The sequence below is a fragment of the Oncorhynchus kisutch genome, linkage group LG10, assembly GCF_002021735.2.
Source record: "Oncorhynchus kisutch isolate 150728-3 linkage group LG10, Okis_V2, whole genome shotgun sequence".
NCBI classification, from domain to species: domain Eukaryota; kingdom Metazoa; phylum Chordata; class Actinopteri; order Salmoniformes; family Salmonidae; genus Oncorhynchus; species Oncorhynchus kisutch.
Window position 1 is genome coordinate 52,448,806 of NC_034183.2, and position 122,972 is coordinate 52,571,777.

The 122,972-nt window shown below is 45.1% G+C and overlaps 4 protein-coding genes and 1 non-coding gene across 11 annotated transcripts; 1 reads left to right on the forward strand and 4 right to left on the reverse strand.

The window, feature by feature from the left end:
- Positions 1-8,126: 8,126 nt before the first annotated feature.
- On the reverse strand, positions 8,127-45,715 carry LOC109898384 (LIM and SH3 domain protein 1). The gene is made up of 7 exons (XM_020493345.2): positions 45,203-45,715; positions 34,979-35,073; positions 25,872-25,956; positions 18,235-18,342; positions 13,374-13,452; positions 12,186-12,304; positions 8,127-11,825 (listed from the first exon to the last, which is right to left on the reverse strand). The coding sequence occupies exons 1-7, from the start codon at positions 45,269-45,271 to the stop codon at positions 11,652-11,654; spliced, it is 729 nt and encodes a 242-aa protein (XP_020348934.1). The 5' UTR covers positions 45,272-45,715; the 3' UTR covers positions 8,127-11,651.
- A 274-nt stretch (positions 45,716-45,989) lies between these two features.
- Positions 45,990-62,344, reverse strand: LOC109898385 (plexin domain-containing protein 1). Its single transcript, XM_020493346.2, has 13 exons — positions 62,165-62,344; positions 50,221-50,372; positions 49,538-49,681; positions 49,376-49,445; positions 49,066-49,188; positions 48,856-48,974; positions 48,619-48,718; positions 48,418-48,510; positions 48,178-48,259; positions 48,036-48,096; positions 47,791-47,917; positions 47,229-47,386; positions 45,990-47,111 (listed from the first exon to the last, which is right to left on the reverse strand). The coding sequence occupies exons 1-13, from the start codon at positions 62,238-62,240 to the stop codon at positions 46,992-46,994; spliced, it is 1,425 nt and encodes a 474-aa protein (XP_020348935.1). The 5' UTR covers positions 62,241-62,344; the 3' UTR covers positions 45,990-46,991.
- A 2,244-nt stretch (positions 62,345-64,588) lies between these two features.
- On the forward strand, positions 64,589-64,660 carry trnac-gca (transfer RNA cysteine (anticodon GCA)). Its single transcript has one exon. It is a non-coding gene; the product is annotated as a tRNA-Cys (tRNA).
- Positions 64,661-74,794: 10,134 nt separating this feature from the next.
- On the reverse strand, positions 74,795-79,840 carry LOC109898386 (ADP-ribosylation factor-like protein 5B). The gene is made up of 6 exons (XM_020493347.2): positions 79,368-79,840; positions 78,523-78,583; positions 78,266-78,413; positions 77,698-77,781; positions 75,826-75,977; positions 74,795-75,683 (listed from the first exon to the last, which is right to left on the reverse strand). Exons 1-6 carry the CDS (start codon positions 79,411-79,413, stop codon positions 75,635-75,637), a joined length of 540 nt encoding a protein of 179 aa, XP_020348936.1. The 5' UTR covers positions 79,414-79,840; the 3' UTR covers positions 74,795-75,634.
- A 3,805-nt stretch (positions 79,841-83,645) lies between these two features.
- On the reverse strand, positions 83,646-121,354 carry LOC109898387 (voltage-dependent L-type calcium channel subunit beta-1). 7 transcript variants are annotated; one of them, XM_031833966.1, is made up of 15 exons: positions 120,915-121,354; positions 117,604-117,690; positions 100,445-100,564; positions 99,956-100,078; positions 99,504-99,640; positions 98,945-99,012; positions 96,835-96,863; positions 93,003-93,083; positions 92,843-92,901; positions 92,585-92,694; positions 91,819-91,827; positions 88,587-88,738; positions 88,348-88,443; positions 87,954-88,139; positions 83,646-85,752 (listed from the first exon to the last, which is right to left on the reverse strand). In XM_031833966.1, the coding sequence occupies exons 1-15, from the start codon at positions 121,002-121,004 to the stop codon at positions 85,201-85,203; spliced, it is 1,899 nt and encodes a 632-aa protein (XP_031689826.1). In that variant the 5' UTR covers positions 121,005-121,354; the 3' UTR covers positions 83,646-85,200. The 7 variants fall into 7 exon arrangements, with proteins under 7 accessions (XP_031689826.1, XP_031689823.1, XP_031689829.1 ...); XM_031833963.1 differs by lacking the exon at positions 96,835-96,863 and adding an exon at positions 97,463-97,623; XM_031833969.1 differs by lacking the exon at positions 91,819-91,827.
- Between the last annotated feature and the right edge of the window lie 1,618 nt (positions 121,355-122,972).

Sequence of the window (122,972 nt, forward strand, 5' to 3'; positions counted from 1 at the left end):
AATGAACCCAAGCATACTTCCAAAGTTGTGGCAAAATGGCTTAAGGACAACAAAGTCAAGGTATTGGAGTGGCCATCACAAAGCCCTGACCTCAATCCTATAGAAAATGTATTGGCAGAACTGAAAAAGCGTGTGTGAGCAAGGAGGCCTACAAACCTGACTCAGTTACACCAGCTCTGTCAGGGGGAATGGGCCAAAATTCCCCAACTTATTGTGGGAAGCTTATGGAAAGCTACCTGAAACGTTTGACCCAAGTTAAACAATTTAAAGGCAATGCTACCAAATACTAATTGAGTGTATGAACTTCTGACCCACTGGGAATGTGCAGAAAGAAATGAAAGCTGAAATAAATCACTCTCTATTATTTTGACATTTCACATTCTTAAAATAAAGTGGAGATCTTAACTGACCTAAGACAGGGAATGATTACTAGGTTTAAATGTCAGGAATTGTGAAAAACTGAGTTTAAATGTATTTGGCTAAATTGTATGTGAACTTCCAACTTCAACTGTACCTAGGTATTTCTCGGATGTCACTTTTTCAATTGATAAGCCACCAGATCTGCCCATGCTAACCTTCTCTGGCTGAGTGCGAGCTCTGGTAAAGGTAATACATTTTGTTTTATGTACATTCAAGACCAGTTTAAGACCGTAAAGGGAGGCCCGCAGTGGCTGAAAAGCAGTCTGGAACTCTTCAACAGCCTGAAACAGAGAAGGTCACATGATTATGACTTTGCTGGTTGCATCCCATTTCCCAAATCGTGAATATAAATTGAGAACAACATAGGAGCTAAAATGGAACCCTGGGGCACACCTATATTAATCTCAAGAAAGCTAGTTGAGATTGTCAGTATATACACATTGTGTTCTGTCAGAAAGATAGTTCCTAAACCAGTTTACTGCCCCTTCAACAATTTATGATCAACTGAATCAAATGCCTTTGATAAATCAACAAACAGAGCAGCACAATGTTGTTTATTCATTTCCATTTTACCTCCAGAACTGGATATAGAGTAAGGCTCACTATTCGTCCTACCATCTCCCTTTTTTACGACATCTTCAACAGATTCACCCTCTGCCCCCCTCGCTCTCTTCAACCTCCACCTCTCTCTCTTTCCCAACATTCTTCCTATGTATTCCAAGTAATAATATTGTATTTCTCCTAACATACATTGTGTTCTTGCCCTCTGAAGGGACACAATTTCCCCCTCCCTCCCTCCCTCCTTCCCTCCTTCCCTCCCTCGATCAATCGGAACTCAGTCGCTAATGATAGCTAGCCAGGCCAGCTAGCTTTATTTTCAGTGTTGGATACAGTGGTGGACTGGGACAAAAATTAAACCCTGGCATTTTGGCCCCACCAGCCCACACCACTGTGCACGCAGACGGCAACATTCAAACCTGTCCAGTATTGCCATAATTTCATTTGTTTTATGAACTGGTCTATCTGGAATGCTCAAAGAGTAGATTAAAGAAGTGAAGTAGACAAACTGCCAGTGTTTTGAAGTTCTCTGAAATGAGTCGGTGTAGTTGCTAACCCTTGTGTTGTGGCAGGTCCTTTTCTTTAACCGCCGCCCACTTTTAGAGTAGTTTTATTCCCCCGTTGTATTGCACAGTACGTGTATAAGTCATATGTACACAGTGTATACAAAATTAGGAACACCTTCCTAATATGGAGTTGCACACCTTTTTGCCCTCAGAAGAGCATCAATTCCTCGGGGCATGGACTTTACAAGGTGTTGAAAAAGTTCAACGGGGCTGCTGGCCCATGTTGACTTCAATACTTCTCAGTGTCAAGTTGGCTGGATGTCCTTCGGGTGGTGGACCATTCTTGATACACACAGGAAACTGTTGAGCGTGAAAAACCCAGCAACGTTGGGTTTGACACACTCAAACCTACTACCATACCCCGTTCAAAGGCATTTCAATATTTTGTCTTGCCCATTCACCCTCTGAATGACACACAATACAAAATTTGTCTCAAGGCTTAAAAAGAATGATTTAACCGGTCTCCTCCACTAAATCTACACTGATCGAGGTGGATTTAACAGGTGACATCAATAAGAGATCATAGCTTTCATCTGGATTCACCTATGTCATGGAAAGGGCAGGTGTTCCTAATGTTTTGTACACTGTGTATATCACACCAACTGACTCTGTTCTTTGGATGCTGTTCACACAGGAGGCCGTGTTGAGACACACTTTTGTAATCCTATTGTTTGTTTCTCACTGTGAGAGAACTGTGCAGAAGAAAGGGAGCATTATAGATTGTTAGCCTCTTTACTGATCAGTGTGTTCTGTTAGCTTATATTGCAAAGATGTTTACATTTCCTTGGATTGGCCCTTAGGGTTGAAAACCCTCTGAGGCTTCACACATTAGAAATAAGTAGACCAGAGCTAGCTGTTATTGGGCAGTTTCCCATTGAAGAAAATTGTCATGGTTCCTGTCTGCGTAAGTGGGCATTCTCTCCCACGTGACCATCTTGAGCATGCTTTCCCACGTCAGAGCACATCTCACTCAAAAGAGGAAAACATACTTACACAGACAGGAACCATGACCATTTCTTTCATTGGGGGGAAAAAAAACATTTATGCGACATCTTCATTTATTCACCATCTTTGATATACAGTGCATTCGGAAAGTATTCAAACCCCTTGACTTTTTACACATTTTGTTACATTGCAGCCTAGTTCTAAAATGGATAAAATAGTTTCCCCCCCCCATCAACCGACACACAATACCCCATAATGTTGAAGCAAAGACAGGTTTAGACATGTGGAAATGTATTAAAAAATAAAACATTGATAACACATTTACGCAATTATTCAGACCTTTTACTCAGTACTTTGTTGAAGCATCTTTGGCAGCGATTACAGCGTCGAGTCTTCTTGGGTATGACGCTACAAGCTTGGCACGCATGTATTTGGGGAGTTTCTCCCATTCTTCTCTGCAGATCCTCTCAAGCTCTGTCAGGTTGAATAGGGAGCTTCGCTGCACAGCTATTTTCAAATCAAATCAAATTTTATTGGTCACATACATGTGATTAGCAGATGTTATTGCAGGTGTAGCGAAATGCTTGTGCTTCTAGCTCCGACAGTGCAGAAATATCGAACAAATGACACAAAACACCCAACACACACAAATCTATGTAGGAATGAATTAAGACTATATACATATGGACGAGCGATGTCAGAGCGGAACTGACTAAGACACAGTAGAATAGTATAGAGAACAGTAGATACATATGAGAGGAGTAATGCAAGATCACTTAGTGAGCTGATAAAATACGGTACTAGTGAATTAGATCAAATTAGAAAGAAAACACTTCAAACAACATGGGTTGATTAGGATTCCAACCTTCTCTCAGACATCTAGTTAGTTCCAAGCCACAGCAGGTACAAGCTGCAGCTAGCACTGACTTGTACGTCATTCTGCCCTTGAGCTCGTCTGTGGGTGCGTCCCAAGTGGCACCCTATTAAAAAGTAGTGCACGACAATGAAGGGAATACGGTGCCATTTGAGGTACACCCCTGTACCTCTGTTTTAGCTGCCATGTCGTCACAGAGAGACCATCAACACCAGACACCAGGGATATCTAGATGGGTATGAGACCAGGGTTCAATTACATGTGCATGTAAGGATTTGTTATTTAAATACATGTGCTGTGTATTTGAGAATGTTCTGTTAATTTATTTAACCTTTATTTAACCAGGTAGGCAAGTTGAGAACAAGTTCTCATTTACAATTGCGACCTGGCCAAGATAAAGCAAAGCAGTTCGACAGATACAACGACAGAGTTACACATGGAATAAAACAAACATACAGTCAATAATACAGTAGAAATAAGTCTATATATACAATGTGAGCAAGTGAGGTGAGATAAGGGAGGTAAAGGCAAAAAAAAAAAAGGCCATGGTGGCAAAGTAAATACAATATAGCAAGTAAAACACTGGAATGGTAGATTTGCAGTGGAAGAATGTGCAAAGTAGAAATAAAAATGGGGTGCAAATGAGCAAAAATAAATAAATAAAATAAATACAGTAGGGAAAGAGGTAGTTGTTTGGGCTAAATTATAGGTGGGCTATGTACAGATGCAGTAATCTGTGAGCTGCTCTGACAGCTGGTGCTTAAAGCTAGTGAGGGAGATGTGTTTCCAGTGTCAGAGATTCTTGTAGTTCGTTCCAGTCATTGGCAGCAGAGAACTGGAAGGAGAGGCGGCCAAAGAAAGAATTGGTTTTGGGGGTGACCAGAGAGATATACCTGCTGGAGCACATGCTACAGGTAGGTGATGCTATGGTGACCAGCGAGCTGAGATAAGGGGGGACTTTACCTAGCAGGGTCTTGTAGATGACATGGAGCCAGTGGGTTTGGCGACGAGTATGAAGCGAGTGCCAGCCAACGAGAGCGTACAGGTCGCAATGGTGGGTAGTATATGGGGATTTGGTGACAAAATGGATGGCACTGTGATAGACTGCATCCAATTTGTTGAGTAGGGTATTAGAGGCTATTTTGTAAATGACATCGCCGAAGTCGAGGATTGGTAGGATGGTCAGTTTTACAAGGGTGTGTTTGGCAGCATGAGTGAAGGATGCTTTGTTGTGAAATAGGAAGCCAATTCTAGATTTAACTTTGGATTGGAGATGTTTGATGTGGGTCTGGAAGGAGAGTTTACAGTCTAACCAGACACCCAGGTATTTGTAGTTTTCCACGTATTCTAAGTCAGAGCCGTTCAGACTCGTGATGTTGGACAGGCGGGCAGGTGCAGGCAGCGATCGGTTGAAGAGCATGCATTTAGTTTTACTTGTATTTAAGAGCAATTGGAGGCCACGGAAGGAGAGTTGTATGGCATTGAAGCTTGCCTGGAGGGTTGTTAACACAGTGTCCAAAGAGCCAGAAGTATACTGAATGGTGTCGTCTGCGTAGAGGTGGATCAGAGACTCACCAGCAGCAAGAGTTACATCATTGATGTATACAGAGAAGAGAGTCGGTCCAAGATTTGAATCCTGTGGCACCCCCATAAAGATTGCCAGAGGTCCGTACAGCAGACCCTCCCATTTGACACACTGAACTCTATCAGAGAAGTAGTTGGTGAACCAGGCAAGGCAATCATTTGAGAAACCAAGGCTGTCGAGTCTGCTGATGGGGATGTGGTGATTGACAGAGTCGAAAGCCTTGGCCAGATCAATGAATACGGCTGCACAGTAATGTTTCCTATCGATGGCAGTTAAGATATCGTTTAGGACCTTGAGCGTGGCTGAGGTGCACCCATGACCAGCTCTGAAACCAGATTGCATAGCAGAGAAGGTATGGTGAGATTCGAAATGGTCAGTAATCTGTTTGTTGACTTGGCTTTTGAAGACCTTAGAAAGGCAGGGTAGGATAGATATAGGTCTGTAGCAGTTTGGGTCAAGAGTGTCCCCCCCTTTGAAGAGGGGGATGACCGCAGCTGCTTTCCAATCTTTGGGAATATCAGACGACACGAAAGAGGTTGAACAGGCTAGTAATAGGGGTAGCAACAATTTTGGAAGATGATTCGGCAGCCTTGCATTAAACTAACTACTTCTATAGAAGTGTTTGAAAATATTTTTTAACATTTCCTTCAAATAACCCTAGAACTGAACAGACCTGGGTCAAATGCACGGGATTGAAGTGTCTTTGAATGGGGTACAGTAGGTGACAGGCGCACCGGTTTGTGTGTCAAGAACTGCAACGCTGCTGGGTTTTTCACTCTCAACAGCTTCCCATGTGTGTCAAGAATGTTCCACAACCCAAAGGACATCCAGCCAACTCGACACAACTGCAGGAAGATGGAGTCAACATGGGCCAGCATCCCTGTGGAACACATTCGACACCTTGTTGAGTCCTTGCCTTGACGAATCGAAGCTGTTTTGAAGGCAAAATTGGGTTTTGTGCACTGTATGCGTGCATACATCCCCTCTTATGTCAACATGAAGCAATTGACACGAGGTCCAGCTGGCTTGCGATCTTGTTTCTTCAGTACTCAAACCTTCAAAATGTAGGCAAAAAAAAACTAGCTACAAATGACTCACTCCCTCTCGAACACCTATGCACATTCACACATTTTGAAGTGAAATAAAGCTAGCCAGGTTTTTGTGTACAAATCTTTAATGGCTTAACACAAAACCATCGCCATTTGCCTTGGCTCTGATAAATATAACACTTATGTTTGTGAGAGAAAAACAAACTGCAGTGATGAACCTGAGGGATAAAAACATGCTGTGTGTGTGGACGACTCAACTGTTATCAATACTGTTCAGATAAATCAGTCATTCAATGATTACAGTGACAGTGATGATATGCGAGTTACTTCAGGATCCTATCAATTTAATGCAATAATTAGATGGAATACCTCTCTTCCAGGACAACAGAGCTCCTGACAAACAGTTTAGCTCAGACCCAAGACAATCTCTCTCCCCTAACACGATTCTTATTAATACTTTTAATGTATACATGTCTTGTTAGTACGGACATGTCAATATAAATCCGTCTGTGTGACTGTTGCGAACAGCTATTGTATTAACACAAGCCCCTGGCCGTTAGGTTCACTGATTGTAAAAACAAAAAGGGCAGAGAGGATATATTCCTGTTTCAAGATATCAAGTAGAGGTCAATCAAGAGCATCTCAGCCTGTTCATAGAAAACCACTATGACTAAGATGATAACAGCCATCCAAGTTCATTGGGACTTATTTATACAGCCCAACACAAAACCATGCACTTAAAATGGAGAAATTGTACATGGCACAGTTTGGGGTTAGTGTTAACCCTCACAGTGTAGTCAAATAGGTACAAACAATACTACTACAATACAACCTTCCTCCTTATAGCGTTACATCCTTACTAATTTGACACCTTTCCTAACTCATATGCATTTTACACACAGATAATACTTTTAGAAGAGTTAGAAGGGATGGAGCGTAGGGTACAGGGGTTGCCAGTTGGAGCCTACTAGGGTACAGGAGACCCGATCTCAAGCAGGTCATCATAGTAGGTTGGCTGAATCTACAGAGACCAACAGAGAGGGGGAAGTGTCCACCAGCTGCCAGTCTCTGTCCTACAAGGTCTTCCCCTCTGATGGGCGTCTTCATTTCCCCCAGAGTAGCAGTAAAGCCCCCCCCCCCCCCCCTTCTCCTCCCTGGAACAGAAATGCAGCAGGATGCACAGATGTCACATTTATTATGCTCCCCGTCTGTGTTAAGCATTCCTTTTATTTATATCCTAAGGGACACGTGGTAAAGGGAGTTCACATCACCTTAATACCCATTAATATTGCTCTATAAGTGAAAGACAAGTACCGGTGGAAAGAATTATAACAGTAGGAACTAATATTTACGTATAACGCTGACTAGAAACACTGGTTTTATTCTCAAATATTATTATTTGCCCATCAATGTTATATATATATATATTACACACACAAACGAAAGATTCAATTATCTTCTCAATGTTAAATCTATAATTCATTAACTACAGAGCATTAGAGGCTGACTTCTTGCAATACAGAATTCTTAGTATAAAAAGGTTTTAATCTGTGTGCGCTGTTTACCATTGTCAGCGATGGGTACCGCGGATGCAGGAGAGGCTCGCCATATCCCCGGCCCGTCCACCGGCTGGGACCAAAATCCGGACACGCATCATAACATGTAAATGATGTAGGATAGGAAAACGAGTCCCATGATGGCGAAAAACATCAACACTAAAATGTCCAACATGATGAGAATGCCAGAAAAACGGAGGATGCTGATGTATCGCTAGAATACACGACGAAGAAATAGGCAGCCTCAACACCGGCGCAGATCGGCGGATTCCGAAAATAGCCGGACCAGAATAATCGCTTCCCTACATGAAACCCCTCCCGTCAGATACGTTGTATAATATTTCACGCGTGGAAGCATACTCGTAGACATTAAAACCAGGGTGGGAAGTAGCGTAAAACAAGGGACATATTTATTTTTGCCAAGGGCCCAGTCCCATATACGTTTAATACATGTAATCTGCCTTCAGCAAACTCGTAGTCATATAGCCAAGTAATTACACCGAATGAGGAAGCATTTTACACCGAATGAGGAAGCATTTTACACCGAAGGAAGCAAATAATACTGGACGCTACTGAGTAAAAATGACATTTTATTGAATCTGTAGAATGTTTAAGTACAATTCGAAGTGCTGTAACAGGGCAACATTATGCTTTTCTCAGGTCTTTAAATTAAAACTGGAGTCTTTTTTTTATTTAAAGAATGTCAATATATGCATGTTAAAAAATAGGAATAACAAAAATGCTATCAAAACAAAAATCTTTTTTTTTTGATGGAATGCACAACATCGGTCTGAATGCTAGGTCAGTGTTTGGTTGATGCGATTTATATACCAGTATCATACAAAAGCAGGGAAGGATTGATTTATCAGAAGCATAGGACATAGGAGTCTATAATTGGGGAAGAAGGTTTGAGGACTCTTGGCCATAGGACTGATAGGACCATATACATCGGGGGAGGAGAACAAGGTGATGATATGAGATGTGATACAGCAGAGTTTAGGAGTGATACCAAAGCAGAGGAGCATATTGGTCTCCTGGCAGATTCAAAGTCTTACCTTGCACCCCCCCTCTCTCAGGTTGGGGGGGTGTTGTAGTAGTATGTGTTAACAGCATCTCTCCTAGCCCCATCCAACCCAATACAGACTATAACATGGTCCAGTACATGTCTATGCCTTGCCACTGTGGTCTATCATCACTCCAGTCACACAAAAACACCATTATCTTGTCTTTGGCCACTTTGGATTTGTTTCCCGCCAATCAACGACATTCACCTCCCTCCTAAATCTACCCAAAAGCAACTAAAACAAATCCACATCACTCCGAAGGAAAGCTGCGACAGCCAACGTGGGCTTGGTTTATCCCCCATCTGTAAAACACACCAAAGCCTCCAAGTAGCCAAGGCAATTTTCTTTTGAGAGGCATTGACTGCAGATACTGTACAAGGCAATCCAAATTCATACAAACTCCAAGAACACTCCATTCACTTCAAGCCAAACCACGTCCTCGCTCTTTATTCAGTTAGTGAAGCAAAGCAACGAGACTTCCAATATCTCGGCCCCAAAACTGCCCTTCATACAGTGTGTGAGTTTAACATTTTCCAGTTGTCAAGTAGAGTGGTCTTGGATGCTATAAATGCAGGCCTAGACTTACCTTTTCATTTGCATGGCAATCTGATTATCTAGTCAGGTTGAGGTGTGTGTTGTGTTCATTCTAGTTACATTTAAAACATAACATTACAAAAGTTGAAGCCAGAATTATTGTCCAACACGTTCCACAACACTGGTACTAAAGTGGGTACCGTTTACCCTTCATACAGCCCCTCACCTCATTAAATCAAATCATTCCACACTACATCTTTAGTCTGCAGGCAAAGCCCCTTCCCCCAGCCCCATGACCTATAACCCAAAACAACTGTACAATAGCATCAAACTACGTGGTGAGCGTATTGTTTTGTTTTCATAAAGCTGAACATTATTTTTAATCCCATGTTGCCGCCCCCCCCCTCATCTGTGACCTGTCACAGTGAAGAGAAATAAACAGTAGGGTGGCAAAGAGAGAAGTAACAGAGGTCCAGGAGGAGAAAGAGTTCACCCTCGACTGAAACCACGTCCCTCCCCAAGCCTCACGCGGTCCCGTAGGACATGGAATGTACAACGATCGTCGTCACTGGAATTATCTGCCCACGATGGGTTCAGCCAGACGGATCTCGTAGCTACCACTACGAAAGTTAAGTCATTGTTGCATAACATTTCTCAGATTTTTCCGTGCCAACAAAGAAACACAGGTTTGCCACTATATTTGGTAGGGAATGTCCGACCCATAGACTGTCAGAAATATCTATAACGCAGGCGAGAGGGCGGGGCCTAATGTTACTATGCGCCATGACAACTGCTCATTAATGAGCATGTGAATATTCATGAGCCAGTGGCACTCCAGAACATTGCTGTCCACTTCTCAAGAGTTTCAAGGACAAGAGAACTGGGTGAGATAGTCCAGTCACGAGTTGGCACAATAAAACAGGAAAATTGGCTTGACGATTATCAAGCAATTACATAACCCAGGTGGTTGATGCTTGATTTACCCCCATGGATCTAAATCTGTGGGATTGCTAACTCAGCATATGCACACGTCTAGACAAACTAGCGTGCCTTATTGGTTCATAAATCGAGTTGCCGTTTTATTTCTGAAATGTATTTGATACATTGACATTTTTAGAATAAGCCTCTTACAATACCAAACACAAGGAAAATAAAACAGCATGATATGAAGTAGAAACAATAACATTTACCACAGCCTGGATTTCTGACCTCAGTTCAACACTTCTCATAAGGATTGGAACGTTAAACAACCACAACAAATGAGAGAATATTTTTTGACAATACAGAATTGTGTTTGACCTTCGCGCTTACGATCGATCAACTCGGATGTAGGTCATCTTGGAATAGGGGGCAGGGCCTGATCCCCGCCCCCTCTCTCCTCCCCAAACCCCCCCACTCCAACCATAACCACCATCACCTCACTCATCTTTCTGTAAGACTGTCGGAAGGCATTTGAGGCTGCGGGCGGGAGACAGCAAGAATGAGGAATATCTTCACACCCACTGACTGAGGTGATGACATGATTGTAAGATGATTGTAACCACGTCCCCTAACTAACTCGTCCCTGATCCCTCCTGTACTTCAAATGCCTGAACTTGAGGTACAAGGCATGGGCAGGAGGTGCTCTTCAGTTAAGATAGGATTCCAGTTTAGTTTCAGAACAATACCCACAATGCAGTGCAGGACAGGGTAAGACAGGTGAGGGAACAGATAAGTAATATTGATAAATGCGCACGTGTGGTAATAGAAATATATAAGACCTCTCTGGTAAGACTGATACTGCTCACTGACTGGCTGATGCGACAACAATGGGGTATTGATAGGTTAATGGAATGTACACAAGTCAAATATTCAAGCTTAGTTCTAACTGCCCAGATACAGTAATATTCTTCACTGAGCTTCCAGTCAGGCCAATTTCAGACAGTTTCAAAAATGGAAAAAAAAAGAAAAGAACAAAACCTTCTGAAGATGCCACACCCACATTCTCGTGACCACATTGGCCTCAGTTCTCTGCTGTCATGGCAACTTGATTGACGAGGTGGGGGGAAGGGTTCATATCGTTTTTGCATCATAGTTTGCTGGAATATGAAGTGCTGTAGCTAGGATAGTGGTCATACACTGTATGACCCCTGACGTGTGTGTGTATAGCCTGTAAGATGGAGGTATGATACTTCTGTAAGACTTAAATTCCACTTGGGACAGCGCTTTTAGTGGACCGAAGAATTGGGACAGAGACCGGCAGACAGACGACAGCACAGACAGAGACAGACAAGGCAGACAGACAGACATTCAGACAGAGGGAGGGAATCTGTCGTTGGAGGAAAGCAGACCAGGGGTATACCGGGGGAGGTTGAAAGGGGAGATGGGGGAGGAAGAGGGGGTATTACAGGACAGATCAGAGAATGAGTGAAAGAAATAGAAAGCGGCATTAAGATGAGATGGCACTGGGCTTTTCACTTGCTTCTCTCACCCCCCACCCCCCACCTCCCTCTTTCTCAGATCAGATGGCCTCTACATAGTTAGCAGGCAGCATGCCCTGCTGGCCAGTGCGCTCCACACGGCCGTACATCCAGCCCTCGTCGATCACCTGCGCGTCTACGATCACGTCTCCCTCCAGGAAGCCCACCTCGTCCTCGTCGGCTGCAGCATAGTCATACACCGCCTGGTACCGCTTCTACACACAGAAAGAGGGAGGTGGGGGAGGGGGGGTAAAGGGAATAGGAGGGAAGGGAGAAGGTACGGAGAAAGGGAGAGAAAGAGAACACCACATTCAGAGACAGTAAGAGTCTCTGCTAACGAGACAACGCTACAAGGGCGGGTCATGTGGATACTGCCAGGCACAGTGGAGAGAACAGACCATGCAGAGAGAACAGTGCATCCCAAATGGAGAGTCCCAAATGGCACCCTATATAGTGCACTAGGATTTGACCGGACCCCAATGGGCCCTGGTCAAAAGCAGTGCTTTAAAGTAGGGAATCGGGTGCCGTTTGGGACAGACCCTAACACAGTAATGAGGAGGGTCTCTCTGCCTCACCCCGGAGCTGGGAGGGGGGGCGGCGGCCGCCTGGCGGACTGGTCCAGGAGCCGCAGCCGGCTCATAGTTGTAGTTCTTAGACGCAGCAGGGGGCTGGTGGGGCAGCTGCTGCTGGAACACTGGTGAGAGAGGGGAGGGGGGGGGGGAGAGAGAGAGAAGGAGAGAGTAATGTGAGAGAGGGAAGGAGGGGGGAGGAGAGAGAGAGAGAGAGAGAAGAGAGTAATGAGAGAGAGGGAAGGAGGGGGGAGGAGAGCGAGAAGGAGAGAGTAATGTGAGAGAGGGAAGGAGGGATGAGGAGAGAGAGCGAGAGAGAGAGAAGGAGAGAGTAATGTGAGAGAGGGAAGGAGGAGAGAGAGAGAGGGAGAGAGTAATGTGAGAGAGGGAAGGAGAGAGTAATGTGAGAGAGGGAGAGATTGAGTGATTGAATCAGAGTGAAAGATCGACATTTCTGGCTATTCAGTCTGACAAACGGATCCCCCAGTCCCTGGCACTCTGAAAACAACCCCACCTGTCTCTCATCTCCTCCTGCTGTATTCCCCTCTATCTAACTGGCATCCTATTGGTCAGCCCCAGGGCTCTGAATTCCACAGCAGAGCAAGTCAAAACTTGCAGCCATCATTTAGTGCCTTTCAGTTAACTATTGGCGCCTTTCAGTTAACTATAACAATGACTATGTTTGTGATATTGAAAGGTGATAACATGTACACAGTGAATGCACAGGTTAACCATTAGCTCACAATCATAGTGTGCTGAAAACAGGAGCTGTCCACAGAGCAGAAAGATCAAACACATTTTATGACCAGGGATAATGTAACCATTTGTCTACTCTCACTGGTGTTAAAACTGCAAAATGTAACAGAATTCATAACAACATGTGAGTTATAGATTTGTCATTCTCATTAAAAGCAAGTCAAATGGAAGATCTGTTCTATGTGCGCTATTTCTATGTTTTCGATTATTCTGTCGAGTTTTTGCATCTTTTTCTCTAGGTTTTGTACACAAACAGCTGAAAACACAATATTCTTTGTTGTGAAAAATATATTTTAGATGGTACAATGATTCAACACTACTTGCTTGTGGAATGAGGCAAACTATTTGAATTTTAGCGACCAAGAAAATGGCATAGTGAATTTTTTTATAAACGCATAGTCATAGTGTGTGTGTGTGTGTGTCTCTCAGCATGTGTACCTGGATTGGGGCTGTTGGGCTGGGGAGATGGGATTTCTCCTCCCATCCTGTTCTTCTCAAACTCCTCATGGTACTTAATCTGTACAGACAAAACACACATGCGAAAATCAGACACATTATACTCCCATTGTGACACTTAGCTCATAGAGTGACTAGATATATCACCCAGATATCATGTATGGCGCTGCTTAGTTTGATAAGAAAACCCCGATTGCATCCTGTCGACTCTCAGTCCAGCAGATAGCCAGTGAGAGAAGCAAAATAAAATACAGTTCCTGTTGTGTCCAGCAGGTGTCTCCAGATCCATCCCCAGGCAGGCAGGCTGTGTGTAATAGGTGGGGGCGCTACAGTGCTAGGCTACAAGCTGCTGTGTTTCTTCAATAGGCCTGCTGACACAGAGGAAATGACATCGCAGCCAGGAAGTTGGGTGACCTCAGCGCTGCCTAACAACCCTCGCTGAAACAGGAGGAACAAACATGAGAGAGACAGAGACCCAAAGCAAGTGGGTGAGAATGGCTCCTTGTTTATTCAGGTAAATCAAAGCGGCATCAACACCAGCACCAACATAATAACCCAGCCAACATCACAGAGAGAGACAAGGACAGCATTCATCTCCAAATGATCACCAGCCCATAAAACCTGAAACAGATCCGTTACTGCAGCATAAGAGCCCTACTCACGTTCCCAGCCTGACTGACTGATAAAACTGACTGACACAGCCTAGATTCTGCCCTCTTTCTCCCTCCCTCCGCCCGGCTGGGTGAAAGAGGCCTGTGTGTTCAGGGTGTCGGAGAGGAGTGTATTCACAGACTGACTGGAGGAGATGCCAGTGTTACGTGTGAGCGAGGACATTGCGTTCGGCGACGGCGAGACAGAGCGAGCAATGTGTTTCAATAGGTTATGTGAGAGAGGCGCGTATGACATGACTTCTGTTTGTCTGGAAGGCGAAGGTCACTCACAGATTGGCGTGTGAGTGCGTGAGGCTGAACAGGAAGAGCCCAGCCCTTGCCAGACCCAGTCCAGGACACAAGAGGCCCCCACCCCCACCCCTCTTAACCTTCACTACATGAATCAGGAGAAAGTAAAAGGAGGTAGGAAGGAAGGGAGAGAGAGGCATGGATGGAGGAAAACAAATAAAAGTTCAAAATAAATTGTCAATTAGAGTCATATGACAGAGAGATAAGAAGAAAGAAAGAAAGAAAGAGAGAGAAAAAGACAGAGTCCAGACAGAGGGGGCTGGAGTTGGACATCTCACATTTCAAAGGTAGCTGGACAGGCTGACATGTCTGTCTCTCGCCGGACTACTGAGCGTGTGTGCAGCCGAAGTGGGACAGAAAGTAGGGGAAAGGAGGAGGGAGAGAAAGTTGGGGAAAAGGAGGAGGGAGAGGGAGATAATCAACCGTGCCCCTTGGCTTGGTCTGTCCACACATACTCTGAACAGCTGGGACGGTTGCTACGGACTTCTCAAAACACGTCATGGTGTTTCTCTTCTCGCTGCATTTGCCTGGGGTTGTAGAAGTGTTGATGTGTGTGACACACAGAATCTGTTCCATGTAGGAAAGCAGTAATTAACCATCACCCTCCACACACTCATTAAGTCATTAGAGAAGACCGAGCAGGGCAACTGCGTGCTGCGATGTCAGGGTGTGTGTCCTTGGTCTGCCAGCGCAAGCAAGGCCCTGGGCAGCGGCCTTCTGCAACAGAGGGAGGTAGTAACGTAACCCCGTGCCCGGGCTTCACTCAGCCTAGATAGATACACTGTACTTCTGGACTAAAGAGACAATCTGCACATCAATAGAGTGGTAAGGAGTTGCATGGATATAGATATATACACACAGACACTATTTCAGCCACACCCATTGCTGACACCATGCGCAATAGTGCCATTACTCTAGAGCAGTGGAAACGCGTTCTCTGGAGTGATGAATCTCGCCTACCTGCCCGAACGTAGTGTCAATTGTCAAGTTTGGTGGAGAAGGACTAATGGTCTGGGGCTGGTTTTCATGGTTCGGGCCCCTTAGTTCCAGTGAAGGGAAATCGTAACGCTACTGCATACAATAACATTCTAGACGATTCTGTGCTTCCAACTTTGTGGCAACAGTTTGGGGAAGGTCCTTTCCTGTTTCAGCATGACAATGCCCCCGTAAAGGCCTCCCGGGTGGCGCAGTGGTCTAGGGCACTGCATCGCAGCGTTCGAGCCCTCAGGGTTCGAGCCCAGGCTCTGCCGTAACCGGCCGCGACCAGGAGGTCCATGGGGCGACGCACAATTGGCCTAGCGGCGTCCGGGTTAGGGAGGGTTTGGCCAGTAGGGATATCCTTGTCTCATCGCGCATTAGCGACTCCTGTGGCTGGCTGGGCACAGGGCACGCTAACCAGGTCGCCAGGTGCAGTGTTTCCTCTTCCTGGTGTGGCTGGCTTCCGGGTTGGATGGGCGCTGTGTTAAGAAGCAGTGTGGCTTGGTTGGGTTGTGTTTCGGAGGACGCATGGCTTTCGACCTTTGTCTCTCCTAAGCCTGTACGGGAGTTGTAGCGATGAGACAAGATAGTAGCTACTAACAATTGGATACGACGAAATTGGGGAGAAAAGGGGGTCAAATTTAAAAACAAAAAAACAAAGACAATGCCCCCGTGCGCAACGTGAGGTCCATAACCGAAATGGTTTGTTGAGATCGGTGTGGAAGAACTTGACTGGCCTGCACAAGGCCCTGACCTAAACCCCACCGAACACCTTTGGCATGAATTGGAATGCCGACTGCGAGCCAGACCTAATCGCTCAACATCAGTGCCCGACCTCACTAATGCTCTTGGGGCTGAATGGAAGCAAGTCCCCACAGCAATGTTCCAATATCTAGTGGAAAGACTTCCCAGAAGAGCGGTGGCTGTTATAGCAGCAAAAGGGGGACCAACTCCATATTAATGCCCATGATTTTATATTTAAATAAATAAATAAAATAAATATATATATATTTATCTCAAAAAAATTAAGGCAACACTAAAATAACACATCCTAGATCTGAATCTGAATTCTTATTAAATACTTTTTTCTTTACATAGTTGAATGTGCTGACAACAAAATCACACAAAAATTATCAATGGAAATCAAATGTAGGTGGAGGTCTGGATTTGGAGTCACACTCAAAATTAAAGTGGAAAACCACACTACAGGCTGATCCAAGTTTAATGTAATGTCCTTAAAACAAGTCAAAATGAGGCCCAGTAGTGTGTGTGGCCTCCACGTGCCTGTATGACCTCCCTACAACGCCTGGACATGCTGATGAGGTGGCGGATGGTCTCCTGAGGGATCTGCTCCCAGACCTGGACTAAAGCATCTGCCAACTCCTGGACAGTCTGTGGTGCAACGTGGCATTGGTGGATGGAGCGAGACATGATGTCACAGATGTGCTCAATTGGATTCAGGTCTGGGGAACGGACGGGCCAGTCCATAGCATCAATGCCTTCCTCTTGCAGGAACTGCTGACACACTCCAGCCACATGAGGTCTAGCATCGTCTTGCATTAGGAGGAACCCAGGGCCAACCGCACCAGCATATGGTCTCACAAGGGGTCTGAGGATCTCATCTCGGTACCTAATGGCAGTCAGGCTACCTCTGGCGAGCACATGGAGGGCTGTGCACCCCCCCAAAGAAATGCCTCCCCACACCATGACTGACCCACCACCAAACCGGTCATGCTGGAGGATGTTGCATGCAGCAGAACGTTCTCCACGGCATCTCCAGACTGTCACATGTGCTCAGTGTGAACCTGCTTTCATCTGTGAAGAGCACAGGGCGCCATTGGCGAATTTGCCAATCTTGGTGTTCTCTGGCAAATGAAAAACATCCTGCACGTTGTTGGGCTGTAAGCACAACCCCCTTCTGTGGACGTCAGGCCCTCATACCACCCTCATGGAGTCTGTTTCTAACCGTTTGAGCAGATACACACATTTGTGGCCTGCTGGAGGTCCTTTTGCAGGGCTCTGGCAGTCTTCGTCCTGCTCCTCCTTGCACAAAGGCGGAGGTAGCGGTCCTGCTGCTGGGTTGTTGACCTCCTACGGCCTCCTCCATGTCTCCTGGTAGCGCCTCCATGCTCTGGACACTACGCTGACAGACACAGCAAACTTTCTTGACACAGCTCGAATTGATGTTCCATCCTGGATGAGCTGCACTACCTGAGCCACTTGTGTGGGTTGTAGACTCCGTCTCATGCTACCACTAGAGTGAAAGCACCGCCAGCATTCAAAAGTGACCAAAACATCAGCCAGGAAGCATAGGAACTGAGAAGTGGTCTGGTCCCCACCTGCAGAACCACTCCTTTATTGGAGGTGTCTTGCTAATTTCCTATAATTTCCACCTGTTGTCTATTCCATTTGCACAACAACATGTGAAATGTATTGTCAATCAGTGTTGCTTCCTAAGTGGACAGTGGGATTTCACAGAAGTGTGATTGCCTCGGAGTTACATTGTGTTGTTTAAGTGTTCCCTTTATTCTTTTGAGCAGTATATATATATATATATCTATTCCATTTGCACAACACACACACACATATATATATATATGGAATAGACATATATATGTGTGTGTGTGAGTGAGTGAGTGATCTGCAGTGCTGGCTCCTTTCAGGCATACCCCAGTACACAAAGGCTGGGCACTTGTGATGATTGGCACCCACTCAGAATATGAAGTGGGTGGGCAGTGTCGGGCTGAGTCCCAAATGGCACACTGTTCCCGATAGTGGACTACTTTGACCAGGGTACCATTTGAGACAACCTGAGGGGGAGGGGGAGAGAGATGGACTGGTTGTTGATCCCGTTCTGTGATAGGTACTGTGTGTGTGTGTGTGTGTGTGTTGACAGATAGACGTACGTTGCTGATATGGTCCTGTGTTTTCTTGATTCTCTGCATCTCTGGCGTGTCGGCCACAGCACTGAAACCTTTCCCTTTGTTCTTCTCAAACTCCTCCTTGTACTGCACCTGGAACACACACAATCACACCCGGTAAGACCACACTGTATAGTCATAGTAAAGCGTAACACACACCAAGAGTCAAAAAATAACAGCGAAATGCTTCCTTACGGTAACAACACAATGAGTAATGACAGCATGGCTATACGGGGTAATTGAGAGAGCCAAGTACATATAACTAGACACGAATGAAATGTAAAAATATATATAGAGATAGAGAGCAAGAGACTTCCTGTTGCCAGGGCAGTGAGACCATACACACAGGATGTGCTGACATAGCCTTATAAGGTCATACCAAGAGGTGTGTGCACAACAGAGAGGGTGTGTATTAATGCACATGGATGTATGGTATATGCATAGCAGGGATTCCATTAGGAAAAGGTGGCGCTGGACATTTGACCAGCAGCCTTTTAATTCTACTGGACATTTGATTCTACTGGACAATGGACTGGACCCATATGCATTGGTAGCGTAACCTGATCAGAATGCCAGAAATCCCATTTTAGATGGTAATTCATACAAACAGAACATGCAAGTTGAGGATGCAACGACGTGCACAGTCCCCTTCTTGACGAATTGTGATCTGCAGTCGTGGCCAAAAGTTGAGAATGTCACAAATATTAATTTCCACAAAGTTTGCAGCTTCAGTGTAATTTAGATATTTTTGTCAGATGTTACTATGGAATAGTGAAGTATAATTACAAGCATTTCATAAGTGTCAAAGGTTTTTATTGACAATTAGATGAAGTTGATGCAAAGCCAGCTCACTCTTTGCAGTGTTGACCCTTCTTTTTCAAGACCTCTGCAATCCGCCCTGGCATGCTGTCAATTAACTTCTGGGCCACATCCTGACTGATGGCAGCGCATTCTAACATAATCAATGCTTGGAGTTTGTCAGAATTTGTGTTTTTTGTTGTTGTTGTTTGTCCACCAGCCTCGAGGATTGACCACACATTCTCAATGGTATTAAGGTCAGGTTTGCTACCCTTCTTGACACCCTGCCATCCTCCAAAAGTCTTTGTCTAACTGTGCATGCAGATGCACTCACACCTGCCTGCTGCCATTCCTGAGGAAGCTCTGTACTGGTGGTGCCCCGATCCCGCAGCTGAATCAACTTTAGGAGATGGCCCTGGCGCTTGCTGGACTTTCTTGGGCGCCCTGAAGCCTTCTTCACAACAATTGAACCGCTCTCCTTGAAGTTCTTGATGATCCGATAAATGGTTGATTTAGGTGCAATCTTACTGGCAGCAATATCCTTGCCTGTGATGCCCTTTTTGTGCAAAGCAATGATGATGGCACGTGTTTGCTTGCAGGTAACCATGGTTGACAGAGGAAGAACAATGATTCCAAGCACCACCCTCCATTTGAAGCTTCCAGTCTGTTATTTGAACTCAATCAGCATGACAGAGTGATCTACAGCCTTGTCCTCGTCAACACTCACACCTGTGTTAACGAGAGAATCACTGACATGTCGTCAGCTGGTCCTTTTGTGGCAGGGCTGAAATGCAGTGGAAATGTTTTTTGGGGATTCAGTTCATTTGCATAGCAAAGAGGGTCTTTGCAATGAATTGCAATACCTCTGATCACTCTTCATAATATTCTGGAGTATATGCAAATTGCCATCATACAAACTGAGGCAGCAGACTTTGTGAAAATTAATGTGTCATTCTCAAAACTTTGCCACGACTGTACTATCCCCCATAGTAAAAACAAAGTTGACCTATTCTATTGGTCAGTTTGTTGAGAAAGAAATAGCCTATTCCAAACAGATTCTGGGACAGTTGCGGGATGATTGATCCCAAATTCATACAACCAGTAGGTCAATTTGTTAAAAAGCAAATGAGTCTGATGAAACAGATCAGAACATTTAGCTTAACATGTTGATACGATTCCTTCTTCACATTATAAAATGGCAGCAATGCACACAAGGCAGAAGGATACGCACAAATGTTCGTTCCATAATGCAATTTGCGGGAAACCACGCACCGCACATGTGATCGGTTTCATGTGAAAGATGAAAACAGCCGTTAAGACAACTAGCATGGGTTGTTAATATGACTAAAATTGTGCCTTTGGACACTGGATAATTTAAGTTAATTTAAAATAATTGCATGATTTTGACGAGGCTACTTTGAAAACAAGGTAAGACATGCCTCATAATATGTCGTAAAACGTTCAGCTTTCAAACAATGAAGTATATTTTTTTCCAGCTCATTGCAAAGTGGTGTGTGACACGCTGATGAAACCTGCCTTCCACTGCTTATTGCCACGTTCAGAACAACCGGGAAATATCAGACTTGTCTGTGTGTGCTTACCCATCCCTTCCCAGTCTGACCCTCAGTATGACAGGAAGTGACCAGCCCATGTAATCAGATGGGTATCACTCTAATGACAACACGGCAGTCACACACAGCTGGCCTACTGTACCGATGACGCAACACGTGTGGATTCATACACACAAAGTACCAACCCATACACACACAGAAGTACATACATACTTAGGTTCCCTATGAAACACAATACAGGCCCAGTGACATGTCAAAAATGACAATCACTTCCCTCTCTCTCTGGTGCTTGACTGCACCAATAAACGAATATCCGTCTGCCTGCCCACCCTGGAAGAGCCTGCTGCCATAATCCATTACCAAGCAGCACCCCATCCAGTCTCACACTCAGAAATACAACATCTAGATTAGGATAGATATTGTATTTCTATGACTACACTCCTCTCCTCTGCCAGCCAGCCTGACTGTTGTTTTAAGGATTGGGCAGTCCCACACCCTACGTGTTTGATTGGTTTATTGGTAGACAGGAAAGTGGAGAGAAGACCGGAAAGTAGGGAGAGGTGCACTCTGGGCCAGATTGGAACCCATGCTGACTCATGTTGGTCGGGGTCTGTGGCTCTAAACGCTCCTTGACCACAGGTCACCTGACTGCTGTTTGACTGACACAGCTCTACAGAGTGCTGACCTGTCCTCTACCCCACACACCTTGTGAGGATAGGCAGGAGATGACTGGGTCATAATTCACAATGTGTGTGTGACATGTGTGTCCCATTTGTGTGTGTGTGTGTGTGTGTCTTAAATTTAGCACTAACTCTTTTCAACATTTGATCTTTCTGGTTCCTCCCATGTTTAAGTGAAAGACAGAAAAAGTACACCAGTATTTCTGGCCAGGTATTTCTGGAAGGTATTCAAACAATCACTTTTTCAAAATTTTGTTAAATTACAGCCTTATTCTAAAATGGATGAAATCATTTCAGTCAATCTACACACAATACCCGATAATGACAAAGCTAAGGCAGGTTGGGGAAATCGTTGCACATTTATTAAGAATAAAAAAACTGAAAGAAATGACTTACCGAAGTATTCAGACTAGAGGTCGACCGATTATGATTTTTCAACGCCGATACCGATTATTGGAGGACTAAAAAAAGCCAATACCGATAAAAAAAATGTTTTTGTAATAATGACAATTACAACAATACTGAAGACGTTTGGAACCACCAAGACTGACAGAACTCCAGAGTTCCTCTGTTGAGATGAGAGAACCTTCCAGAAGGACAACCATCTCTGCAGCACTCCACCAATCAGGCCTTTATGGTAGAGTGGCCAGACAGAAGCTAATCCTCAGTAAAAGGCATGACAAGCCCGCTTGTAGTTTGCCAAAGGTCACCTAAAGGAAAGGACTCAGACCATGAGAAAACAAGATTATCTAGTCTCATGAAATCAAGATTGAACTCTTTGGCCTGAATGCCAACAGGAGGAAACCTGGCACCATCCCTACGGTGAAGCAGGGTGATGGCAGCATCCTGCTGTGGGGATGTTTTCCAGAGGCAGGGACTGGGAGACTAGTCAGGATCAAGGCAAAGATGAACAGAGCAAAGCAGAGATCATTGATGAAAACCTGCTCCAGAGAGCTCAGGACCTCAGACTGGTGCGAAGGTTCACCTTCCAACAGGACAACGACCCTAAGCACACAGCCAAGACAATGCAGGAGCGGCTTTGGGACAAGTCTCTGAATGTCCTTGAGTGGCCCAGCCAGAGCCCGAACCCGATCGAACATCTCTGGAGAGACGTGAAAATAGCTGTGCAGCGACGCTCCCCATCCAACCTGACGGAGCTTGAGAGGATCTGCAGAGAGGAATGGGAGAATCTCCCCAAATACAGGTGTGCCAAGCTTGTAGCATCATACCCAAGAAGACGCGACGCTGTAATTGCTGCCAAAGGTGCTTCAACAAAGTACTGAGTAAAGAGTCTGAATACTTATGTAAATGTGATATTTAAATAAATACACTACCGTTCAAATGTTTGAGGGTCACTTAGAAATGTCCTTGTTTTTGAAAGAAAAGCAAAAATTTTGTCCATTAATATAACATCAAATTGATCAGAAATACAGTGTAGACATTGTTAATGTTATAAATGTATTGTAGCTGGAAATGGCTGATACTTTATGGAATATCTACATAGGTGTACAGAGGCCCATTATCAGCAACCATCACTCCTGTGTTCCAATGGCACGTTGTGTTAGCTAATCCAAGTTTAGCATTTTAAAAGGCTAATTGATCAGTAGAAGACCCATTGCAATTATGTTAGCACAGCTGAAAACAGTTGTCCTGATTAAAGCAGCAATAAAACTGGCCTTCTTTAGACTAGTTGAGTATCTGGAGCGTCAGCATTTGTAGGTTCGATTACAGGCTCAAAATGGCCAGAAACAAAACTTTCTTCTAAAACTCGTCAGTCTATTCTTGTTCTGAGAAAGGAAGTCTATTCTATGCGAGAAATTGCCAAGAAACTGAAGATCTCGTACAATGCTGTGTACTACTCCCTTCACAGAGCAGCACAAACTGGCTCTAATTAGAATAGAAGGAGTGGGAGGCCCAGGTGCAGGTTTCTCTAGTTTGAGAAACAGACGCCTCACAAGTCCACAACTGGCAGCTTCCTTAAATAGTACCCGCAAAACACCAGACTCAACGTCAATAGTGAAGAGGCGACTACGGGATGATGTCCTTTTAGGTAGCTGGGAATAAAAATCTGCCGTTTCCAGCTACAATAGTCATTTACCACATTAACAATGTCTATACTGTATGTCTTATCAATTTGATGCGATTTTAAAAATGGACAAAAACAAGGACATTTCTAAGTGACCCCAAACTTTTGAACGGTAGTGGACATACATTTGCAAACAGTTGTCAAAACCTGTTTCTGCTTTGTCATATTGGGATATTGTGTGTAGATTGACGAGAGGGAAAAAAACTATTAAATTCATTTTAGAATAAGGCTCTAATGTAACCAAATGTGGAATAAGTCAAGGGGTCTGAATACTTCCCGAATGCACTTTATGTGATCATTAGTCGGGAAACCAAATAGTTTTATTGACGGCTGCCTTTCAGATCTTCTACTGCGTACACCCCCACTCTCCTGTTCAAGCAGTATGACAAACCAATGTATTTTCCAGACACTTTTATTAGGGCCAACTGTCTCTCATAACCTTTCACCCCCAGTCTTCTCAACACTCCCAGCCCCCCCCCCCCCACACACACACCCCAAATCCATGTCCAGATCTCCCAGCAGCCCTCAGACCCTGGCCAATAGAAATCAGCCTTCTATCACAGGATGTACCAGAATAACAGTCTATTTGGAGAGGGGAGAAAGAAAAACAGACCAAAACTGGGTCACCTGTTATTGCTATAATAAAGATGAGATTGGAGATATGCTCTCTGCACACTAAAGAGTTGGTGGTGTGCGTGTGTGTCCGTTTTAGAACTACTGCACGTTGTCATATGATGTAGGCTGTGTGTGTTGTTTACACGTAGCAGAGATGTGGAGCTGGTTGATCTTCTCTGTAGGTTGCTGCTGGAGATACTAGGCTCCAGCATCTGTCAGTGGTCTCATTAGCCTCCTCTGAGAATGTGTGTGTGCGTGTGGCTGGACTTATCTCCGTGTGGCCATGTTGCCTCGGTCTTTTTGTTTACTGGTCTTCTAGGATCCTCCCAGCCCTGGGAGCTGGTGGACAGACTACATACACTGAGACTGTCAGTCAGTATGGCTGCTAATCCACAGCTAACCCCAACACACACACACACACACCCCTCGTAATCCGGTTTGGCGGTGGTGCTATTAACGAGCATGGGTCCGGACTGTGACGGCCCTTTCTCCAACTCTAGTCTTCTAGTCATCCTCTCACTTTATACAGAGAAAGAGATGGAACGAGAGAGACCAGTGAGGGGGCATCGGGGCTCAGTCGGACTATAGTTTCCAGTCCACATGACTCTTGTGGCAACAAAAAAAGAAAGAAGAGCTGTTGGGAGAGATCAGAGAGAAAGAGACGGGCACAAATGGTGTTTTTTCTGCATGGGGTGTGTTAAGTCTGCTCAACCCACAGCAACTAATAACTAGTCCTCCTAAATACGTATCATAGTCACACATATGAGAACATGCTTATTAATATATACTAAAGGATTTCCGTATTTTTTTAAATGTAGCCGTGTGCGAGTTGTGTAAGTGTGTGTGTGGGGAATACTCCATGTAATTGTGGCTGACTAAGGGCCCTTTGTGAGCATCCCATAGATGTTTCCTGAATATACTGTGTGTGTGGCCGGAGCACAGAGGCCCTGTCATAGATTATTAGAGGAGAAGACAGGAAATAGGCTCGGACTCAAACTCTCCGTGTGTCTCGGAAACCATCAACATCCAAGTGTGTGTGTGTGTGTGTGTCTCTAACTAGCTACTGTACATCCGTGTGTGTGTGCCCGTGTCCATGCTAGCTCATCATTTGAGTGTGTGCGAGCGGCGAATGGAAGTTGAGGGTGCGTGTGGGGAACTGGGGCCGCTTCTCCTCTGTCCCCCTCACCACTGCCTACAGTGTTGCCACGGGAACCCTATTGCTATGGTAGCAGGGTAGGGAGGTCCGTCACACCTCATTACAATAGTTTACGAGAGGGAGAGAAAGGAAGGCACTGACACAGGAAGAGGGAGGAGGGTGGTCGAAGGAGGAAGAGATAAGTGAAATCTGAAGAGGAAGGAAATGAGAAGAACGCCAAAAAACGAGAGAAGCGGAGACAGAGGATCTTCGTCATAAAGAGGGGGGCGCTCTATTGGCCTGAGGGGTACTTTGTCTGGAGGAGGTCAAATATGAATAAACAAAAAGAGAGAACAGTGGGAGGGGAAAACACCAAGGAGGAGGAAAAGGAGAACCATGAGTGGAGGAGAATCAGCGATGACACAGGCAGAGAACAGAGCAGGAAGATGGAGAAAAATGGAGGATGACTATACGCAAACATGTGGGAGAGAGAGAGAATGCACATAAATCCTAGCAGTTTAAAAGGAGTGTCTCCACAAATAGGCCTGAGAGCGTCATAGGTCATTAGAGCGTCATAGGTCATTAGAGCGTCATAGGTCGAGCCAGAGCATCATAGATACATTTCAATATGAGGATCAGTGATGAGGCCTCGTAAGCATCTTTAATTACTTCCACACTGACGGCGTTATGAGACCTGTGGACCGGGATTATCTGTGGTCTGGTGAGTAGGTAGGTACCTGGCTCTGCATCTTGCTCTGCTGTTTGAGGCGGAGGTTCTCAGGAGTGTCGGCCACGCAGGTAAAGTTTGTCTTGGGGTAGTGTCTATAAAAAAAACACACAGGAGAGGAAAACATTAGCACAGGGCATTCACACAGGCACACCATCTAGAACTCTGGTTCACACACACACACACACACACACACACACCTTTTAACCCGCTGTAATTACAGCCATAAAATGGTGATGCATTTTCAGTGTAGACTTTTTGTTTGGTAGATTGTACTTTAGGCACAGAAACAGAGTTCTAAGCCTGCGTTTTGAACTGAAAGTCATTCACGTTAGCAGCCAATATGAACGAGAGGTATCAGGTGACTTCCCTGGAGTCCAGGCCAAGCAAGATCATACAGCCTACACGAACACAGGGGGGGGGGGGATTACAGGATCAGATGGAAATCATGGTCAGTCTGTCGCCTCGCTCTTCCTCACAAATATCGTCATTCATTTGCCAGAATGTTACACCTTCATCGCATAAGGATGGAAGGTTGTGTGATGTTACAGCTAGATTTACACATACAGCCAATACCACCTAGTAAGGTACAGTGGGGCAAAAAAGTATTTAGTCAGTCACCAATTGTGCAAGTTCTCCCACTTAAAAAGATGAGGCCTGTCATTTTCATCATAGGTACACTTCAACTATGACAGACAAAATGAGAAAAAGAAATCCAGAAAATCACAATTTAGGATTTTTAATGAATTTATTTGCAAATTATGGTGGAAAATAAGTATTTGGTCACCTACAAACAAGCAAGATTTCTAGCTCTCACAGACCTTTAACTTCTTCTTTAAGAGGCTCCGCTGTCCTCCACTCGTTACCTGTATTAATGGCACCTGTTTGAACTTGTTATCAGTATAAAAGACACCTGTCCACAACCTCAAACAGTCACACTCCAAACTCCACTATGGCCAAGACCAACGAGCTGTCAAAGGACACCAGAAACAAAATTTTAGACCTGCACCAGGCTGGGAAGAATCTGCAATAGGTAAGCAGCTTGGTTTGAAGAAATCAACTGTGGGAGGAATTAGGAAATGGAAGACATACTTGCTTAAGCCAGTACATGTCCAGGCCCGTCTGAAGTTTGCTAGAGAGCATTTGGATGACCCAGAAGAAGATTGGGAGAATGTCATATGGTCAGATGAAACCAAAATATAACTTTTTGGTAAAAACTCAACTCGTCGTGTTTGGAGGACAAAGAATGCTGAGTTGCATCCAAAGAACACCATACCTACTGTGAAGCATGGGGGTGTAAACATCATGCTTTGGGGCTGTTTTTCTGCAAAGGGATCAGGACGACTGATCCGTGTAAAGGAAAGAATGAATGGGGCCATGTATCGTGAGATTTTGAGTGAAAACCTCCTTCCATCAGCAAGGGCATTGAAGATGAAACGTGGCTGGGTCTTTCAGCATGACAATGATCCCAAACACACCGCCCGGGCAACAAAGGAGTGTCTTCGTAAGAAGCATTTCAAGGTCCTGGAGTGGCCTAGCCAGTCTCCAGATCTCAACCCCATAGAAAATCTTTGGAGGGAGTTGAAAGTCTGTTTTGCCCAGCAACAGCCCCAAAACATCACTGCTCTAGAGGAGATCTGCATGGAGGAATGGGCCAAAATACCAACTTGCACAATTGGTGGCTGACTAAATACTTTTTTTGCCCCACTGTATATAATGACAACCCACCCAAACTAGGCCTATCTGAAATAGGAAAATGATCAATGAAATCGCCAAGGAGCCTTATTGCCTTAGCAGATTGCTAAACTGTATTTTAAAATGTGGATAATACACACTACCGATCAAAGGATTTAGAACACCTACTCAATCCAGAGTTTCTTTATTTTTTACTATTTTCTACATTGTAGAATAATTGTGAAGACATCACAGCTATGAAATAACACATATGGAATCATGTAGTTACCAATAAAAAGTGTTAAACAAATCTAAATATATTTGCCTTGATGACAGCTTTGCACACTTGGCATTCTTCAACCAGCTTCATGAGGTAGTCACCTGGAATGCATTTCAATTAACAGGTGCGTCTTGTTAAATACATTTGTGGAATTTTTCCTTCTTAATGCATTTGAGCCAATCAGTTGTGTCGTGACAAGGTAGGGATGGTATATAGAAGATAGCCCTATTTGGTAAAACACCAAGTCCATATTATGGCAAGAACAGCCCAAATAAGCAAAGAAACAACAGTCCATCATTACTTTAAGACATGAAGGTCAGTCAATACAGAACATTTCAAGAACTTTGAAAGTTTCTTCAAGTGCAGTCGCAAAAACCATCAAGTTCGATGATTAAACTGGCTCATGAGGAACGCTATAGGAAAGGAAGACCCAGAGTTACCTCTGCTGCAGAGGATAAGTTCATTAGAGTTACCAGTCTCAGAAACTGCAGCCCAAATAAATGTTTCAGAGTTCAAGTAACAGACACATCTAAACATCAACTGTTCAGAGACAGCATGAAATCAGGCCTTCACGGCCCGAATTGCCGCAAAGAAACCACTACTAATAGACACAAATAAGAAGAGACTTGATTGGGCCAAGTAACACAAGCAATGGACATTAGACCGGTGGAAATGTGTCCTTTGGTCTGGAGTCCAAATTAGAGATTTTTGGTTCCAACCACAGTGTCCTTGTGAGACACAGTGTGGGTGAACGGATGATCTCCGCATGTGTATTTCCCACCATGAAGCATGGAGGTGGTGGTGTTATGGTGTGGGCGCTGCTTTGCTGGTGACACTGTCAGTGATTTATTTAGAATTCAAGGCAAACTTAACCAGCATGGCTACCACAGCATTCTGCAGCAATACAACATCCCATCTGGTTTGGGCTTTGTGGGACTATCATTTGTTTTTCAACAGGACAATGACCCAACACACCTCCAGGCTGTGTAAGGGCTATTTTACCAAGAAGGAAAGTGATGGCGTATCCCCCGACCTCAATCAAATTGAAATGGTTTGGGATGGGTCAGCTCCGCAGAGTGAAAGAAAAGCAGCCAACAAGTGCTCAGTATATGTGGGAACTCCTTCCAAGACTGTTGGAAAAGCATTCCAGGTGAAGCTGGTTGAGGGAAGGCCAAGAGTGTGCAAAGCTGTCATCAAGGCAAATGGTGGCTATATGAATAATCTCAAGTATAACATTTATTTTGATTTGTTTAGCACTTTTTTGTTTACTACAGGATTCCATCTGTGTTATTTCATAGTTTTGATGCCTTCACGATTATTCTACATGTAGAACATAGTCAAAATAAGAACAGTCCCTGGTGAGAGGGGAATTCTTTTTAAAAAGCAATGGAGCTGGCTTCGAGGTCCAGATTTGACTTTAAGGGGGCTAGGATTTTAAGGAAAGCAAGGCAGTTCAAATAACCCTCAGTCATTGTTAAGAGTTTGTCTCCAGTGTGAATTAGGAACCCCTGCAGACAGATGACATCTCTAACAGAACACATAAAGTCTGTTTCTATGGGGGCCCCTGTCACCGGCGGGGGGGGGGGGGGGGGGGGTATGGATTGTGGGGAGCTGTTTCTTTCAAAGGTTACTAAATGCCTGGTTGAGAGTCAAAGCAGGTGTGGAAACACCCCCCCCCATGGAGGACAACAGGAAGAGTAACAGAATGCAACACAGGGAGAGAGAGAGGGGGCCAGGGAGAAACACAGTCACAGGGAAAATTGTCATGGTTTTCTCCTCCACCAGAGCATGAACACAAAGCTCTTCTTGAATGGGTTTTTGGGGGATTTCTGGTCTGGTCAACCACACACACGGAACCGAGCCAGCCAGTCCCACCTCCCACTGCCCTTGAAAAACGCTCTGCCTCAAAAGCATGCTTCACAGACCCAAACACATTCTACATACACACCGGGCACAATTCCAAAAGCCCCGTACTGCAGACTTGCTTGCTTGATTCCTGATCTGTGTAAGCGATGCGTACAAGTATGTTTTTATACACCAGAGCTTTTCCTGCTAAACTCAGCTGCACTCCTCCTTATGCTGCCTGCCAGTTCACCCAGTTGTCCTGAAGGCAACGAGAAGCACAACGAGGTTCAGGTCAACACAGAAAGGGAAAAAAAAAACTCAACTGAATCTAGCTGCTCATATGGACTCCACTACCCAGCATGCCACAGGGGGTGGGACGACCACAATCTCCCCCCCTCTCCATGCCTCGGGGTATCCCAGTTAGGTAATATGTTTTGTGTTTCCTTGACGACCTGGTAAACACATTGAATTTCCATTTAAACTTATGTAGAGAGATGGACGAGCTTTAATCCTCAAACGACGAGGCCTTCTGAAGAAAGCGGTGCAATTATCTACTACCAGGAATGAGAAACTAATTAACAAGCACTTTTAAACCCAACACACAGCTCAAACAGCAGAGGGGGAGTGTGAGCCCATAGTACTGTGAAAGTGCTGAACAGAGCACTTTGCAGGCACTGTGTGATATTAAGATTACTTTCCTGGTCAATTACACACGAGGACCAACCAAAACGTGACTTCTGCTTTTAACCCAACCCCTCCGAAAGACACACAGACAGGTTTTTGGAGAGGTGTGGGGGGGCTGCCACACTGAGCAACCAGGGAGCTGTTGTTGTGTGGGGGTCGAGGGCCTTGCTCAAGGGCACAACGGCAGGCAAAAGCATCTAGGATTTGACACCAGCAACCTTCTGGTTGCCAGCTCACGTCCTGGGCGATTTTTCCTGTCGGACCCGGGATTTCGAACTGGAAACCCTCTAACGGCTAGGCCACGTGCAACCCTCCTTGCACTCGAGCACGCAAGCGCACACACAGCACAGAATGCTCAAACACACACGTTCCTGAAGAGGCAGAGAGGGTGCTGCTCTCAGTTCCCATTCAAATGTGACGGTTGGCCGTGCTAGTGGCAGCTTCGATCAGGCTGAGAGAGCTGAAGCCTCAGTTTGCCATTGTCATGGGTTACGTTTGGTAGCAGCATCCTGTGGTAGCCTGCGGCGCTGTTCCTTAGCGCACGAGGAGTGTGACTGGGCGGCTCGGGTAAACCGATTGTTTGTAGGTTTTGTTTGGGGACACGGGTGTGTCTGGTTGGTTTGTGGCGGTGGCCAGCGTGTGCTCTACAGAGCACCTTTGTGCTTTAGGCTGCTGCAGCGTGGAACAGAGAGACGAGTGTGCAGCTGGCACACAGACACCCAATACCCATTGTGTGTTTGAGCTTGTATTGGTGTGCAGTTTGTGTGTGGACAAGTTTAACTATACTCGTTTGTCCCAGAAGTCCCCACAAGAAAAGTAAACAAAACAAAAATTATTGGGAACATTTTGTTTGTCCCCACAAGGTGAAATGCTATTTCTAGGGGGTTTAGGGTGAAAGGTTAGAACTAGTGTTAGAATTAGGGTTAAGAGCTAGGTTTGGGGTTAAGGAAGACAGGATTTTGAACGGGACTGAATTCTGTCCCCCCACAAAGTTAGACATACAAGAACGTGTGTGCCGCGCGCACGAAGGCTATGTAATGCCTGTACATGCATGAGTCTGGAGTCAGTAACCAACAACACTCCTCTGTCAGGCTGCAGTGTAACGAGGTTAGGAGTCACACACGGCCTCCCCCTGCTCATCAATGACAGCCACAAACACACACTACTGCTCTGTAACAGTCAACATGATGGAACAGGAACTAACCCACTGCCCAGGAGAGAGTGAGGGCTATTAGCATAGTGGAACTAGGAGCGGGTGGAAAAATAACTTTCTGGAAGGCCACACCCACTCCTGTCCATAGGGGGCACTCAAGGACAAAGTAGCTGATCTAGGATCAGTTTACCCCCAATGCTAAATTAATTAGCCTAACCCTTAAAATGGGATGAGAAAACCTGATGTGACCCTGGATCACGGTTAGGCAAAACGTCAAATGGCAGCTACTCTGAGGTAGGTTGGGGCAGAGTACTATAGAGTAGATATATGGTAGTAAACCTCTGGTTTTATCGGTGGGACTGAGCTGGTGTAGACAGCTCTGTGTTCTGCTAAGGCCCGAGCCGTTGTGAATTCTCGTCTGACTGACGTCCACACAGGGAGACCGACAGAAGCCGTTAGACCGAGTCTAAAATGCTAAAACATGTCTGGCTGAGATGTTTCACTGACTGGGTTCTTATCCAACTCAGTTTCTATCAAGACCTGCCACTGAGCACTTGGGCAAACTGTGGAAAGTAGCCTGTGCTGTGACAACACTGGGATTATGTTATTCTCTCTGAACGAATGGCTGGTGTTGACTTCTGTTAAATCATTAACTATACAGTTGCACACAATTTGAAAGGAAAACTTGCCTACTGTGTGACTTAGAGAACAGGGCTCTTCAAATCTGAGCCTGGAGGTCCGGGGTACTGCTGGGTTTCTGTTCTGCCCGTCCTGATAATTCATTGCACCCAAAAGGGGTGGCAGTCAAAGATAAGAGGGGGAGATTGATAAATCAGCAGTAGAACTTTGACTCAAAGTAGCGATTTGTAAATATAAAAATCACAAAAAAGGTGGGGTTAGCTGGTGCTACTCAGCTGTACCTGCACCAAAACGCCGGTCCCTCTCATCCAATTCCTTGTTCTCCATCTTTTTAAACAGTGAGCCAAGATGTTTTCAGCACTTATTTCCATGACGGATCAAATCTCTCTCACTCACACTCTCCAGCAGACACAGAGCAATATTTTTGGAACATCAAAAATCGGTATTGAATCGCAATGCATATAGAATGGTGCGTCGCAATGCATATCGTACGGGCACTTAAGTACAGTGATAACATCGTATGGTGAGATCCCTGGCAGTTCCCGGGCCTAAAACAACAGTGGAACGGACTTGGGAGGTCCAGATTTGAGTTTGCCTGCTATAGAACATGGTGAGACTGGTCAAGGTGAAACTGCCTCTAAACACTATTGATTCCATTAAAAGTTTGGTTTGCAGCGCCCATGAATCCAGGGGTCATGAGAACAACAGCGGTATGACAGTAGCTTGCCCAAGGCGCGCTCTCGCTCTCGCTCTCAAACCCCATGGAAACAAATCGTCAAGAAAAACGTCCAATCTGTCCGTCCTCCTAAATCTCCCGCAATCCCCTTTTGAGCTGGCCGACTAATCAGGGCACAGGGATTCTCAGCCCAGCTGTGGGTGGGCAGCGTTCAGTGAAAACAAACAGGCGTCTATCAGCTGCTGACAGACATAAAACTGTGATGATAGCATAGTTTACCACAGTAAAACCACAACTTGGCGCGAGTGGAGTTAGAGCCAGCATTCCTTCCCTGGAGAGGGAGTCTCCTCCACAGGTAGGGGTTTACACTCTGGCGGATAGGGGTTTACACTCTGACGGATAGGGGTTTACACTCTGACGGATAGGGGTTTACACTCTGACGGATAGGGGTTTACACTCTGACGGATAGGGGTTTACACTCTGACGGATAGGGGTTTACACTCTGACGGATAGGGGTTTACACTCTGACGGATAGGGGTTTACACTCTGACGGATAGGGGTTTACACTCTGACGGATAGGGGTTTACACTCTGACGGATAGGGGTTTACACTCTGACGGATAGGGGTTTACACTCTGACGGATAGGGGTTTACACTCTGACGGATAGGGGTTTACAGAAATGGAAAGAAGAGCAATACACAGTCTGGAGGGGCCTGCTTCCTGAAGGAGGGATAGCGAGAACGGAGGTCTGAGGAGAGAATAGAGATGATCCTGCCAAAGGCAAAGCCGCATGATCTCTCTGAAAGATCGGGATCTAAGAGCGACTGGAGAAATTCATGGGAAAATCCCTACTCTCCAGTATTCAAAATGAACATGTGTGTGTGTGTGTGTGTGTGTGTGTGTGTGTGTGTGTGTGTGTGTGTTCCTGGTTGGATTCTGGGCAGAGGGACAAGCGTATTGAGAAGCGGAGGAGGAGGTTGCAAGGGTGTAACATTAGTAAAATATAGTTTGTGTTTTCCTGGCATGTATATATTAAGTGCATGCATGTAACTAACTGTGTGTACATGAGGGAAGGGGGGGACGGGGACCAACTGTGTGTACGCGAGGGGACCAACTGTGTGTACGCGAGGGGACCAACTGTGTGTACGCGAGGGGACCAACTGTGTGTACGCGAGGGGACCAACTGTGTGTACGCGAGGGGACCAACTGTGTGTACGCGAGGGGACCAACTGTGTGTACGCGAGGGGACCAACTGTGTGTACGCGAGGGGACCAACTGTGTGCACGCGAGGGGACCAACTGTGTGCACGCGAGGGGACCAACTGTGTGCACGCGAGGGGACCAACTGTGTGCACGCGAGGGGACCAACTGTGTGCACGCGAGGGGACCAACTGTGTGCACGCGAGGGGACCAACTGTGTGCACGCGAGGGGACCAACTGTGTGCACGCGAGGGGACCAACTGTGTGCACGCGAGGGGACCAACTGTGTGCACGTGAGGGAAGGGGGGGGACCAACTGTGTGCACGTGAGGGAAGAGGGGGGACTAACTGTGTGCACGTGAGGGAAGGGGGGGACCAACTGTGTGTACGTGAGGGAAGGGGGGACCAACTGTGTGTACGTGAGGGAAGGGGGGACCAACTGTGTGTACGTGAGGGCAGGGGGGACCAACTGTGTGTATATGAACAGAACATGAAGCCACGTCTTCTTTCCCCAAACACACACAGTGAGAAGAGGCAAAAATGAGAGGGGGATTCCAAGGATTCCTAACCAGCCGTGGGAGCGTGGGCTTGAGTGGGAGTGTGTGTGTGAAGCGTGAGTTGGCTGGTGTGCGTCACTGCTGAGGAATTTCTGGAATTTCTCTTGTTGACCCCCAGAGAAGGAGGGGGGGTGTAAAGCGTGCTCTTTTCCACACCACACACAGCCCTTCTCTTTGGTGAGCCAAAGACACAAATGGAGGCAAGGAGATAAGGGAGCATCCACACTGCTCTAAAGTACACACAGTGGGGTCTGTAACATCACACACACACACAACCTTGGGTCAGTCTCTGGACCAGTCTTCTGCAATAGGCTAAACCGGCCACTTCTGTTTGGTATGAGGGATGAACACCTGAGCCTTCTGTCAACGTCTATTACCTTTCTCAAACATACACACTTGGGGACAACTTACGCATTGCAGTATGGTCTCTTTTCAAAGCCTTTGTAATTCTTCATGTTTAGAGTCATTTTGCAGATCTCGCAGCTGAAGCATCCTTTGTGCCAGTACTGTCAGAGAGAGGGAGAGGGAGAGAAAAATTAGACATTCGTTTCACTGTTCTCAATGCTAGCATGGAGGACCTAAACCACACAGCATATTCACACCAGGAAGTGACATATTTGGATGAATAAGGCCATAACCATCTATTTTAGCTGGAGAAAAGAGGGAGAACGGAGAGAGAGAGAGAGAGAGAGATCTGTTTGTCGAGGCACAAAGAGGTTAAGGGTCACCAGACCACTTCCTCTGGACCTCTCCACACAGTGGTTATTTATAAGCCATGTCAGGGGGACGTGTGGCAGTGTGCGGAAAGAGAGCGAGAGAGACTGAGGCGAGCATGTTAGCAAAACCCATGCGTGAAGCCCAGCGGCTGACTTAGACACCGTTTAGAGCACAGAGCCACGTCCACTTTTAGAGACAACTGCCAACTCCCACCGTGGCACCCCACCCGCCGGCTCAGCACCCATCTTCTGTAAAAGTTAAACTCCCTCATAGAACAAAGCAGCATTGAGGATCCCTGAACAGTTGAGATGGTGTTTTAGTGATGAAACCTGCTCGTTTGAGCAGCCTGTAAGAAAGCCCGGCCGGGGTGGATGGCGAGGTCGCTGTGTGCAGTTGGAAAGTCATTCCAACTGACCCAGGCATCCAAGCACACCTCCGTATTCCATTAAACGCCACTCGGGGAAAACGGTCAGCCAGGTTTCACAATGATGCGAGCGGCTGAGGATAAACACGGTGTTAAATTAAGAGCCAAATGTCCCGGAAAAAGGTTGTTTAACCTAGTTGGCAGCATAATCAGGGCTTCAAAGTCACAACCCCTTGATATTCCTGGCCTTGTGTGGAGATCTAACGTTACTCAGAAATACACATGGGTCACACACACATCTAGTGACTGAACCAGTTTCCCTGCCCTGCCCCCTATAGCCATACGCAACACTGCCAACAGAGCACATTGAGCTCCCCTGATTGGATGACTACTGGAGAAGACCCGTGTTCAGTTTGATTTGACCCTCTCTTTCTCTTCCTGTCTGTCCATCTGTTCATCTCTGCAAGCCTGGGTCTGCTTCTCTCCCTCTAACCATATTCACAACAGCCCTATCCTTCTTAGTCTCACCCCAAAACCCCCCCTCTCTCTCTCTCTCTCTCTCGACAGCAGGCTGATCTGTGGCCTGAGGGTTCAGAGGGGGACCGAGGGAGGGAGGCTGGAGGGAAAGAGGAAGGAGCATGAAAGGAGGGAGAGGGCGAAGGGAAGGAGAGAGGGGTGGATGAGTGAGGGAATGATCTGGCCGTTCCTGCCGTCAAGGGAAGGAAAAATACAGAGGGAGGAAGAAAGAGGAAGAAACCGGCCTTATTAACACGGCTCAGGGGTATTCTCTACTCAGCCACCCCCCGTTTCTCACTATTCCTGTCTTTCTTTCACTGAACATTCTCCACACACAAATAAGTCAGCGCACTGAAGCAGACACACAGCAAACATAACCATTCAAACACACACACAGTAAATCGTGCAGTGTCCCTGTGGTGGGAAAAGGGCATTACGGCTGGGGGTCTTCATTAGGTCCCCGTGTTCTACAGTGATACAGGCTGGGGGTCTACATTAGGTCCCTGTGTGTTCTACAGTGATACAGGCGGGGGGTATCCATTAGGTCCCTGTGTGTTCTACAGTGATACAGGCTGGGGGTATCCATCAGGTCCCTGTGTGTTCTACAGTGATACAGGCTGGGGGTATCCACCAGGTCCCTGTGTGTTCTACAGTGATACAGGCTGGGGGTCTCCATCAGGTCCCTGTGTGTTCTACAGTGATACAGGCTGGGGGTAACCATCAGGTCCCTGTGTGTTCTACAGTGATACAGACTGGGGGTCTACATTAGGTCCCTGTGTGTTCTACAGTGATACAGGCTGGGGGTATCCATTAGGTCCCTGTGTGTTCTACAGTGATACAGGCTGGGGGTATCCATCAGGTCCCTGTGTGTTCTACAGTGATACAGGCTGGGGGTATCCATCAGGTCCCTGTGTGTTCTACAGTGATACAGGCTGGGGGTATCCATCAGGTCCCTGTGTGTTCTACAGTGATACAGGCTGGGGGTATCCATCAGGTCCCTGTGTGTTCTACAGTGATACAGGCTGGGGGTATCCACCAGGTCCCTGTGTGTTCTACAGTGATACAGACTGGGGGTCTACATTAGGTCCCTGTGTGTTCTACAGTGATACAGGCTGGGGGTCTCCATCAGGTCCCTGTGTGTTCTACAGTGATACAGGCGGGGGGTATCCATTAGGTCCCTGTGTGTTCTACAGTGATACAGGCTGGGGGTATCCATCAGGTCCCTGTGTGTTCTACAGTGATAAAGGCTGGGGGTATCCATCAGGTCCCTGTGTGTTCTACAGTGATACAGGCTGGGGGTATCCATCAGGTCCCCGTGTGTTCTACAGTGATAAAGGCTGGGGGTATCCATCAGGTCCCTGTGTGTTCTACAGTGATACAGGCTGGGGGTATCCATCAGGTCCCTGTGTGTTCTACAGTGATACAGGCTGGGGGTATCCACCAGGTCCCTGTGTGTTCTACAGTGATACAGGCTGGGGGTCTCCATCAGGTCCCTGTGTGCTCTACAGTGATACAGGCTGGGGGTCTTCATTAGATCCCTGTGTGTTCTACAGTGATACAGGCTGGGGGTCTCCATCAGGTCACTGTGTGCTCTACAGTGACACAGGCTGGGGGTCTCCATCAGGTCCCTGTGTGTTCTACAGTGATACAGGCTGGGGGTATCCATCAGGTCCCTGTGTGCTCTACAGTGACACAGGCTGGGGGTATCCATCAGGTCCCTGTGTGCTCTACAGTGACACAGGCTGGGGGTATCCATCAGGTCCCTGTGTGCTCTACAGTGACACAGGCTGGGGGTATCCATCAGGTCCCTGTGTGCTCTACAGTGACACAGGCTGGGGGTCTCCATTAGGTCCCTGTGTGCTCTACAGTGATACAGGCTGGGGGTATCCATCAGGTCCCTGTGTGCTCTACAGTGACACAGGCTGGGGGTATCCATCAGGTCCCTGTGTGCTCTACAGTGACACAGGCTGGGGGTATCCATCAGGTCCCTGTGTGCTCTACAGTGACACAGGCTGGGGGTCTCCATTAGGTCCCTGTGTGCTCTACAGTGATACAGGCTGGGGGTATCCATCAGGTCCCTGTGTGCTCTACAGTGACACAGGCTGGGGGTATCCATCAGGTCCCTGTGTGCTCTACAGTGATACAGGCTGGGGGTATCCATCAGGTCCCTGTGTGCTCTACAGTGATACAGGCTGGGGGTATCCATCAGGTCCCTGTGTGCTCTACAGTGATACAGGCTGGGGGTATCCATCAGGTCCCTGTGTGCTCTACAGTGATACAGGCTGGGGGTAAGTAAAATCATGCAGCACACTACTAATTATTATTAGTAATATTATAATATTGATATAGCAGACTATAAATCGTCTTCTCTCCTCACTGTCCTGAGAGGGTCAGGATATCCACCACGACAGCCGGGGATACACATTATAAACACTATGGAACAGAGAAGACGACCACAGTTACGAGGGGAGGATTGTAAAACCAGGAGTGTTTCCAGAACATATAGCAGGGTTTCCTGGAAGCAGTTAATCCACTACAGGACAAAGGCATTTGGCTTAAATCCATGACCCCTATTCACTCTGATACCTTTTCAGAATTCTAGTCTGGTCTGGTGTGTTCTTACACTGGCCTTTACGGACAGACCACCCAGGGCTGTGTGTGTGTGTGTGTGTGTGTGTGTGTGTGTGTGTGTGTGTGTGTGAAGCTGCTGACCAGCAGAGCCGGGCTGAGGCAGACAAAGGAGTGGGGGCTCATTCTGGACACCGGCACTGAGCCCTGGTCAATGGAGCTCTGATCCAGAGCCAGCCAGCAACACTGGGCCAAACCTACACCCCAACCACACTGGGCCTACACAGGCCCAGTCAGAGAGTTGGGACCCACTGGCAGATGCATCGCCTTCGCCCCTCCCTCTCTGTGGCTGTGCCATGTCAAATCCCTGACAGTGCAAACATAACTACCCGCACAGGGGATTCCATTTCTACTAAATCTAGGCCTCAGCTGTTTCCGGATGTGGCGGCCATTTTTAGTCTGTCTAAATATTCATCCCGATCTGATGTCTAAACTCCCATCTCTCTCTGTTACCATACTCTCGACATTCCCTCTGTGCATCACCCCTAATCTGTAATCCCAACGTGTGTTATGGAGAAGCGCTGGATAAACAAATGGAACAGAGGGAGGGCCGACAGAGGGGTGTGTGACTGCGGGTGCTAATGCCTTCAAGCGGAGGGGTAAAGGTGAGCTGAATGGCAGCAGTGGACTTTGATCCTGTGTTTACCTGGGTAAACGCAATATTGACCTTGGGCGAATTCCAGCGCCATAGAGAACAGGCTTGGATTGCAGCCGTGTCAAAAAAATATATACCCGGCCTTCACCCAACCTGCTAACCCACATTCCACCAGGTCAGGGCCACGCCCCCCCCCCCCCCAGAGCCCATGACCGTCTCTGGGGCTAACACACTACTGAGCGAGGCGGGGAGAAATTCGTTTAGAACGAGAAGACGAGAGTGTCAGTGTTCAGACTCCAGGAAAAACCATCCGGGGCTTGTGTGGGTGCTGAGGCTGAGAGGCAGGATCTGGCAGTCGGTAAGAGAATCAGGACACTGCAGACACGGAGGCAGAGAAAAATGTAACGCTGTTAAAAGCAGGACTTTCTCCCTGAATCAGCGCAGCTCTGGGGTCCAGGGCTACATGTCGTGAATGCGCTCAGGCAGCCGAACGATCCCTCTGTCTGTGACCGAGACCCCGGCCAGTACGGACAGACCCCAGGCTATAGGAGGCACTCCAGACACGTTGTCAGGCTGTGTGCACACCCGATAGGGACACTACTCGACTCACAAGGTTTTCAGTCACACACACACACACACAGTGTGTGTTGCCTCAGAGAGCCCCCCCATCTGGATGTCACTAACTTAGGGTTTCCCAAACTGGGTCCCCGGGACCCCAAGGGTTGCATGTTTTGTTTTTTGCCCTAGCCCTACACAGCTGATTCAAATAAAATCAACCAATCATCAAGCGTTGATAATTTGAAATCAGCTGTGTTGTGCTAGGGCAAAAAAACTAAACGCGCACCGAGTTTGGGAAACGCTACAATAACTCATTGAAGCCCACAGTTAATTATTGACCAACTCGATGCAGTCGCTTTCACCACACTCAACCTCTTATGTTGGCCAGCGGGAGAACCACAGCACTCGCTAAAGTATGCACTTAACACTCATCCACAGACCACTTGGTATGGCGTGTGTGTGTGGATCTGCTGTAGTGTGCTTAGACAGAGACACCGCCTGCCCGGCACCAAACCATTCTGAAATCCCTGACTGTGAAGAGCTGAGACGGTCCCTTTCCCCACTTCGCCTGAACGGTCCCTTTCCCCACTTCGCCTGAACGGTCCCTTTCCCACAGTCTCATCCTAAATCCTCCATCTCACACACAGAGAACAGGAGAAACAAATCGCTCTGTACTCCTATTAATAGAGCCATAGTATTGAGAGCAACGAGTGTCCCAGTTCTATAGACACATACAGAGCACAGAACCTCAGGTGACTGACTTCACCATGGACCCTGCCTCTGATCCGAGTCACAATTAGAGGTGACTGGCTGGAGGGGAAGGGGGGGGGGGGGGGGGGAACGCTCACCCTTCGGACAACATGAATCAGCTTTTAAATATAATCAACCCACATTTTGCCAGACCGTTTCAAAAGGCCTAATTTCATTTCAGTAGGAAACCATTTCTAGACACTACCAGTGAATTACACAACTCGTTTGTCTGATCAGACAGTATCAGAAAGGCATATTTGAATAAGATCAACTGACAGATCATCAGTGTTAGCCGTTGACGCAGTGTATTTGAATGAGCCTGTTATAAACAGTGTCTGTAGAAAGGTCCGGTCAGGGCTGACAGGCAGTAGGCAGACTAGCGTGCAGAGAGTTGGCACTGTTGATCCTGATGAGATCGCCAGGAGGGGGCTATTTGGGGGGGGGAGGGTTGCATATGAGGCTTGTGCCTGTGGGGGTGTGACTGCATCAGGGCTAGGGCAAAAAACAAAACGTGCAACCCTTGGGGTCCCGGGGACCCAGTTTGGGAAACCCCGAGTTAGTGGCATCCAGATGGGTGGCTCTCTGAGGCAACACACACTGTGTGTGTGTGTGTGTGTGTGACTGAAAACCTTGTGAGTCGAGTAGTGTCCCTATCGGGTGTGCACACAGCCTGACAACGTGTCTGGAGTGCATTCTGACCTTTGAACTAACTAAGACTGTTGTGCACTGTGTACCATGCAGAGATGTTTCTGGATCAAAAGGGGTTTAAGGTGGTAGGTGTGTCACGGGGTGCAGAAGATTGTTGAGGCCTCCCCCATTACATTTTAGAGGTCCCCCATCTTGGCGGCGTATAAAGTATTTTAGCATTCTAAGCGAATCTCCTGAAATTCTACACATCCATAATCTTTTCTACATACTTTCTACATTTGCTTTTACTCGTTTCAGTTGACACCGAAAGCGTTTTCCCCATTTTTTTTTTTTTTTTTTACAGTTTGGACTTAGGCAACCCGAAGAAAACAAAATGACCCAACACAACAATTTCAATGAGCGAAAAAAAAAAATATGTCATGAATGAATACAATACACTGGGCATTACGGCTGAGACACTCCTCTCTGTTCCTGAAAGGTCATATCATAGGTGTTTACTAGATAGAACACAGAGCATCAGACAGCTGTGCTGGAGCCACACAAAACTTACTCGTATCCTCCAGGGCTCTATTTTATAATAATATCTGTGGATTAGACCCAACCATAACCAAATATATATATATTTTTCAAATGTATGAAAAGGCACAGAATTTGATCATCTAAAAACACACCTTGAAGGAACCTCACTGATGAGGTGAGCCTTCCTTCGCCTGTTTATGCATGCTTTACATGGCTGCATTTTGTCCAGTCTTGTTCATTTCAATCCTCTGCCCTGAATTTACACAGGAGCAAAATAAGCTACGGCTTGTATCTAGAAAAATCAGTCAAACTGAAAGTCCTAAACCAAAAATCCAATGCTGTGACTTTTTATGATCTTAAAAAAATAAAAATAAACATTAATCGAGTTAGCTTATCGACGCGTCCCGACATGTTACCTTGCATGCTAAGAGACGATATTTGAGCCGGGACAGGAGACAGACTCTGTTTTGTTCTTCTTTAGGACCTTATGTGCTCGCTTCCCCTCCCTGAACCTGCCCTTCTTCCAGAGTTGAGGAAGCTCACAGGTTTCTTTAAAGTATAGGTACGAGTAACAGACACACACAAAGGCACAGTGTAGAATATTGAGTACGTGATTACCTGTATACAGAATCTCCCACACAGGAAAATCATTCCATCAATATAACAGAGACTCTCAGAACACAGAACCAGTCATCATCTGTCTAGTACTTGCACACAGTCAAACAAATTCAGTCTTTCAAATAGGAATACACGCACACAGCCATGTTTCCAGGCTTGGTTAAACCAGTTTTGCATAGGGTGTACAGTCGGCACTCTGGTTATGAATAACCTACTATCTGGCAAATAGTGGCACCTCCTGCAGTTAACCCTTACAGCGAGGCTCCAGGTCCTCAACAGCACTCATCTGCTTCGATGGCTAGGAGGACTTGTCAAAAACCTCTGAAGCACAGTACTGCATTACTAACAGGCAACGTCCACATATTGAAGGCAAGACAGATGAGTATGCCTACTCTCTTTCGTCTCACATAACATTCACTTCCTGACTTCACCCCTCATCCTCAGGTGCCCCCTTCCTCCTGCAGATCCCCGTCCCACTATAATGAAATGCAGAGCGGCAGACAAACTAGCGTCTGTGGCCCAGCTTCTCCACAGCACAGCCCCCATATACATTACACCAGAAGACAGTTTGTCAGGTAAGCAAGTATTCAGCGGTCGCCGAGGAAACCGCACGCTGCAGCCTTGACTACCTTCGCCTGAATCAGACTGGGGAAAACTGCCGCCCTTCGCCGGTCGGCCTCATCTGGTTTAAACAAACGAGAAGGGCAGCCGGTGCCCAGGAGGGGAATAGGGAGGTTGTTTTCATGTGTCTGAGGAGGAGAGCGCTGACGCGGAATAGCAGCTAAGACAGACAGACGATCCCTGGGCTCAGAGCCTGTGTGTAGCTCAGAGGGGGAGACAGGCAGCACAGCAGGCCTCTGACAGAGCACATTTTTATGGGAGTGTCTGTCTGCAGGAATGTGCGCTGCTTTCGGCATGATTTTCCAGAGAACACGGTTGCGGTGTCGGCTTGGGTTCAGTTCACCTGATTTCTAGCCACAACACCCAGAAATAGTTTACATGAATGTGTAAGGTATTGTTTTATTTTGGGCTCTACATTTTAATCCAAGGCAAGGGTTGTCAATTTCATCTCCATCCTGTTGGACAACAATAATAAGGGCCTTCTACTTGCACAACAGGGAGTATGAGGAGTTCCAACCCATGGGCGTGCAGTGTACACAAGTATTGGCATCTCTGATAATGTGCTCTATCGTCGCTCACCAGACGCTCCCATCTAGATAACACCCACTTACAGCGATCGGCTCCACAAGGCCTTCCCAATACCCATTAGACAAATTATAAGCTCAGCCCCGGCATCACTAGACTAGAGTGTGTAGGAAATGCCAATGCATCCTTCTCTCACCACAAGAGGTGACCCCGCCCACATCCTCCACTAGAGTCATGCAATGTGCTCAGTGAGCTCTGGCAGCAAAAGTAACGGACGTTCAAATTACAAAGAGAGGGACCACATGAGAATATATGATTATTATTATAGCCTTGGTCTACCCAGTGGGCAAAAAGAAGTGGCGACAGGGATTGTTTGGTTCAGCCTGATTGACGTGCCATAAAGGAAGTGTTGTTTCAGTTGGCAGCAGAACAACATGCTGCAGAACGTGTTACTGCAGTACTGAGTGGCAAGAGACTAAACAGACAAGACCACGATAGCATAGTGACTGTTTTCTAATACACTCGCTAGCCTACGCATTCACACAAAGCCCACACAGATGGATGTTGTGATAGACATTGTGTGGACTTTAATTTTGTTTTTGTTTTAAGAAGTTAATTTCACTGAACGTGTGAAGCATGGCTCTGTTCCCTTGGAGTTTTTCTTCTTCCACACCCTGGTAGATTACACTTCCTTGTCCGTGGTAGCTTGTGTGAGCTGCTAGCAAACACTGGATTTTGATAAGGCACTACTGCAATTGAACAACCCCAAATTATTGTTTCAACTTTTAAACAGCATCCTGAAAAACCAAGATGCTTAGCTTGAGTCAAATTGACACGGATTTAAATTGGCGATGGGAACTCATCACACATGTTAATTTCTGGATTTGGGGAGAACTGAAACTAACATTAGCTAAATAACTTTGAAAGCAGGAACATTCTAATTAATCTCTCCATCTTGCTTGGTAACGTTACGTTAACTGAAATCATCAATTTGGACTAACCTCGTAAGGTAGATTTTACAATGCAATGTAGTAGACGTTCATCTTTAGTGACCAGCAAACTAGTTAATCATAATTGCTCGTTGTATGCCATCAATCACAATCTGATACTGACTACTCTGATGTTCGGCTGATGGAAATGCTAACCACATTCCGGTCTTTGATAACGTTAGCTAGCTAGCCCATAGGTTAACGCAGCGAGCTAAAACTGGCTTGTTTGTGGTGAAAACAGGAAACGCTTCGTTCAAGAATTCAAATCTGTAAAAATCCAACGTGGCAAATGTAAAATTAAAAATCAGATCATTTAAAAAGACTAGTTATCTAGCAAACCTAATTAGCTAGCTAGCTAAACGTTCAACAGATCAAAAGAGAAAACTAGCTAACGTTAGTCTTTCACAATCACATCCACACAGACAGGTAACGTGCTATCTAGTGAATGTTAGCCTACCTGCCCGGGCATCACAAATCATTAACAAACACACTAAAGAAAACTGTATTGATAACGGGATGTATAATACACAAACAGAAGCAGGTGACTGCCAATTCAAATGCCTGGTTGCAAATGTTTTTTTCCTTACCTTGTCCAGACAATTCACTTTTTCCGTCGGGTACACGATTGTGCCACATCTGCCACACGACGGATTCATGTTTGAGGAATGCTGGATAAATTAGACGATAAAAAAAATAACTGTCAAGTAAACGTGTTCTTCCCAAACAATACGGGGTCGAGTTTGACGGCTGGATTGATCAAAACCCGGAGATTGTTGTCGTTCTAATCGCACAGCTGGCTGTCAGTACACGAACCAGAGACGTAAAGCGCGGGCACGGCGCCTCTCTTTCCAATGCCGCGCTCCCGAGGAGAAAGGAAAGGGGGCGGTCTCACAAAGAGACGCTTGATTTCAAAGGCGGCGTTTATAATTGGATAAATCCTGTGATCAGATATCAATCTATGGAGATCGATCAGCGTATACTATATTTGATAGTGAAATCCATCACAAATAGCAATACTCAATGCTTTTAAGTTGGTTGATTCCATGGAATGCGGAACTAGATTTATCACACCACCATCACTGGTCGTCACTGGTTACCACAGCCACAAAGTATTAAACCCCGCCCATTTCGGCATTTTATCTTCTTAAAATGTGATTTTAAACCTAACCCCAACCTTAACCCTCAACTTAACCACACTGCAAAACGTATGTCTAACCCTAATATTAAATGAAGACTAAAAAGAAAATGTATGTTTTTATTAGTTTTTTTCGATAGAGACTATCTATTTTGTGGCTGTGCTATCTAGTGGAAACCACAATTACCGTGGAAGAAGCGCATATCAAAATCGTGTATATGACATATAGAAAATGTATCTAGAATACACGCCAACCCTTTTTATTCCACATGATGATCATGCCATCTGCTACAACCTGTATGTAGGCTACTGTGAAGGCCTACATGGAATAAAGTTGCAAATACATTTGGTTTGGGTGACATCTGCTGTCGCAAATCAGAATTGGTTTCACTGGTCAGGGTGCAGAAATCATGTGCCCACTATAATTAAATTACATTTTATGGTTGACATTGCAACTAAACATTATTCATTCAAATGCCTTTATTCTTTGAAAGTACTGTATTTCAAAACATGATCCTCAATCTGGGTTTAATTTGTAAGGTCAAAGTCTTGTATGAAGAGCACTCTGCTGTTTTGAAGTCATTGAATTGCCTCTGATCAATTTATGAAATACATTCTTGGCATGTATAGTACCTATACATTGAGTTGGTGTGTCCAAACCTTTGACTGGTACTGTACATAAAAAAAAAGCAATACAGGAACAAAACATTCAAACATTAACTATACAATAAAAAATAAGTTGCAGAGATGATCATTGAAGAACATCCACAACTGGTCTTTGTTCTTGTCATGGAAGTGCAGGGATACAGAATCCTTTATAGTGTTTTTTCCATGGATGTTGATAGTCATAATGTATCTCAGTTTATTCCAGTTACACATCCCATGGAGGTGTGTGGTAAATGGTGAGAAACTTGGAACTCATCCACACCCACACTGAACAAAGAAATTCTAGCAAAGCCTAAAAGTGGCCTCTTCCCATTTGTCCCGTTCCCTAAAACCTGAGTAGCGGACGTTTAAAAGAAGAGTAGAAGACTTTGTCCGCCAAAAATGATATAAAATGCCACCCACTTTTTAGCCAATAAAGACAGGGACTATATTGAGGTGATTATTGAAAAATGAATGAACAGAAAAACATTATTTGTGTAATGGAGTAAGGGATGTGTGTGTAGCTCTAAGCTCACTCCATCCTCTCCTACAAACTCATTTTTATCTCCTCATCATCCAGTTGCTCCTCAGTCCGGTCAGCACTGGCCAGCTTCCATGATTCCCTCCTTCTCATGACCTTCGACCTCCACCTCTGCGTAGCTGGAGTGGAATCCCTGCTTCCTGAACTTCATGGATGGCCAGTAGCTGTTGCGTCGCTATTGAAATGAGATCACACAAATCATTGTTTTTAAAAGGTTAAAGAGAATGGGAGGAGAAGTCTACATTTAACAGGACAGGGCTGGTTGAATGTGAGCCCTGATAGTGTTACTAACCTGTAAGAAGTAGAGGGGTGAAGCAGCAGAAGGAGGAGAGTTGACGTAAAGAGCCAGCAGTGTCAGAGCCAGCAGTAGCACCAATGCAGCTACTACACCTGCTATAACTCCTGTGTGAGCTGACCCGTCGTGTTGTCTCGGGGGGCCTGTCTTCACGTCTAACCAGGAAAGAGAGACCATGTACAATCAAAATCCTGTAAACATGGCTCCATACACACAATTCAAAGTGAATCAAGATACCACCCACCGTTACCATTGTATAGAATCACACGTTTGGTGTCATCTGGAGGAAGCTCAAATGTAGGATCAGTTTGAATATTGAGCAGTTAGGACTCAAACTGCTTCCATTGTTATTTTCCTGAACTTCATTTCTGTGCAATTTCTTTGCATGTTCTAAGAACACTCAGATTACTGTAGGCACCGGCTAAAGACAGACACTGAGCACTAGGGCATTACTATGCAGGGCCTTCTAGCTCTGTTTAACGCTGCTGCATGCACAGTTGAACTCTGATACACCCGATATAAACCCTCCCAGGCACATTCATTTACACACTTGACTTACTCTCCGTGGCAGGGCCTTCTAGTAGGGGCCCAAGGGGAGTGGTGACCTCAGAGTCTGAGGGAACTGAAGGGTCAATGGAGCTGTCTGGTCTCCCCATGGAATAATCCTCACATGTAACATCTTTGGCCTGTCCATATAATGGATGGGAATTGTGGTTTTAACAGAGGAAGCTGAGACTGTGATTTACATTTGATGTACCGTACATGTAAAGTATGTGAACGTTCATTGACATTGCCCAATTCTACCTCTTCTGAACAGGCGTAGTCCAGCCACTCCTGCCTGTGTCTGTCCATTCCATCTGAGCACCTGAAACAGACACAGATGTCAAACACAAAGGAACAAGGACTCCTTTATTCAGATAGCGACCTACACTCCTCTCCTGCTCACCTCTGGAGGATGTTGCACCAGGTACAGCCAGAGGTTAGGTTGGACGAGAGGCAGAGTTCACAGCTGTCATGCTGCAGACAGGCTGGACAGAGGGAGGGAGAGACAGAGAGACCTGGGTTTTGATTCTGCAGCGACATGATTGGCATTGGCATTAACATCATACTAAGCTGTGCCTGTGACTGGTTATTGAGGATAAAATGTCTGAGAGGACTGTATGAGGGATAGAGATTAGCTGCTTACTAGGCAAAGCAGTGAACTCAAAGGCAGAGTTGTTGGTGATCTTAGTTGTATCGATGTCCACCCGATGGTACTCGTAGAGCCGACGTTGGGCATCTATGTGAGAGATATCATTTCAGATCATTTTAGCAAAAGTTTTTGACATCAAAGATTTGCCAAACTGGATAACTGTGGGTTAGGGTTAGGGAACCCTTTGGTGCTAACCTGAGGATTGAGGGGATTGCAGGTTTACCATGAATGCATCTGACAACCCTGCCTTCACTTGGTGCTCAGCAGAACTTATCACCTCCACTGGCAAAGGTATCTGAAAGAGCAAGATTGACAGGTAGAGAAAAATGGACAGAGAAACCGAAAAGTGTGACTGTGTTAAGATGGAGTACATTAAAATCAAAGACGTGTTGAACAAGGTTCATAAGTGTGCGTGTTGTAAGTCCCACTCACATCTCTGTAGCTGAAGGTGATGGTCCCTGTGAGGTGCAGGGCAGCCTGGAAGGTGTATGCCCCCTCTGCTTCCCTCCCGTGGAGTCTCACACGCTCCCACTGCACCACAAACACCTCACCTGTGGTCAGTACAGGACAGGTCACACAGAGGTCAACCAAGGGTCAAAAGTCAAATAACAAGCGCTGTCTGAATGTTACTCTATGGCTCACCATTGTCCAGGTACTGCACAATAGACTCCTTGGAGAAGCTGGGGTCAAAGTTGGCCATGAGGGGGGCGATGTACTGTGTTGCTGTCAGCATGCGGTGTGTGACCTCTCCCATGAAAATAAACCCTGGGGAAGGTCAGAGGTCAGGGTTCTATGGAGATGCATGGCAAGTGGCAACTGGTAGTTACAATAGTTCATTCCTTCTAGGCTTAACGTAAGTAAACAAGCAGGGAGTAGAAAGGAAGCTTTATGATAAGTGGCTCCATCTGAGTTTGAACAACTTGCCATGTGTGGGAAGAATAATGAAATATACCTCCTGTTGCTATGGTAATCTGCCTCAAATAATGTCCGTAGAAGGGGAAGTCAAATGAGAGGGCGACCTTCTGGAATACGAGGAAGAGAGAGAGGGAGGGAAATGAGATGCGCGTGCACGTGCGCGCGCGTGGGTGTGTGTGTAACTGTGTGTATGACTCACCGCAGCCTGTCTGTGTGTGTTGGACAAAATGCCATGCATTCTGACTTGGCCATGCTCTAGGTCGTTTAAATCTACCCAGAGTTCATCTGTGCGCTGGTCATCAGGGCCAAAACTACGCCACGAGTAATACTTACCAGCGTCCTCCTGTTATAGAAACAGTAGAGGTGAGGGCAATAGGAGAAGTTGAGGGATGAGATGGGAGAGATGGAATAATGGTGTGAGAAGGGGCGGAGGGGAGATGTTATAATGAACAACAGCAACAAGCAGCATTTGAATGCTGGCCCACATAAACAAACAAACAAACAAACACACACTCTACATTGAGTTCCAGTCTCCAGTTTATTACATAGTAGTATTACAAGAGAGGGATACTAAATATAAAGAATGCAGGTTGCATACTACATAAACTAAAGGGATACGCTTTTAGAAACCTTAGGATATCCTTGAATATCTTGGACTGTACATTTCAGCAGCGAGGTTAAAATGATTCACTGCAATTTGATTGGATCTGCGTTGTTCAACTCTTTTCAATATACTCTCTGCAGTCTAATGCAGAGGGTATGTTTTGTCTAAGGCCAGCAGGGAGCAGTATTCTACCACCACAACTGGAACAACTAGACAAGCAAATCTCGCATCTTGCCCACATTAGTGTGTTGTTGGACCACTGACCCAGCGCCACTCACCACTAAGTGTGTCATGTTGTCTGGTAGGGTGTCAATGGTCAGTCCTCCTCCCAGTACTTCCCTGGCCACCCTGGCGTAACCCAGCCACGGCTCTCTGGGGGTCCTGTGTGATGGCTTCTCATGCTGCTGTCCATTCACATGATACCGCATCTCTGTCCAAAACACAGTGAGTCAGTGACACAGATCAAGACAGTGTCAGTCAGAATATTCATGTTTGAACCCACTCGGTCAAATTACAAACAAATCAGGCATTTGCTTTAGGCAGAGTTGGGGAAGTTTCTGTGAAAATATTTAACCAAGAAACCAATTACTTCTCACTGGTAGAAGTTAAGATACACTCAAGCTAGCCTTAAGAAAAATATAGTTTACTTAACTAAAGTTACTTTGAAAAAGTAGTTCACTACATCAAAACTACTTTGTGAAAAATCGCTCTGGAGTCAGATGTCAACAGAATGTGTAATTTAGCACATTAACACAAATCAGTTTAAAGTGAGAATTAGGCAGGTCTAATACTGAAAAAAGAAAGGACATTCTTGCCTACATCACCCAGATGTTCTTTTTGCAAAAAAAGTAGTGTGTAGTTAGTTACACCCATGGCAGAAAAAAAGTCATTAACTACTGAAAACACTACCAAGATTAGAATTGAGTTCAACTACCACAAAGCTACTGCAAAATGTAGTTAAATTACTAGTTGAACTACATGTAGTTCACTACTCCCCAACACTGGCTTTAGGTTACTGCATAGCCCTGAACCGAGTGTGTATTTCTCAATGCAATGGTTTGGATATTGTGGGCTGAAAGTGAACATTGCATTAACATATCTCTGGCCATGAGGGAATGCTGACATGCATTTCAACCTCTGAACAGGTGCAGGAGTTCCTACACCTGCACCTGCATGCACCTGCACACACACACGCACACACACACATTAAAATGTGTGATGGCTGGACCACAGTCTAATCACAATACAACAAACTAGAAAGGCCTTGGGGATTTCTTGTTTGTCTGCCACTTTACTTCTCTCCTCCTCCTCCTCCTCTCCTTGTCTTGCATATCCCATGGACTGCAATGTTCTGTCTCTTGGAGCCAAAGTTGTGAGCAGTTCCCAAAGCAACTTACAATGCAGCATATGTTCCACAACATTCTGCTAAAACATTATCCAAACAAATAACTCAATGTGGATTTGAGACCATCTGGGATTAGGAGGGACCAATCTCTGAGGACCTCCGTTGTTATCAGATAACACACGTCCCCACAGCACTCTGCTTGAGGCCACAATGCATCTGGTTATACTGCTTCTCAGGGCGCAGCCACATAGAAATGTTCTGTCCGGAAATTACCGAAATCATCGACTCAACAAGAATGCATATAGGACCCCCCTATATGTTTTCTTCTAAAGTACTTTGAGCAGGGGGCGGGAAGCAGGGAGTGTTTTTGTTCAGTTTGGGACACTTCTCAGTGCAGTTGCTGTCATTTTTGTTTTTGTTTGTTTATTCTGGCCCTGCATAGCAATTGCTTGTGAGTTATTGAGATGGTTAGTTGCCAGTTCATCTAGCTAAGTCAGGAGGTGTTTGACATGAGTGGTGCTGGAGAGGTTGTCAATGTGTGGCGCTGGGGATGTTGTTGTCTATGCTAGCTACATTCCATTGCTAATTCTGCTGGCCTTTCGCCATCCAGTGTCATAAAGATGTTGGCTAGCAATGTTTGCAACATCCAAGCCTTCTCGTTTATGTCAGCAGTGTTGTGTTTTATGTGCACAGAGCATTGTACGTGCATTCTATCTTTTATAGTGCACTTCTGTATAGAATACAGTTGCGAGATAACGTTGTATATCAAGCTTTATCTTGAAAACTTGACTGCTGACGTTTTTGGGGAATTGTATTCATTGCACTAATGACCAAAATACTAAAATATATAAGTTTTGAGTGAACTATACCTTTACAGCTAGAATCCTTAGTTGCTACATAAATTCATGGACAAATGAATGATATTTTGCCATTATATCCTGAAGAATATAACTTATAAATACCTCATGAGTATAGTTCAACTGTTGTACCCCATCAGAACCTAACATACAAGCGTGTTTTACTCCAATCGTTGCACATAATGGAAATGGAAACCACCAACACTGTATAGCCTCAAAACATAGTTACAACTATACTTTTGATATCATGGATGGACAGTCGTTGCATCCATAGCTCTGACTATGAATTTGAGAGTGGTTACATTTCTCTAGGCCCATTCCTCAGCCTTCAGAAAAAAAACATGTGGCAAGGCCAACTTTAAAGAGGCGGTAAAATAAGAAACGCCCTCTCACTGTCAACTGCGTTTATTTTCAGCAAACTTAACATGTGTAAATATTTGTATGAACATAACAAGATTCAACAACTGACACATAAACTGAACAAGTTCCACAGACACGTGACTAACACAAATGGAATAATGTGTCCATGAACAAAGGAGGGGGGATCAAAATCAAAATGGACAGTCAGTATCTGCTGTGGCCACCAGCTATATTAAGTAATGCAGTGCATCTTCTCCTCATGGACTGCACCAGATTTGCCAGTTCTTGCTGTGAGGTGTTACCCCACTCTTCCACCAAAGCACCTACAAGATCCCGAATATTTATGAAGGGAATGGCCCTAGCCCTCACCCTCCGATCCAACAGGTCCCAGACGTGCTCAATGGGATTGAGATCCAGGCTCTTCGCTGGCCATTGCAGAACACTGACATTCCTGTCTTGCAGGAAATCACGCACAGAATGAGCAGTGTTGTCACGTTCTGACCTTAGTTCCTTTGTTTTTGTCTTTGTTTTAGTATGGTCAGGGCGTGAGTTGGGGTGGGCAGTCTATGTTTGTTTTTCCACGTTGGTTTTTGAGTTCGGCCTAGTATGGTTCTCAATCAGAGGCAGCTGTCAACTGTTGTCACTGATTGAGAATCATACTTAGGTAGCCTGGGTTTCACTTTTGGTTTGTGGGTGTTTGGGCCACACGGTACTGTTTCGTTTTGTTCACATCGTTTATTGGTTTGTTCCAGTGTTCAGTTTGTTTATTAAAAAGACATGAACACCTACCACGCTGCACCTTGGTCCTCCTCTCTATCTCCAGACGACATCCGTTACAAGTATGGCTGGTGGCATTGTCATGCTGGAGGGTCATGTCAGGATGAGCCTGCAGGAAGGGTACCACATGAGGGAGGAGGATGTCTTCCCTGTAACGCACAGCATTGAGATTGCCTGCAATGACAACAAGCTCAATCCGATCAAATCGATCCCGCTCCAGAGTATAGGCCTCGGTGTAACGCTCATTCCTTCGACGATAAACGCAAATCTGACCATCATCCCTGGTGAGATCAAGCCCCGACTCGTTAGTGAAGAGCTCTTTTTGCCAGTCCTGTTTTGTCCAGCGTCGGTGAGTTTGTGCCCATAGGCGACGTTGTTGCCTGGTGAGGACCAGCCTTACAACAGGCCTACAAGCCCTCAGTCCAGCCTATTGTGGACAGTCTGAGCACTGATGGAGGGATTGTGCGTTCCTGGTGTAACTCGGGCAGTTGTTGTTGCCAACCAGTACCTGTCCCGCAGGTGTGATGCTCGTGTAACAGTATAGCTTCCATCCCTCTCCTCGCCCCAACCTGGGCTCGAACCTCTGCACACAGACAACAGTCACCCTCGAAGCATCGTTACCCATCGCTCCACAAAAGCCGAGGCTCTTGCAGAGCAAGGGGAACCACTACTTCAAGGTCTCAAAGTGTGTGACTTCACTGATTGAAACGCTATTAGCGCGCACCACCGCTAACTAGCTAGCCATTTCACATGGTTACACTCGGATGTACCAATCCTGTGCAGGTGTTGTTACGCGTGGTCTGCCTGTCTGTCCTTTCTCCCTGTAGCGCTATCTTAGGCGTCTCACAGTACGGACATTGCAATTTATTGCCCTGGCCTCATCTGCAGTCCCCATGCCTCCTTGCAGCATGCCTAAGGCACATTCACACAGATTAGCAGGGACCCTGAGCATCTTTCTTTTGGTGTTTTTCAGAGTCAGTAGAAATGCCTCTTTAGTGTCCTAAGTTTTCATAACTGTGACCTTAATTGCCTACCATCTGGATTTGGATTTTTACTAATTATCTTTGAAAGACAGGGTCCTGAAAAATTGACGTTTCTTTTTTTGCTGAGTTTACTAACATTTTTTTTTTGTTATCTGCATTGGACTATTTTGCTTTATCATACAGTACATCTCAGTTATTATCAGCGTCATCATTACATTATTAGTTTTTTTCTGGTGAACCTGCCTGCCTCATCCAGACAGCTTCAATGTTGCGCAACTTTTAGGAATATTTCGTCCTACTCAAAGATGGGGTGTGTTCATGACGTCACACGTACTATATAAATCTCACCCGCACGTATTTTTTTTTCAAACGGAGACTTTCTTCTAACCCTACATTTATGCGCTTTCCTGTACTACATGTTTACTGTTTTGTCTCTTGCTTTCAGTAGACGACAGGAAGTCGAATATCGGTAGGCATATGGCAAACAAAAAAGCAAAGAAATTCACTCTGTGACGCTCATTCTTCCAAGTGGCATCACCATGAACATGCCGTGGTCAGTATGGCTGCCGCGAAGAGTTCGTCTCTGCTGCTCTGGTGATCTTCTCTGGAAAAAACTTGTTGAGCAGATCAAACTGAGTTGGGTAACAGGCGGATCTAAATGATGATTCTGGTCGAAAGCCCGTGCTCAAACATTTTCAATATTTTACCAGTTATAAAATGTGCAGTCTGTTCACGTTTGAATGTGTTTGCTAGATCAGAGGGATCGAGATGTTCGTTATTTTCGGATACCGGATGTGATAGAACTCCGACTCAGAACACGGCATTTTTTTGTTACCAGATTTTGTTGCACTAACTGGGTGGAATCAACCCTGACTGGCACAGGCATGAATTGTATATTACCAGTGCCCTTACTGAATCAAATCACTTCATTCATGTTAACTCTTCAGAATGTTTTGGTATATTTAATCCTAAATTGAAGATGGCTGTGTCACATCCGGCCGTGATTGGGAGTCCCATACGGCTGCGCACAATTGGCCCAGGGTAGGTGGTCATTGTAAATAAGAATTTGTTCCTTGCTCATTTGACCTGATTAAGTAAAATAATCTGGTGCTTGACTAACACTAGCCAACAGTTTGTACATGTGGCTTGTTTCTGACATCTGAAAAGAAGCCTATGTTTAGCATATTAACAGAAACCTAAACAAAACACTGAAATAACCTTCAAGTGGAATGTGTAGAGGGAGCTAAGGGGTGTAGGGAGCAGGGCTGTAGTTGGCCAGCTCTGATCAAGTTAAGTGGTCTAGAATAAAACCCTCAAGGCCATCGGTACTTAAATCACTGGCTAATCACCAAGACAAGAGGAGCCTGCCTGTCTACAGGACTGAGAGGAGGGCAGGAGGTGGAGGAAGACATGTCACTTCCTAATAGTAAAGGACTGTTGTGGTAAAGAGTCACGCTTCCATCCAGACTGTGTTTTGCATGTCCTACGCTAGTAGGATGATTGTTGGGAGAAGGGAGTGAAGAGGGTTTACGTGCAGCTAAGGTTCACCCCCCCCCCCCCCCCCCCCCCCCCCCCCCCCCCCCCCCCCCCCCCATCTCAAATAGACTCAGGAAACCAGGGGTTTATCATTCCATCATTTTTGTAAATCATAAATGTCTTATTTTATCACCATTATCACTTGACATTCCTACATGGTACACTCTGGTCTATTTCAAACTAAATGTGCAGTAGTACATGTTTGTTTCTGCACTGTCCAACTGGATGTATATAACTGATATAGATCCTATAAATCACTGTTAAATTCCTATGCATTCTATAGCCTGGTCCCAGATCTGGTTGTGCTTTTGCCCTGCTCCGTTGTCAAGACAGTTTAAACTATATGTTTGGTAGTCAGCTCGGGTATTTGAACCAGCAACCTATCCCAACACTCTTAACTGGTAGGCTACTTACTGCCTGCTTGGCCATTTCATTCAGCTGGTCAGCTCGGGTATTTGAACCAGCAACCTTTTCAGTTACTGTCCCAACTCTCTTAACTGGTAGGCTACCTACTGCGAGCAGAAACAAACCGACGAGCACCACGGCTAGTAATTATATGGAATAACCCTACAGACTAGTATACCCAGAGCAGGGGGGAGACTAATTAAATACACCAAGAGGCTTCAAGTCGAGATACGAAGTATGTAGAGGGGCTGTGAAGGGGGAGATATGAAATGGAGGGGGACTAAAGGACAACTACAATGCTAAAAGAGTGTGAGAGGCCAATGATAGTGGGTAGTGTCACGAGGGAGATTTGGTCCTAGATTTGTTTCGTATCCTTGCTCTTTTTGAGGTAAAGTACAGGGATGGTCTGCAAAATAAAATGAAAGAAGTCTAATTGGCTCTTTGGTGTCACGCTTTCCTCATAGACGTATGCGTTTGCCAGCGTGTTTCTGGGGAAATTAGGTGTGGTATGGTCGGTGATGTGAAACATATAGGACCGTTCTATTTCTATGGCTACAACTTCCAATTCTCTTGTGAACTCAGTTTCAGCACAGTACTACAATCCAGGGTCATCTCCCCAGATGGGAGAGAGAACACAGAACGAGTTTGAAGAATCAGACATGTGTGACTATGGTGTTCGAGAAGGTCTGTTTTTAAAATCAACAGGGGGGGGGGGGGTGATATATCATTATACAGTATTGCAGTTGCTCCCAAACTTTTTCACTCTGCCCCCCCCCCCCCCCCGTCCATCATTGGTGAACGTCCTGTTGTTTGTTCATGTGGTCTCTGAGTGGCTCAAACATTACAACGAAATCAATGGGCAAAAAAATCTATCTAAACAACGTTAGCTAACATGGGCTAGTTGATCTGGACATTTCTGACAAATTATAATAAATATCTCTCTTAAGGTCTGCGATGCCTGACACTGCAGGAGGAAAACTGCAAATACACTACCCAATTTGGTGTGTTCTGCTATTACCACTTTTAAAGGTAAGTTGAAAGCCCAACTGACCCCTTGGCCCCACAGTCTGGGAACCACTGATGTATTGGAATGCCTGATGACAGAGGACAAATAGGATATGACAAGTGAGAATACCATTATAACATAAACACCTCTTCTGTTAGAATAGAAGGCTCACACAGACTATCTGGCCTGCTTTATCACATGCAACTGTCACTTAGTCACATACCTCAAGCTTTCATTTGATATTAATTGTCTAAAACAATTGGAGTCCAGGTATGCTAAAATACTATTTTAAATGACCAAAAGGATAGAACTAGAGGCCAAACTAATTTAACGGGAGGGTCATCTGCCCCCACCCTCTCTCAGGCATAAACAAGGTCAAGTTTAAGCTACCGCTCATAGGCACATAGACAATCAGTCTTCTGGCCTGAGCACTAAAGTCACCCTGGTGCTATGAAACCACTCAGCCCATATTTCCAGGCCTGTTTTTGTGAGTGGTCAGTCAGACCGGGAGGCAAGAGGGCACACCCTTTCCTGCATGGGAGAGGCTGCTAGGGCTGGCTCAGGATCAGCCGGATGGCACATTACTTCCACAGCTCAACTCAATGTGGCTGATCATATGAACATGAGTACCTTCTTTTTTCTTTTGCACTGTCTCCATGCACACTCACAGAACTCTACACACTCACAGAATTCTGCACACTCACTCACACTGACATTCCAGCACACGCACTTCATTTGCTCACACACACACATAACACGCACACATTCATATTGACTACACACTCACATACGATAATCATATGCACTGCTGTTACTCTGTTTATCATATATCTTGATGCCTGGTCATCTTACCTCTATACATATCTACCTCTATCACTCCAGTATCCCTGCACATTGTAAATATGATATAGACACTGACCCTGTATATAGCATACTTACTTTCTCGTGCTCTTGTTTCTATTTCTTGTGTGTTTTTGTTCTACTTTATTTTATAGCACTGCAATGATATTGATTACTGCATTAGGAAAGGCATTTCACTACTTGTGCACGTGACAATAAGAACTTGAAACTACAGACCCACAGCAAATTATCATCGATACCTGAATTATAATGTGAACTTTTGATCTAATATGGGAAAAACATAGTTTTGTTTTTGAAATATTGCTAAATATATTTTTTGCAGACATTATTATGAAGAATTATTGTAATGTATGGTCATTATTAGGCTTTGTGTCCAGGTCATGGCATTGCCTTTCAAGATTTTCTATTCTGAAAAAACACCAAGATCTCTTCTATGAAAACAAGAGAGCAGTGATGACCTCACACTTCCTCTGTTATGGTGAAACCCAATCTCTCAGTAGATGAGGTAAAGGAATTAATTCTGGTTTTCATTGTATTAGACAAAGCCCATAACGAACTCAGTCAGGCATCTCGATGAAGATCAGGGCTGAACCATGTCTTATTCCCCAATGCCAACATCACGCCTCGTCATCCAATAAATCACTTTCTTTAATTCGAACAAAGAATCGAAGGGCAATTCCACCACTCTTCACCCTCATTTTCATTATTTCCAGAACAATAGCGTTGTCTACATATGTCAAAACGGCGCATTTATACACTTTGTAGAAGAAAAATGTCATGAAAAGTTGAAAGATTTAAAAAACGGTGATTTTCAAACACTATGAGGTTTCACTGTGACACTGCGATCAAGAAACCCCCCCCCCCCCATGGCTAGAAACAAGGTTTTAAAAATCCCTGTTTTATTTTGTTTCTTTTAATCCTAGATCAAAGAGAAGCACATTTTAGGACCTTTCTTCTTATCTCTTTAACCCCAGATCATAGTGACGATAACACGTATGTGCCCACTGGTACGTTGCTGGAGATAATGAATATGCGGTTGAAAAGTGTCAGAATTGCACTTTAGGATTGTAGGTTCTTTTGTCTCCCTCCCTGCCTCTCTATCCCTACTTCACGGATCCTTCTGTTCTCTTGGAACTTGCCAGAAGTGTCTGTATAGATGTCACAATGACCCTTGCTGTTGCCGATCCAAATCTCCACGACAGCGAAATCACATCTATGGATGTCATCCACACAGATATTTAGTATATCCAGATTTATCCTTTCCATTTTTATTCTGTTCAGGCTTGGCCCCAGTATGGCTGGACCAGACATAAGTCGTTTGTTAAATGAAATTCTCAACAGGACAAAGAACAGAGCCAAGCTCTGAGGTCAGCAGCCTCACAATTCATTTTCATCCCTCAAGCTGTGTTTTCATAATCTGCGTTAGCTGCTGCAGATAGCTCTCGAGGGGTAGCTCCACTTGATCCTATTTCAAACAGCTTTTTTACACTGCATGTAAAAAATTAAATCATCTAATTTTATTCCGTGTAAGATCAACACGAAAAGCAATTAATTTAGCTCAGTGAAGAGCTGTTGCTGTTTTGAAGGTGGTAGATAGTATCAGGGAAGAGCTGTTGCTGTTTTGAAGGTGGTAGATAGTATCAGGGAAGAGCTGTTGCTGTTTTGAAGGTGGTAGATAGTATCAGGGAAGAGCTGTTGCTGTTTTGAAGGTGGTAGATAGTATCAGGGAAGAGCTGTTGCTGTTTTGAAGGTGGTAGATAGTATCAGGGAAGAGCTGTTGCTGTTTTGAAGGTGGTAGATAGTATCAGGGAAGAGATGTTGCTGTTTTGAATGTGGTACATAGTATCAGGGAAGAGCTGTTGCTGTTTTGAAGGTGGTAGATGGTATCAGGGAAGAGCTGTTGCTGTTTTGAAGGTGGTAGATAGTATCAGGGAAGAGCTGTTGCTGTTTTGAAGGTGGTAGATAGTATCAGGGAAGAGCTGTTGCTGTTTTGAAGGTGGTAGATAGTATCATGTAAGAGCTGTTGCTGTTTTGAAGGTGGTAGATAGTATCAGGGAAGAGCTGTTGCTGTTTGAAGGTGGTAGATAGTATCATGGAAGAGCTGTTGCTGTTTTGAAGGTGGTAGATAGTATCAGGGAAGAGCTGTTGCTGTTTTGAAGGTGGTAGATAGTATCAGGGAAGAGCTGTTGCTGTTTTGAAGGTGGTAGATAGTATCAGGGAAGAGATGTTGCTGTTTTGAATGTGGTACATAGTATCAGGGAAGAGCTGTTGCTGTTTTGAAGGTGGTAGATGGTATCAGGGAAGAGCTGTTGCTGTTTTGAAGGTGGTAGATAGTATCAGGGAAGAGCTGTTGCTGTTTTGAAGGTGGTAGATAGTATCAGGGAAGAGCTGTTGCTGTTTTGAAGGTGGTAGATAGTATCAGGGAAGAGCTGTTGCTGTTTTGAAGGTGGTAGATAGTATCAGGGAAGAGATGTTGCTGTTTTGAAGGTGGTAGATAGTATCAGGGAAGAGATGTTGCTGTTTTGAAGGTGGTAGATAGTATCAGGGAAGAGCTGTTGCTGTTTTGAAGGTGGTAGATAGTATCAGGGAAGGAGAATGGGATGCATCTTCCTTTCTCATCTGAATATTGGAGCAAACCAAAGGTCACGAGGGGAATACACTCAGCAAAGAGTACTAGGTGAAGGGAAATCAAATATGAATTTGGGAGCAGAGATTTGGCTAATAAGGCTTACAGGATTTATTGAGAAGTGAGGAGGTCATAGAAAGAGGAGTGCAGAGGTGGGACAGGGCTAGTGACAAATCTATGTACTCAATCTCTAATAAAAGGCTTTATATGGCTAGGAGAAACACATCACGATGATCCCCCTCCATCGGTCTACCAGCATTCCTGTCACACTCCAAGCACTCAGAAATGCATACACTTTCAACACACGTACAGACAAACACACATGTAATATGTCATTGTTGTACGGTATGTGTGTCTACAGTTTTGGTCAATGTTGTGTTTGTGTATGTAAGTTGTTTTGTCTGAAGCTTTGTTCCTCCTGATGCTGTTGGACCAGGTATCTCTTGAATTTTTTTTTATTTTTTATCTCGATTAAAAAAAAACATGATTTAAAAAAAAAAAAACATGATTCATCAAGCTACCACCTTTTTGCCTACATTCCTCGACCGTTTTGTTCTCTCTGTCTTGTCCCCTCTTCTTTCCCACTCTGGACTGCCCTACTTTTAGGCCTAGCAGAGTGGCAGGGAGAAACGTGTCCAAATCTAATTTTAGGCAGAAGTAATGCTGTTTTGTGGGTTGTTGTTCTGAGTCATTCTGGAACATGGTGTTTCTTTATGGTTACACTTTCATTGCAAACTAGGTCACTAACCTTTCTGCACAAACAAAAAGTATAAGGGTTTGCCCATTTCCAAACACAGTCATGAACCTGCACCGTTTTCCATATATAAGTAAATTAGTTTAAAAAAACAGTCTTCAAAGACATCTCTATGTAGTTCATTGAAGCCATGAGATATTAAAAAAAAGAGAATGCCATGACACACACACATCTTTTTTATGTTAAATACAAAAGTTATTATTCCATGTGATCATAAATTGCTGTGACTGACGTGTTAGGATGGAAGCGCGAGAGAGAGAGAGAGAGAGGTGGACAGATGTAAATGGAATATATTATGTAAATAAAGGATGATTCTGTGAAGAAAAAAAATTAAAGTAGAGAAGAGTCTGGATGAGGTTACTATTGTACGGCAGAAAGTACAACACCTGATTGACCTGAAGAGAAGCTGTGTGAAGCATTGGAAGCTGCTGAAGGGAAGACGGCTCATAATAAAGGCGCGAATGGAATGGCATCAAACACATTGAAACCATGTGTTTGATACCAGTCCACTAGCTCCACTCCAGCCATTACGACAAGCCTGTCCTCCCCAATTTAGGTGAGACCAACCTCCAGTGTAATGGAGAGAGTGATCCATGGGGGGGGGGACATGAGGAGGGAGGAGACAACAGGTGAAAAAAGGTGATGAAGTACAGTGAGAAAAGAGAATCAGGATGGAAAACACAGGAGAGGTAGGGGAGAAAGAAAAGCTTACCTGTTTGTTCTTGAGCCCAAACTCTCCCCAACTCTGCCTGGGAGAGACAGATGAGTAGCAAGGCACTGAGACACATGTTGTTTAGCAACAACAAAAACACACAGCTCTCTCTTCCTTCTTCTCCCTCTCTTCTCTTTCAACTACACAGTTTCTCCTGGTCCCAGTCACCCTGTAGCTCCCTCTCCCCCCCTCCCTCCCTCACATGCTCTCTCCCCTTACACACTCTCTCTCCCTCTACAACACCCTCTTAAAGCTGTCCTTCCGTTTCCATGGTGATTACAAAGCCAGGGGGATGATAAGGAGTAGCAGCTGAGGAGATGAAAGTGTTCTCTCTCTCTCTCCCTGCATGTCCTGCCTCTCGTGTTTTCTATCCATCCTCTTTGCTTTGATGTGCCCCACGTTCTGTCTCTCTCCCTCCATATTTTGACTGGGATGCTAGTGAAATCATCTGGAATCACAGTGGAGCCCTCTCTCTTATCTCTTAGGGCGCTCAAGAGTAGAGGAGTACACGCATGCCATGGCATCTCCTAGCCCTGGACAATGATATAGTCTCTCTGTGTTCAGACATGGCTGCTGTAGAGAACTAAATGAATGCAGTAAAAACACTACAATCTCTTCACGGAATCTGTCTATTGACCTTCTGGTTATAAACTGATGAACGAACAGTTAACAGCACTTCTAACCATACAGCCACCATACCAGATAATTGCCACAATGACATTTACAGGTACTGTCCATAAGAGCTTTAGTTTTGGCATTCCATGCCCGCTGCTATGAATGTTTGGTCAATGGTGAGAATGGTCAATAAAAACAACCATATTGTCTGAGTATTGAGCATAAGTTTTGTGGGTCATATGAAAAAGGGGCATGTCCTGTTTTGTTTGGCTACAGTTTAATTTCCAGGCACATGCGATAGCAGCTCTGTCTGTTATCCTGTTCAAATAAGCTTTGCTTTACAAGCACTGTGTGGTCGTCTCCACCATCACCCAGCTTCTCTCTCAGCTGTTCCATTACAATCAGTTCCACATCGAAGAATCAGGCTAGAGAACGCTGGTGAGGAAATGACAGTTGAGCCTTTACGAGATTCACTGCTGGAAAATGTAGCCTACATACTAGGGCATAGGGACATATTTTAGTAGGGCATGATACTCAGAATGTCATTGAACATTGAAAGGTTACAAGAGAACTGACTATTCTCTTGCACAATGAAAAGATACATCTCAGTTTTACAGTAAACTAATTTCTATAAGCATGTTCTGAATAAGCTCCCACAATTTCATTTGCTTACACTGGTCTCTACTGGTCATCTGGGGAATTACAACATTAATAGAGGGAAAGACTTGAATTGTAAATGACTCACATTATACTGTGGTCAGTATGCGTTCAGGCTTTTCCACGAGTCAGTCAGATTCAAAGAGGTCAATAACATGTTGGATCTGGATGTAAAAATACAAACTTCAGAAGAATGTCCTGCTGTCCCAGTGTCACTCATTTCAACCCAAACTATTTCTCATATTCAGTTCTGTAATCTTTCCCTCATTTAACACAGCTCTCTCTCTCTCCATCTTCCGCGTTCCCCTTTTTTTAATAGCCTTTTTTTTTACCCGCCTCCTCTCTTTTTCTCTTCCCCGGCTCTCTTCCTGGGACCCAGTCTCTCTCTCTCTCCCTGGGACCCAGTCTCTCTCTCTCTCTCCCTGGGACCCAGTCTCTCTCTTTCCCTGGGACCCAGTCTCTCTCTCTCTCTCTCCATGGGACCCAGTCTCTCTCTCTCTCCCTGGGACCCAGTCTCTCTCTCTCTCTCCATGGGACCCAGTCTCTCTCTCTCTCCCTTGGACCCAGTCTCTCTCTCTCTACATGTTTCTGTTTATATCTTTCATGCGTCTGTACATCTGATCCCCCTGTGCTCTGCAGCCAGCTGGGTAAATATTGGCTCTGTGTTCTGGATGCGGTGCGTGTGTTACTGAAAGTAATCCGATTATGTTACAAAATGTAGGTAATCCAAAAGTTACGTTACTGATTAACAATTTTGGACAGGTAACTAGTAAAAAAAAAAAAATTGAAGGAATCCTACCCAACCCTGCACACACACACACACACACACACACACAGCGGTCTAAGGCACTGCATCTCAGTGCTAGAGGCATCACTACAGACCCTGGTTCGATTCCAGGCTGTATCACAGCCGGCCGTGTTTGGGAGTCCAATAGGGCGGCACACAATTGACCCAGCGTTGTCCGGGTTAGGCTGTCATTGTAAATAAGAATTTGTTCTTAACTGACTTGCCTGGTTCAATAGAGGTTAAATAAAAATAAAACATACACTTTATAATTACAAGAGGTGGAGCAATGTTCTAGTAGCACTAACCTATAAAACACCTAGTCAGAACATTTACTAGAAGACCTCTGGTGCCTAGGCTCTATATCAGGGGGTATAGCTCAGTGGTAGAGCATTTGACTGCAGATCAAGAGGTCCCCGGTTCAAATCCGGGTGCCCCCTCATTTTCTTTGTAACGTTAAGAACAGATCTAATAATTGTTATCAATGGTGAATCCTCGAAGGTGACTAACTGGGTAGGCAAGGCCGAGATAAACAAGGGCCGACACGAGTTAAACGCACATAAATGGAGCTTAATTCCCTTTCAGTAGTTCTCCCTCTACGTATATTCTGAGTTGGAGAATAGCATGCTATTCACCGGCTATTTGTTTTGGGTGGAGATCAAATTAATGGTGTGGTGAAAATCTGTCTACAAATGTCTGGATTCTGACCTTGACTTAATTCCCTAAAAATGTCACCATCTTTGCGCAGAAGGAAACCATGAATAAGGTCTAAAGAACCTAGCGGTTCCATGTTGAAAAAGCATCTGCTTTATTTTTTCTGATAGACATACATAACACCATTCATCATGCACTGCAATTTACAACTTGATAAGAGCCGTTGATAACAGCTAGGTAAATGAGTAATCCGTTTGAAGAAGGGAATTGTAAATATAAATAGATATAGATATATTTTTGGCTTATTATCGCGAGAGACAAATGTTGAGCCAGTCACATGGCTGCAAACCGAAGCATATCAACTTTCCCACAGTAAAGTTTATAAAATTTTAATTGTACAGCATTTTATTGTAACTTGCAGGGATGGGTACTCTCGAATGTCTTAATTATAGGCTAACCCTGTTTCCTATTTATATCATGTTAAATATTAGCCACCATCAGTATTGACCGTGAGTAGGCCTAATAACAACAATTTACTGTTAGTTCTCTTCAGTTGGTATAGCCTACATTATCATTCTATTTAATTACATTGTTTCGTTTACCCTCATCTTCTTCCTCTGTAATGCCGTCACGGCCATGTGGTTGTTGCTGAGGATCATTAGTAACAGCTGATAATATATATATTTTTAAATGACATACAAGCTAATTCAATCGTTCTGGAGCTGAGCGCCGGCCAAGCCACAACAGTTTGAACCGGACGCATGGCGCAATACTTGGCCGTGTCATCACACAATTCCACGGTTAGTGCAGGCAATAGACGAGGGTATATTGTACACTATTCTCACTATTATAATTCTACGTACAATCATTTTCCAACATTACCATCGGTTTAAGAACTAAATGTGCCAATTTTCTGAAGGAATCAAACCACCTTGTTCTTTCCTTCGTGTGTAAAGGCTCTCCAAACCAGTTTTTTATGATTCATAAATACTTTTCTAACCCCTAAATAAGATCAAATCTAATCATGCTTCGTAAACAACAGGTGTAGACTAACAGTGAAATGCTTACTTAAGGGCACCTTCAAAACAATGCAGGATACGATCAACAAAAACTCATTATAATACATCAAAAATTGAACTTGGAATAAATACACAATGAGCAATGATAGCTTGGCTATGTACATGGGGTACCAGTACCGAGTTGATGTGCAAGGGTTCGAGGAAATTGAGTTCGATATGTACATATACTGTAGAGGTAAAGTGACTCGGCAACAGAAAAGATAAGACAGTAGCAGCAGCAGCCTATGTGACGAGTGTGGAAGTGTGTGTATGACGACAGTGTGTTTGTGTGAGTGAGTGAGTGTATGTGTTGAAGTGTGTGTGTAGAGTTCCGTGTGTGTGCATAAAGTCAAAAAGAGTGCAAAAATGCTCAATGCAGATAGTCCGGTTAGCTATTTGGTTAACTATTTATCAGTCTTATGGCTTGGGGGTAGATGTTGTTCAGGAGCCTTTTGGTCCTAGACTTAGCGCTCCGGTACAGCTTGCCGTGCGACAGCAGAGAGAACTGTCTATGACTTGGGTGGCTGGTGTCTTTGACCATTTTTAGGGCCTTGCTATAAAGGTCCTGGATGGCAGTGAGTCCAGCCCCAGTGATGTACCCTCTGTAGCTCCTTGCAGTCCGATGCTGAGCAATTGCCATACCAAGAGGTGATGCAGCCAGTCAAGATGCTCTCAATGGCACAATTGTGAAACCTTTTGAGTATCTGCGGGCCCACGCCAAATCTTTTCAGCCTCCTGAGGGAGAAGAGAAATTGTTGTGCCCTCTTCACGACTGTGTTGGTGTGTTTGGACCATGATAGGTCATTAGCGATGTGGACACAGAGGAACTTGAAGCTCTCAAACTGCTCCACTACAGCCCTGTAGATGTGAATGGGGGCGTGTCCAGCCCTCCATTTCCTGTAGTCCATGATAAGCACATTTTTCTTGCCCACATTGAGGTAGTGGTTGTTGTCCTGGCACCACACTGCCAGGTCTCTGACCTCCTCCCTATAGGCTGTCTCATTGTTGTCGGTGATCAGGCCTACCACCGTTGTGTCATCAGCAAACTTGATGATGGTGTTGTAGTCATGCGCCACCACGCAGTCGTGGGTGAACAGGGAGTACAGGAGGGTACCAAGCACACACCCCTGAGGGGCCCCCGTGTTGAGGGTCAGCGTGGCAAATATGTTGTTGCCTACCCTCACCACCTGGGGGGTGGCCCTTCAGGAACTTCAGGATCCAGTTGCAGAGGGAGGTGTTCAGTCCCAGGGACCTAACATGCTGACCAGACCGCATGCGCCATCACTCGCATGTTGATTTTATCCCCTCCACATCAGATGCGATCAGGACATGCAGGTTGAAATATAAAAACAAACTCTGAACCAACTATATTCATTTGGGGACAGGTTGAAAAACATTAAACATTTATGGCAATTTAGCTAGCTAGCTTTTGCTTGCTAATTTGTTCTGGGATATAAACATTACGTTGTTATTTTACCTGAAATGCATAAGGTCCTCTACTCTGACAATTAATCCACAGATAAAAGTGTAAATGTTTGTTTGCAAGTAATCTCTCCTCCTTTAGGCTTCATGTTGATGATCAACATGTTAGTATGGCCAGCATGTTAGCATAGTGATGATCAACATGTTAGTATGGTCAGCATGTTAGCATAGTGATGATCAACATGTTAGTATGGTCAGCATGTTAGCATAGTGATGAGCTTTGTGGGCACTACGGCGTTGAACGCTGAGCTGTATGTGTTCCTTTTGTCCAGATGGGAAAGGGCAGTGTGGAGTGCAATAGAGATTGCGTCATCTGTGGATCTGTTTGGGCGGTATGTGAATTGGAGTGCGTTCAGGGTTTCTGGGATGATGAGGTTGATGTGAGCCATGGCCAGCCTTTCAAAGCATTTCATGGCTACAGATGTGAGTGCTACAGGCAGCAGTCATTTAGACAAGTTACCTTGATGTTCTTGGGCACAGGGACTATGGTGGTCTGCTTAAAACATGTAGGTATTACAGACTGGGTCAGGGAGAGGTTGAAAATGTCAGTGAAGACAGAGTAATTTTAAGTCTACCAATTGGTGCTGAAACGACAGATGAATATGCATATATTTAGATGTTTTTCTTTCATTGATCCCTAATATTCTGAACCCGTTCGCTGGATATATTGTATTGAGTCTGCCATCAAACTTCAAACTAAAAGGACCACTGTATTTTGGGTTTAAGATAAATGTACTGGAAACCCTGTTTAAATGAAAACTCAACGAGAAAATCTGTTGGCTAGGAAGTTAGAGAGTTTCAGCGTTTCAACTACATTTATTCAGCGTGCGCAGGGGAACCACGCCTGCAAAAACCCTTAAGCACCTTCATAAGGTAAGTCTGAATATCAACTACTGAGAAGTGCAGTAGGAAAGGCTTACATAAGAAGCATAATCTTAGGTCAGTTAGGATCACCACTTTATTTTAAGAATGTGAAATGTCAGAATAAGAGTAGAGAGAATGATTTCTTTCATCACATGCCCAGTGGGTCAGAAGTTTATATACACTCAATTAGTATTTGGTAGCATTGCCTTTAAATTGTTTAACTTGGGTCAAACTTTTCAGATAGCCTTCCACAAGCTTCCCACAATAGGATGGGTGAATTTTGGCCCATTCCTCCTGACAGAGCTGGTGTAACTGAGTCACGTTTGTAGACCTCCTTGCTCGCACACGCTTTTTTCAGTTTTTCAAATGTTCTATAGGAGTGAAGTCAGGGCTTTGTGATGACCACTCTAATACCTTGACTTTGTTGTCCTTAAGCCATTTGCCACAACTTTGGAAGTATGCTTGGGGTCATTGTCCATTTGGAAGACCCATTTGCGACCAAGCTTTAACTTCCTGACTGATGTCTTGAGATGTTGCTTCAATATATCCACATATTTTTCCCTTCCTCATGACGCCATCTATTTTGTGAAGTGCACCAGTCCCTCCTGCAGCAAAGCACCCCCACAACATGATGCTGCCACCCCCGTGCTTCACAGTTGGGATTGTGTTATTTGGCTTGCAGGCCTCCCCCTTTTTCCTCCAAACATAACGATGGTCATTATGGCCAAACAGTTCTATGTTTGTTTAATCAGACCACATGACATTTCTCCAAAAGTACGATCTTCGTACTTCCCCATGTGCAGTTGCAAACCGTAGTCTGGTTTTTTATGGAGGTTTTGGAGCAGCGGCTTCTTCCTTGCTGAGCGGCTTTTCGGGTTATGTTGATATAGGACTCGTTTTACTGTGGATATAGATACCTGTTTCCTCCAGCATCTTCACATGGTCCTTTGCTGTTGTTCTGGGATTGATTTGCACTTTTCGCGCCAAAATACGTTCATCTCTAGCTGACAGAACACGTCTCCTTCCTGAGTGGTATGACAGCTGCGTGGTCCCATGGTGTTTATACTTGCATACTATTGTTTGTACAGATGAAGGTGGTACCTTCAGGCGTTTGGAAATTGCTCCCAAGGATGAACCAGACTGAACCAGCCCAGACCAGGTCTTGGCTGATTCCTTTTGATTTTCCCATGATGTCAAGCAAAGAGGCACTGAGTTTGAAGGTAGGCCTTGAAATACATCCACAGGTACACCTCCAATTGACTCAAATGATGTCAATTAGCCTATCAGAAGCTTCTAAAGCCATGACATCATTTTATGAAATTTTCCAAGCTGTTTAAAAGCACAGTCAACTTAGTGTAAGTAAACTTCTGACCCACTGGAATTGTGACACTGAATTATAAGTGAAATAATCTGTCTGTAAACAATTCTTGGAAAAATTACTTGTGTCATGCACAAAGTAGATGTCATAACCGACTTGCCAAAACTATAGTTTGTAAACAAGAAATGTGTGGAGTGGTTGAAAAACGAGTTTTAATGACTCCAACCTAAGTGTATGTAAACTTCCGACTACAACTGTATGTACAGGTGTAGTGTAGAGTACTGGTTGGCAGCCGGCTAGGGACAGTGTCTAAGGTTCAGGGCAGGGTACTGGGCGGAGGCCGGCTAGGGACAGTGTCTAAGGTTTAGGGCAGGGTACTGGGCGGAGGCCGGCTCGTGATAACTGTTTAACAGTCTGATAGCCTGGAGATAGAAGCTGTTTATCAGTCTCTCGGTCCCAGCTTTGATGCACCTGTACTGTCATTGCCTTTTAGATGGTACTGGGGTGAACAGGCCGTGGTTCGGGTGGCTGAGATCCTTGATAATCTTCTTGGCCTTCCTGTGACACTGGGTGCGTGGGTACGAAGACCCGCAAGCAACTGCGGCCCCACGTGATGAGTTCCGATTTTTTTGTTGCCCCCTCCCCCATCAAAGTTGCCCATCCCTGCCATAGACAAACATCACCCTGGACAGGTTAATCGCCCTCGTCTCATTTACCCCTTATATATACAACAATAAGCGTTCGAGATTTGTTTTTAAAATGTTGTTACGTTACAATAACATTTTATTTGAAGCAATCCCTAATATATACAAGACAATCACAATATGATACACGATAGGCACCAAAAGTCAGCCCATAAACTAACCCGGGGCATTTTCTTCTCACCCACATAGTACCTTGATTCAAGTATTTTACTCATCTTTGTTTCCTTATGACAATGTATAAGTAGTACCACAACCTGTCCAGTAGATGGGGCAATTTATTTCTTACCCACATACTGTAGACATGCTACTATTTAGCCATTTTTTGTGAGAAAAAATATGGTTATTAATTTCAAGTTCTTTGGAAGACTAATCCAAATAATGACAGAAACCCAACTATTCCAAAAATGTTTCTTTCCCCATACTGCTCTTAAATCCGAAAGGAACAATTTTGGTTTCACTCCATCTCAGTGGAGGTACTTTTTCGTACCTAATTGTCATTCTTGAGTAAAAGTAAAGATACCTTCATAGAAATTTACTCAAGTAAAAGTGAAAGTCACCCAGTAAAACACTACTTGATTAAAAGTCTAAAACTATTTGGTTGTAAATATACTTAAGTATCAAAAGTAAAAGTATAATAATTTCTAATTTCTTATATTAAGAAAACCAGATGGCGCCATTGTTTTTATTTGTATTTTTACAGAAAGCCAGGGGTACACTTCAACACTTAGACATCATTACAAATTAGGCATATGTGTGTGAATTGGACAATTTTCCTGTCCTGCTAAGCATTCAACATGCAACCAGTACTTTTGGGTGTCAGGGAAAATGTATGGAGTAAAAAGTACATCATTTTCTTTAGGAACGTAGTGAAGTAAAAGTGAAAGTTGTCAAAAATAGAAATAGTAAAGTAAAGTACAGATATCCCCAAAACGACTTAAGTAGTACTTTAAAGTATTTTTTACTTAAGCACTTTACACCACTGCTCCTTCTAGTGGAATAGTTGTGGTTATCCCTGACCAAGTTAAAGTAGTTACATAAGTATTCGGGGAACACACGGTGGACAATCTTAAGTACAAGACACAATTTAAAAGACAATAGCAATAGTAATATTAGCTGGCAGTCAAAAACATGTTACCTGATCATAACTGTTACAGTAAAATGGTTAGGTTTATTACTGTCAGATATTGTTGGCGTCATACTATTAGGCATATATTTATTATACATGGTATAACCCATAGGATTATCTTTCACTTAGAACTAACTAGCTGTTAAAATGATACCCGTTCTTTCACATCCCTTGTTGAGGAAGTGTTTGAGACATACCTGATGGAAGGTCATTCATTGTATTGCAGGCCTTTTGTATTTAAGTCAGAGTCGTTCTCTAGTCATTCACACGTTTTTATCACCACCAGATTTACTTTTGAAATTCTGAGGCACGCAATGTCCTTGTCGTGATGCAAATAAACCTCAATGTCATTTCAAGTAGCTGGGGTGTAAAATGGCCTGCAGAGCTGGTTTTTTTTTCATTGTCTTCCCAACAGGCCTTTTCGCACGTTGTTTGGTTTCCGCGGTCACGATTTTAACAACACTCGGCACCCTTAATTGTCTCATCAAGGCGTACCCTATACACACCATAAACTGCTCATCGAAATGAACTTAAACTGGTCGAAATATGTCATGTGAGTGGTTGTTGTCGTTTTATGGCAAATGCACGAATGAAATGCACAACAGGACTAGAGTTTTACTATCTGAGGTTTACAACGGTGACCAAACCCATATTTTTTATCTAATGTGTTTAGGGTGCACGCATGTTCATAAAAAAAAATATATATATCACTGGGCATGCATGAGAACCGACTGATGTTGTTACTGACAAAAATATACAAAGACACACTGACGTTCTTTCCCCCCCTTGATAGCCTATATAAAATACTGTGTACTGAAAAGACACACTAACATTCATTTCCCCATTGATAGCCTATATAAAATACTGTGTGCTGAACAGTACTGACAGCACCCAGGAGACACGTGTATTTGGCTCCTCCCATTGGAGGAAGCGAATGCACAGTATGCACTCTCCTAACAGACGAACACATCGTGAAAAACGTCGATAAACCGTTAAATACATCAATATTTTTTTGCCGAAAAAAAGATACCTATATATCTATAAATTATAGTTATATAGTTATTATTAACATAATTGACAATATCCTTCGGATAATTGGTTTTTATTTTCGTAATGAAGTGCAACGGGGGTATAGCTCAGTGGTAGAGCATTTGACTGCAGATCAAGAGGTCCCCGGTTCAAATCCGGATGCCCCCTATTTTGAAGCCGCGAATGCGCGAGCTAGTAAAGTGTAGTTGTTAGAAACAAGTCGGTATATAATATCACCCTTGGATTGTTAACCTTTGTTTTGGCAATTCTAAACTGGGTGGGTAGTTTGAGCCCTGATTGGATGACAGTCGTGGTATTTCCGTGTATGTGGTGTATGGCCAAAATACCACACCCTTATTGCTTAATGATAAACTGGGTGGTTTGAGCCCTGAATGCTGATTGGCTGACATATGTGGTATATTTAAGCAACAAGGCATGAGGGAGTCTGGTATATGGCCAATATACCACGGCTAAGGGCTGATCTTAGGCGCGACGTATACCACAAACCCCTGAGGTGCCTTATTGCTATTTTAAACTGGTTACCAGCGTAATTAGAGCAGTAAAAATAAATGTTTTGTCATACCCGTGGTATACGGTCTGATATACCATGGCTGTCAGCCAATCAGCATTCAGGGCTCAAACCACCCAGTTTATAATTAAGCAATAAGGCCCAAGGGGTGTGGTATATGGCTAATATACCACGGCTAAAGGCTGTTCTTACGCAACAGTGTCTGGACACAGCCCTTAGCTGTGGTATATTGGCCATATACCACAAACCCCTAAGGTGTCTTATTGCTATTATAAACTGCTTACAAACGTAATCAGAGCAGCAAAAATACATGTTTTGTCATACCTGTAGTATACGGTCTGATATACCACGGCTGTCAGCCAATCAGCATTCAGGGCTCGAACCACCCAGTTTATATCACACTATATACAACTGGTATGACAAAACATTTATTTTCACTGTTCTAATTACGAGGGTAAAGAGTTTATAATAGCAATAAGGCACCTCGGCATCCCTACAAAATGTACATAGAAATGTGAGTTATAGACCTGTCATTTTTATTGAAAGTAAGTATAAGAAGCCATACATCTGCACTATTTCTATGCTTCCTGTTCTTAAATTTAGTTTTTTAGGCTTTTAAGTTCGGTTTTGTACAGAAGCTTCAAACAGCTGAAAATACAACATATTTGGTTATAAAAAATATTTCACAATGGGTTGGATGGTACAGTGATTCTCTATACTCATTGCTTGTTTTAGCAAAGAAAAATGTTTAGCTCCATAATTATAAAGTATGCATTAAGGTGTATGTAATAGCATAAACAAATGTAGACATTAATAAATGCATTTCTATAGCTTCCAAAATATTTTTTACAAAGGTGGGGGAGTGCAAAGATGGAGAGGTTGCTTCAAAACAGAGCCCCCTGTCAGTCATCTAGTGCAGTGGTTCCTAACCAGGGGTACTAAGCCTATCCAAAGGGGTACTTGAGAATATTATTTTCATTAGCTGTAATAAAATATCCCAGAAATTTGCCATATACACAAAAAGCTTATTCCCTCACAAATTTGTTTTCATCCCTGTTAGTGAGCATTCCTCCTTTGCCAAGATAATCCATCCACCTAGACAGGTGTGGCATATCAAGAAGCTGATTAAACAGCATGATCATTACACAGGTGCACCTTGTGCTGAGGACAGTAAAAATCCACTCTAAAATGTGCAGTTTTGTCACAGGACACAATGCCACAGATGTCTCAAGTTGAGGGAGTGTCCAATTGACACGCAGGAATGTCCAACAGACCTGTTGCCAGATAATTTAATGTTCATTACTCTACCATAAGCCGCCTCCAACATCATTTTAGAGAATTTGGCAGTACACCCAACCAGCCTAACAACTGCAGACCACGCCAATCCAGGACCTCTACATCCGTCTTCTTCACCTGTGGGATCGTCTGAGAAGGGGGGGGGGGGGGGGGGGGGTACTGAGGAGTATTTATTTAAAAAGCCCTTTTGTGGGGAAAAACAAATTCTTATTGACTGGGCCTGGCTCCCAAGTGGGTGGACCTATGCCCTCCCATGGCTGCATCTCTGCGTCATGTGAAATCCATAGATTAGGCCCTAATTTATTTATTTCAATTGACCGATTTCCTTCTATGAAGTGTAACTCAGTAAAAACTTGAAATTTGAAATTGCTGCATGTTGCATTTATATATTTGTTCATGTTAAAAAAATAATTGGTTCAGACATTCCCAAATTATTCCATCTGTAATTCCCCTACCACAAAGAAGGCGGCCCAGTCACCAGTTTATCAATAATAACAACATGGCGGCCCAGTCACCAGTTTATCAATAATAACATTTATTTGTACAAAAAATATTTTATACACCGTAAAATACTGTATATGTATAAAAAAAAGACACATAATTAACCTGTTTTAAATCAGACAATACTTGTTTGTCATCTTGCTTTTTTAACAGAAATCATGATGCTATTTTTCACTGTCAAGCAACCACCTTTTTCCTTCTTTGATATAAATACTTTCAAGTAATTTGTGCATTGATAGCTTAGAAGGCTGAGCACCAGTCTGATCCCCATTCGGTCTGGCCTCTTAACATGTGTACTGTGGCTTTCTTCAAGTCAGAGGTACAAAACTGTATGTTAAAGAAATCCAATGCAACCTCTCATTCCATCTCTGTGGAGTTCATGAGGAAAGGAGGCTTAAATACTGTGATAGGTCCCTATTCAGCTTATGTGGGACATACTGTGTCACCCTCATGGAATCAGGTCTGACAGGTAGGATTCTTATGTAAACATGGTGGGCATCTAGAACAGAGTCTCACACACTATAACACACGCACCCATGCTAACGCTAATGCACAATGGCATACCCTGGCATGCCTAGTTGAGGTTCTGCCAGGTTCCTCCAGGCCTCCTCTATCACGATGCAGATCTGGACCCTGGTCAGCCCTTGCAGACACAGTAAGGCCTGGGTAAGGCATGCGGGTGACAGGGCAGGTCTGGGGCCAGCCCTGGGGCTCAGAGGGGCAGCGTCACAACAGATAGTGGAGGTCCTGATCTGGGCACTGTGGCTTCAGCTGCAATGTCTATGAGGTTGTGTTTGTTGGGTCAAAGGATAGCTGTCCTGGTTCCAATTGGGATGAGCCCACGGAAGGAGTTCTAACTGGCCAGGACACGAGACCTCATCCAGTCCAGACTGGCAGGTAGTCTGGAGGAGAGGAGAAAGAGATGGAAATGGTTTTGAAAATTAAACTGTGTTTGAGTGACTTAAGGTTATTTATGATGGGAATGTTATAACACACACACACAGAGGAGGCCTAGGTGTGTCTGTAGTTATGCAGTGTACTCACCCTTCCCCTGTGAGGGCACAGCAGGCCTGTACATGCCAGGAGTGGGCTGTGATGGAGCTGAGGGTGAGGCACTGGGAGATCTCTGCCACTGTCATAGAGTCCTTCATGTCCTGCTTGTTGGCCAGAACTAGAATCGCAGCATTCTGTAGGTCCTAAACACCAGTCAGAAGACAGGACAGGAGAGATGGGCAGGGTTAGATTCTGTAGGTACAACACACACCAGTCAGAATGGACAGGAAAGAAGAGAGAGAGGCACAGTTCTCTCTTGTTTTTATATTCAACATATTTACACATCGGAGCATTTCCTGTGGTAATCTACAGAATGCCACCGCGGTGACGTCTCAGATAATAGAAAAGAGCAGCGACTGCGGAACAGAAACTGAGCAGCTCAGCAGTCAATGCACTGAGTCACACAGGGGAAATGTTGAAACAACCCATCATGGTTTTGCGATCAGTTTGTTTGCTCTGTAGTGGTGATTACGAGTCATCTTGAAAGCATGAACACAGCTCACGGAGTCAACATGTTAAAGCTACAATGTGTCACTTTTTGGGCAACCTGATCAAATTCACATAGAAACGTGAGTTACAGATGTGCCATTCTCATTGAAAGCAAGTCTAAGAAGCAAATTTATACACCAGCGTCAAAAGGCTGAAAATACAATATTTTTTGTTATCAAAAATAGATTTCACAGCGGTTCGGATGGTACAACAATTTTCTACACTATACACTGCTTGTTGAATCACATCACTGAAATTATGTGAACTATTGGAATTTCAGCAAACAGGAAATGGTGGAGTGATTTATGCATATTGCACCTTTATAAAACGCTCTACAACAAAGCTTTCTTAGTGCCCAACAAGTTTTTCTGCCATTAACCTTGTTCTGAACACCTCCAAAACAAAGGTAATGTGGTCAGGTAAGAAGAATGCGCCTCTCCCCAAATGTGTGATTACTATCTCTGAGGGTTTATAGAGCTTGAGGTAGTCACCTCATACAAGTACTTGGGAGTATGGCTAGACGGTACACTGTCCTTCTCTCAGCACATAGCAAAGCTGCAGGCTGAGGTTAAATCTAGACTTGGTTTCCTTTATCGTAATCGCTCCTCTTTCACCACAGCTGCCAAACTAACACTGATTCAGAGGAGACATAATTTATAGAGCGACTAGATGTTCTTTACCATGGAAAAGAGACTCAGATTTGGCCATCAGATTTGCCACCAATGCTCTTTATAGGACACATCACTGCGCTCTCTACTCCTCTGTAAACTGGTCATCTCTGAATGCTTATTTATAAAACCATCTTAGGCCTCACTCCCTACTATCTGAGATATCTACTGCATCCATCATCCTCCACATAAAACACCCGTTCTGCCAGTCACATTCTGTTAAAGGTCACCCAAAACACACACATCCCTGGGTCGCTCTTCTTTTCAGTTCGCTGCAGCTAACGACTGGAACGAGCTGCAATAAACACTCAAACCGGACCGTTTTATCTCAATCTCTTCATTCAAAGACTCAATCATGGACACTCTTACTGACAGTTGTGGCTGCTTCGTGTGATTTCTTGTTGTCTCTACCTTCTTGCCCCTTGTGCTGTTGTCTGTGCCCAATAATGTTTGTACCATGTTTTGTGCTGCTACCATGTTGTGTTGCTACCATGCTGTGTCGTTGTCTTAGGTCTCTCTTTATGTAGTGATACATCTCTCTTGTTGTGATGTGTGTTTTGTCCTTTACTATTAATATTTGCAAATATATATATATATATATTTTTTAATCTTGCATTTGAAACTGGTCTTCAGAAAAAAAATATTTAAACAGTAAGGTTGAGCTGACCCCCCCCCCCCCCCCCCCCAAAAAACAGGTGGTTGTTACCTCATGTTCAAGCATGCGGTGAAGTTCATCTTTGTTCAGAGTTAGGCGCTCACGGTCTGTGCTGTCCACAACCAGAATAACAATCTAAAGAGAGACAAAACAACTGAATACCCAGGCCAAAGGGGACCAACTTACTCACTTATCTGTACCCCAGGCTCCGAGTGCTCTCATCTCATCAACGTTCAACATGGCTTCAGTAACAGTCTAGTGTGTTAGAGGAATACTCAGGACAGCAGACTGATATGGTTAGTTCTGTAACAGATGATGTAATAGTGTTCCCATGCCTTATCAATGACAACAACAATCAGCTGCCGGTTAAAGTGCAATAACTCAATGTTGGCCTGATCGTTGGACTGCTGAAAAACATCTCGTCTCCAGATGTAGCTATTCAGACAGTCTCGGAGGGAAAAGGGGAAGTTAAAGCTAAAAGTGTTTAGGCATTAGCACCTTCATCAGGGTTCTATTTCTACTCCAGCTGTAACTGGCCAGAAACCCAACACACACACCACACGTGTACACACTTTCCTTCCATAGACTTTCTGCGGCACACACACCAACAGATCCGTACCTCTGTGTTGCAGTAGTAGGAGTTCCAGCTGGCTCTCAGGCTTTCCTGGCCTCCGACGTCCCACACCAGGAAGCGGGTCTTGCGTACAGAGATCTCCTCTACGTTACTGCCAATGGTGGGGGAGGTGTGGACCGCCTCTTTGGTAAGGCTGAGGGGAACAGAGTGATTGTTATGACCAAGTGGTGATACATATCATTTGCATACATGTTTGACTTTTGTGATCATGAATTATACACATCTATTTTGAGATCACTCACAATTGGTAGAGGATAGTGGTCTTCCCAGCATTGTCCAGGCCCACTATGATCACTTTGTGCTCTGTGAGAGAAGGAATGAGGAAAGTCATTTACACACTTCTACACAACCGACACACAGATTGCCACTCACAGATCTGTGACCCTAAAGCTAATCAATCGTCACCATGACAACACATCAGACTGATGGACTCTTTTTGAAGGGTCTAGCTATGGATTCAAATACCAGATATGAAAAATATGGGCAGACATTATTATCCAAAGGGGTCAAAACCTCGCTGTGTTTGTTTGCAGTGTTACTATTAGGTAAAACAAGGACCATTTGACCCTGATAGTCAACCCCAGCGACCTCTACCCAGCCGTCATCTCATCAACGAGGTAAACAGTACTGATAGACAAAATGTTATTGGTTGCATAATATTACTGCAATTCACTACCGCTACATAGAAAACAAGAGAATTACACGGGACACGTGTGCAGAACGTTGACACAGTGAACAGAACATGCAGTACGGACTAGTTCATGTCCCACAGAAATTAACCGGTTATTGGAAGGTGCCCCGGTGTAGTTATGAATTTAGCTGGCTCGGCTAATTGAAGCACACCGACTTAGGCTACGTCGAAATTGTCCATTTTTTGAAACCGTCACGTTATTGAAAATCACGTCTAACAGCTTTTCTTGCGTTTTCTCATCATTTACACCCAGGCCATTTACAACACCGTGCTACAAAGCAGCTAACGTTAGTAAACCAAGCAATCAGAAATGATCAGGCACTGAGTGGAGATTACTTAAGAGCAACAATAACAGCAGTAAGTTAGCTAAATGTATCCAGGCAGACAAATGATTACCTCTGTCTCCGAAGACAGTCATCAGCTTGGTAAAAAGTAGTCCCATATCCACCGGTGATGAGAATGAAGGCAACTCAAAGAAGTATGAAAATATTTCCAACAAGAGCAAATCAGAAAAGCCGTTAACGTTAGCTGGCTAGCTAACACAATAGGCACCCCACAATTCGAGCTAACGTTAGCTAGCTAAATTACTGTACTGATAACTAACCCTGTGCTGTGCTTCGTTACTTTTAAGCCCAGCTACCTGGAAAACATTAGGTAGCACAGTCTAGAAAATTATTTTTTTAACGTTCATCGACACAAACAAAACTAGATATGTGCCCATGTGTTTTCTATCGATACCAAATTGATTCTGAGATCAAAATAGGCAATGCATTCTTTTACTTCGCTAGCTAGATTTTCGGGGGGTGACTAGAGCGAGTCACGGAAAAAGGCGGGGCAAAGGAATGCCTCAGCTAAAAGAGGGCGTGGCCACGCAGCTGTAGCAAAACATGACGCAAATATGACGAATGAGGACAACGCAAAACGTATGGACACGGAAGTGCTCTATAGTTCCTCAAGCGTCATTCCAACAGGGGAATTCTACATGTTTATTAATAGTGACCAAAAGTGAAACAATGACGGTGACATCTACCTGGAATGTCCTTTCTATTCCTGTGATCGAGATTGTGTTTATCATAATCTTCAGGCATAATTAAACTCACCCATGAGCACACACTGGGTTAATCAACGTTGTTTCCACGTCATTTCAATGAAATTACATTAAACCAACTTGGAATAGACGTTGAATTGATGTCTGTGCCCAGTGGGCAGGGTCACTAGCTGAGCCCCTTCAATAACATGAATATCCATCAAATGTTTTAAAAACGGCACTCTGCACTAATATCTTAGTCGCCCCGTAAAATATTGTGTACTTTGATCAAGCCTCATTTCAGGGGGATTTACAGGTGATATTTATTGATAGCATCAACAAGTAAAGCCATGACTGTGACATTCCCCTGGAATTCCCTTTCTATTCCTGTGAATTAGAATGTGTTTGAATAAACTTCAGGGCTTGACTTTCCCAAGTTAAAATGTTCTCTCAACACTGGTCAATAGCACAATAGAAAAATCTATATACAGTGTGTGCAAATGGAGTAAGGAGTAAGGCAAAAAAAAATAGGTCACAGTAGCGAAGTAATTAAAATTTAGCAAATTAACACTGGAGTGATAAATGTGCAGATGATGATGTGCAAGTAGAAATACTGGTGTGCAAAAGAGCAAAAAAGTAAATTAAAACAATATGGGGATGAGGTAGGTAGTTGGATGGGCTATTTACAGATGGGCTATGTACAGCTGCAGCGATCGGTAAGCTGCTCAGATAGCTGATGCTTAAAGTTAGTGACGAGGATATGTCTCCAACTTCAGCGATTTTTGCAATTTGTTCCAGTCATTGGCAGCAGAGAACTGGAAAGAAAGGCGGCCAAAGGAGGAGTTGGCTTTGGGGATGACCAGTGAGATATACCTGCTGGAGCACACGCTACGGGTGGGTGTTGTTATGGTGACCAGTGAGCTGAGATAAGGCGGAACTTTACCTAGCAAAGACTTATAGATGACCTGGAGCCAGCGACGAATATGTAGTGAGGGCCAGAAAAACGAGAGCATACAGGTCGCAGTGGTGGGTGGTATATGGGGCTTTGGTGACAAAACAGATGGCACTGTGATAGACTGCATCCAGTTTGCTGAGTAGAGTGTTGGAGGCTATTTTGTAAATGACATGCCAAAGTCGAAGATCAGTAGGATAGTCAGTTTTACGAGGGTATGTTTGGCAGCATGAGTGAAGGAGGCTTTGTTGCGAAATAGGAAGCCGATTCTAGATTTAATTTTGGATTGGAGATGCTTAATATGAGTCTGGAAGGAGAGTTTACAGCCAGACACCTAGGTATGTGTAGTTGTCTAAGTCAGAACCGTCCAGAGTAGTGATGCTAGTCGGGCGGGCGGGTGCGGGCAGCGATCGTTTGAAGAGCATGCATTTAGTTTTACTTGCATTTAAGAGCAATTGGAGGCAACGAAAGGAGTGTTGTATGGCATTGAAGCTCGTTTGGAGGTTTATTAACACAGTGACTTTGGGTCATGATGTGGGCATGAGGGAAAGCCTGAAAAATGATGCAACATATGATCTCAGATTCAGGAAGAGGGACCACCACACCCAAACTTCTAGATATTTAGTTAACTACTTCCTCCTATAGAACATTATATGGTTCTAACTTCCTTTTAAAATGTCTAGAATTCAAAAATATATATATAGTTTCCTCCACAGTGTATGCATGACAGTCCAGGGCATGCCACGCGCTGCGCTGAGTCCTGCGGCTGTTGTGTTTTCAACCAGAGATGAGTCAAAAACCACAAGTTCTTAAGAAGCTTTCTTCTTTTTTCCCTTAGTAAGCGAAACAGAAACCATATTTTAAGCCACAGTTTATGTAACAAAAGGTGAACTACAGCAAGCTTCAGCTATCATACGTATTGTTATGCCATGTACCGGTTGAGGTTTTCATGTTTCTTTGACAACGGCTTCAATCACCAATATACTTCAATTACTGTATGGTTTTGGGTTGCATTGCAAGAACTGAGTGATTGTTTAGATTAAAGTATAGCTAATTTAAATGGCAAACTAATGTATTCAGTCATACAGCCCTCTAGGTGTGGAGGATGTGCAAGTGTGTGTCCCTGATAATCATCAGTGATTATCAAGCCCCCTCTGCTGTTTTGTGGACTTCAGGAAACAGCAAACGGAGCACCGCCCTAAGTTTTAAATTCCTCTGTGTACACATCAATGTTCTATAGGAGGAAGTAGTTAACTAAATATCTAGAATCACAGACAAGTTGAAATGGTCCACCCACACAGACAATGTGGTGAAGAAGGTGCAAGAGTACCTCTTCAACGTCAGGAGGCTGAAGAAATGTGGCTTGCCACCTAAAACCCTGACAAACTTTTACAGATGCACAATAGAGAGCATCCTGTCGGGCTGTATGTTACGAGCCTCCTAACAGAGGGAGGTGCAGGAATCAGGAGCAGGAGAGCAAGAAATCCCAGTGGCGAAATAGTTTAATGAGCAGTCCCAACTCAACTACAACATGGAACAGAAAACACGCCCAAACGAGGTTGCCACTCACACAGGGAAATGAAGCGCTACACACGGAGGAGAAACCTCTACTCCTAAACACAAGAGCAAACGGCACAACTGCCTTGTGAAAAGAAACCCTGTGGTGCAGACACGCACCCCTCAATAACGTAACACCAGAAAACAATCCCGCACAAAGACTAGCAGGCAGCGGAGGTAAATATACCCACGAAATCAACTAATAAGACACAGGTGTAAACAATACAGACAGACACAAACAAAAAGGGAAAATGGATCGATGGCAGCCTAGTAGGCCGGTGACGACGACCGCTGAGCACCGCCCGAACAGGGAGAGGAGTCGTGACACTGTATCACCGGATGGTAAGCAAGTGCACCGCCCTCAACCGCAAGGCTCTCCAGAGGGTTGTGCGGTCTGCACAACACATCACCGGGGGCAAACTACCTGCCCTCCAGGACACCTACAGCACCCGATGTCACAGGAAGGCCAAAAAGATCATCAAAGACAACAACCACCTGACCCACTGCCTGTTCACCCCGCTACCTGGGACCGAGAGACTGAAAAGGCCATCAGACTGTTAAACAGCCATCACTAGCACAGAGAGGCTACTGCCTACATAGACTCAAATCATTGGCCACTCTAATAAATGGATCACTAGTCACTTTAATAATGCCACTTTAATAATGTTTACATATCTTACATTACTCATCTCATATGTATATACTGTATCTTATACCATCTATTGCATCTTGCCTATGTCGCTCGGTCATCCATATATTTATATGTACATATTCTTATTCCATCCCTTTAGATTTGTGTGTATTAGGTAGTTGTTGTGGAATTGTTGGATTACTTGTTAGATATTGCTGCACTGTCGGAACTACAAGCACAAGCATTTCGCTACACTCGCATTAACCTCTGCTAAACATGTGTATGTGACCAATAAAATTTGATTTGATCAAAGGAGTGATACAATGAAATTCCCAAGCATCTTTTTTTTTCCTGATGAAAATTTTAATTAAAATACGAATTTATCCACAGATTAAAAATGAAAGGCAGAAAAAGCTCAATGTAGCTACAATCAGGCACCCATTATAAATGTTCTTCCATCTTTTTAACAATTGCAATAACGCAACAATAAACATTATTTACGAATCATTATTGAATATTTATTTATTTGACTGAAGAAAGGTGTGGGCAGAAGGAGCCCACCAAAAACATTTGTGGATCCTCCATTTAGTTAACTGAGTTGAAGACCATGTTGTGTACCTATCCCTGCCCCCCTTTACACTCTTCTCACTAGGGCTAAATAACTGAAGACCTTATAAAATACAAATGTCCACAGGAAAAACGACACTAAAGTCAGTCAGAAATCAAGAAGGGAAGTGCATGGCATCTGACATTCAGACATGCTAGCTGTTTGTTTGAACATTTGGGGTGATTTACCACGCAAAACAACTCGTATATAACTGTTAGTGTGCCCTACAACAAGTAAACAACACAAACTGGTGCAGAGAAAACAAGATGGTGGTGGACATCGTGCTGGAGCAACAAGGGTTGGCTACAGTGCAGGGTAGTAAAGCCAAGAAGACACATACAGTAGAGACACACAGATATGAAAACAGCGAGTGTGACAAGAGTTAAGACATCCCGCCATGACAATGGTGGACATGGCTTGGCGAAACATTCCGGCACTTGTGATTGGAGTTTTCTTGGAAGTAAAGTCTGACGGTGTGAGAGACTATTAGGTAAGATATTTCATTCACGCGACGACTACTGTAGTGCGGCTTATGAACTGTACCACGTTCGAAAAGACAAATGTATACTACACGAGCGAAGCTATCACCCACAGACAGACAGTATCCCTAAGATAGCAGGAAACGCGCTGCGCGATGTGGAAAACCAGACCAGATAAATACAGTTCTATTTAAATGCTATGGCTGAAGTCGGTTAGGGAAGAAGAAGTAGTATCTTTGGGGGGGTTTCCTTTTATTCGTAACATTAAGGTAAGCGTCAAAACGAATAAAACCAATTATCTCAATAAACTATTCTAAAGATATTTATGGCAACTTTTCCATCCAGATAGCTTTTAAGGTCTGGGTGATGAGGAATTCGGAGGAGAGGGACTCAAAAAGCTTAGGATCCATCCTGAAAGTGTCTGAATCCGGAAGCTGAGCCTCTGAAGCTGTGGGGATAGAGACCCTGATGCTCTGTACTGTACATGGGACATACAACCCTGTTTAAGACGACAGAGGACAGACACGACAGACTACAGCTCTATCAGCCTTCACATTCTACACTACAGAGATTGAGCCATACAGATCACAATCATAATGATAACTGTCCTCGTGCTGTCAGTTCAGTAGGATTCCGTGGTATTCATGCAGTAGTACTAACAAAAGAAACTAAAAAGAGACCAACCAAACTGCTTTTTTTCTCAAAACATAAATAAATTGAATATAGCTAAAATAATTGGATGAGGTGTATGGCATCTGGCAGTTGTTTTTTTTCTTTACAGCGTACTCAACAATGAGAAAAGTACCTCTTTAATAAGGGTTGTAAACAGATTAATTCATGGGCTTCTGATTGGCATGGCCCCCAAACCCACCCTCCTCTCCCCGCTAACCCCCTAGCCCTAACCGTGAAACCCCTTTCCTCCCTCCCTCCCCCAGTCTGTCCATCAGCCTCCTAGCCCATGCGTCGTGGTGTGTGTTCAGCGGATGTACACGTCCCTCCCCCAGTCCTCCTGGTTCTTGTTGTGGCCCATGTTCGCCCCGGTGTCCCCGGGTTCCTGGCAGTACCTCTCCCTTAGCTTGGCCCGGCTGTGTTGCTCAGGCTGGGTGTGGGAGGGCATGGGAGGGTGGTTGAGGTTCTCCTGATCCGGCTCGGCCCCCTCGTCTTCCCAGGACGCCTGGCGGCCGTGGTGCTGGGCCAGGTGGAGGCGGCTGCCCCCGCCCCCTACCCCGCGGTACATCTCAGACTCCTCGTAAGGGTCGGTCTCAATGTCCATGCAAGAGTCCCCTGCTTCAGTGTAGGCCGAGTCCCGACTGCCCTGCGTCTCCGAGTCAAAGGTGTCCTGCCGGGACAGGCCCCTCCCACCCCCTCCCCGTAGCTGGCCCCGCGAGGAGTGCAGGTAGGTCTGCTGCTTCTGCTGCTGCTGCTGCTGCTTCCCTCCCTCACTCTGGTAGTCATGGAGACTGCCGCTGCCACCGCACTCCGAACGAGGCCCTTCCCGCTTCTGTTCTCCGTGCACCAGGTACGGCCCCTGCAGCGAGCCACGCCCATACCACACGACACGCCATGCAGAGACACAGTGAGACAGACAGAACAAGGCCCAGGCAGTGAGTTAGTCAACAGGGTTAGGACAGGTTAGGGTGCAGTTAGATAAAAAACAGGATATGAGTAATGTCAGACAGTCAGTTCACAATGCAACACAAATAGAGGTTCACAGTATAACAATAAATGTATTTATGTGGTACTTAAAGCACACGGCTATTGCATTGTTATTGCATTGAAATAATTACTTGGTCAAAGTGACATTATTTGTTGTATTTAATACATGCACGCAGACTCTTTTCCATAGACTACAGAAATGTGTTCATTCATCACCTGTAAGAGAAACAGCCATGCAGTCATTAGGCAAGCAAAACACCATGATCAGCTCCTGGCTGCAAAACCAACAGTGCCCTCATCTGGCTGATATTTCACAGCAGCTAAAATGATGTTTCAACTAATTGTGATATCTCTTTTTCATTCACAAGCATGTTCCTCATCCTAAGTAGTAAGTATTACATTCTGTTTAAACTCAGCACACTTAACAAGACACTTTTTAGAGTTGAGTCAAGCCAACATTTGGCTGATCCTTGCTAATGACTTTTGAATAGGCCGAGCTTAAAGTCACACCCATTTGTCAGTAAAACAATAACTGAAATAATAACTAAATGAATCTATACAGCCGCCATTGTCTTATGTCAGATCGCGTTAACTCGTAGGCGACGCTCGGCCCCCCACCGAGACAGATCAGTGCAGGCGGAATCGACGCGCTGTGTCTGACGTAAGGCAATGTACAGCCAGCCGCACCATATCAAATACGACCTATTGTATCAGAGCAAGCACTGTTCATAATACTGCATTTATGTCTAACTGAACACGATTCAAACAATTCTGTGGGTATAACTCATTGATATATGGAAGCAGCTCGGACACTTTTACAAGGTCTTGGACTATGACAGTCATGAGTCATGCTGTATGTATTTGGCTGAAGCCAGTGGCTGATTGTAGATGAGACCCAGATGATCATTTTTCTGCTGGTTAGAGTTTCCTGTGTGAATTAATGAAATAGGACATTCCTATTAGTCATGGCCCACATCACTTCACACACGCGCGAGCTCACACATATGCACGCTCACACGCACACAGCCCATCCCTGCCACGCCACACAAATCAGAAAACTAGAAATGATGCCACAACAACAAGGCACACATTGGCCAAGCGGCCGAGATGACTCGCTCCTTTTCAGGGACGGTGCCATGGAAACAACGGAGAAGGGAAGTAAACTGGACACCGTTTCCCCGACGATAAAGGAGTGCTGAAGAAAGGAGGTCAGGCAGGGAGCCCCGAGGTTGGGTAAGGGGCGCACAATTTTATCTACCAATTACAGTAAACAGGGAATAGGCAGCAGACCAGAGACAGAGGTACTTCACTGACTGATGGATGGATGATGGAGGATTTTCACTTCTTCCAATAACTGCCCCCGTCAATTCATTTCACAACTTCAATGTGATTGTGTGTGTGTTATTCTCACTGAAAATCCAGTGCTGGTGTGGTCTGGATCCAGTGTCCTGCCCATATAAACTCTCCTTTGCTAATTTTGCTGTGTGTGTTGCTCTAAGACACTGTGTCATTTGCAGAGAGGTTTTCTTGAAGAGGACGAAGCTCTCTGTTTGTCCTCTCGGTGTTTGTGTGTGGGTGTTTTCTAAAGCAGAAGGATTTTTACAGTAATGTGTGGGGCCTATATTGTTCCGAGTACTCTGATGTGTGTGTGTGTTTGTAAGTGTGTGTGTGAGAATATGAATGTCTGTGTAAGTGTGTGTATGTGCTATTGAGTTGGATCCAGTGTGATGGACCCAGAATACTCTCCAGTAAACAGCCTCCTCCCTCTCTCCATGTACGTGGTGTTTCTCTACACAGTATTATGAATGAGAACGGGGTCTAAACATAATGTGATTAGGTTCTTTCCTTCTTTCAGGTCAAGGGGAGGGATGGAGAGAGGGAGGATGGGGGGGGGGGAGGTATATCTGGAGTGCAGGCAGCCGGGTTTGGAAGGGGGTATTGCTCCCCCTGAGCCCCCCCCCCCACAGCTGGCCTTTAGAGGGCATGCTCGGCCACCTTCCCGTGCTCGGCCCCGGGGCCATCCAGGCCGGGCCAGAACTCCAGGTTGCGGCGCAGGGAGGTGAGCACCTGTACCTGCAGGTTGGAGACGGGCTCTGGGGAGGCGGCCAGGGCGGCCGTGGCCATTGTGCGGTTGAGGAGGGGGTTGGGGGGGTTACTGCTGGGGGGGTGCGTGGCCTTCCAGTAGGCCTCCAGGTAGTCAGCCAGATGCTCACAGGCGTCCTCCAGCTGGTTCTCATCCAGGATGATGTCAAACAGCTCCTACATACAACACAGAGGGACATGATGTTAGTGTCTCACCTTTCAACTTCAGAGATTCAGCCAACTACCTAAAAGGGCATTAATTTCAATGTTAAGCCAATGCCATTGTTCAGACTGGTCATTGTGAATGAATTTGTTCAGGGCAAACAGCATGTAAGAACATGTGCCTTTCGGGCCACAGAATCCAAGGTCACAGACAGACACTCACAGGGGGGCACTGGGCCAGCTTGTCTGCTGCCACCATCTGCACGTTCAGGTGTTTGGCCTGGGACTTCCCCCGGGATTTAATGAGCCTCTGGAGGACCTGAAGGGAAACAGGCAACAACATATCGCTGGTCACTGACAGAGATGTCACATCTACAGACATTTCAGTCACATACATGCCATCTCAGTAGGACGTGATAGAGGAAGTCAATCGACCGCAAAGTCATTCCGCTCAGAGGGTACCTTCGGTGAGGCTATTTTGATGTAGACGATGATAGGAGCCAGGGAGGTCTTAGCCAGCTGAGAGGGGTGGTTAATGGTGTCTGCGTCTAGGGCAACCAGCTGCAGGGTGCGGGCCAGCTCAAAGATACGCTCAATTTCACTCTGCACCTCCGCTATGTGGTAGAGAACAACATGGAAATGCAATAAGTAACAAGGTGTAGTAGGTGTCTGAACACACAGAGGATACAACTTGAATTGGTGGTCAAAATCCCAATTCTGTCCACATTTAAATCCCTTCTGGAGTATACAGGAGATCAGTGTGACATTTCACACACTTACCATTTAAAAAAACAACAACAGGATAGACACAAGCACATGCAAACGTGGCATGTTAACACGGCATCATGCATGTCAACATTTTGGCAAAAGGTTTGGTGCATGTGAAACAGAACCCATCGTACTAGATGGTCCATTTACACACCGCTAAATGGAACATTGGGGGCATTCTCATTCTGTTGCCACATTCCAACGAGCAGTGACTGATGTTTTGCACTGGTAAATGTGATCTCTGACACAGGTTTTTATATATCGACTCACACTCGGGTCGGAAGGAGGCGTGTGAGAATGAGAGGCCTCTGGCAGCACTTGATGTACTGTTCTGAACACATCGATGAATACAATAATCGCAAAGTGATGAAGTGTAACTACATTCGCTGTTAGAGCCATCAGGCATTGCAAACGTATTAGTCTGTTTGGATGTTCCGGCTTTGCACACTCTCGTTCTCCTTTTGGGTACGTATGGGAGGGAGGAGGGGGGAGTTGTTCCAGCCACAATGACATAACAGGGGACAGGTAATCCGCAGGGGGCCTGCGGGCTGCAGACGCTCTCCCTCCGAAGGGCTGAGGTAGAAAGGAATTAAACCTGCAGGCGGAAGGCAGCGACCAGAGGCTCCACAGAGAGATAAAGGAAATGAACTTTACCTAAAATGATAACCTAACAACCTGTCCTAGTTTCTATTAACCTGCAAATGTCCTCTATTTACACTGCATCTCTGTGAAGAATGTGTTTCCCTGTATCAGAGATTGGTAGTAAACAATGATGTACGGTATATAAACTCATGAATATACAGTGCCTTGCGAAAGTATTCGGCCCCCTTGAACTTTGCGACCTTTTGCCACATTTCAGGCTTCAAACATAAAGATATAAAACTGTATTTTTTTTGTGAAGAATCAACAACAAGTGGGACACAATCATGAAGTGGAACGACATTTATTGGATATTTCAAACTTTTTTAACAAATCAAAAACTGATAAATTGGGCGTGCAAAATTATTCAGCCCCTTTACTTTCAGTGCAGCAAACTCTCTCCAGAAGTTCAGTGAGGATCTCTGAATGATCCAATGTTGACCTAAATGACTAATGATGATAAATACAATCCACCTGTGTGTAATCAAGTCTCTGTATAAATGCACCTGCACTGTGATAGTCTCAGAGGTCCGTTAAAAGCGCAGAGAGCATCATGAAGAACAAGGAACACACCAGGCAGGTCCGAGATACTGTTGTGAAGAAGTTTAAAGCCGGATTTGGATACAAAATAATTCCCAAGCTTTAAACATCCCAATGAGCACTGTGCAAGCGATAATATTGAAATGGAAGGAGTATCAGACCACTGCAAATCTACCAAGACCTGGCCGTCCCTCTAAACTTTCAGCTCATACAAGGAGAAGACTGATCAGAGATGCAGCCAAGAGGCCCATGATCACTCTGGATGAACTGCAGAGATCTACAGCTGAGGTGGGAGACTCTGTCCATAGGACAACAATCAGTCGTATATATTGCACAAATCTGGCCTTTATGGAAGAGTGGCAAGAAGAAAGCCATTTCTTAAACATATCCATAAAAAGTGTCGTTTAAAGTTTGCCACAAGCCACCTGGGAGACACACCAAACATGTGGAAGAAGGTGCTCTGGTCAGATGAAACCAAAATTGAACTTTTTGGCAACAATGCAAAATGTTATGTTTGGCGTAAAAGCAACACAGCTCATCACCCTGACCACACCATCCCCACTGTCAAACATGGTGGTGGCAGCATCATGGTTTGGGCCTGCTTTTCTTCAGCAGGGACAGGGAAGATGGTTAAAATTGATGGGAAGATGGATGGAGCCAAATACAGGACCATTCTGGAAGAAAACCTGATGGAGTCTGCAAAAGACCTGAGACTGGGACGGAGATTTGTCTTCCAACAAGACAATGATCCAAAACATAAAGCAAAATCTACAATGGAATGGTTCAAAAATAAACATATCCAGGTGTTAGAATGGCCAAGTCAAAGTCAAGACCTGAATCCAATCGAGAATCTGTGGAAAGAACTGAAAACTGCTGTTCACAAATGCTCTCCATCCAACCTCACTGAGCTCGAGCTGTTTTGCAAGGAGGAATGGGAAAAAATTTCAGTCTCTCGATGTGCAAAACTGATAGAGACATACCCCAAGCGACTTACAGCTGTAATCGCAGCAAAAGGTGGCGCTACAAAGTATTAACTTAAGGGGGCTGAATAATTTTGCACGCCCAATTTTTCCGTTTTTTTTTTTTTTTTTTTTTGTTGAAATAACCAATAAATGTCGTTCCACTTGTTGTTGATTCTTCACAAAAAAAATACAGTTTTATATCTTTATGTTTGAAGCCTGAAATGTGGCAAAAGGTCGCAAAGTTCAAGGGGGCCGAATACTTTCGCAAGGCACTGTATGAACGTCTAATTGTGTATGCGTACAGGCTCCTTGTAAGTAAAGTGTTATTACATGTTGCTTTACAGTAGGGTCCCTGATTCTGGGTCACAGGGTGGGAGGCAATGGAGGATGGAGGGGGGAGTATCAGTTTCCCCTGTACACTCATCCCTGACTACAGTTGCCACCCCCCCCAGCCCCCCCTATCACATTTCCCCTGAACCTCAGACAGACAGACAGGCAGACAGCAGGCAGATGCTCAGCTGAGCAGCCTAGAGCCACCAGAGCCAACCAGCCAACTCATTCGGCTGTGTAATTAGTCTACTCTTTCCAAGCCTTAGTTCAAGTTGTTTTATTACTGCAAGCAACAGGCTTTCACAAACATGTGTGAGGAACAGACAGGCAGACAGATGCATGAGGGATGAGTGTTTGAGGGGATGAGGAGAGTAGTGAGAGACAGACAGGGGAGGAGGTCAGAGGGGGAAAAAAGCTCTCGGTTGTTTTCCTCGTGGGGTCGAGAGCATACGTACCCAGCACGTCTGAGAGACGTAGAGTGAGTGGAGGGAAGGAGAGTGGTGGGAGAGAGGGACAGGTGGGTGGAGGGTAGGAAAAGACAGGATGGAGAAAGAGAAGAGGCCAGGTCAGAGAGGGACCATGAGTAATAAAGCTAGAAGGCTGACAGCCCTTTCAGGGTTGTCAGGCTACACTGCCCCTCTCTGCTCAGCTAGCCTCTCCTCTAGAGGAGCCTTCCTGTTCTGTGCTTAGCCCTACTCACTGATATTGAAGACGATCCACGCCAAATGGAGTGGATTGATGACCTTCTAAGTAAAAACATTTGTGTAATTCAATTCCATTTCAATTCAATGGTTGAATGGGCGACTAGGAGGCTCCCTACTGCATGTTGTCAATAGATGCTAACATCCAATCAACCAATAATCCCTGACCTTTCGCTGACCAGGTAGCTATTACCAACAGAAACAATACTTTTAAATATCTCTCTCCCAATACTCGGAGACAGGTAAACACCAGTCTTCATCGGGCAGGTCAGGTCATCGGGCAGGTCATCAGCAGGATCAAACACTTACACAAGCTAAGATGGATATATGAAAACACTGATAGTGAAAGGTAACAACACAATAGCCCAACGGATAATAAGAAACATCATCTAACAAAGCTTTTTGACATGTATCAAGTGGGTGTGTGTAGGAAAGGCACAGAGCCAGTCCTGGCGCTTATTGCGATCAATGGTTTTGATTTAGGTACAAAGATGACTTGCACTACAAGGTCCTGTCTTACCCAGGCTGGAGCGGGTGCTGGAGCGCTCGATGATGGTGTGTTTACTGGGGTTGTTGAGGACCGAGCGCTTGGCAAGGGAGATGTCTGCTGTCACCCGGGTGATGGATATCCTGGAAGAAACATTATCAACCAATCAGGGCTGAGAACTGGAAATGTCTTAAAGCAGGTTAAACTAAATAACTAAGTTGAAGACATTTTCAACCTTTACTAAATATGGTAAATATTTCAGTCAGGTTCTCTGGCTGGCCTGAAACTCACCTGCCCTCAAACTTGTGCTTGAGAAAGTCGAAGAGAGCCTTTTGCATCATGTCAGTCACCTGTTGGAAGACGAGGAGAAGAACAACCGATGCGTGGGGATATGACCGGTATAATAAACCATGAAGAACGTTGGGGAGATTGAGCTACACAGTAGCCTTACCTCGTAGCCCTTCAGTGACGGCCCCACGAGAATGATGGGTCTCATGGAGGGGACCACGTCGTACGGGGGGACATGCTCCATCTGAGCCAGGCAGGAGAGCACCAAGAGTGGGGTGAGACACTATAACCTCTGTGTCTGAACACAGACATGCACGCGAACAGAGCTCACGCATACTCCGAGACGCACAATCTACAGCCACTTTGTACGCACGCGTCTGGAGCTACACAATCTACTGCCACAGAAACACACACACACATAAATCAACATTATGTCAACACCAACTCTTCCTCTCTCTCTGTACAGTAGACTACAGTCAGAATGATATGTAATGCATTTCAGACAGAGGCCATTTATTATCTTGGAGAGGGTAAAAGACCAAGCTCAACATTTTTCACAGAAAGCACTCATTTTCCATTTCTCAGTCTGCTCTCCCAGTCATAGCAAATTAAATAAACCATAATCAAATTGGATTGGAATGAGCTATGGAGAGTGGTAAGGGCCATTATTGATATATATATAGAGAGAAAAAATCTCAGTAGCTTTCATGCACCCAAAGGCTCATGTGACTGCAGTTCCAGTCGAAGATAACACTCCCTCTCCTACTCTCTCGTAGTATGTATCTGTGTGTGGTGGACCCCTCTTGCTTTATAGAAAGAAGCCAGATAGACACCGAGCCAAATGGGTTTTTAGGCCCAGAGAAAAATGGACAACAAGCACACACACTAAACCTACAAAAAGATACCCCTCATTTTGAACCAACATACAGAGAACGTATTTCAGACACTTACTCAAACACTCAAATCACATTGAAAATGGAAACATACACAGACGACACGCACTCTTACGCAAAACACCCACACCCAGTCAATCAATACTCCGACCAAGTACAACAAATGCATACATTAACGTTCCATCAATATGAATCATGAGAAGCATCTGCATCTATAAGCATCTGTTCTGTGATAGAAAGCGCCCCGTTTTGGAGTGACAGGTGAGGGGAGAACACTAAGTAAAACCACTCCCATGGTCTATCCACGAACAGACAGGCAGGCATTAGGAGAATACAGATGTAGGATCTTCATTTGACCTATATTGTCACGGCAAAAATAATCCCGCAGCAACAGGTTTTGAACGTTTAGTCCATAGTGATGGTTGATCCGTGGTTAGGCCATTAACTGGCCAAAAGTAGTGCCTGTGAAAAGTGCAATACTGTTAATATAACGGTGTGTTCGTGTGGGTTTTCAGTAAATGTATGTAAATCACAAAGCTCATTTGCATTTCCTGCAGGACAATTCTCAGCAACAAAAAGTGATCACATTAAGATCCTACACCCGCTCTTTGTATTCCCAGCACGCCTTCTCCTCTGTATTCCATGCAGCACTTTAGTGCACTGAGAGCAGTAGCATAGAGGCTTGAAGAGCTCTCCTCCACTAAAGGTACGTTACATAAAGCCACACCTCCACGACCAGGCAGTGGACTCAGTTCACCTCATTACGATTCACTACATCTAAAAATACACTTAAGAACTTTTCCAAATGGTGCTCATCACTAGAGGTGCAGTGCTGGGGGAAGTCTCTCTCTTTCTGAATGACATGGACTTTCACGTAATCTATAGAGAGTGTTTTTGCTATTGGAGGACAAAGCGTGCCTCTGCCTCCACAGTCTCCTGTATCTACGGGATCAAAGCTGTGTTGACAGCTCTGAGATAGCGAGGGATAGCGAGGCGGGCTGATGACAGGCTGTCAGGCTGTCAGTCAAAGCAGCCGTCCAGAATGGGTATGAAAACACATCAGGGAGCATTAACGTTCACCAGAAGTGTGAGTGACAGGGGCCGTGACACGCCTGCACCTGCTTACTGGCAGCCCGTGTTTACCCAATCAGCTCTGACTGCATACTGGCAGCCCGTGTTTACCCAATCAGCTCTGACTGCATACTGACAGCCCGTGTTTACCCAATCAGCTCTGACTGCTTACTGGCAGCCCGTGTTTACCCAATCAGCTCTGACTGCGTACTGACAGCCCGTGTTTACCCAATCAGCTCTGACTGCATACTGACAGCCCGTGTTTACCCAATCAGTTCTGACTGCTTACTGGCAGCCCGTGTTTACCCAATCAGCTCTGACTGCTTACTGGCAGCCCGTGTTTACCCAATCAGCTCTGACTGCATACTGGCAGCCCGTGTTTACCCAATCAGCTCTGACTGCATACTGACAGCCCGTGTTTACCCAATCAGCTCTGACTGCTTACTGGCAGCCCGTGTTTACCCAATTAGCTCTGACTGCATACTGGCAGCCCGTATTTACCCAATCAGCTCTGACTGCATACTGGCAGCCCGTGTTTACCCAATCAGCTCTGACTGCATACTGGCAGCCCGTGTTTACCCAATCAGCTCTGACTGCATACTGACAGCCCGTGTTTACCCAATCAGCTCTGACTGCTTACTGGCAGCCCGTGTTTACCCAATCAGCTCTGACTGCTTACTGGCAGCCCGTGTTTACCCAATCAGCTCTGACTGCATACTGGCAGCCCGTGTTTACCCAATCAGCTCTGACTGCATACTGACAGCCCGTGTTTACCCAATCAGCTCTGACTGCTTACTGGCAGCTCGTGTTTACCCAATCAGCTCTGACTGCTTACTGGCAGCCCGTGTTTACCCAATCAGCTCTGACTGCTTACTGGCAGCCCGTGTTTACCCAATCAGTTCTGACTGCATACTGACAGCCCGTGTTTACCCAATCAGCTCTGACTGCATACTGGCAGCCCGTGTTTACCCAATCAGCTCTGACTGCATACTGGCAGCCCGTGTTTACCCAATCAGCTCTGACTGCTTACTGGCAGCCCGGGTTTACCCAATCAGCTCTGACTGCTTACTGACAGCCCGTGTTTACCCAATCAGCTCTGACTGCTTACTGGCAGCCCGTGTTTACCCAATCAGCTCTGACTGCATACTGGCAGCCCGTGTTTACCCAATCAGCTCTGACTGCCTACTGGCAGCCCGTGTTTACCCAATCAGCTCTGACTGCCCACTGGCAGCCCGTGTTTACCCAATCAGCTCTGACTGCTTACTGGCAGCCCGTGTTTACCCAATCAGCTCTGACTGCATACTGACAGCCCGTGTTTACCCAATCAGCTCTGACTGCATACTGGCAGCCCGTGTTTACCCAATCAGCTCTGACTGCATACTGGCAGCCCGTGTTTACCCAATCAGCTCTGACTGCTTACTGGCAGCCCGTGTTTACCCAATCAGCTCTGACTGCCCACTGGCAGCCCGTGTTTACCCAATCAGCTCTGACTGCTTACTGGCAGCCCGTGTTTACCCAATCAGCTCTGACTGCATACTGACAGCCCGTGTTTACCCAATCAGCTCTGACTGCATACTGACAGCCCGTGTTTACCCAATCAGCTCTGACTGCATACTGACAGCCCGTGTTTACCCAATCAGTTCTGACTGCATACTGACAGCCCGTGTTTACCCAATCAGTTCTGAAGACAGAGACAAATGGAAGCCCTGCTTGCATTTGGGGGTGGAACTAACATTTCCCTTCCTACAATTCCTCCCTATAATTTCAAATTTTCCATAATTTATTAATTGATCATTTTGGAACACAATATCCCTGGGGACAACTGCAACACGGAAATCTTCTTCTTGGGGCATAAGTGAAAACCTTGACAATAATGAGGAAATGTTCAAATCCAGTCACCTCCCACTCTCTCTAGCATAAGCTGACAGGAGAGCAGACTGAGGAACATGGAGAGACAACAGAGAGGAAGAAGAGGAGGAGGACGAGGCAGAACAGAAGGTAAAGGTCAATTAAAGGTCAGCACCGACTCACCGACTTCTGTTTCTGTTTAGCCGGACCACCTACAGTATCATTCCGCACACAACCCCAAACGAGAAGACAGAGCAAAAGGGACAAAACAAAGAGACAAAAAGCACAAAAGACAGAGGACGTGTTGTTATTGACAGGTGACGGTTAGTTGGGAATTGGGAGTGGAGCTGTTCAATAGGACAGCGGAGGCCACACCCACTGTAGTCTGATCGATAATGACATTTATTGTTTAGAGTTGCACCGTCGACGAATATTCATACATTGCTTTTGCATCGGCGAATGTATGAACGTGGTCAGGTTTCGTCTTTAGCTTTAGCTCAACCCCTCCCCCAGTTGACCAGCGCAGAAACACACAGGCAAACAGAACTCAACGTCACCGTGGTGACCAGAGACTGAGGGGCCAATCGGGATTAGGGAGTCAGACAGGCGCTGGCTAGCGGTGGGAACGGTGGGTCAGTTTAGTGCAGTAAGTCGGAGACGGTAAGGGTAAGAGGGGCTAGTGAGGACAGACAGAGGTTATTAAAAGCCTAGGACTGGGCCATAGCTTCGTGCAGAAGGGGGGTTTGGTTGAAGGGAGGTGGGGAGGGGAGGGGAAGCAGCCGTGGTGCCTGGGTCCCCTGGAGGGCTTTACCTTCTTAAAGAAGGGCAGGCGGTGGATTTGGCCCTGGGGGGAGGTGACGCTGCCTGCGCTGCCCTTGGGGGAGCGAGGGTCACCCTGGGGCTCAGGGGGCTCCTCGGCATCCAAGTCCAGGGGGTCAAGGTCAAAAGCCATCGTGGACATGTCCACATGAGCTGAGGGGTGGGGCGGGAGAGAGAGAGAGAGAGAGAGAGAGAGAGAGAGAGAGAGAGAGAGATGTATACAGAGAAATGAGGAAAGAGGAAAAAAGGGAGGACAAGAAAGGCAATCAAAAGCAGAGAGAAGGCCAGACACAGATCTGAGATCGAGAAATGGGAGAAATGACAGCGTTCTGAACCAGAAATAACAGTGCTGAAATAAAAGTCAATAGGTGACTAAGTAAAGAATAAATGCTTTTGGTCATGACGAAGTCAGTGCATGAGCAGGTCAGAAAAACAGTGATCGTAAACACAACAGTGAGTAAGAGAGCGATGCGGAGAGAAAGGAGGTGGAAGAGCGAGCTATTCACTGCTGAAGAAGAAGGTGGCGGAGACGAGAAAAAGAGAGAGAGAGAGAGAGAAGAGAAGAAGAGGTGCTAGGAGGTGGAGGCAGAAAAGAGGGTGTAGCTGCCCTGAGGAGGGTTTGCTGTGTGCTGGGACTGGTTAAGGTGGTGAGGGCTCTGTGTTTTGGATGTGGGTAGGGGTGCTTTAAGCTGGCACAGCCAGGCAGGAAGAGGGGTTTGGTATATCAGTTCAGGTATAACAAATAGGGTTGATAAAGAGAACCATACTATAACTGTCGTGCATTAACGTAACACATCCATCAACGGAGAAACAACGTGTCTGATCTCGTCCGTCTGTCTTCAATTCAATTATTCAGTTCAATGAATTCACTCCCAGTCGGCTCTTATCTAATAAAAACATGTATATATTTCTGTCAATCTTTCCTTCGGTCTCTATGCCAGTCTATTTATTTCCCTCAGTGAACCGTACTGTCTATCCAGCAGCGTGACTGAACTGAACTATCCCGTTGCTGCCCGGTGCCAACACTTTAAGGCTGAAATTGGGCATCAAAGTGCATTTCCTTTGACCAGGGCCAATAAGGCTTTGGTCAAAACTAGCGCACTATGCAGGGAATAGGGTGCCATTTGGGACACAGTCCTGGTCTGGCCAAGCGTAGTGATCAGATTTGACGAGAGGAGTGCTTATATCCTCAGCTGTGTTTCAGGCTGGTCCTGTTAGCCATGCTAATGACAAACCTGCTATAGGACCCCTCTCTTTCTCTCCATCTGACTCTCACTCCAGCAGCAGCAGCACCCACCCAGACGCTCCCCTCCACACTGCAGATATCTCATTCGTCATGGATCACTAACTATCCAACTCAAATCTGCACGGAATATTAGCGACAGGCCGCGGCAGAGGGCTATATCTATAGCTATCGTGTGTGTCTCTTCTAGCCAGCCGAGCTGTGAAGATGACCCCTTACCCCTGACCTTACCTGTGCCAGGAGGGGTGGGCCTGCGTGTTCCCGTGGCAACGTCCAGGCTGGAGCTGCCACCAGATTTGCTGTAAGAGGGAGGAGGAGAGAACAATGAGTGGATGGTTACTGGTAGGTGAAAATTGAAGTGGATTGAAAAAAAAATGTCATTGAAAATAAATGGAACTTTTCCCATTTTTTATTGTGAAGTGGTGATTGGGTGATCATTGTACTGTATTATGTTGCATGCATTGTGGAAGCTAATTGGATAACAGGGTTGGCTCAATTCAAATTGAAGGCAGTCAATTTAGAAAGTAAACAAAAATTACAATTCAAGGGCATTTATTTTCAATGACTTCTCAATAAACTGAAAAGTAGACGCTACTTATTTCAAAAGTTTAAAAAAATTATAAGAATTCAATTCAAATAACTATCTGAATGAACTGCCTTCAATTCGAATTGAGCCCAACCCTGATAACAGCTCTGACATGACGGTAGCTGATAGGTAACTGATCTATGTTGCTGTAAAGTGACTGGGTGATGGGTGCCAGGGGACGTGGGTGTGGGCAGCAGCCAGTACCTGGAGCTGAGGCGGTTCTGTCTCATCTTCTGCTCCTGCAGTAGCCTGGTGTTCTCCAGTTTGACTGGGCTGGGGATGAACCCCACCTCACAGCCCTCCTTCACCAGACGCCCAATCCACCAGTCATTATTGTACTTCTGCACAGAGCACACGGACAGACAGACAGACACGTAAATGCTACCCAATAATACACACACCAGTCTTCTCCTCCCTCTCTCACAGAGTCCCTGCTGAGTGTTGCCAAGGCAACCGCCGCCGCCATCGTAGCTTGCTTATCGACACATCAATCAGATATAAATATAGATCCGGATGTTTATATTATAACAAAATTGCCACTTTACCATATCCCACTGTCTTCGTAAAGCTCCAGGGGACGGGGACTAAATCATCTTCAGAAATGATCTAACAATAAGAAATAAAAAGGCCCAGTGTTGTTCACGCAGCCCCGGTACCTCTTTGATGTGTAGGAAGTCTTTGGCTTCAAAGGAGATGGCCATGCCCTGCACTGGGACGTCGTCGTTGGGCCCAGAGTTGTAGCCCACATTCGTCCGCACAGCAAAGGCCACTGGTTTGGTCTGGAGGGGTTGAAGCAAGAAAGAGAAAGCCGAAACAAAGAATGAGAACGGAGGATAAGAATGATGAATGACATGAGGGCGATAGAGCGGACAAGACGGGGGTGAGATATTACTCAACTTGTCATGTCGCTTCGAAGTCTATAATGTCACAAAGACTGTTATTGAATGTTAATTGACTAGAAAGACAGGCTATAATATGTGTTAACCGTGTACCTAAAACACAGAGGGGACACTGTCAGCGAGATTAGTCAGGTGTATAGTTAGGGTCAGGCGAATGGTTAAAGACTGTGCTGTTCTGTATGGCTGTATGGGGTACTGTATAACAGAAGGACAGGGCCACAGGGAAGGGCCATGGTGACCTCTGACCTTAGCTTTCTCAAGGGTGGCCAAGGCCTGTAGGTCTGCCTCCTTCCTCAGTGCCTCTGGGTCCTCCTCCAGGGACACATCTGAGTCCGACGGCCGGCTGGTGTAGGAGTCGGCAGAGCCCTGCAACACACACACACACACACACACACACACACACACACACACACACACACACACACACACACACACACACACACACACACACACACACACACACACACAGGGACAGAGTAAGGAAGTGAGAGTGAGTGAGTGTGTGTTTATGTGTGGGAGAGAGAAAGAAAGAGGACAGAGAGAGAGGAGGTATAGAGAGAAGGAAAGAGGACAGAGAGAGAGGAGGTATAGAGAGAAGGAAAGAGGACAGAGAGAGAGGAGGTATAGAGAGAAGGAAAGAGGACAGAGAGAGAGGAGGTATAGAGAGAAGGAAAGAGGACAGAGAGAGAGGAGGTATAGAGAGAAGGAAAGAGGACAGAGAGAGAGGAGGTATAGAGAGAAGGAAAGAGGACAGAGAGAGAGGAGGTATAGAGAGAAGGAAAGAGGACAGAGAGAGAGGAGGTATAGAGAGAAGGAAAGAAGGAGAATGTGGGAGATGGTGGCATGGTCATTTTTTTCTAGCGTGCTGTATGTTTGTTCAAGCGTGTGTGTGTATGTTTGTTCGAGCAGGGGTGTGTGTGTGTGTGTGAGTGTGTGTGTGTGTGTGTACACAAGCGTATTCTATGGCATGACCACACGTCCTTGAATAAAAAACCCTGTGCCTGTAAAGGCAATAAAGACAGCAATAGTACTACTGGAACCACACACACACACACCTCCCCATAACAACACCAACGACAGACAGGGGGGAGAGAAATTAGTGGAATGTAGAGGTGTGTGTGGAATAACACAATCAAGGCCTTGTGCCCAACGTGATAATCTGGGATCTCTCTCCCTTTCTGCTTTATGTCTCCTTCACTCTGTGCCTCTCAGTCTCTTCTCTCAATATATTATTTTCCACTGCCTGTCTTTTCACATCTCCCTATGCGTTGCTCCATCTCTGTTTAGACCATAATATGTACTGTAGTGTGTTCTGTCCATCTCTGGTTAGATCATAATATGTACTGTAGTGTGTTCTGTCCATCTCTGTTAAGACCATAATATGTACTGTAGTGTGTTCTGTCCATCTCTGTTTAGACCATAATATGTACTGTATTGTGTTCTGTCCATCTCTGTTTAGACCATAATATGTACTGTAGTGTGTTCTGTCCATCTCTGTTTAGACCATAATATGTACTGTAGTATATTCCTTCCATCACTGTTTAGACCATAGCATGTACTGTAGTGTGTTCTATACTACTGACTGGTGCCTACCTCATTCAGAATGCCTCGAGGGCAAATATCCCAATCACCTATAATTGTCATCAGGTCCACCTCTCTGTGGTATTTCTTTTGTTTCACCCTTTATTTATAACCTGGAGGCACAAAGGGAACCTGCCTGCCTGACTGGCTGCCTGACTGGCTGCCTGCACTCAAGCCTACTCCTCAAATACACACACATTACTGTCTGGCACAGAACACTTGGCTGGTGTAATATGGGTGTGAAGTGGATGCATCAAAACACATATGCAAACCTGAATCACATCTGATCAGGCGCTTTGATGTGTTTAACACCCAGTGCCAACAGATTCACTGAGTGTGGGCGTGTCAGAGAGAGAGGGGGAGATAAAGAGAGATAAAACAGCCTAAGGCCCGGATTTAATATTAGAACTGATGTATCACTCATGAAGTGGCTGTGGTTTTGTCCACTTCCACCACCGGTGATCAATGGTAACCTGAGCCTCTCTGGCTGACCCTAATCCACCCATCCACACAATAAAAACCCTGGCCTGGCCTCCTCTCCTGGGGGGCTCTGCTCAGAGCGGAGCGTTCCCTACCTGGCATCCTGTACACCACAGCCCAGCACTGGTAGTACAGCCTGGCTCACTTGTAAAGGGTTTGAGTGTTCTCTTTATGTAACTATCCCACTTGTTCGGTTTTTCCAGGTGTCAGACTCTCTCTCGCTTGCTTGCCGCATACACCCGTGGGAGGTGCAGACAAGAATGTGGACAGCTGAATGTGCGAGGCAGAATGAGTGAGTCATTAGGTGTGGGGTTTTAAAATAGAGGTGAGAATGTGGTGAGAATTGACATCCACCATATGTAATGACTTGAAATAATTCCCCGGTGAGAAAATGGGGAGTTCAAACACGTAGGTATTTGGTAATTAGCACATAAGTATGTGCTTAAGCAAAAGTGCTTTAAAAAAAATGGTGCGATCTCAAAATCAGAAAACTTCCCAACTCCCTATTGGTCTCTCGGTCTCTGCCTGTTATAACAGCAACTGCAGGTACTGTTGGTACGTATAGAGCCGTGTGAAAGAGAAGAAGAAATTAAAAGAAGGGGTGAGTCCCAGAATGCCCCAGAAGGTAGCACGGGTCAGGGGTCGGAGGTGAAGGTTCACGGCTTCAGCCCCCATCTCTACTCCAGAGCAAATAGAGGCCAGACAGGACTTGAAGGACTAAATATACACAAGGGCAACCTGTCACAGACAGACAGAAATACTGTATGTGAGTGAGAGCTAGGCACTTTGATATTTATTGTGCCACTTTATATGGTTTGAATTAATAACAAACAGAAAGTTGATACTTGTGCAGCCATCTTTCCCATCAAATTCAATCGGTGGCTTAGCAATGCCACGCCCGGTAACAAAGGCAATAGGTAGCCACTTCCAGAGGAGCCACCCCTGACCATCCCTACTTCCTGTTTCATTAACACAACACACCCACCCTTGCCCGGCTCCCCGACACAGACAGACATGCAGTGTTTAATAAGGATGATAATAGCCGTTGCCACTTACCGGCTCTGAGTCATCCTCTAACCCATACAGGTGCATCCCAACATGGAGAGCTGATTATTACAGAAAGGTTAATTAAGATAGATGGGAAACCAAGAGGACTGTGTCTGTTTAAGAGAGAGAATAAAGAGGAGAGAATAGCTTACTGCCTCGTCAGAATAACTAACTAAGAACAGAAACTCCCTGACTGCTGCAACAGGTCCGTGATGCAGTGAAGCGAGAGGGAGCGAGAGGGAGCAAGAGGGATGTGTGTGTGTGTGTGTGTGTGTGTGTGTGTGTGTGTGTGTGTGTCTGTGTCTGTATGTGTGTGTGTGTGTGTGTGTGTGTTAGTGTGTGTGTGTGCACTCAACCTGGTCACACCACAAGACAAACCCGCAGAATAGAAAAAAGACAAAGACGGGAGTGAAATCCATGGAGAGAAAAAGAGACACAATTAGGGACTTAATCAATCCTTTACTAAACAAATACAGTCTGGTGGGGAGGGGAGTGTGAGACAGGAACCAGGGTGATGTACCGATCAACAGGCAGTAGGGATGCCTCTAATTACTCTTACCCTCCCCCTTATTCTTTCTCTCCTACAGCCCTCTCTCTCCTAAAGCCTCTCTTTTCCTCTCTCTCTCCCATCGCCTCTCTACATACTCATTTAATGCATACTGTCCTTCCCTCTCTTCCACTCCCTCCCTCTGTCAATGGATTCTGTCACTCATTTAGTTGTTTGCTTCACTTCACAGCTCCTGTTCAAAATAGCTAAAGACCACCTGATCCCATAGCTGCTCTCCCATTGGCCAGGCCAGAGATCCCAGTAGTGTCATAGTAACCAGCCCAGCTGCTTAGTTCAGAAAGAGAGAGAGAGAGAGAGAGAGAGAGAGAGAGAGAGAGAGAGAGAGAGAGAGAGAGAGAGAGAGAGAGAGAGAGAGAGAGAGAGAGAGAGAGAGAGAGAGAGAGAGAGAGAGAGAGAGAGAGAGAGAGAGAGAGAGAGAGAGAGAGAGAGAGAGAGAGAGAGAGAGAGAGAAACATGGTGAGGATGAGAGACACCATCAGAATAGCACCGCTCACTTTAGAAGTGGTGAAGGCAGGAGAAATGGCTAGATTAACATGCTCTCAGAAACATACTCAACAGGTGACTAATGGCTACAGCTGAGCTTATTTGATAAACATCCTGCTTCAAGGCTTTGCCTGGAGAGCTGGGCTTATAGACAGACAGTTGAAGTCAGAAGTTTACATTCACTTTAGCAAAATACATTTAAACTCAGTTTTTCACAATTTCTGAAATTTAATCCTAGCAAAAATTCCCTGTCTTAGGTCAGTTAGGATCACCACTTTATTTGAAGAAAGTGAAATGTCAGAATAATAGTAGAGATAATGATTTATTGCAGCTTTTATTTCTTTCATCACATTCCCATTGGGTCAGAAGACCCATTTGCGACCAAGCTTTAACTTCCTGACTGATGTCTTGAGATGTTGCTTCAATATATCCACATCATTTTCTGTCCTCATAATGCCATTTATTTTGTGAAGTGCACCAGTCTCTCCTACAGCAAGGCACCCCCACAACATAATGCTGCCACCCCCGTGTTTCATGGTTGGGATGGTGTTCTTCAGCTTGTAAGCCTCCCCCTTTTTCCTCCAAACAAAAATAGAACTGTTTGGCCATAATGACCATCGTTATGATGGTCATTATGGCCAAACAGTTCTATTTTTGTTTCATCAGACCAGAGGACATTTCTCCAAAAAGTACGATCTTTGTCCCCATGTGCAGTTGCAAACCGTAGTCTGGCTTTTTATGGCGGTAGCAGTGGCTTCTTCCTTGCTGAGCGGCCTTTCAGGTTATGTCGATATAGGACTCGTTTTACTGTGGATATAGATACTTTTGTACCTATTTCCTCCAGCATCTTCACAAGGACCTCTGCTGTTGTTCTGGGATTGATTTGCACTTTTCGCACCAAAGTACGTTCATCTCTAGGAGACAGAACACGTCTCCTTCCTGAGCGGTATGACGGCTGCGTGGTCCCATGGTGTTTATACTTGCGTACTATTGTTTATACAGATGAACGTGGTACCTTCAGGCGTTTGGAAATTGCTCCCAAGGATGAACCAGACTTGTGGAGGTCTACAAAAAGAAAAATTGAGATCTTGGCTGATTTCTTTTGATTTTCCCATGATGTCAAGCAAAGAGGCACTGAGTTTTAAGGTAGGCCTTGAAATACATCCACAGGTACACCTCCAATTGACTCAAATTATGTAAATTAGCCGCAGAAGCTTCTAAAGCCATGGCATAATTTTCTGGAATTTTCCAAGCTGTTTAAAGGCACAGTCAACTTAGTGTATGTAAACTTCTGACCCACTGGAATTGTGATACAGTGAATTATAAGTGAAATAATCTTTCTGTAAACAATTGTTGGAAAAATTACTTGTGTCATGCACGAAGTAGATGTCCTAACCGACTTGCCAAAAGTATAGTTTGTTAACAAGATTTGTGGAGTGGTTGAAAAACGAGTTTTAATGACTCCAACCGAACTTCCGACTTCAACTGTATATAACAATGACATGGGTCCCACCCAAATCAATGAGATGTTCAATGTTTCATAATACGCACATCTCTGTTAATATCAGTCCATACTTGTAGAGAAAAGATTTTGAAGAATTTAACAAGATTCTTATATGTTCTCCCTGGAACTTGTCAGTAATACACGTGGCAGCAAATACACTGACAGAATTCATAGAAGATTTTAGTAGCATCTAACTTGTATGGGTGAGTGACATTCAGACACAACAGAAATGTTGCAAGTATTATCTAGAAAAGAGACATGTAAGCTAAGCCTTCTAAGGTTAGCAAAGCATGTGATGTCAAAGCATGTGATGTCAAAGCATGTGATGTCAAAGCATGTGATGTCAAAGCATGTGATTGTCTGATGTCATTCAGCGAGTTGTCATGGCAGACTTGGCTTCTTATTGAAGAAAGGAGGAAAGAGATACCTAGTCAGTTGCATAACTGAATGTATTCAACCAATATGCGTCTTCCGAATTTAACCCAACCGCTCTGAATCAAAGGTGGGGGGGGGGCTGCCTTAATCGATGTCCACATCATTGGCAGTTGTTGTGGGTGTTTACTGCCTTGCTCAAGGGAAGAATGGCAGATTTTTCCACCTTGCTGGCTCGTGGATTCGAACAATAATCGCAACACTCTAACCGCTAGGCTACCTGCCACCCTAGAGGAGGGGAGGAGAAGCCGAAGAGGAGTCGAGGTGGAGGAGAGAAGGAGGTGGATGAGGAGGAGAAAAGGAGGATGAGAATATGGGTAATCACTTCAAAGCTGAGACATGCCAGGTTTCACAAACCAGATTTCCTTAGCAAATATTCCCCTATATCTCTCCTTATCCAATGAAAAACATTTTACAGTAATAAATGCTTTCAGTTGAACCCCAGTAAGGTTACTCTACCCCAAAATCCAAAAGGTGCAGCAAATACATGAATTGATCAGATAACAATGGAACAACGATAAATAATCAAGCTGTCAGGTTGGAATTATGTAACTGTAAGTCCTCTGGAGTTTGGTCCAGTAGAGTTAGTAGGCAGAGCTCGTAGGTAGAGTAAGTAGGTAGAGTTAGTAGGCAGAGCTCGTAGGTAGAGTAAGTAGGTAGAGTAAGTAGGTAGAGTTAGTAGGCAGAGCTCGTAGGTAGAGCTCGTAGGTAGAGTAAGTAGGTAGAGTAAGTAGGTAGAGTTAGTAGGCAGAGCTCGTAGGTAGAGCTCGTAGGTAGAGTAAGTAGGTAGAGTAAGTAGGTAGAGTTAGTAGGCAGAGCTCGTAGGTAGAGCTCGTAGGTAGAGTAAGTAGGTAGAGTTAGTAGGTAGAGTTAGTAGGCAGAGCTCGTAGGTAGAGTAAGTAGGTAGAGTAAGTAGGTAGAGTTAGTAGGCAGAGCTCGTAGGTAGAGTAAGTAGGTAGAGTTAGTAGGCAGAGCTCGTAGGTAGAGCTCGTAGGTAGAGTAAGTAGGTAGAGTTAGTAGGCAGAGCTCGTAGGTAGAGTAAGTAGGTAGAGTTAGTAGGCAGAGCTCGTAGGTAGAGTAAGTAGGTAGAGTAAGTAGGTAGAGTTAGTAGGCAGAGCTCGTAGGTAGAGCTCGTAGGTAGAGTAAGTAGGTAGAGTTAGTAGGCAGAGCTCGTAGGTAGAGTAAGTAGGTAGAGTAAGTAGGTAGAGTTAGTAGGCAGAGCTCGTAGGTAGAGTAAGTAGGTAGAGTTAGTAGGCAGAGCTCGTAGGTAGAGCTCGTAGGTAGAGTAAGTAGGTAGAGTTAGTAGGTAGAGTTAGTAGGCAGAGCTCGTAGGTAGAGTAAGTAGGTAGAGTAAGTAGGTAGAGTTAGTAGGCAGAGCTCGTAGGTAGAGTTAGTAGGTAGAGTAAGTAGGTAGAGTTAGTAGGCAGAGTTAGTAGACAGAGTTAGTGGGCAGAGCTCGTAGGTAGAGTAAGTAGGTAGAGTTAGTAGGCAGAGCTCGTAGGTAGAGTAAGTAGGTAGAGTTAGTAGGCAGAGTTAGTAGACAGAGTTAGTAGGCAGAGCTCGTAGGTAGAGTAAGTAGGTAGAGTTAGTAGGCAGAGCTCGTAGGTAGAGTTAGTAGGCAGAGCTAGTAGGTAGAGTTAGTAGACAGAGCTAGTAAGCAGAGCTAGTAGGTAGAGTTAGTGTGCAGAGTTAGTGTGCAGAGTTAGTGTGCAGAGTTAGTGGGCAGAGTTAGTGGGCAGAGTTAGTAGGCAGAGCTAGTAGGCAGAGCTAGTAGAGCTAGTAGGCAGAGCTAGTAGGCAGAGTTAGTAGGCAGAGCTAGTAGACAGAGTTAGTAGGCAGAGCTAGTAGGCAGAGCTAGTAGGCAGAGCTAGTCAGCAGACCTAGTAGACAGAGCTAGTAGGCAGAGCTAGTAGGCAGAGTTAGTAGGCAGAGTTAGTAGGCAGAGCTAGTTGACAGAGCTAGTAGGCAGAGCTAGTAGGCAGAGCTAGTAGGCAGAGCTAGTAGGCAGAGTTAGTAGGCAGAGCTAGTAGGCAGAGTTAGTAGGCAGAGTTAGTGGGCAGAGTTAGTGGGCAGAGTTAGTGGGCAGAGCTAATAGGCAAAGCTAGTAGGCAGAGCTAGTGGGCAGAGCTAGTGGGCAGAGCTTGGCAGAGCTAGTAGGCAGGGCTAGGCAGAGCTGGGCAGAGTTAGTAGGCAGAGCTAGTAGGCAGAGCTAGTGGGCAGAGCTAGTGGGCAGAGCTTGGCAGAGCTAGTAGGCAGGGCTGGGCAGAGTTAGTCAGCAGGGCTTGGCAGAGCTGGGCAGAGTTAGTAGGCAGAGCTAGTAGGCAGAGTTAGTAGGCAGGGCTGGGCAGAGTTAGTCAGCAGGGCTTGGCAGAGCTGGGCAGAGTTAGTAGGCAGAGCTAGTAGGCAGAGTTAGTAGGCAGGACTGGGCAGAGTTAGTAGGCAGGGCTGAGCAGAGCTGGGCAGTGCTGGGAAGAGTTAGTAGGCAGGGCTGGGCAGAGCTAGTAGGCAGGGCTGGGCAGAGCTAGTAGGCAGGGCTGGGCAGAGCTAGTAGGCAGGGCTGGCAGAGCTAGTAGGCAGGGCTGGGCAGAGCTAGTAGGCAGGGCTGGGCAGAACTAGTAGGCAGGGCTGGGCAGAACTAGTAGGCAGGGCTAGTCAGCTGACACCACTGAGACATGGAGGTATGAGAGCTGAGAGGCTGTAATTTTCACCAAGCAGCCCTGACTGCCTTTCTTCTCCTGCTCTCTTCCATCTGCAAAGTGGCTTCCTTCCACTGGGGTGAATTCACACCTGCTTAGCTCTGATATCGAACAAATTGGGGGAGAGAAGGGGGGGGGGCGAGAGAGAACGAGAGTGAGGAAAGGGAGAGAGAGAGAGAAAGAGGGAGAAGAAAAAGGAAAGAGTGGGAGTGTGAAAGACAAGAGTGTTGAATAATGAGGGGAGAAAAGCGTTGCCTTGAGGGGATAAATGATGTTAATGATGTTGCCTCTTCTGATGAAATGAAGGCCTAACCAACTGTTCCAGTACATGATGGCACAACGGAGGAGGGAGAATGGTACAATACTGTTATGGAGATGTGTACATTGCGTCTACAGGCTACAGCTTAAGTTATAGATGCATGATATTTGCACGTCTGTAACTTTCTTTCTCCGTAATCAAGGTAGCATCCACATTAATGTAGAAGATTTTTCGAAACATATTCTATTCTTATTTACAATAAAAGCGACAATACTTCATTTACCATTCGTTTCTATCGGGCACAAAGTAATCTGAAACACAACCAAAACAATCAGGAAATGCATCTAACAAATTTGCAGAGTCACAAGCTTGATGTAATCATTTCATGCTTGGAACATGGGACCAAATACTTAAACTTGACTACTTTAATAGACATAAATTCATTTGTTCCAATACTTTTGGTCCCCTGAAACGGGGGGACTATGTACAAAAAGTGCTGTAAATATCTCAACGGTTCACCCGACGATATTGATGAAAATACAAGTCAAATTAAAGCTGACAGTCAGCACTTTAACCTCATTGTATCGTATCAAATCCCAAGTGCTGGAGTACAGAGACAAAACAACTGTCCCAATACTTTCGGAGCTCACTGTATCCTGTACGGGTGGATGAACAGTATAAGCATCTATCTAGTGTCCTCCTTTGTGACTGTCCGAGGAAGTATAACACATGCTGTGAAGTCATATGCCTTTTGCCTTGATGATGGCATAAAGATCTACGGATAAAAACAGACTAAGATTCAAAGTGAGAAGGCGGTGTGTGTGGGACAGAGTGAAATAAGATCGAAAAGATAGCAAGAAAAGATACCGAAGTGAAATACAATAACGGTCCAAACCACTCGTATGATTGATTATGGCATTCTAATCCTGACAAGATCACACTCTCTCGCTACTCCCCTAGGCTGTATTTCTGCCTATCTCCTCCTGCCCTCCCTCCTGCCCTCTGTGTGATCGGAGCAAACAGTCTGCCCAGCTGTAATCACAGTCAGAGACAGGGCAAACACACTCAGACAGACAGCAGAGAGGGCGACGGACAGAATCCATGATCATGCCCAGGCTCAATCCCTATTCTACAGGGCTTTCACATCCCACAACTGCAGCACTGGCATAAACAGTAGTCAGCGGTGAAACTGGAGACCAACAAGCAACACTCTTCCAGAGGATTAAAAAGCAACAGGTATTGAGAAGCAGGGAGCCAGGTTTGAAGCTAACAGTGGACTAAAGAGAGGAGCGTTAGACATGTCTCGGCGGTGGCCAGTGGCGCGTCCCAATGTCTAAATGGCCATGTGCCTTGGCACACGATGCGTGCCCGTTGGCATGACAACGGGCCGGACGACGGACCTCCGTGTCTTCGTGGCCTGCTATCTAAAAAAAAGGCCATGCAGTGCTGAGAGAGACAACAACAGAAAACGTGAGTCATGTACAGACCTCACCGGAAATACACAGAGGTGTGATTCAGCTCAAAGTGGGCACTAATTAAGTAATATCAACAATAACTTTTGAAAACGGACAAGCTAATGGCAGATAGACTTGCCTTGTACAACTAATTATACCGTTGAGACATACAGCATTTAAAAAGGTACTTTGAAACCAAAACAACAACTAAAACAATGACAATACGCCTAGGAAGTGTAACATTAAAAAAGCACTAAAACGTCAGAAAATATCCTCCTAGACGTCCACCTATCAAGAAATCAGCTACATAAACATTGCACTCTGTCTGAAATTTGTGGAGGTCAAAAATCATTACATTTACGTGTTAGGAAACACTGACGTTACGGACTATGTGATCGGCATCTCTGGGGATCCAGGTCGGGACCAGCCTGGATCCCCAGAGATGCCGATCACATGTTTCACAATAGAGGGGGCCTCATAAAATGGCTGTAAGGGGCTAGGGTCTGGGACAGTGAGGCTGGCGGGTCCCTCAGCAGGCAGGCAGTCTACCAGGGGGACTGGAAGTCTAATTAAAAACCCAGCTCCTTTCCTGCAGCTGTGGCCCAGCCCAAAATGGAATCACACAACGCAGGCGAAAGAAGAGGATCAAAGAGAGCGAGAATGAGAGAGAATGAGAGACACCAGGAAATGGTGCATCCAAAACTTTTTTCTAAGTTAATGTGTCCTGTCCACCAACCTAAATTTCAATCCTCTCTGACACACTCGCCCACATAGTCTCACAGACACACTCCAACACACACACTCCTACAGTACGACAAGGCGCCCTTTCCGGACCAGGTGCCAAAACAGAATCACCAAAAGTGTAAAGCGTTTAGCTAGATCTGTCTTACCATGCCGGGCCTGCGATACCTGTCAGTCTGCTCCATACCGCGTTCGCCACACCACGGCAAACCAGAGGGGCAAAGCCACAGTCCACACCAACGACCAGCAGTGTGTGTGTGTGCGTGTGCGAGAGAGAGAGAGACCGTGCCGGCAAGTGTGTAAGTCCAAAAGTATGTGTGTGTGTGTCTCTGAAAGAGAGAGAGCCAGAGAGAGAGAGTACTATATGTGTGAAAATAGGAGAGTGCTCTCCTAACACACACCCCCACCTCCAAGAACCTGAACCTTGTGTATGAGAAAGGGAGAGGGGAGTGAGAGAGCTGGGACTGGTGGGTGGGGGTCAGGTTGCAGGACTTGTGCTACATTTGCAAACTTGGGGAATTATATTTAGCCCTGGCAGGACAGAAACAGGACCGTGAACGCAGCGAGCCCCAGAAGGAGGCTTGGTATGCAGCCGTCAGTCATTCAATGCCCCAACTGACGTGGGAGAGAGGCAGGGGCAGGGGAACAAAACCCAGAAAAAAAACGTTCCTCTATCCTGCTCTCTGTCTCTCTCTATACCCGGAACGGGGACATCAAACAAGGGGATGATATGGGGTTAGAGGGGAGGAAGTGACCAGATGGGGTGGGCGTGAGGAGGGATGGGTGAACAGTATATCAGCGGCAGCAACAAAGACTTCCAGTGCACAATAATATGACAGCACACTTGGAACCAGTCAGCACCCAGGAGGTGAGTGTCCCTTAAAGACAAGGGAAATAAAACGGACACTTTTCAAGGCCACACAGGCTTGTTCTAAAAATCTCTTTGATTAAGTTCAGGCAACAGTTGGCATTCCTGTTCCAGCATCACAAACTGGATACAATACCTACTAGCTTTCAGTTCTAAAGTGTTGCACTTCAATGGATTATTCCAGCTTCTACTATCATGAACATGTCCCTTCATCTTTAGATCATACTTCCTTATGTAATGATCATACGTCCTTATGTGATGATCATACTTCCTTATGTCATGATCATACTTCCTTATGTAATGATCATACGTCCTTATGTGATGATCATACTTCCTTATGTCATGATCATACTTCCTTATGTAATGATCATACTTCCTTATGTGATGATCATACTTCCTTATGTGATGATCATACTTCCTTATGTAATGATCATACTTCCTTATGTGATGATCATACTTCCTTATGTGATGATCATACGTCCTTATGTGATGATCATACTTCCTTATGTAACGATCATACTTCCTTATGTAATGATCACACTTCCTTATGTCATGATCATACTTCCTTATGTGGTGATCATACTCCCTTATGTAATGATCATACTTCTTCATCAATCCGAAAGCAGATACTTAGATCAATTCAAGTAGTCAGCAAATAAGTGTTAAAGCCAGCATTCAAATGGCTCCAGCCTGCTAAACTAAGGGCCCGATTCAATCATATTTGCTTTAGTTGACATCCACATAGCTGATATTTTTACAAGTCGGAGGTGGGGGTGTGTTAGAGCTGTCCAACCCACAAATGGCTCCTCGCATTATACTGTACCTAAAGCAGACATTGCCATTGGCTGCACGGAGTCGCAATAAGAGAAATCCCATGCAGGCTTGTTTACAAGTCCGAACACTGGGATGTGCGATGTAATCTACACCTTGATTAGGCTGATAGATATGCTCATTATTTTGTTTCATGATTTTACATTTGAGTGTCATTATTTCTATATGTCCTACATTATTCTTGTTTTCCTATATATCCTTGTTTTTCATTTCTAATGCGAGGGGAATGGATGTGGCTTCGTGACAACGATCACAAGAGCAGCTGCTCATCGATTTGACAGTTCCAACGCAGTTCCACCTCTGACACCGCCAAAACATCAGCAGTGGCGTAGCCCCCCCACCCACCCCCCCCGCAAGGTCCAAGCAATTCAAATGCTAACGTTAGATTATTCAAATATTAACGTTCAATTATACAAATATGTACTCCAAATCTCCAAACTTTATTTTGTTTTATAGCACTATTAAATGCTGCAGGGCTCATTTCTTTAGCATTTTGGCATGTTTTTCTAGATTTAGAACAGAAAATAACGTTTAGAAAGCTAACATTATCCCTTAGGTCCATCACAGAAAATACTTGAATTGATTAAGCATATGATGCAGAACAGTGATTACATTTTTTTTTCAGGATCTTAAAGGGTTAGCCATCTGTGACATAGTTGACAAGTTGACTCAAGACAGACATATTTTTGCCTCTAAAAAGAAAAGTTCAATACAAAACATCTGTGAAATGATTCATTTCAAAATCGCCAATAAAAAAACAACAACCATTCTATCAGATCTTTCGGCAATCTGACGGAGTTGACGAGTTGACGTTAGACAAACATCTGACGGAGTTGACGTTAGACAAACATCTGACGGAGTTGACGTTAGACAAACATCTGACGGAGTTGACGTTAGACAAACATCTGACGGAGTTGACGTTAGACAAACATCTGACGGAGTTGACGTTAGACAAACATCTGACGGAGTTGACGTTAGACAAACATCTGACGGAGTTGACATTTTACGGAGTTGACCACCAATTGCATTTTTCTTCTTCATTCAAGTGGTATACACAGTAGCAATTCGTTTTCTTTTTCCTCAGTTGCTTTATGACTCTAAAAGATAATTAAATGTAACATATTTGAACCAAAATTCATATTCCATTTTAATCTATAAGGATGATGGAGTTGACCGTTTATGGTTGTGACCACGGTGATTGTTTAAATCTATCAAAAGTAGAGACCATGCATTGCACATGAATAAGGACATAAGGACATGAATAAGTGGTCCTTATGGTATAGCTGATGCTGCTCATTCCTGATTCATTTAGGATTTTAAACAAATCTAACGCTGTTGACCAAATCTTCGGACTCATCTTTTTGGAATCACAGTCCCAACTTTCAAGAATCCCTGAGCAAATGTCCTACTATTCTACACATTTTGCCATGAGACTAAGATAAAGTGTTTTATTTCTCAAGTGAATTTTCTGTAATAACAACAACAAAAAAATCGTGTTCATGTATGTTTTTTTTGTTAAGGGGGTGGGGTGGGGGGTGGGGCTCGGCCTGTATGCTACATCAGTGTACATCAGCTATGTGGGTGTTTTGCTATCGCTGGTTAACGCTGGATCTGATTGAATCTAGGTCTAAGCTAGGAGAGCAGGGCGTTGAAGGCGGGGTGGAGGGGGGGGCTCGGCCTGTATGCTACATCAGTGTACATCAGCTATGTGGGTGTTTTGCTATCGCTGGTTAACGCTGGATCTGATTGAATCTAGGTCTAAGCTAGGAGAGCAGGGCGTTGAAGGCGGGGTGGAGGGGAGGGGAACGCACAGCTCTGGTGTCTCTCTATTCCACCAGCAGAGGGCAACCTCTGACACTGTGACAGGTGCCTCGCCATGGCGGACCGCAAGGAGTGGTTGACTGACTGGTGATGAACAGGCAGCCAGCCAGGCCACAGCATGAGGAGCAGATTGCCAGAGACAGGCAACCAGGCAGCCAGGCAGGCTAGTATTCTCAGAGCCACTCCCAAGTGTCAGCCACTCAGACTACTGTTTGGTTCCCTCTCCTCAAAGAGAAGCAGCCAACTGCCAGGCTGCACTGACAGAAGGACTGATGATACTTTCTCTTCCAATGGAAAGGGAACATACACCCGAGCAGGATTTCTCTCCCACACAGCTGGGTGAAAAACAATGAGGAAAAATTACTAACTGCCACTCAGATGGAGGAAACTGTAACTATCGGTTTTATCAAATTCTCCTCACTCAAATGAGAAGAGGTGATTTCAGGGTGTATTATTAAAGATTGGATTCATCCTGTGAACATTGCGGTCGCAGAATTTCATTTATTTGTCCTGAGCTTGGAGCAGCCTTATTTTACGTAACACAACCCCCCTCTGTTGTGAAACAGCCAATTGACCTGACCCTGGTGCCGTCAAAAATAATATTCTGTGATTCATCGTGGCCTAATAGCGTTGGACTGACACAGTAGCTCTAAATGGAATGGCAAAAGAAGGAAACTGAACCCCTGCGAATGAGCCCCCAGGGATGCCAGAGTGATTATGGTCCTTCACTGACTGTGTTGTGTAGGGGGTTAGCTCATCTCATGTCTCTATGGTAGTACAGCTGGAGGCCATTGCCAGACAGTCCAATGTATTGATCACAAAAACCCATCTGAGTGTGTGTTTGTGTGTGTGTGTGTGTGTGTGTGTGTGTGTGTGTGTGTGTGTGTGTGTGTGTGTGTGTGTGTGTGTGTGTGTGTGTGTGTGTGTGTGTGTGTGTGTGTGTGTGTGTGTGTGTGTGTGTGTGATGGAGGGAGGGGGGGAGAGAGAGAGGAGAAAGGAGAGAGAAGAGAAAGAGAGAGAGAGAGAGAGAGAGAGAGAGAGAGAGAGAGAGAGAGATGTAGAATTGAATCCTCAAATCATCTTCAGTCAGCCCAGACATTGTACCAGTGATGAACAATTCCAAAGAGGCAAGATCTTGTGTCTTTCACATCCATATTGCCTCTTCTTTCCCAGGTTACAATCACAGCTAGTAATGGTGCTCATTACTACATGCCTGCCACTCCCTGTGTATCTAAAGTACTCTATTCTTGTGTACACACACACACTAATCCATCTAACCATCCTCTCCTCCTCTCCATCCCACTGCGCCTGCACACAGAGGGGAGATTCAGTGTGCCGGTTGCTATGGAAACCAGGCAGTGTACGAGCTCCACCGCTGGCTGATTGTGTGACAGTGTGCGTGAGACTAAAGCTTAGAAAGAGGGGGGAAACATAGCTAGCTGCATTCATAGACGCAACATAGCCTGCCGATATAGTAAATGATGACATCTAAATGCAGCATTTACCGCAAATTCAGGATGTATACAGGTTGGTATCCATTTGGGAAACACCCACTTTAACGGCCCCTCCTACCGTGCATGTCCGGCTCAGAGCAGACTTACAGAGAGTTAATGAGGAGATGTGCCAGTGAGTAGGGGAGGGAGGGGAGGGAGGGGTGCCACCGAGGATGAAGTTAGCTAACCTTTAGAATCCACAGGAGGGCTACACTCCCTGTGTTCACTGCCAAGAGAGGGGAGTTTTTTTTTTTGAGTGACACCCATAGCGAGCAGGTTAATGTCATCAGACAGGGGCGAAACGTTTCCGGCTCAACTGAGAGAGGTCGAGGAGGAAAAGGGGACGCATGGTGGCATGACACAGGGCCCCTTTAATAAAATGTCATGTCTGCATGATGAGCTGTGATGGAGGTGACACACGTGTGTCTCCTTAAACCCCTTCCCCTCTCTCCAGACCCCTGGAAAGGAAGTGCCTCTGTGTGGTACGTTGTGTTCATTTCCTCCATGGGAAAGCTGGAGAATAGCAGGCTTCCATGGGCTCACCCTGACACAGTGTTGATCAATGCACCACGGGGAACCGGGGAGGGCGTGCTGGGGAGGGTCTGAGCCCGACATGAGGACCCGGAACCAGGACATGACAATCAGGATTGTGGAGATCTATCTCCTGGAGTCCCTACGATACACTCTCTCACCCTCTGTCTTGTTCTTATCCAAGCTGCATCAGTCTGACCAGTCTATTGTTGATTCAGAGTGAAAAACGTTGAGTCCTGGGTAGGTGAGAGCATCCACTGGGGAGGACTGCAGAGGCATCAATTGTGATCATGGCAGCAACATAAATGTGGGGCGACAGAGATAGGTCAAGGGGGCAAAAAATAAACAAGACAGCTATTGCACCGAGAAGGAAAGGGGGAGGAGTAAGAGAATAGCAACGTGTAATGTAAGTACAACTGCAGAGGGCTTTGACGGGCCGCGTGCGAGTGGCCATGCAAACGCTTTTGGGTTACTTACATGAGAAGGCGCTAACAGTGCTGCCGCATAGCGGGCTATTCTCACCTACGAATCTCTTCAACTTATCACTAGAGGAATCAGGCTGTACAATACAAGGTAGAGTACAGGCACAGAATAAGGCAAAAAAAAGGGGTCTTACCTGCCGGACAAAGCTGTTGGAGGTGGTGTCAGAGGAGGTGCTTCCATCGGAGCGCTTGAAGCGGCTCTTCCGCTTGGAATACTTTCCCTAGAAGGAAGGAAGATGAGGAGACAAGAAACCAAGTATAGACATTAGGGCAAGCTTCGCAAAGCAAGTCTTCATAAAAAAAGTTCACAAAACATGTTTTCTGTTGAGAGAACATTACGAAGCCGCCCAGCGTTGTTCTCGCGGTAAATTCATCTCAAAATGTAATTGTTTATGATACTGGGACTCCGTGATCAGGAGAGCTTCAGGGACATAGAAGACGATGACCAGAACAGATGAAGCGCTGCCAGAGATGGGAGTTAAGAGGAGACAATGTGTCCTGATCCTCTCCCAGCACCAGTGTACTCCACCCTCTTAGCTCGGCTTCATGTTCAACCTCCGTTACTTGTCATTATTCATGTAGGTTGGGACCCTGTAATGTGATTGGCTGATCCCTGGAAAATTGCCTATCCGGCTTGGGCAGGGCCCTCCATTGCATTAGAGCCCACCCTGGTCACGTCACCATGGATACGCAGTGCCGGCTAATTGCATTTGTTGGCAATCAGGAAGACTGGTGGGCTCTTGTGTGTACAGATGTGTGTGTACAGATGCCTGAGTGGAGGCCACAAGAATAGTAAACAGGAACATACAATACACACACACACACATACTGTATGGTTGAATATGAGCAGTGTTCAAAAGTAGACACCCATATGGGGCATATTCCTGCATTCAAAAACATGATCAACCTCTCAGAGCCATGTTCTCGTTCATGTACAAAATCATGCTCACATTGAGCACAAACTGTACAGTTTGTCGCCACACACCTGCTCCCAGCAACCCAACCCATGCCAACCACCTCCACCTTCACCCACACACTCACACGCAGGCAAGCATGCATACACGCACGCACACACCTGTGCACACAGCTATGACCAACTTTAACAGACACCCACTTTACTAGAGTTCTAATCAGAATACTCCTCAGTGTGAGCTACGGACCAGCTGTTAGAGAGTTCGAGTCAAGCTCTAGGTCCGGTCCAGCTGTCGTCCAGCTCCCCCTCTCATCATCACTGAGCCGGGGCACTGTAGTCCCCAGAGGTATGGCTCTGCCTGTGCTTTAAACAACCTTTGGGGAGAGTCTGGCTACAGTAAAGGCCAGAGAAATGCCATACCGGGAAAGTAGGGAGGGGAGGTTTCCTGTTGGTAAACAACCTTCAGGGCTAAGTGACTAATTAGAGGGGGGTGTGACGCGAGCGCTGCTCTGTTAGACAGGAACTGTAAACTGGGGAGGGATGGGAGGACCAGCCTGTGGTGTGTCGCCGTCTTCCAGCTTTAACAGAGCACAGTCGAATATTCTCCAAGCAATCGTACAGCAACAGCCGGTGCTGCACGCAGAAGAACAAACACAATCTATAATCTGAGTTATCGTTTACCAGGCTTGATTTGGATCAGTTCAGGATTCTCCGGCGCCTGCTCATATATTTCCATCTCTGTTTGGGTCGGTTGTTGCCATTCAGTGTTGCTGGGGAGGCCTTTCCTCCAGGATGTTACAAATGGCACCATTTTCTCTATATAGTGCACTGCTTTTGACCAGGACCCACAGGGCTTTAGTCAACATAGGTACACTATGTAGGGAATACGGCGCCATTTGGGACGCATCCTCTAAGCGCGGTCCCCCGGTCGTCACTCCACCGCCGAGTTATAAATATGCCGGCGTAACCCGCCCGCAGGTATGTGTGAACTTTATATCTAATTGATCCAAGTGCCACGCACAAACCCTTCCCCGCCACAGGACACAAGGGGGGGGGGGGGTCCATCTGTCTCTCAGCACAGCGCCAACACGCAAGGGATAGAAATCTGACTGCTAAAAGAAACAGTCAGAGAGAGTGATGGAGAGATAGGAAGAATGATGGGGAAGGGAGAGAGAGATGGAGAGAGAGAAAGAGTGGGAGAGTGAGCCGTGCAGGAAGCACACTTGGCATGGCGTGAGGTGTTTGGGTTGTAATACAGCCTGTGTTGTTTTTCTGTGACGTCCTGGTTTCCGTGGAGAGACAATGATGGAGCTTAGCGTGGGCGGGTTTGTTCTGGTCATTCTCCTATTTACTTCTCTTCACTCAATTGTACGTCCAATCGTGCCCATGTAACCAGTGATATCATATACTGTAACTTCCTGGGTGCCATTTATAGCTACAGAAAAAGTTACATTCTGAACATTTAGAGTTCTAGAAGAACAACAGCCAATATGCTGTTTTTTTGGAGGGCAGAATAGGCGTGGCTATAAGGGAGGGCATTTTAACACATGATATGATACTTATGTGTGATCTTATTCCATTAAATGTGTCTGCCAAGGGGAGTATGCCATTCATCCCCTATCATTTCAGAAAAAGTTTGTTAGCGATCCTCATCATTAATCCGCATCACTTTGATGCCATGACAGTTCCTGTCAGCAAAGAAAGAACAATGCAATAGGCTACCTATGAGTATAAACCCATTTAAACAGAATTTGGTGTCCTTACTCCTGCATGAAGGCAAAACGGATGAGAGAAAATTGTGTCCACTGTCCACACAGGCCATTAATACGTGGGCGTGGCTTGCATCCCTTGGGGACTTCATCCATCTAGTAACATGTGGCACATTGCGCTAATTGCAGAAAAGACATCAGAGTTTGTTACTCAAACATCATTTAGCATTAGCCTGCAATAATAGGCAGGCAGCTTTGTGGAATGATTGCATTTTATTTACTACACAATGAAAGCGAACCATCAAATGGTCAAACCAAAAATTGTCATGTCATACAACACATAAATTGTCATTTAAAAAAATATATGAAAAAAAAAATGTCATAGCCAATCATTCCTGTGGTTTTATTTGGAAGTGAAACAGAAGCAGCTGGTAACGAGAAACAGAATAAGGAAATCCATCCAAAGGGACACAGTTAATTACCATATTAGTGGCCCTCTGTGACCAAACCAATGCTTTTACTATAATAGATGAAGAATACATGCATTACTTGGTTATTACCCTGGTTATTAGGCCTACTGATACAGTTCACATAACGTTTTTTTTTTTTGCTCTGTGAATTATAGCCTACTCCACGAAATCTTATCCGCAGCTGGTTTAAAATCGTTCACCTGCTTTCCTGCTTGTATCGTTCCTGCTAAGACAAGTGAAACTGTGGACTGTCAAAATGTCTAAACAAAAGCTTCAGCAACAGGCGGACTGGCTCATCAAACCTACGATGGGATTTCACGGGTATAATTAAGTTGTAGCCTATAACTGCTTACCTGTGTGTGAGGATGTTGATCAAACATGTCCATTTGGATCTCCTGGGTTGAGGTCGAAGGCGTCCTGGACATACTACCTTTCTGTACCATTGATTTACTTTTTAATTCTATTTTCTAATTCATATATTTATGATGATATCGCTATAGTCATTGTCAACGAAGAGAATTACTTGCCGGTGTTTCCCAGAGGGTGCTTCCCAAGTGTAGTACAAAAGCAACAGCTGCGTCGTCCTCAGCCGCCGAGCTCACCACCCTCCGTTTATTCGCGCAGACAATTCGGACGGTGCGCTCCACTCGAGATTCCAGATGCGAACGGAAGAGGCCCACGCCCCATTGACCAGGCCCCACCCTCATCACTGATCAATCAATGAGAGACCATCACGGAAGGGATGTCTTGTGGTTGGGTAATGGGTAAGGTAATTTAGGCTAGGTTGCAACCTGATCTAAACACAGATGATATCCACATTTTTAGATGCTCGCCTCTTTCCATGTATCGCTGTAGGCACTTGTTGGCAAGTGGTACATCAACGAAATTGTATCTGTCTCATCGCTCATTTCATCTCCATACAGAGAAACATGAAAAGCATCAATATAGTCCTGATGATGATAATTATACTGTACATTTATTCCAATGGTATACAGATAAGGTAACATTACATTCAAATCATGAGACATTAGAATCAATAGTAGATTCCATTTTAGTTTCCCCATATGTTCCCTTTCAGCACGTTAGTCTCCTGAGCACGACATTGTTATAATGGTCATAAATACAGTACCAGTCAAAAGTTTGGACACACCTACTCATTCCAGGGTTTTTCTTTATTTGTACTATTTTCTACATTGTAGAATAATAGTGAAGACATCAAAACTATGAAATAACACATATGGAATCATGTAGTAAACCAAAAAAGTGTTAAATAAATAAAAAATATATTTTATATTTGAGATTCTTCAAAGTTTCCACCCTTTGCCTTGATGACAGCTTTGCCCACTCTTGGCTTTCTCTCTACCAGCTTCACCTAGAATGCTTTTCCAACAGTCTTGAAGGTACTGTGGCCAGCTAGGTTCATCTAGAACTTCTTACTATGTTCTTACTGAATCTGACCACCATCCTTTTTGTGTATTTATCAACTTCACTTCAGTATATATTACATTTTTACAAATACATTTTCCCATTAATACATCTTTAAAAGCTTAATGAAAATGTCCCTTTTTTAAATAAAAAATAGCAGTAGCAAGAACGAATATAAAAATAAAATAGAGAGGGGGAAATCCTGTCTGAATAAGTAGTCTTCTTCAATATGTCCTCATTGGGGGAGCTTCATGAATCTAAAACACACACAGGTATGTATTGACTGTAGATTGGTTTTCGTCCACTTCTTCTTTCCAGTGTAAAGTATTTATGTGAGGTTCTCCTGCAAGGAATGTCCCTTTATTCAGTGCAGTTCTGTGGTGTGTGTGTCCTGAGTGGCAGTGTGTACATGTAGGTGCTTTTATAAACTGGATGGTTCGAGCCTTGAATGCTGATTGGCTGAAAGCCGTGGTATATGAGACCGTATAGCACGGGAATGACAAAACATGTATTTTTACTGTTCTAATTACGTTTGTAACCAGTTTATAATAACAATAAGGCACCTCGGGGGTTCGTGGTATATGGCCAATATACCACGGCTATGGGGTGTATCGAGGTACTCCACGTTGCATTGTGTGTAAGAACAGTCCTTAACCAGATGACACTGCAGGTGTTAAAGTCATACAGTTATTTTGTGGTCAAGCAAATGACTCCAGTAACCCATTTGGCATGCCTTCTCATCAACAAGAGAGATGTCAGTTGCATTCTATGCTGTTGGGTAGCCTAAATGGCTTGGAGGGCCCAAAAATGGTCAAAGACTCCAACCACCCTAGTCATAGACTGTTCTCTCGGCTACCGCACGGCAAGCAGTACCAGAGCGCAAAGTCTAGGTCCAAGAGGCTTCTAAACAGCTTCTACCCCTAAACCATAAGACTCCTGAACATTGCCTGCCCCCCCCCCCCCCCCCCCCCGTATCGGTGCTCATC

What these genes read in the sequence shown, in the direction of transcription:
- LOC109898384 (XM_020493345.2), bottom strand. Translation starts at nt 45,271, where the DNA reads ATGAATCCGTCGTGTGGCAGATGTGGCACAATCGTGTACCCGACGGAA. An exon ending in AAGAGACCATACTGCAATGC is followed by an intron (nt 25,957 to 34,978) that starts GTAAGTTGTCCC and finishes TTTTTTTTATAG; the next exon opens with ACACTACCCCAAGACAAACT. An exon ending in CACAGGACCATATCAGCAAC is followed by an intron (nt 13,453 to 18,234) that starts GTACGTCTATCT and finishes TTGTCTGTACAG; the next exon opens with ATTAAGTACCATGAGGAGTT.
- LOC109898387 (XM_031833963.1), bottom strand. Translation starts at nt 121,004, where the DNA reads ATGGTACAGAAAGGTAGTATGTCCAGGACGCCTTCGACCTCAACCCAG. An exon ending in CAGAACCGCCTCAGCTCCAG is followed by an intron (nt 99,013 to 99,503) that starts GTACTGGCTGCT and finishes TCCCTCTTACAG; the next exon opens with CAAATCTGGTGGCAGCTCCA. An exon ending in TCAAAATAGCCTCACCGAAG is followed by an intron (nt 88,444 to 88,586) that starts GTACCCTCTGAG and finishes GTTTCCCTTCAG; the next exon opens with GTCCTCCAGAGGCTCATTAA.
- LOC109898386 (XM_020493347.2), bottom strand. Translation starts at nt 79,413, where the DNA reads ATGGGACTACTTTTTACCAAGCTGATGACTGTCTTCGGAGACAGAG. An exon ending in ACCACTATCCTCTACCAATT is followed by an intron (nt 78,414 to 78,522) that starts GTGAGTGATCTC and finishes TGTTCCCCTCAG; the next exon opens with CCTTACCAAAGAGGCGGTCC. An exon ending in TGTGCCCTCACAGGGGAAGG is followed by an intron (nt 75,684 to 75,825) that starts GTGAGTACACTG and finishes CCTCTCCTCCAG; the next exon opens with ACTACCTGCCAGTCTGGACT.
- LOC109898385 (XM_020493346.2), bottom strand. Translation starts at nt 62,240, where the DNA reads ATGTGTCTCAGTGCCTTGCTACTCATCTGTCTCTCCCAGGCAGAGTTG. An exon ending in ACACACACAGACAGGCTGCG is followed by an intron (nt 49,446 to 49,537) that starts GTGAGTCATACA and finishes CTCGTATTCCAG; the next exon opens with AAGGTCGCCCTCTCATTTGA. An exon ending in AGAAGGCCCTGCCACGGAGA is followed by an intron (nt 47,387 to 47,790) that starts GTAAGTCAAGTG and finishes TTTCCTGGTTAG; the next exon opens with ACGTGAAGACAGGCCCCCCG.